General features: G+C 41.9%; 1 protein-coding gene across 1 annotated transcript; it reads right to left on the bottom strand.

The window, feature by feature from the left end:
- Positions 1-13,949: 13,949 nt before the first annotated feature.
- Positions 13,950-102,234, bottom strand: LOC147361650 (phospholipid-transporting ATPase IB-like). Its single transcript, XM_086329701.1, has 36 exons — positions 102,104-102,234; positions 98,952-99,051; positions 93,045-93,143; positions 91,918-91,963; positions 89,305-89,345; positions 87,630-87,703; positions 83,986-84,055; positions 79,468-79,595; positions 79,016-79,127; positions 78,541-78,706; positions 76,874-77,001; positions 75,675-75,752; positions 72,646-72,734; positions 72,331-72,372; positions 71,588-71,663; positions 68,173-68,278; positions 67,506-67,588; positions 67,117-67,166; positions 64,897-64,966; positions 62,720-62,804; positions 58,943-59,082; positions 57,303-57,441; positions 51,138-51,202; positions 47,732-47,904; positions 45,767-45,950; positions 40,838-40,948; positions 38,485-38,559; positions 35,483-35,605; positions 34,158-34,236; positions 29,912-29,973; positions 28,928-28,984; positions 26,004-26,111; positions 25,436-25,524; positions 21,569-21,661; positions 16,322-16,416; positions 13,950-14,226 (listed from the first exon to the last, which is right to left on the bottom strand). Exons 1-36 carry the CDS (start codon positions 102,202-102,204, stop codon positions 14,108-14,110), a joined length of 3,456 nt encoding a protein of 1,151 aa, XP_086185827.1. The 5' UTR covers positions 102,205-102,234; the 3' UTR covers positions 13,950-14,107.
- Between the last annotated feature and the right edge of the window lie 13,153 nt (positions 102,235-115,387).

The raw sequence follows: 115,387 nt of genomic DNA, 5'->3' as shown, positions 1-115,387 counted from the left end.
TTTAGTGTTAAGTGTTATTCGCTCAGTCATGCCCGACTCTGCGAACCCATGGACTACAGCTCACCAGGCTCCTCTGTCCATGAGATTTTCCACGCAATGATACTGGAGTGGGTTGCTGTTTCCTTCTCCAGGGGATCTTCCCAACCCAGGGATCGAACCCAGGTCTCCTGCACTGCAAGCAGATTCTTTACCAAGTGAGCACAGCCCTTTATTGGAGTCAAACCTTCCTCCTTTTTGTTTCTAAGTATCTTTTTCTCCATTCGGAGCTGTTTCCTGAAAATTTAACAGGGTGTTAGTAAGATTACTAGGAAGCTGAAAAGGGAAATAAGTTGTTAATTGATTATTATCATTTTGCAGAGCTGCTGTTTTGGCAGTGTGATCTGCTGAAGAGTTCCCTTTGGCTTCTGCAGTGTCAGCTTTTGAATGACCTGATACCTTAATGATAGCTAATGCACTTGGTAGCAGAATTGCATCCAATAATTCTGCAACTTGTCTCCCATTTTTAATAGGTTGCCCTGCAGATGTTAAAAATCCTCTTTGTTTCCAAAGCATGCTAAAATCATGTGCCACCACAAATGTGTAGCGGCTGTTGGAATAAATATTAGCAGATTTCTGTTTTGCCAGTTGGCAGGCTCTGGTTAATGCTATTAATTTGGCCTCTTGGGCAGAAGAGACATCAGGTAAGGGGCCATTCTCAAGGACTGATACTGGAGAAACAGCATAACCAGCTTGGTATTTCCCATGAAGTCCTTGCAAATATGACCCATCGGTGAATTATATAAAATCAGGATTATCCATAGGGCTTTCTCAGAGGTCAATCCTGGGGGATAAAAGATTTTGTTAAAAACAATACAATCATGTTTTTCATCTTTGATACCTGATTCCTCCAGCAGCAAGGTAGCTGGGTTAAGCTTCTGTGAATAGTTATATTCGGCGAGAGCAAGACAATCTCATGGGAAGTTAGTCTACTTGTTGAGTAATGTTGTGTGTGATGAGAATTTAGTAAGGCTTGCACAGAATGAGGAGCAAAGATAGTGAGGTGACTCATGACTGTCTCTTCTGTGATCTGACATAGCATACCCCGGAGGCAAGGGGGAGGCCTCTGGCTACTGAATCTAGCTGTTGGCTATAATACCCTATGGGCTGGTAGTAACCACCACGTTGTTGAGTTAGTACTCCTAGTGCAGTTCCCTTATTTTCATGAACCAAGAGGAAGAAGGGTAGATCATAATTTGGATGCCCCAGGGCTGGGGCCTTAGCCAGAAGTTTTTTAAGGTCTCCGTGGCCTCGGAATGTTCCGCATTCCAGCAAAGTGGTTCAGGTTGGTCCTGTTTGAGTAGGTTATATAATGGTTAAGCAGCCTGCAAGTCCTAAAAATCCCCTCAGTTGTCTTTTTTGTCTTTGGGGCAGCAAAGACCAGAATGCCCTTCACTCTATCCAGATCAATCAGAAGCCCTTACTTTAGAGAGCCTATGTGTCATGGTCCAGGCGCAGGTTGGAAAAGAATTTCCAGACATGAGACAGAATGAGAGGAAAATAAAGTTTATTGGAGTGGGAGACGCTGTTAGAACAGCAGGCCAGCCCAAGGGAGAACCAATGTTGAACAGGGATTCCTTAGTCCACTTTTATACCCAGGGTACAAGGAGTGGGATAGGGGTCTTGTGAGTCATTTGCTGATTGGATGAGGCATGTATACTGGGTGGGGGAAGAGTAGGGCAAATACCTTCTCCCTATGGGGTAGGAGGGGAGACAGTTTATACTGTTCCATTAATAGTTACAACATGGGGGAGGGAAAGACGATAAGGGTCTGGTTCTTCTGTTCCTGCATTCCAAGACCCTCCTTGGTTTCATCTGCTCTTTGGTCCTTGGGTCACCACCATATGTCCTAAATATTTTACATCAGTCTTACAAGAACTGCAATTTTTCTTTCGACACTTTATGTCCCTTTAAGGTTAGTTTCTGGAGTAAATACAAGGTGTCTTGTGGGCTGTTTGCCAAACACTTTGAACACAGCAGCAAAACATCTACATATCATATCAACACGGACTTATGAGGGAAGTCCAGGTCATCTAGATCAGCTTTCAATATCTGGGAGAAGTGAGGCTTTCAGTATATCCTTGTGGCATTACAGCCCACGTATATTGCCATTCATTCCAAGTAAAGGCAAAAAGATACTAAAATCAGGGTGTACAGGGATACTAAAAGCTGCACTGCAGAGATCTATCACAGAAAAGAAATTACTGCCTTTAGGAATGCAAGACACTAAAGTATGGGGGTCTGGCACTACAGAATGTCGAGGGATAATAGTATCATAGATAGATGTCAGATCCTGTACAAATCTCCAACCCTGGCCATTTGTTTTTCTAACTGGCAAAATGGGAGTGTTACAAAGGCTTGTGCAAGGCACAATGAGCCCTTTCTTGGTGTAAGCTAATATTAAAAGTTTTACTCCTTCTATGGCCTCCTACCTTAATGGATACTGCCGAATACTGGGCAGAGGCTTACCTTTATCCATAGTAATTTTGATGGGGGATGGGGAATGTATTCATCCATGTCAGTAGAATCAAGTGCCCATAATTCTTTAGGTACTAAGGCTAGCAACCTATCTTGTTCAGCATCATCCTCATCATGAGTCACAAACATTATATGATGAAGGAAATCTGATTGTCCTTTAGATCTAGAAACATTTCTCCCTAGGAATAAAGGAAATATGGGCTTTGTAAACTTCTAACAGGTCTCTACCTATCAAGTGAACAGGAGCACTTTCTACCAGAAGAAAGGAATGTCTTCCCTTAAGTTTCCCTAAGTAGAACTCTAAGGATAATGATTTAGGAGCCTTAACAGGCTCATTAGAAACCCCCACCATCTGTACTGAGGTATCACTCTGAAGGAGAGCGCCTTTAATTTTGGTAGGGTTTAAAACTGAAAAGGTGGCCCCTGTGTCTATTAGGGCTTTAATTGTTTCTCCTTTTATAATCATTTCTACTTCTCCCAGAGTATTAGAGAGGAGGAGGGGAAAAGCTCCCCATGTTCCCTAGGAGCAGCAGCCCTACTCCTGTTTAACTTGGAATTCTGGTCTAAAACCCAGTTCTTCCTCTAGCCTTTTTCTTTTTAGCTTACAGTTCATTTTCTGATGTCCTGGTTTCCCACAGTAAAAACAAACTCTTTGTTTTCCTATCAGTTGAGAACTAAATGGGGGTTGGTTGACCTTCAGCTGGCTTTGAGTACTTAACTGGCACAGCTGAAGGTTCATGATTTTGGTAGATAATCCTTCTTCTTTCTAATGGTTTTGAAAAGTTGGTCAGCCAGTGTAACGAGACCCTTGGTATACAACGCAGACCAACCTAGACTGTGTCTTTTGACCAAAGTAGCCAAATCCTCATCTAAACCTTCTAAAAAGGTGGAGTTAAGCATGAGATCATTTTGGGGGCTGGAGAATGATTCAGGCGTCAAATCCAAATATTGTTTAAAAGTTTTTTCAAATCTCTCAAAATAATCTGGAATTGATTCATCTGGTCTCTGCTTGCACTGTTGAATTTTTGTCCAGTCCTCAGTCTTTGAAAAAAGCTCTGGGATAAGTTTGAGTAATTTCTGAGCCAATTCCTTGCATTCAGTATGAGCCTGTGGACTGTGGGATTCAAAATCCATTAAGGGGTGTTTCCATCCGGCTTTCTCCATTCCCTTGCTTTACTTTCAGAAACTAATAGCTGAATTAGTTGATATAGATCTGAAAGCCCAGGTTTGTAGGCCTGGATGGCTAATTCAAATTCCTTAGAAAATCCCAATGGATCCTGACTGGGATCAGGAAATTCCTTAGCTAGGGCTCTAAGTTCTGTACTGGTCCAGAATGTGAAGGTAAATACTGAAGATGAGTCACCTCTCCCTGTGATAGGTTTCTCCTTAAAGGGAACGATAATCACTTCTGATTTTTCATCCTCCTTTGCTGGGGAAAGAGCAGCAGCAGGAGGCTGAAGGACAGATAAAGTGTCTGGCAGTTCAGATAGAAGAGGAGCAAAGGGAGAGACAGAGTTAGCAGTAGTGGCTTTTCCTAGTTCTGATATCATATCAAGCAATTTTTTGTTGGTTTCCTGCAAAGAAGTTACTCTATTATTTCCTCTTTTAGAAGCTTCTAGATACCAAAGTAAGCATTCCATTCAGTCTGATCTTATGGCCAGCTTTTTCTGGTTTTGCAAGCAAAAATATCAATTTTGGAATACAGAAAGAACCCCAATTTGGCCATTTTAAGTTTGGGTCTCCTTTAGTATAAATTCCCCAATTAACTAGGTACTTGCAAGTATGCACTCCGTACATATTGTACATGAATTTGGCCGGGGTGTTAGTCGGAGGTTGGCTTTCTGACGCTCCTCCTTTTTGATTTTGCGAGATTGTATTTCCCATTTTAAGCTGAATTTGTCAGGGATAAAAAATCACTAGTGAACTTGTGTAGTGGGTCCGTGTGCTGCTTGTGAGCTTAACTCTTAGGAGTCACCCTAGAGTCGTTTCACCCTCTTATGTGTCTCGGGTTCTGCCTCCAGAAATCTAAGACTACCACGGCTGCTCAGGTTGCTAGATGGCCAGTTCTTATGTGCGACCCCTGGACGAGCAAGTATTTTAATTAATGAGTGGGTTTCCCTATGGGACCACTGCATGGTATGAGGACTATGCCTCCACCACTCCAGTAAATTTCTCAGTCACCTGAGAAACCGTAACTGGCCAGGAGGAGTCCTGTCCCTTCTCTTCGGAGCAAAGCTCTCATGTACTTTCCTCACTTTTATCCCAACAAATTCTATAAAGACAGCTGAATTGAGGAAGTGTCAGATCAGCCTCTTACCTATGCACTCAGCCAAGATCATTCAATCCCCTACAATGGAGTGACCTCGGTATCTTTTCAACTGAGCCCCGGGTATGCCTCGATTTCTTTCAGTCGAGGCCCCCGACCAGTACCTTTCCACTGGCTGGGTATTCTGCTGGGCTTTTTCACCCAGCCTCCCACCCGACTGGGTGGGAATTTCTCAGTATCTTCCAACTGAGCCCCACTCAGTGTCGAGACCATGAGTGGGTATGCCCCGGATATTTCACCCAAGCCCCACCCCACCCCCGCCAGTATCTTTCCAACTGGGAAGGAGCAGCTAACCTGCTCCGCTGCCAAATAAAACTCAGAATCTCAACCAATACAGGAGATTTGAGAACCAGGAGAGATTTACCCGTATTTGTCTGGATTCCCCAAGAAGGCGAATGGGTGCAAGGGGCCGCTGCTGGTACCAAAGCTCTGGTTCTTCGTGGAGTTCAGGTGAAGGAAGGAAGTCCACTCTGGGTACCTTCATGGTCACCAAAACCGTCGACTAAAAAGATGTACAACTTGAGAGTTGTGAGTTAAGTTTTGCACCTGGATTCCCAGAACATCCTGGGTCTCTGAATACCCTACAACATGCTCGCTACCAAAACCTTTGTTTCCGTACTCACCAGACAACTGACCCCCCTGTGCCAGTCGCCACCTCTCCCACAGGCGCTTCTGGTAACCACTGCTCTGCTCTCTTCATCTGCTCTGTTCACCGCAAGCACGTTGCTTGTCTGGTGGAAACAAACTCTCTTGTGCGTAAATATTTGAGTGAAAGAAACTAAACTGCTTGGATAGAAAAGAAGTTCTAACAGTGGTTTCTAGTCGCCTGGGAATGGGTCAGAAATGCAGATTCTTGGGCCCATGCAGACAGCAGTCTGGACTGAGGCCCAGCAATCCATGTACCAAGGAACCCTCCAAGGTTCTGATGCCCCTGGAGGCTGAGCAACATTGGTAGGAGGAGGTGTCCTTCAAGAAGGACTTTGCTCCTGCATACATTTTAAGTCTGGGGCTTGTGCTCAGTTCAGAGGGGGAACTGAGAGCTCTGATCTTCCCAGCACTTCCAGAGACTCTGGGAGGACTTTGGCGGGGGCGGTCCCCATGTCCCCAGCTCTATGCCCCCAGAGGCTCGTGGGGGACTTGGGATCCCCCTGGTGCCTGGCTCAGTTTCTGCACAGTGCAGGGGTCAGAGGAAGGAGCCGAGCCTCTGGTGGTCTCATCACTTGGCCCTCGCTCCCCCTACTCCTTAAGTTTAACCCTCTGGCTGCCCCAACAAGGTCAAAGCACCTGGTGTGTCATGCGAAAAATATTCCCCAGCATCGTGCTTTGCCTCCAGCTGTGAAACTGATTAGTGGCCTTAAAAATTCCCCCAAGAGTCTCTACTGGCAGCTGTAGTTGCTATTTTAAAACAGCAGAAGCATGTGTGAGAGAGGAAGGGAATTGTGTGTTATGTGCAGGAAAAAGGTAAAAAAAACTTTCCTTCCAAGTTAAAGAATGGCACACCCAGTAGAAGAAACGTGCTTTTTGTTGGTACAGCCTAACTTTTAGTTAATTGTGATAAAGCTATTTCTGAAATCAGTATCAAGAAGTTCAGCTGGTTGGGAATCAAGAGACTGTGGGATTAGAAGACGAGAAGCCGCCGCTACAGATGCGACGGAAGGTGGGCTCCTTGCTGAATGCTCGGCCAGGGCAAGCTGACTACATGCATTCAGGAACTCTGTCTGAAATACAGGATGGAAATCAAAAGTGCCTGATACAATAAAGATAATGGTTCAAGTGATTACTCAGACCTGGATTTTTTTTTTTTTCCCTCTGCCTTCCATAAGGATGAGTTTTAAAAGTCCAGTTTATGGACCACTCATGGCCAGAGAACCCAAACTAAACCTGCAGAAAAGTTCAGCCCTAGACCCGGCCAGAATTCTATTTATCCAGCAAGGGTTTACTGAGCATCTACCAAATGGACAACACACGTGCAGCCCTGGAAATGTGAGTGAAGAGACTCTTAGTCCATAGGATGGAGACAAAGTATGTGATGTTAAAACAGGTCCAAGCAGAGCTCAGAGGAGACTGGAGGGAGACATCTCGGTTGGGTGAAGGAAAGAGATGGTACATTTCAGGCGGGACTGGAGCCTCTGCAAAGACACACAGGTCTGAAAACGGACAGCAGGGCATCTTGACCGGATGAGCCCGTGGAGAGGTGCTGGAGCCCCAGGCAGGAAGGAGGTCAGGCAGGTGGATTCTGCAGGGGGGTCTGCATGTGGGTAGGCTGGGGCAGGGGGATTCAACCATCTCTGGCAGAGTTGCCAAGGTTACGTCATTGTGATAACTCTACCAGGATCTGAAGATGGCCTGGAGAGGTGAACTAAAGAGAGCAAGGGGCTTGATCAAAGACAAGAGACGCAAACTAACATTTGTCTCCTGTTAGTCACAGGATACGTCCTCGTTGCACCCAACATGGAGCTGATTCCTTTCCAACCAAAGCAGGCAGACACCTCTGAATCTCTGAGGTGGGCAAGCATAAAATTCACTGTTTTCAGATCACTGACTACTTGGAAGAGGAAACTAACCATGAAGCAATTATACACCAATCAAAAAATTTTGATAGGAAGAAAACAGACAAACCACTTCTTTTGAAGTTTCTTTTGAAACATCATTCAAGAAGGTACAGGAAAATTATTTTAATCACTGGGTATACAGGGTTAAAAATGTTGAATACTACTGTTTCCAAAGCACCTTTTATAAATTCATTCAGGTAACTTGACAATGAGAAGGCAGCAACAGAGGATGAAAGGAGTTTTGAGTAAACGCCAGGAGATGGTAAAGGACAGGGAAGCCTGATGTGCTGCAGTTCATGGGGTTGCAGTCACACACAACTTAGTGAGTCAACAACTCCTTAACAATTATTGAACACAATATAATGCCTACCACTTGCAATTTGTTTGAATTACTGGCATTTGTTTTCCCAGGCAGTACTTTCTAGGAAATATTTCCCACTCTGTACACAAAGGTACCATTTTTTTCCCCCTAAGTTCAGTTCAGTCAATCAGTCGTGTCCAACTCTTTCCCCTAAAACCCTCTTTAAAGTGAAAGTGAAGTCGCTCAGTTGTGTCCGACTCTTTGTGACCCCATGGACTGTAGCCTACCAGGCTCCTCCGTCCATGGGATTTTCCAGGCAAGAATACTGGAGTAGGTTGCCATTTCCTTTTCCAGAAGATCTTCCTGACTCAGGGATTGAACCCAGGTCTTCCACATTGTAGGCAGATACTTTACCGTCTGAGCCACCAGGGAAGTGGAAAACCCTCTTTGAACACAACCTAATACCTTGAAGTAGAAGGAAGCTGCATGACCAGGATGGAACGCTCTTCCAGGCCTCAGCTGCTGCTCTGGGAGCAAATCATGTGAAACAAATATTCACTGTCAGCCCAGATGTTTGATTTGCTGTTAATATACAGCCAATTTGATTTTCACCCAGTGCTCGGGGGGACGGAGGAATAGAAATATATATAAACTGTGGACAAAACAAATGCAGATCTGGTAGGTGGAGAAGCTACAAACGTCAACACTGGACATGTCTTCTTTCTTCCTAAATCAGAGAAAGTGCTGCTGACCAGAGGGAAAAGGGTCTCTCCTGCCCCCTGCTGTCTTTCCACCTGACTTGCAGCATTCTAGAATTTTTGAATCACTATTTCAAGGGAAAAGATTTCTGTAGATTTTTCCCTGACTCAGAAAATTTCTAAAACAGTGAATGAATTTTAATTCCCCATCCTTACTTATGAGATACTTTATGAATTAACACGCATGAATTTGAGTAAATACCAGGAGATAGAGGAGGACAGAAGAGCCTGGCGGGCTGCAGTCCATGGGGTCATCGACTGAGACACGACTTAGCAACCGAACAACAACAAACGACGGGAGGCTGAGTGTTTGCTGACAGCTGTGTGGAGCTGGGAGTTCTGAATGTTGCTTTAACCTAGTTTAGATCCAAGGCAGTCAAATAAGCAGCTATCAAAACAAACCAACAGAAAGGGGCCATGAAGAAAATAAAGCCCCCTGCAGACAAATAATCAAAATAATGTGATCAGAAGAGTGTAGAGAATGGTCTACATTTATTTGCTGTTACCACTTGCACTAGAAGCTTCAGGAATTTGATGTTTAAAAAGTTCAAATAGCTAAAGAACAGGAACAAAACTAAAAGCCAGACAGCAGGCTCTGGGAAAGCATTTTTCATACACACGATTTTTGGTGAGAGGCGGAAACAGAACACAGGGCTCAAAGAATCAGTGTCCTTCCTTGCCACCTCAAGAGCCACATCTCCAGCTCTTCAAGCCTGAGGTCTGAGCACCACAGGTGTGCACGTGACATCCCAGGAAGGGTTTGTTTTTGCACAATTTGGACTGACCCAGGACAAATGCCACAGCATCCAAGAGGTCCCACAGATACAAGACACTGGTCTCCCAGCGACGACACTAAATAATCAACACCACAATTGGCAGGAGGTCAGATCACTTTGAGAAGCTGGCTCCCCCGGTGCTGGGGTGGATTCTGCTGGGATTTACCCACCCAGCCCTTTGGGACACGCCTAGGGGAGCACCTTGCTGCCAGTCTCCACCTGCTCCACCCCTCCAGCTTCTCTCTGCCCAAAGTCACAAGGCCCTGCTTTTCAAAGAAGGATTTGTGTGGCTGCCCAAAACTTTCCTATGGCTTCAGAGCCAACAAAACTATCTTTCCACGATGAGGTCACCCAGCTGTTTTCAAACACAATGTATTGAAAGGCAGAAGAAAACTAATAGCGTGCCTTTACTGAATAATACTCCCCCCTTTGACTTAGGTGAACCCAAAGAATCAGAAGGATTTGCTTCCATTGAAGCTAGAAGTTTTAAGTCCTCAACCTCGTGCTTGAGGTTTTCCTGGTCTAGGGAGGACACCCTCACGACCCCAACACTTCTGCCCACTCCACAGGGGGCAGGTGTAAACAGTAGCCAATCCTTACTTTTCCCAAGTCAAAGGTGGAGGATGTGGAGTAAAACAACCTTCAGCTGTGCACATTAACTGCACCACGGAGGAACTGCAAATTGTTTTTGTATCGCCATGGGAGGATAGCACGCTTCCCACGGTCTAAATCCCCACTGTCTAAATCCAAAGACTTCTTTCCTTGAAGCCCTCGTCTGCTCTGAAAAGCTCAGGAGTTCAGGGTTCCCTTCTGCAAATGCAACCCAGCAGCTTCCAACAGCAGGGCCACCCCAGACAGAGACCCATGGCACGTACAATGCTCTTTCCGAACTGGGCACCAGGCACTCACTGATGACACGGTTTTCTGGGTCCTGGCCACTCTCATGAAGCTCAGCCAGACCTGGGCGCCTAAGGGGCCAAGAAACTAAGATCTGCTAGCAGGTGCGTCCGAGGCCCCGCGCACTCCTCGCGTGCAAAAACCCACAGCTGGGCACCCGGGCTTTCTCCCCTGCGGGCCGGAGTGCATCGTGCGTGTGGGGACTCCAAGTGAACTAGCTGGCTAACTCACAGACACGTCGGGGAACGCTGAATTTCCAACTCCGCAAGTAGCGGAGTGGGCCGCGAATTTGAGTCTCAAACAAGCCCAGCTGCGCGTCCACGCGCAGAACAGCCGCTAGCTTGGACCTCGGAAGAGACGGGCCCGGCTGCGGCTGACCCACCCCTGGGTCTGAGGACATGCGATGCCCAACGGGGTGTCGGGGCGCTTCTCCCCTCTAGCGAACTCACAAGCACGTGCAGCGCACACACCTGTGCACACTCCTGCGCCCACCTCCATCTCCACTCCCCGGACCTGTTCACCTGCACTGCAAGGGGGTGCGCAGAGGGAGGGAAGGCCTGTCTCGCCCTTCCAGCGCCCAAGTCGCCCCCGCATCGGTTCGAGCCCCGACCCTTTTGAAGCCTGTCACCCCCTCCCTCTCCTAGGCCCGGCCGGCCCAGCGTCCCGCACTCAACTGGTGGGGCTGGAGGGACCGAGGTTGGGAAAAAGAGCCCAGGGAGCCACGAACTTAAGTGGCCTTTCAGGAGCTGGGACAGGGTGTGGCTGCCCGGGGAAGCCCCTTGCTTGAAATTTGGGGGCGCCTCGGGAGGCCTGCTTCCTGCCCTCGGGTGTGGCGTTCGCCTCGCGAACTGGAAGGACCTGCCGGCTCTCAGTGAACCACCCAGACTCCACCCCGCGCGCACTCCACGCTCTCCGAGCGCGCGCCGCTCCTCCCCGCTCGGCCCCGCCCCGCTCCGCACCAGGCGCACCTGCGCACGCTCCTTGCGCCTGGATTCCCAGAGCGTTCTGGGTCTCTAGCCACGTGCGCAGAAAAGAGGCGCCCTAGAGGTGAACGCGCAGGGAATCCGTGTTGTGCAGAAACAAAATTCTGGAGAAGTGACTTGTCCAAGGGTATCTTACTCAATTTTTGTTTGTTTTTGGTTTTCAGAGTATTGAATGTGGCTGCTGTCTCTGTGCACAGTTCATAAATGTAAAAACTTTAAGGAAACTAGACAAAAAACCCAACTTGAGAGGTTGGCATTCAGAGCGTGGGTGTACAATCGTTTATTTTCCGGCTAATATTGTGTTTCATTCTATTAATACTAGGTTGTGGATCAGTAGTGGACCAAGTGCAGACATCCCCAGAAAGGATCAAATCCCCGAAGCCACTTGAAGCTGAGGCTGGCCTGTATTTCCAGGAAATGGATAGACCACCTGGTGTCCTAGTTCTTAAGAAACCAATCAAACAGCAACAGTGGATGGAAAGCTTGAGCAACCAGCCTTGGAAAACGCAGGCCAGCAAGAGACCGCACATGTCTTTAATATTAATAAGTTCCTTTCCACACAGAAGCCTCCCAAAAAGGCTTCCTGCCCAGAAATGAGGCTTTAACAAGGAGCTTTGGAACAAGACATTTTCCCAAATAATTAACAGAGGATAGTCCATCATTGGGTTGGTTTTTGGTCAGGAAATCTTTTCTCAGTAAGCCTCACTGGCTGGAGAAAGGATATTTTTCAGGTAACAGGTGAGATGCTGTCAAAGTAAAGTAGGCATGTAATACTTTTTCCTTAGAAAGTGAAGTGAAAGTAAAGTCACTCAGTCATGTCCGACTCTTTACGACCCAGTGGACTGTAGCCCACTAGGCTCCTCTGTCCATGGGATTCTCCAGGTAAGAATACTGGAGTGGGTTGCCATTTCCTTCTCCAGGGGATCTTCCCGACCCAGGGATCGAACCCAGGTCTCCTGCATTGCAAGCAGAAGCTTTAACCTCTGAGCCACCAGGGAAGCCCTGGTGGCTTTTCTTTCTTTTTTTCTTTTTCCTTAAGCACACTCTAACTTGCATGGTGTCAGGCAACTTGTTTTTCTTGTTTCCTACTGGTACCCCTAGCAAAGTGTGCAGCCTGTACTATCTGCATAATAAACTTTTGCTACAAACACATAAAAGCATGGACCTGGTAGCTTTGAAATTTCTGAATTTATCACTTTTGAAATAGGTGATTAAAAAACTTCATGGTTTTATTGAGCTATAATTCGTATACCAGAAAATCTACCCTTAAGTGCATAGTTCAGTATTTTTAGACTATTACAGAATTGTGCAACTACCACCACCATCCAAATGTACAACATTTTCATCACCCTCAGAAGACACATTGTGCCCCTGAGCAATCGCCCCACCTTCCATTCAACCCCTCCACCCCCAGCCCTAGGCAACCACTAGTCTACTTTACATCTATAGATTTGCTTATGACTTTCTTGTGAATGGAATCGTGTTGTATGTTGCCCCTTGATGTTGTTTAGTCGCTAAGTTGTGTCTGACTTTTTGCGATCCCACGGACCATAGCCCACTAGGCTCCTCTGTCCATGGGATTTCACAGGCAAGGGTACTGGAGAAGGCTGCCGTGCCCTCTTCCAAGGGATCTTCCTGACCCAGGGATTGAATCCATGTGGCCTGCATTGGCAGGTGGATTCTTTACCACGGAGCCCCCAGGGAAGCCCATGAGCCCCCTTAGGACTGGCTTTTTTTTTAACTTAGCATAATGTTTTTAAGGTTTATCCATTTTGTGTGTGTTTTATTCTTATTACAGCTGAATAACATTCCATATTATGGCTATACCACATTTTATATATTTGTGGATAACTTTTTGAGGTATTTATGGGCTTTTCTCCCAGTGTTTTCCTTGTTGTCTTATTTCCATTCAAACAGGTCTCGGGATTTTCTGTTTGTTTCCTCAGAACGGTCTTTGGCAGCACAGAAAATTGACATAGTTTACAAGAATTCTTGGTCTTCACTTCTAAAAACTCAAGAGGTAGAACAGGGCTTGAGGAAGGGGGCTCTATGCCTTGGACTGCGGGAGAGATCTGAGAGACATCTCTTTGCCCCCTCAGAGTGCACTGGGCAGACAGTGCGCCCCAAGACAGGAATGGTAGACCATGGGCATGGGGGCCCAGCTCCCCAGAGGCTCCGGTGCCCTATCCCTGGCACAGAAGCCTCATAAAACGGCCAGGCCAAAAGAAAGCACGTGTCTTTAATGGTGACCTGTGTGGGCAGATGACAGAAGAATGGAGGAGCCCAGTGCTTTGCAGCATCTGAAACCCTGCAGAGTTCATACACACCTGAGGCAGAAGCACAAGAATGACTGAGGGTGAAAAAAAAAGAATGAGGTTGAATTTTCTACTGGCCCTGATGTGTGGGGGAATCAGGGGAGAATGAGATACAGTCGTTCTCGCACACCTGGTTTGGAGGCCCAAGATCAGTCTACACTATACTCGTTAGATAAGTTCATTGGAACCAAGAATATGGTGTACATCTCATACTCATCAGATATAACTCCAACACGACAGGACAGGACATTCTACTTAGAAAAATGTTTTATATGCTGCCTGTGCCCCTTAGTCTGTGACTTTTCTGCATGACCCCTTTCCAATGAAGCAAGACAAGCTTATTATGCAACATAACATCCTTGACCTTTTTTCCCCAAAACAACCTGTACCAAAGTTTAAATTTTGGTAAAACTAATACTTTGAATTTTATACTTCAGGCTCAACTGATAAATCATCTCACAGCTACAGGAAAAATAAAGTAAAACATTGAAGACAAATTAAGAAAAAGCATATAGGGTTCCCCATCATTTATACCCAAGGATAGTGATTTAATCAGTATAGAAATAACAAACCGGCCAGAGTCACAGGAGGGAGGAGGAGTCACAGGAGGAGTGTTGAGGAGCATTGGCTCATTGCAGCTGTCCCCAGAACGGACACAAATGGGTAGGACTCGGGGCCCCAGCTCTTACTCCAAGGTGGCAGAAGAAAAAGTCTTCTGGGGTTTGTTTTTGGTGGTGTCATAAGATCGGACTAGTTCTTCCTGAGAAATCACAGCTCGTTCTACCTGAGAAAACGCATATCCATCTGAAAGAGCAAAGCATGGGGATGCTGTTAGAAGGTAAATATGTACAGTGAACATTCTGGTAACAGAAATCAAAACCCCTCCCCATCTGGGGCACATTGGCCACCTCAGGCAGGGATGGCTGAGACAGGGAGAGTGGCAAGGTCTGGGGAGGGCTTGGTGATGGAGCAGTTTGCAAACCTAGCTGCATCAGAACCACTGACGAAGCCCTTTCTGCATCCTTCTTTCTGGGGCCAATGGATCTGCATGGCTGGACATCACTGGGTGCTTTTTAAAGTTCTCCCAAGGATTCTGATGTGGTGCCTGATGCTCCCTGAGAGCCATGTCCTGGAGGATGCAGTCTGGCCAAGGGGCCCAGGGGCTCATGCCTGTCTCTATGGGCCTGTGGCCCAGCCCAGTCTGAGCAGCTCAAGAGGGGACCCACAGGTCCCTCACTACATTTTCCCACCACCATTCAAGAGAAGGGGCCCTGGAACAGTCTGAGTCTTAAAACTAAAACCTACAACTGGAACTCAGAAAGGTAAGTTTTGAAGCTGAAAACATGCTGGGGGACAACATGCAATATTAATATTAAACTTGGTTAAAAAAAAAAAAGTCCACCATGCTGGAAATGTCTCTGTTTTAAAATTTTAGCTGATTTTAACTAAGTATTCAAAGTGGTTTACTTGAGTTGACATGAATAACAGGGTCATGGGTAGAAGTTCCCAGAGGAAATAACTCATGACCAGCACTCTCTCTCTCTCTGGGAGAATCAATCCTAGAATCATTTCTGAAAGCGATACCAGCTCTTGTGGGGCAATGAGGAGAGCTGATGAGTATTTCCGCTCTTCTCTAACTTCTGACCTTGGCAGGTCAGACCTAGAGCAGTCTCATATTTGAACAATATTAATACATTTAGGTTAAAACACGACCCTGAGCGAGCACATGCTGCTTCCACACACTCCCAAGCTTTACTATGGCTCACTGGTGACAGTGGATTTACTTGTGAGTGGCCATGCTCTTTAGCAGAAGAAAACGTAACTTGTGTCCATGTGTTGTGAACTGGCTTATGTGCTTGTCTGTCGAAGGAGAGAGGGATGTGGTGGTCCACAGCCTTCTCTGCATGGAGAGCCGCCCAGGAGCTGGTAAGAAGCCTGGTACCCCGCACAAAGGCAGGACCAGCGGTTCTCAAACTACAGTGGGCACCACCACCAGACGGTTGATTCAGTGAGTCTGCAGTGGGGCACAAGAGCCAACAGTTCTAGCAACTTCCCGGGTGACACTTCTGCTCCTGGGTTAAGGACGGTGCATGGAGCACCACTGTTTTAGGCCATTTTCACCATGGTATTGGACTGGATGCAGGTATCAGTGGCTTCCCATTCCCGGGGATGACCTTCCTCCCACTCGGGATGGATCCACCCAGAATCTCAAGGTGGAATCTGGGTTGGCACTTCTCAGCTGTCACGGATTCTCTGTGTGGCTGTGGGGACAGGAGGGAGTGCCCTGTGGCAGCAAGTCCCTGAGAAGATTTTCTGAGCACAGAGCCCCACCCCCCTCCCCCAAGCACAAGTCCAGGCTCTGTCGGCAATGCAAACTGCAAAAGGTGGAAAAACCACTGTCCTTCACTTTATCTTAAATGCTGAGGGCTGTGAAAAATAAAAATATGAAAACAGCCCCACCCTTATAAAATGAAGATGTCTTCGCATTTTAAATGGTCTCCTTGTTCTGCATTAATGGTTTTTAAAAATTCAGGCAGTCACCTTTTTAAAAACGTGGTTAAATGCATGTAGCATAAAGTTTACCATCTTAAGGACATGTAGTGTCCAGTTCAGTGGCACTAAGAACAGACACAAGGCTATGCAGACACCCCCACCCTCTGGCCCCGGAACTCTCTGCCTCCGCAACCTGAGACTCCCCTCGCCCCTCCCCTGGAAACCCTGCTCTCCCTCTGAGAATCTGACTGCTCCCGGGACCTCATGTCTGTGGGGTCACACAGTACTTGTCCTTTCGTGCCTGGCTTATTTCACTCAGCATGTGCCTTCAAGGAGGAGGACCTCACGTTTAACCGCCCATCCTTCTGTGAGTCAATGACATCTCCATGTTGTGCGTGTGACTTACGTGGGGCACCTAGGTCAACAGAGTTGTTCCGGAAGATCACCTGACAGGGCCTGGGACTCGCGGACCTTTGGAGATTCACTTCCTCCACCTTGAAACTAAATCAAACACAGACTGGCTTTAGTTCGTTGCGTACTAAGTTGTGTTAGTCGTGTCTGATTCTTTGTGACCCCATGGACTGTAGCCCACCAGGCTCCTCTGTCCATGGGATTCTCCAGGCCAGGATACTGGAGTGGGTTGCCATTTCCTACTTCAGGGGATCTTCCCAACCCAAGGACTGAACCTGCATCTTTGTGTCTCCTGCATTGGCAGGCAAGTTATTTACCACTAGTGCCACCTGGGAAGCAGATTTAAAGGGATTTGTTGGAGGAAAAAAAAGTTTCAAGGTAAAAGTTAAAAAAAAAACTTCCTTACCACTTGGAGAATGTTCTTACATTTAAAATAAAATGGATATTATCCAGACACTCTCGGCAAGATGCTTCTAAAATAGTATTTTGCTGTGAGCATCTCTTATATTGTTTAGTCATTATGTCGTGTCCAACTCTTTGTGACCCCATGGACTGCAGCATGCCGAGCTCCTCAGTCCTTCACTATAGCCCAGATACACATACCCCACTATTACTCAAACTCATGTCCATTGAGTTGATGATGCTATCCAACCATCTCATCCTCTGTCACCTGCTTCTCCTCCTGCCCTCAATCTTTCCCAGCATCAGGGTCTTTTCCAATGAGTCGGCTCTTCGCATCAGGTAGCCAAAGTATTGGAGCTTCAGCTTCAGCATCGGCCCTTCCAATGAATATTCAGGCTTGATTTCCTTTAGGATGGACTGGTTTGATCTCCTTGTTGTCCAAGGGACTCTCAAGAGTCTTCTCTAGCACCACAATTCGAAAGTATCAATTCTTTGGCACTCAGCCTTGTTTATGGTCGAACTCTCACATCTGTACATAACTGCTTCATGTACAGCCCTCCTGTTTTCTCCAAAGAGCTGAACTGAACAATGAATATCCTGTTCTTCTCAGGCCTCTGAGAGTACCTTAGAGATCTTATGGCATGTATTTTCAGAATCTTTGCCCCAGTTTCCTTTTCTTACAGCAAAGCCATCATCTAGAGTGGTTCAAGATTCTTTTTCAAATTATTTATTTATGACAGCACTGGGTCTTCGTTGCTTTGCACAGGCTTTCTCTAGTTTTGTGAGTGCGGGTTCTCACTGTGGTGGCTCCTCTTTTTGTGGCGCACGGGCTTTAGAGTACTTGTAGAGTGTGAGCTTAGTTGCCCTGCGACATGCGGAATCTTCCCAGACCAGGGATCAGCATATGGGATCTTAGTTCCCGGACCAGAGATCAAACCTGTTTTCCCCTGCATTGGCAGGCAGATTCTTAACCATTGGACCACCAGGGAAGTCCCAGTCTGAGACTCTTGACAGTGTATGTCAAGACAGGTCGGCTCTGGGCGTGAAAGCTTCTCCAGATCCCAAGGCTGATTGGGGGACCGCGCGGGAAAGTCAACAGTGAGAGAACCAAGAATCTTGAACTCCTACAACTTTTTCATTTCTTGCTCTCTTCCTTGGTGAACTGATGATTTTCTATAGTGATAAGCTTGATTCCTCTTTCTTTACTTTTGTGTATTTAATATAAGCTTTTGCTTTGTGGCTACTATGACACATAAAACAATTTATATTGGTAACAGTCTGTTTTAAGTTGATAAAAACTCAAGTTAGAGTGCATTTTAAAACTTTACACTTTCACCAACATGGGTTTGATCCTGGCATTGGGAAGATCCCCCAGAAAAGGAAATGGCAACCACTCCAGTGTTCTTGCCTGGGAAAGCCTGGCGGGCTACAGTCCATGGGTCACAAAGAGTTGGAGACAACCTAGCAACTAAAACAAACAACAACAGTGATTTAGGTTACTGATGTTGCAATTTACCTATTTTTATCTCGTGTATCTATCAACAAATGATTGTGGTTTTAGTTATTTTTACTACTTTTGTCTTTTAACTTTTACATTAGTGCAGGTTCATAAGTGATTAAACTCACCACCTTCACATGAGATTATTCTGAATCTTACTATTTATTTACCTTTATCATTTAGATTCATACTGCCACACCTTTTCCTTTTACTTCTTAGTGCCCTTTTGTTTTGGCTTAAAGAAGTCCCTTTAACGTTTCTTTCCCTTTCTTTTTTTTGGCTGCACTGGGTCTTCGCTGCTGCATCGGACTTTTCTCTAGTTGTGGCGAGCGGGCTCTGCTCTCTAGTTGCGGTGTGTGGGCTTCTCACTGCCGTGGCTTCTCTTGTGGAGCACGGGCTCTAGGGCACATGGGCTTCAACAACTGTGCTGTGTGGGCTCAGCAGTTGTGCTGCACAGGCTTAGTTGCTCTGTAAGATGTGGAATCTTCCCGGACCAGGGGTCAAACCCATTTCTCCTGCATTGGCAGATGGATATTTAACCACTGGACCACCAGGGGAGTCCCCCTTTGAAGACCAGTCTAGTGGTGATGAATGCCTTCAGCTTTTGCTTGTCTGGAAAACTCTTTATCTCTTCTCCACTTCTGAAGTATACCTCTGCTGAGTGAAGTATTCTTGGTTGGTACTTTTTTTCTCCTTCAGCATGACACCCTACTCTCTCTCAGCCTGGAAGATTTCTTCTCATAGCCTCATGGGCATCCCCTTTTGTATCATTAACTTCTTTTCTTTTGCAGCTTCAAGGAGTCTCTCTTCATCTTTGATTTTTCACAGTTTTACATATATATATAAAATATATATAACACAGAGTTTCTCTGGTGACTCAGATGGTAAAGAATCTGCCTGCAGTGCAGGAGATCTGTGTTTAATCCCTCGGTTGGGAATATCTCCTTGAGAAGGAAATGGCAACCCATCCCAGTATTCTCTCCTGGAGAATCCCATGGACAGAGGAGCCTGGCAGACTATAATTTGCTAATGAGTCTCAGTGAAATATTTTAGGGGTTGAATCTGATTCAGGCTTTCTTATGGCTTCATGTATCTGAATATGTGGACATATATTTTTTTTAAATTCTCTTGGGTAAATACCTAGAAATGGAGCTGCAGGGTCACAGGATAGGTGTTTGCTTAAATGGATTAGAATGACCAGTTATCCAAACTGATTGTACGAGAGTCCTAGCCACTCTTCATTCTCATCACACTTGATACTATTGATGGTACATACTCAGTTCAGTTCAGTTCAGTTCAGTCACTCAGTCATGTCTGACTCTTTGCAACCCCATGAACTGCTACACGCCAGGCCTCCCTGTCCATCACCAACTCCCGGAGTTTACCCCAACTCATGTCCATCAAGTCGGTGATGCCATCCAGCCATCTCATCCTCTATTGTCCCCTCCTCCTCCTGCCCCCAATCCCTCCCAGCATCAGGGTCTTTTCCAATGAGTCAATTCTTCCAATGAGGTGCCCAAAGTACTAGAGTTTCAGCTTCAGCATCAGTCCCCCCAATGAACACCCAGGACTGATCTCCTTTAGGATGGACTGGTTGGATCTCCTTGCAGTCCAAGGGACTCTCAAGAGTCTTCTCCAACACCACAGTTCAAAAGCATCAATTCTTCGGCACTCAGCTTCCTTCACAGTCCAACTCTCACATCCATACGTGACCACTGGAAAAACCATAGCCTTGACTAGATGGACCTTTGTTGGCAAAGTTATGTCTCTGCTTTTTAATATGCTGTCTAGGTTGGTCATAACTTTCCTTCCAAGGAGTAAGTGTCTTTTAATTTCATGGCTGCAATCACCATCTGCAGTGATTTTGGAGCCCAAAAAAATAAAGTCTGACACTGTTTCCACTGTTTCCTCATCTATTTCCCATGAAGTGATGGGACCAGATGCCATGATCTTAGTTTTCTGAATGTTGAGCTTTTAAGCCAACTTTTTCACTCTCCTCTTTCACTTTCATCAAGAGGCTTTTTAGTTCCTCTTCACTTTCTGCCATAAGGATGGTGTTATCTGCATATCTGAGGTTATTGATATTTCTCCCAGCAATCTTGATTCCAGCTGGTGTTCTTCCAGCCCAGCGTTTCTCATGAGGTACTCTGCATATAAGTTAAATAAGCAGGGTAACAGTATACAGCCTTGACGAACTCCTTTTCCTATTTGGAACCAGTCTGTTGTTCCATTTCCAGTTCTAATTGTTGCTTCCTGACCTGCATATAGAGGTCAGGAGGCAGGTCAGGTGCTCTGGTATTCCCATCTCTTTCAGAATTTTCCACAGTTTATTGTGATCCACACAGTCAAAGGCTTTGGCATAGTCAATAAAGCAGAAATAGATGTTTTTCTGGAACTCTCTTGCTTTTTCCATGATCCAGCGGATGTTGGCAATTTGATCTCTGGTTCCTCTGCCTTTTCTAAAACCAGCTTGAACATCTGGAAGTTCACGGTTCACCTATTGCCTGGCTTGGAGAATTTTGAGCATTACTTTAGCATGTGAGATGAGTGCAATTGTGTGGTAGTTTGAGCATTCTTTGGCATTGCCTTTCTTTGGGATTGGAATGAAAACTGACCTACATACTCAGTAGGTGCCAAATACATGGATATTGGTTGATCACCCCATTCATTTGCTTTAGATTTGCCTGTACTACAATGTTGCTTCCCTCTAGAACTTTTAAATGTGCTTTTGGGTCTCTTTACCCAAGCCACACCATCAGTTGTTTTCCATCCTTTCCTTTAAGACTAACAAAGCACTTAAATGTAGTAGGTATTCAGCATATTCCAAAGATTGATTCTTTGCCTTAGAACCCCTGCAAAAACACTCCAGATTCAGAGAATGCCAACTGGAAACCAGGTCACGCTCAGGCCTCCAGTGAAAGCCCAGAACAAACGTCTGACATGGTTACTGAGAAGACCCGTGGTCCTTTCACTCAGAACAGCTCCCAGGTTATGTCAAGCAGTTGGAACTGATCTCTCTCTGGAGCTGGTGTGCATGCAGAGGTTAAAGTCTTAATGAGAGGAATGGGATTTCCTGACACTGTGGGTGTGGGATGTGAGGAAGAGGAAGTGAGGAGGACCTCGGGATTTGGGGCCAAGAGCCATTGATTGAAAGGAAGACCATGGAGGGGTGCAGCAGAAGAGGGGCCTGCCCTCCTGGGGATTCAATGCTCAAGATGCCGAGAGGACCTGGGAAATCGTGGCGGGTCAATCCCCACACCTCTGGGAGGGAAAGGGCAGGAGGCGGAAAGAACAAGGGAAACAGGTTTTTCACAAAAGTCAGGATAAAGGGAATTGCCTCACCTCTGTACAGAGTCTCTGCGAAGTACCTGAACTCCGCTGCTTTCCATCTCCCGAACCTCTTCCAGCAAAGTTCTGTGGCAGGTGTTTCTAATCCTGTAAGAGACGGAAAGAGAAAAGGGACATAAGACATGAGCTCTGCACACTGGGAGTAATGGTTTCTCCCCTCCTGGATGACAGCTGGACACCCCTTGGCTACAAGCAGTGTGGAGGGATGCAAGGCAGCATGTCCTGTCTGCGTGTGAACAGCAGCGTCTACTTTTCTGGTAACTGAGAGCATTGCTGCTGCTGCTGTTGCTCAGTCACTTCAGTCGTGTCTGACTCTGCCACCCCAGGGGCTATAGCCCGCCAGAATCCTCTGTCCATGGGATTCTCCAGGCATGAATACTGGAGGGTTGCCAAGCCCTCCTCCAGGGCATCTTCCCGACCCAGGGATCAAACTCACATCTCTTATGTCTCCAGCACTGGCAGGTGTATTCTTTACCACTGTGCCAACTGGGAAGCCCTGAGAGCATTCCAGAGGTGGACAATATGAATTAGCAACCAGCCACTTCAAACACTGCTGACTTTCTGTGAAAGCCTAGATATTTCTGAGTATGTGCTGAGCCTGCACACCACAAATACTGAGCCTGTGTGCCACAACTAAAGAATCCATGTGTCGCAACGAAAGATCTCACATGACACATCTAAGATCCTGCGTGCCATAATTAAGACCCAATGCAGCCAATGGCACTCCACTCCAGTACGCTTGCCTGGAAAATCCCATGGATGGAGGAGCCTGGTAGGCTGCAGTCCATGGGGTCGAGAAGAGTCGGCCACAGGATGGGAAAAGGTCAATGTTCATTCCAGTCCCAATAAAGGGCAATGCCAAAGAATGTTCAAACTACTGCACAATTGCACTCATCTCACAATCTAGTAAAGTAATGCTCAAAATTCTCCAAGCTAGGCTTCAACAGTATGTGAAGTGAGAATTCCCAGATGTTAAGCTATGACAAACCTAGACAGCATATTAAAAAGCAGAGACATTACTTTACCAACTAAGGTCCATATAGTCAAAGCTGTGGTTTTTCCAGTAGTCATGTATGAATTTGAGAGTTGGACCATAAAGAAGGCTGAGTGCCAAGGAATTGATGCTTTGAACTGTAGTGTTAGAGAAGACTATTGAGTGTCCCTTGGACTGCAAGGAGATCAAACCAATCAAGCTTAAAGGAAATCAGTCCTGAATATATACTGGAAGGACTGATGCTGAAGGTGAAGCTCCAATACTTTGGGCACCTGATGTGAATAACTAACTCATTGGAAAAGACCCTGATGCTGGGAAAGAGAAGGCAGGACCAGAAGGTAACAGCAGAGGATGAGGTGGTTGGATGGGATCACCAACTCAATGGACATGAGTTTGAGCAAGGTCCAGGAGTTGGTGATGGACAGGGAGGCCTGGTGTGCTGCAGTCCATGGGATCACAAAGAGTCAGACACGACTGAGTGACTGAGCTGAACTGAACTGACTGAGATGAACCAGAGATCAAACTGAAACATCCACTGGATCATAGAAAAAGCAACACAATTCCAGAAAAACATCTGAGTGACTGAGTGAGTGAAGTCATGCAGTCATGTCCGACTCTTAGCAACTCTATCAACTGTAGCCTTCCATGCTCCTCCATCCATGGGATTTTCCAGGCAAGGATATTGGAATGGGTTGCCATTTCCTTCTCTAGGGGATCTTCCCCACCCAGGGATCAAACCTGCATCTCCTGTGTCTCCTGCATTGCAAACTGATTCTTTACCCATTGAGCCATTGGGGAAGCCCAGAAAAACATCTACTTCTGCTTTATTGACTACACTAAAGCCTTTTACTGTGTGAATCACAGCAAACTGTGGAAAATTCTTCAAGAGATGGGAATACCAGACACCTTACCTGCCTCCTGTGAAACCTATGTGCAGGTCAAAAAGCAACAGTTAGAACTAGACATGGGACAACAAACTGGTTCAAATTGGGAAAGGAGTACATCAAGGCTATATATTGTTACCCTGCTTTCTTAATTTATATGCCGAGTGCATCATAAGAAATGCTGGACTGGATGAAGCAAAGCTGGAATCAAGATTGCCAGAACTACCAACAACCTCAGATATGCAGATGACACCACCTTTATGGCAGAAAGCAAAAAGGAACTTAAGAGCCTCTTGATGAAAGTGAAAGAGGAGGGTGAAAAAACTGGCTTAAATCTCAACATTCAAAAACTAAGATCCTGGCATCTGGTCCCATCACTTCATGGCAAATAGATGGGGAAACAATGGAAACAGTGACAGACTTTATTTTCTTGGGCTCCAAAATCACTGCAGATGGTGACTGCAGCCATGAAATTTAAAGATGCTTGCTCCTTGGAAGAAAAGCTGTGACCAACCTGCTGCTGCTGCTGCTGCTAAGTTGCTTCAGTTGTGTCTGACTCTGTGCGACCCCAGAGACGGCAGCCCACCGTCCCTGTGATTCTCCAGGCAAGAACACTGGAGTGGGTTGCCATTTCCTTCTCCAATGCATGAAAGTGAAAAGTGAAAGTGAATTCGCTCAGTTGTGTCTGACTCTTAGCGACCCCATGGACTGCAGCCTACCAGGCTCCTCCGTCCATGGGATTTTCCAGGCAAGAGTACTGGAGTGGGGTGCCATTGCCTTCTCTGATGACCAACCTAGACAACATATTAAAAAGCAGAGACATTACTTTGCAAACAAAGGTCCATTTGGTCAAAGCTATGGTTTTTCCAGTAGTCATATATGGATGTGAGTTGGACCATAAAGAAAGCTGAGTTGCAAAAGAATTGATGCTTTTGATCTGTGGTGTTGGAAAAAACTCTTAGAGAGTCCGTTGGACTGCAAGGAGATCCAACCAGTCCATCCTAAAGGAAATCAGTCCTGAATATATACTGGAAGGACTGATGCTGAAACTGAAGCTCCAATACTTTGACCACCTGATGTGAAATGCCGACTCATTAGAAAAGACCCTGATGCCGGGAAAGATTGAAGCAGGAGGAGAAGGGAACAACAGAGGATGACATTATTGACCAACACTGACACTATGGACAAGAGTTTGAGAAAGCTCTGGGAGATGGTGAAAGACAGAGATGCCTGGCATGCTACACTCCATGGGGTTGTAAAAAGTCAGACATGACTGAGCAACTGAAAAACAACAAATCTAATAATATTGGCTCAGACAATAAACGAATCTGCCTACCATGCTGGAGACCCAGGTTCGATTCCTGGGTCAGGAAGATCCCCTGGAGAAGGGAATGGCTAACCACTCCAGATTCTTGCCTAGAGAATCCCATGGGCAGAGAAGCCTGGTGGGCTACAGCCCATGGCATTGCAACAGAGTCAGACAAGACACGACTGAATGTCTAACACTTTTTCAATCTAATATTTAAATATTCTGGGAGAATTGGATTTGAAAGACTCTTATGCCAAATTTTTTGAAAGTAAAGAATGACTAATTTCAATATTTCCCTTCTAGTTCTTATTTTATCATTAATTCTTAATCTGTGATCATCTGGTATCACATTTTGTTTCCTGTAAAGTAGATAACAGTTCCACACTAGAGAGTGAAGAAATGGACCTCTTTTCAGAAAAAAAATATGAACTTTATAATATTTCTACCAAATTTGCCTCTCATACACTTGGTTCCATCTTTTTTTCCTAAATTGATTGCTGGTAAATCTCCAGTGGCAAAAAGCAAAGGGCATTTTCTTCCTTTAAAAGCTCCATGACATTTAATATTCACAGGGTGGCATTAAACTAAGTGTTTAATTTGAGAGCCATACAATTGTAAAGGATAATTAACTATGATAATATGTTCTCTGGTTACCACTTCATTTTTCAACTTACGATTTCCACGCTACATTTTGAATCAGGCACACAATCGGGACTATGAAAAAACCCAGCCAAAAGTGTGGACACACCAGAGCCATACTGCCCTGCAAATAAGCAGAGATAAGGGACATTTCAATAAGAATCTTTTAGTTTGCCAACAATGAGTGCCAAGAGCAGCTTTCAGTTTCCTCCCCACCACAAAAAAAACAACCCAGAGATGTCAGGAAAGGCACGGATATGAATCCATATGACTGCAGTCCTATGAATCTAGAACTACTAAATCAATTAAATAAACAGGTATATAAAACCTAAATATAGTATTAACTAACTTAATTTAATACCTTCATTGAAACGTTCAAAATGCAAAAAGAGAATCTCGAAAGCAGCAAGAGAGAAGTAAATCAGCACATACAAGGATCGTCAGTGAGATCACTAGCAGATTTCTCATCAGTAACACTACGGGCCAGAAGACATTGGGCCCATAAATTCAAAGTGCTAAAAGAAAACTCCTATCAAACAGAAACCCAGTTTCTGGCAAGACTGTCTTTCGAAAGCGAGAAGGAGAGATTTAGAGCACACTCACCTGTCCTGTCATCTCAGGAGCAACAGGAACAGTGGGCCAGAGGGAGGAGTAAACGGCAAAAAACCCCAGCCAAATCATTATGCTGCCCCAAATAGCGAAATGGGTGAACTGCAGACAGAAGAGCAGCATGCAAATACTTCAGCCTCCTCTACTTAAAAGGACATTTTTTAAACCGCTATTAATCAACTATCAAAATCCATTTGTCCAAACCGTAAGGTCTCATAGGAAGAAGTTGATAATTTTTCAATTTGTTGCTATCTTAGACTTCCTAACATCTTCCTCAGAATACTTTGCTATGAACTCAAGTATCAAAAACAACTGTACCTTGTTCACCCAAGCCAAGTGGTGTTGAGAGTCTTCAGCGAAAAGATCAACTCTCAATAGATGTGGTTCACTACAATTGGTGGGTGATTTAATGCGACTTGGGCTTCTGTCTGTTTATTAATACAAAGTTCTTTACAGTAAAAAAAAATTCAAATACAAATCATTGAGAGAGAAACATTTGAATGTATCATACTTGCTCCATGTGAATAACTGTGGAACAATGTCAGTAGTTGTGATCCTTAGACTGGCCGGAACTGGTAGGTCTTGTGTACGTATCAACTGTATATGCCATTCTGGCTGAGACCGCAGCTGAAGGACCACTGACCAGGCCTGAGTCTGGGAACTGCTGCCAGATTCTCCAATGATAGATGCTAAAATAGTAGACCCTTCTGTGGATCTGTGATCTGTTGCTTTGAGCAGCTGGTGTTAGCAGGGGAATGGGAGGAAAACGACAAGGAGACCCATGTTCTACCCTTGGCCACAGTGGGTACACCTCGTAAACTGAGCAGGCCCAAGATGTATTATCTGTACATAATGAGGCAACTGGCTAGACTAGACCAAATGTTCTCATCCTAAACGTTTTTGTTTAGTTGTCAAGTTGTGTTCAACTCTTTGAGACCCTGTCTACTGTAGCCCACCAGGTTCTTCTGTCCATGGGATTTCCCAGGCAAGAATACTCGAGTGGGCTGCAATTTCCTGCTCCAGGGGATCTTCCCAACTTGGGAATTGAACTTGTGTCTCCTGAATTGGCAGGAGGATTCTTTACCACTGAACCACCTGGGAAGCCCTCTTATCCTAATAGGATTTTGGTTCTTTTCCTCAATATTTTTTGCCCATTACTTAGTCATCTCTAGAGAAAAAACCCCAAATGTGCTACTTCTCAGAGTATATATTATTTGTTTAGGAGTCATTTTCAAGGGCACTTTTTCACACTCCTTAAAAATAACCTCTAACCCAAACAATTCTTTCTCCGATTAGAGTAAACAGAACTGGTCTCTTGAGAACTCTGTCTCGTGGTAACACAGATGGAGAAGAGGATCAGTTTGAAGCTATGAACTTCAGACTCTTCAGAACTGCAGTGAGTTTTCCTGTAAGAGTTCCCTTAGAGTCGACATCATGCATCATATGCAATGTGAGGTATTTCTGTGTGGCTTTGAGACTATTTTCAGACGACTCTCTGTTGGGATCATCACATTCTGGGGGCTGCCAGCCCCCACTGCTGCTTAGAGCTGTGTTCTGTGTCTCTGCTCTTGCTTGCTTTCTGCACCTGATCGGTGACTTCCAGCATCACCCTCCTCCCCAGTGAAGACACTGCCTCCTCGGCCCTCCCTATAGGCAGGGCAGCATCAGCACAAAGGTGAGAAACAGGCCCTTCTCTCTCCTGCCTCCATCCCTACTCCTTCTTAGCCCCCAGGGGAGCTGGAAGGCAGGAGCCCAATCCATCTTAGGCCAGAAGAGACACCTCGTATAGTTCTAAGTGTGCTTTGGCCTTGAACTATCGCCTTATTCACAAATGAGGTTCAGTATACGCAGATGATGGAAGTATCTATGCTCCATGAATATGGTATAATACAATTCGATTGCCTTATGATTTGTAATAAAATATTTTTGTTCATAACTCCTTGGTTCCAATTTAGTGTTGGGGTCCAGTAGGGATGGTGGCAGTCAGAACTCTGAATTGATTGCATCAGAAAGGGAATATATCATAGGCTGCATCAACTTAGTTCTTCAAAAGTGACAAACACATAAAAATTCATTTTCTCTCAGAAACTTTTTGAGCACAACTTGAGACACAACTTATTTATAGATGTAAATATGTATGTGCAGGTACACATATAATTTATTTAAACTATTGATGTCATAAAAACTAAAATTCTGCTTAATTTATCAGAAATTACACTTGTAATAGTATCCTGAGGAAATCATTACTCATATCTGTAAGTACATCTGTACTGATAACAGTATTGATTATATATCGTTTACAGTAACTAAAGTTAAAATAATTATTCTAAAAATAATGCAAAATTTTTTAATAAATAAAGTAATGCAAATAATAAGCATCCATGTGCTGAAACATTATTCCATCAATTAATAAGGCATAAAAATTAAAAATTTGGAAAAATATTAAAGATCTGTCATTAAGTGAAAAAAAGCAACTTATAAAATATTAAGTACGTTATAATCTTGTTTTTATAGAGGGGTTGGGGAAGACTACATAGAACAAAGACAAAGAGTAGAAGCCAAAATGTCAACATCATTGACACTGAAAGGAATAAGCAATATGTATTTTTCTTTTTGTCTGTATTTGCTAAATTCTCTCTTATCATTCTGTACTTGGATAATAGTGAATTAAGGGTCTCAATTAATGTCATGATAAATTGAATCTGTTTCAAACGTAAAAGCAGGAAAATGAATATTCCGCAGCCATTAGATGGCTAGTATGCCTTTCCTCTGGTTTAAATCATCATTCAAACATGTAACACAAGAAGTAAAATGTGGAGACCAGAAAAAAAATGCTTATTACTTTTCTGAAGCTGAAGAAGGACATCAGCGTGCCAACAACCATACTAGATTGAGGAAATATCTTAACAAATACTCACTTTATTCCAAGACATCGTCTCCAAACCAGCTTTCAGACAAACAGTGACAACAACATACTGTGCAATGGGAAGGGAAAGAGATAGGAGAAAAAGTATTAAAACTTTCCATCAGCATCTGCACCTCCACACCTGCTTCCTGACCCTCACCCCGTGGCTCTCCACCACATCTGCGGAGCTGTGGTGTCAGTAGGCTGCTAAGTGTTTTGCTGCATTTTAGTAATGGAGAAAATGCGACACTTTTCAGTAAGTGTTCCTCATTTAGCAGCTCTGTACCATATGATGAAAATCCACGCTTATGTCTTCAGCTCTTCTATTTATATTCTTTATGAACAGTGTGGAAGATCTGACTCAGATTAGAAGTGGATTGTAATATCTTGTGACTGTGCTGACCCTCAAAGCAAAAACTGCAAAACTATCATTTTGCTGACTAGATCAGAAAGTGTGATATGATCACGCCCACTGGCCTTGAACTATGGCGGGGAAGCAAATATTTCTATCACTAAATTTCTGCCAACTCTACTGGGGATAAATAGGCCAGGCTTTTCAAGATTCACAGTACCCTCTGATCCAGAAATTACACTTCTGGAAGATATAGTTACTTCTAAGATATAGTTAACTCATGAGCATAAAGGATCATCTTTGCAGCATTGTTCATACTGGCAAAGGATCCCAAACAACCTTCACATCCACTAAGTGGAGACTAGTTGAATAAATAATGGTGAGTTATCTACACAAGCAGCCCTGAAAGGTAGACTTTCATGGGCTGATTTGAAGCCATCACCAAGGCAAGTTATGTAATGACAAGACACAGAAGAGCACCCCCTGTATGAACAACAACAAATGGATATGAACTTCACATTTCTAGAAATAGAAATAATGCAATCATTGTAACAGTGCCTTCATGAAAAGTCACTACTGTCCTATAATGCTTTAATTGTTTCATTAAACACTAGGAAAAGTGATAATCTGCATGGGTGATCTTACCGTATATATAAAATTCCCAAGAAACAAATAGTCTGTAGTGTAACCACTTTGCAAGACCATATCTGAAAAGTGAAAAAGTCATTTTTTAATCTTTGTAGAGTCTGAAACATAGATTTTTAAAATTTATTTTTACTAAAGGTACCCATACTGGACACCAACAATATTTATCAATGAATGGTCACATTTCTCAAGTGTTCTGTCAGTGACAACAATGCTTAGTTTGCCTACCACAATTGTGATATTTTTTCATTTTCTTACTTCCTCCAAAGATAGATTTGCTGCTGCTGCTGCTCCTAAGTTGCTTCAGTCGTGTCCGACTCTGCGAGACCCCATAGATGGCAGCCCACCAGGCTCTGCCATCCCTGGGATTCTCCAGGCAAGAACACCGGAGTGGGTTGCCATTTCCTTCTCCAATGCATGAAAGTGAAAAGTGAAAGTGAAGTCGCTCAGTCTTGTCCGACTCTTAGCGACCCCATGGACTGCAGCCTACCAAGCTCCTCTGTCCATGGGATTTTCAAGGCAAGAGTACTGGAGTGGGGTGCCATTGCTATTTAGAAACAAATAAATTGCAAGGAGTACGTGAATGTGATTATTAAGCCTAGTGTCACATGCATCTAAACCATGTAGCAGAATCTATAAATTGAAAGTCCACAGACTTCCCTGGTGGTTCAGTGGCTAAGACTTTGTGCTCCCAATGCACGGGGCCAAGTTCCAGTCCTGGTCAGGGAACTAGATCCCACACGCCACAACTAAGACCCAGTGGAGCCAAATAAATAAATAGATAAGAATAAATATTTTTTAAGAAAAAGGAAGTTTTTTAAAAACAATCCAATTAGTTATGCCAAAAAGCAAGATAAGGATTCTAAGGATGTTTGTCATCACATTTTTCACACTATTTCTTCTCCAGGATAACTAAAATAATAAACCTAACATAACTTGAAGTTAAAATAGAATTTTCTAAAAAGAATTTCATACTTTTAAAGTTACAAAGAATTTCATACTTTTTAACTATTTTTAAATCTGTTATAAACTTACAAATTTCATTTTATAGGGTCAATATTATGTCAAGATTAGGATAATTTCTTAAGATCTTCTTTACACTTTTAAAAATTCTCAATAAATATTGGTGGATGTGGTCCTGGTTGATATAGAAATTTTTAAGTGAGTATGAAGTTGTATCTCATCATCACGGTTTAAATTTTTTTGTTTGTTTAAATATTAATGATGTTGAGCATGTATTTATTAGTTATTTGTCTATCTTCTCTGGATAAATGTCTATTAAAATCCTTTGTACACTTAAAAAAATTTTAAGTCCCTGACCCTAACCCCAATTCAGGTAGCACACCCATATATTTGAGGCTCACGTATTTTCCTGATTTATGTTTTCTCCTGATTTAGAACTCACTAAAATGTGCAATGCCTACTCAGTCGCTCAGTCATGTTCAACTCTGCGAGCCTTTGGACTGTAGCCTGGGCTCCCCTGGTGGTGCTGTTGGTAAGACCTTGCCTGCCAGTGCAGGAGATGCAGGAGAGGCCAGTTCCATCCCTGGGTCGGGAAGATCCCTTGGAGAAGGAAATGACAACCCACTCCAGTATTCTTGCCTAGAGAATCCCATGGACAGAGGAGCCTGGCAGGTTGCAGTCAATCAGTGCACAAAAAATCAGACATGCCTGAGGACGCATGCAATGGGTATGAAGTTGTATATCATCATGGTTTCAATTTTTTTTGTTTGTTTAAATATTAATGATGTTGAGTATGTATTTATTAGTTATTTGTCTATCTTCTCTGGATAAACGTCTATTAAAATCCTTTGTACATTTAAAAAAATTGGGTCATTTGTCTTTTTATGTTGAGTTATAAATCTTCTCTATATGCTCTGGAAACAAATCTTCGGTTATCTGTAACTTGTGTATCCTTTGCTCCATTCTGTGGATTGCATTTTCACTTTCAACTAATTTAACACTTTCCAGCTATTATTTCCTTGAATATTTTTTTTCTGCTTCATTGGTTTTCTCCTCTTGTTCTGGTATACCCATCGTGCTTCTGTTGGTGTGCTGAAAGGCATCTCACATTCTCTAATGCTGTGTTCATTTTTCTTCACTCTTTTATCTCTTGTCTTCAAACTGTGCTGTGCTAAGTCCCTTCAGTATTCTTCAACTCTTTTCGACCCTATGGACTGTAGCCCACCAGGCTCCTCTGTCCATGGGATTTCCCAGGTAGAATACTGGAGTGGATGGACATGCCCTCCTCCAGTGGATCATCCCAATCCAGGGATTGAACCCACGTCTCTTACATTTCCTGCGTGAACAGGTGGGTTCTTTACCACTAGCACTGCCTGGCCCTTATTGTCTATTGGTCTAACTTCAAGTTTGCTAATCCTTTTTTCTTCCAGTTCAAATCTACTTTTGAGCCTCTCTAACACATTTTTCGAGTTTTTGGTACTTTTCAACTTCAGGGTTTTCATTCAGTTCTTTATCTATCTCCTTCCCTGGTTCTCTCTGGTAAATCAGTTGGCATATGATTTAGCTTATTGCTCTTAATGAAGAAGGGCTACTGTTTTTGAGAGTATCCTTAGACTTGAACTTTCCCCTACTTTGTTTTGAATAGTCATCTTATTTGGGAAAGAGTTTTGGAGCTCTTTTTTTACTACTGGCAAAATCTTGGACCCAGTATTTCTGTGCTAGTGGTCTAGCACAAAGCCACCAGTCTTCTTGGCTTGACTCTCCCAGAAATTCCCTGCCCTACGAGTGAGTTGTGATGAGAGTGGGCCCCAGGAGCCCAGGGTTCTTGGCCTGTCGTGCACGGGGTAGAAACTCTGTCCTGTGAATATTAGTTATGGTGAGAGTGACCAGGGGCCCAGGGTTCTTGGCCTGTCGTGCATGGGGTAGAAACTGTTCCGTGAATGTTAGTTGCCTGGGGGAAAGGGAGCTCTGTCTCGGCCACACCCATCAGAAATCTGGCCTCTTCAATCAGAGTTGGAGGGATGAGAAATGCTGGTGAGCTGCCCTTCCTGTGAGATGGAACCCTTGACTGAGAGCTGAGAGGAGCAGTAGTCCCATATTCCTGTCTACATCTGCTTGGAGTGGACCTTTCGTCCGGCCAGGCTACCGTGGGGAAGGGAGGGAGAGGGTCATGGCTCAAGTGATGCAGACTCTTGATGCTCTTACTGAGTTTTAGTAGACTGATCATCTTCCTTGCCTTTTGGATAATTTTCAGAGAATTCACAGAGTTGTGTTTTATAGTTTTGCAGGTTTGGTTTTTGAGGGTGAGGAGCACATCCAAGGAGCTCTTCACACTACCATTCTGAAAGTGGAACCAACTCTTTGTCAGCGTGTTACTTTGCTATATTGTTATCACTTGAAAATTTTGCTCATTTTTTTTTTTCGCTCATTTGTTTTATAAGGAATGCCCTTAGCAGTATAATGGACATAAACACACACAACCAAGGCTCAATTAAACAAAATATATTCCTAAGATTAGGATGGAGAAGGAAATGGCAACCCATTCCAGTGTTCTTGCCTGGAGAATCCCATGGACGGAGAAGCCTGGTAGGCTGCAGTCCATGGGGTCGCACAGAGTCGGACACGACTGAAGCAACTTGGCAGGCAGCAAGATTAGGACATGTTGTTAGTAATAGCCAATAAAAATTAAATCTGGTTAAAGGAAAATAATTGTATTTCACACCTTAATTTGTGGCTATGAGCCAATTATACATCAGTAACACACTTCATAAATATAGCTCCTACTTCTGGATCTATTTATACACAAACCAGTTTGGCAAAACAGTTCACACATAGTGTTGTTTGGAAAACTGTATGTCCGGAAAAGGAGACCTAGTCCAATAATAAAATATAAGGTTAAATTTCTATACGGCCTGTTGGACTTGTTACAGTTTAAATTGAAGCATAAAGTTTGAGAAATGAAAGCAATAAATATAGTAGACCAAAGCTTCAAACTCACTGACAGAGGGAATCTATGACTCAGTAGAACTGTTGTGCTTTCTATCAGCCCTCCTGGCTCAAACATTTATTAAAAATTAACAATAAAAGCACTAAGTTACAAGTTATACATGTTAGAGGCAAGGAGAATGGGCTCTAAAGGCCATCTGTTAAATGTTCAAACTACAATCTGTTAACCAGATTATACTATTAGTTTAGGTGAATATATATAAACCTATGTTTTTAATCCTACTTCTGCTTTCTCTATCTGTAGACACACACACACAGAAAACAATGAAGTTACTACCATGCTCCAGCATTTTTGCGGGCAACCAGAAGAGAATGAATGAATGGACAATAGCATTTATACATTGAATCCAAAGCACCTAAAAGAAAACAAAGCAAGAAAATCAAGATAGTATCCAGGTCTAACTCTAAAAATATGTGATGTTATAAAGTTTATTTGCTGTGTGAAACACAGTTACAAAGCTAAAATGTCTTCCTGGAGACTAAAAATTTCCATATCTTTAGTCTCCTTTTAAAAGAAATGACTGTGAAATTATAGGATAATATCATTTGAAAAACATATTTAATAAATATAAATATGTAGAATTCAAAGATAATGTATTTATTATAAAAACATATAAAGGGCTTTAATTATCTAGCAAAAAAGAACTAATTTAAAGAAATAATTAAAAAATACTTTCAATCTTTAAATTATAGTACTTAAAATATAATTTAATATCATATTTTATATTATATATATATTTTATTAAATATAAAACATATTTAATAAAATATTTTATATTTATATATATTTTATATGTATTATTTTATATTTTATACACCCTGTACTTTTATATCTATGCTCTGCCTGTGGTCAAAATAATGTTTAATATACCATTTACAGGCATATCTCAGAGATATTGCAGATTTGATTCCAGACCACCACCACAATGCAAATATCATAATAAAGCAAATCACATGATGCTTTTTAGTTTCCCAGTACACATAAAAGTTATGTTTACACTATACGTAATCTATTAAGTGTGCATTGTCTAAAAATAATGTATACACATCAATGAAAAGGCTAGCCATCATCTGACAACACAGGTTTGCCACTAAACTTCAATTTGTAAAAAAAAAAAAAAATAGTATCTGCAAAGCACAATAAAATAAGGTATGCCTGCACAATTTTCTTAAAGGATATCTCAATAATATAATATCTCTGGGATCAATCAAAGAAGGGTGCACAAGGTGAGGATGTGACAGAAAAATAACAAAAACAAGTCTTTGTTCATTCAATTATAAATACACCAGTTTGTTTGTTTGTTTGTTTGTTTTTTTCATGCTTGCCAGGAAGACTTACAGATAAGGGACTAGAGAGTGTGGAAAAAACATCTTTGGCCCGAAGCACAAAGCAGCTTTTAGGAAAGAAGGTGGTTCAAACACAAAGTTAATGTCAGACTGGAAAACCTCAGGATTCACGGAACCTTAGGTAGAATGCAAAGAAATATGGCATAGGGCTGCATTCCTTGTTGTTTTTAAATTATTTTTCCTAAAGCATCAGAAAGGAAAGAGACAAAACCTTTTGGAGGGAAGTTGAAAGACCTGCAATAACCTTCTGCTTACCTTTATGTTGAAAATATCACCTGTCTGAGAAATTCTGTAGAGTTGTGGGTACCTGAGCAGGCTCTCCTGACTACAACACCGTTCAAAGATTCCGAGAGTAAAGGGTGGCAGTGACGTGAAAATCTACATAGGAAACAAGAACCTATTAAAAAGAGCTTTCAGTCTGTATCTGAGTGAGTGCTGTGCCAATGTCATCTTCCTGGCTCTGATAATGTACTGCAATTACTAAGGTATCATTGTGCCGGAAGCTGGGTGAGACACCTGGTGGTTGTCGTTTAGTCCCTTCTGTTGTGTCCAGCTCTTTAGAAACCCCATGGACTTCAGCCTTCCAGGCTCCTCTGTCCATGGGATTCTCCAGGCAAGAATACTGAAATGAGTTGCTGTGCCCTCCTCCAGGGTATCTTCCCAAACCAGGGGTAGAACCCAAGTCTCTTACATCTCCTGCATTAACAGGCAGGTTCTTTACCTCTAGAGCAACCTGGGAAGCCCTTATTATGGGACTGCTGCTGCTGCTAAGTCGCTTCAGTTGTGTCCGACTCTGTGCGACCCCATAGATGGCAGCCTGCCAGGCTCCCCCGTCCCTGGGATTCTCCAGGCAAGAACACTGGAGTAGGTTGCCATTTCCTTCTCCAATGTATGAAAGTGAAAGGTGAACGTGAAGTCGCTCAGTCGTGTCCGACTCTTAGCGACCCCATGGACTGCAGCCTACCAGGCTGCTCCGCCCATGGGATTCTCCAGGCAAGAGTACTGGAGTGGGGTGCCATTGCCTTCTCCATATTATGGGACTAATTCATCCTTATTGTTAAAAGTGTGACTTACGTAAGGAATTTCCCCAGTATCTTGTGTAATAGGTCTTCCCCAACAGGCTAATGGGAATACAAACTGTTCCTAGCCCTGAGAGAGCTCTAGAAATCCAGCCCGCTGCTTTCCAGTGGCTTCCCTGGTGGCTCAGACAGTAAAGAATGTGCCTGCAATGCAGGAGACCTGCGTTTCCCTGAGTTCTGAGTACACTTTTCTCATGCACATACAGATAAATCCTCAACCAGAGGCTCAAGGGAACAGCTACACATTTCCAGAAACACTGTGTCTGTATTTCTCTGTGTCTGCAACTCTTTCCCTCTCTCCATTTCTCAGGGCAGTTTGCCTGTCTCTGATATTCTGTCTGGCAAATTCTAGCTTTCTTGGCCCACTGAACTCCACCCTCTGTATCTTCAGCTCAGTAAAGACAGCCGGGCTCCCCTGTGGGCCCATCTTCCTTCACTTTGGCCTATAAACAGGCCTGCTCTTGGGGATCACACAATGAGCCGCCTGGCATCTAGTGCCTGAAAACTATTGTTTCATACATTTTTTCTGCTATTCTAGTTTTTCTGTGGGAGGGTAATTCCTATAGCAGTTAGTCATGCATAAGCAGTAGCAGAAATAGTATAAAACCTCTAGAAGTAGCATGACAACTCATATAAATTTAGTTCTCAAATAAGTAGACAGACTCCATCTCCAGCATTGCCAGTAACTATTATTTGGAATGTCCTGGTCTTCATTTTTTTTCACCTGTAAAATATACTTGTAATGGGATGAAAGTTAATAAGTCAATGGATATTTAATAAGCGTGTCATCATATTTTATCCTCATAATTATTTAAATTTTCCACTGGAGTTCCACTTGGCAAGATTCCATTGGTCAGTAGCTGTGGCTTATGTATTCGTAGGGATTGTTCTCATCCAGAGGAGAGACTCTGCCACTCTCTACTCCTGTCTCTAATGAAACTTCAAAGAAAGTTTATCAATATTTCCCTTTGGGACCAAGAGCCTGGCAGAGACAACTCTACACAGGACCCAAGCTTCCCTGGTGTAGTGCTCTGACCAAATACACCCAGCCACTGGCACTCCCATGACTGTAAATATGCATAGCAGCACTGAGCACCCAATGACTTCTATTCAGTAACTTCAGGCTGTTCTGGAATTTCAGCTCCCAGAGGACAGACCTTTAGGAGTAAGGGCACAGAGCATGCAGAGTATAATGTCACCGCAATAACACAGTGCACGAGAGAGGTCATGGGATACTTGCTGGGAGCCTCATTTTTCTGTTACGTTTCCTAACTTCTAACCCTTTGGTGGAATAATAACACAAGAAAAATAAAGCAAAAATTAAAAGGTCATGTGGGTAAAAAGCCACTCAGCTTTACTATTTAATAAACATCTAGTTTTTGAATTCAAAATAATTCAAGTAATGGTATGGGATTATTTATTATTAGAAGATTCCATTAAAATGGAAAATTGTATTTACTATAGGCTTGATATAAAAATTCAGCATTTGGTACAAGCACAGCGTGTTCTATTTCCGTAAATACAAATTTTCTACCAAGAGGCTTAAGAGGACATTGAATTACACTATAAACACACACACATACACACAGACACATAGAGATAAATGTAAATTATATGTATTAAGTGCAATGGGTTTTAGGAAGAGTTCAGCAATTTTTACTTGACTTAAAAATACGAAAATGTTGTACAGCCAGAGTTAGAAAGATTCTGAAATATCAATATTATAAAAAATACATTGCAAATAAATGTGTCTGTATGCTTGCTAAGTCTCTAGTTGTGTCTGACTGTTTGCAACCCATGCACTGTGACCCGCCAGGCTCCTCTATCCATGGAGATTCTCCAGGCAAGAATACTGGAGTGGGTTGCCATGCCCTCCTCCAGAGGATCTTCCCAACCAAGGGATCAAACCCGTGTCTCTTACATCTCCTGCACTGGCAGGCCGATTCCTTACTACTAGCGCCACCTGGGAAATATCATGTAGTTACTATAAAATGATCTGCGATGATTGAAACCATGTGTGGGGAGTTTGTGCTTCTGCAGGATGTGTGGCAGCAACAGAGGCCCTAAAGATGTATGTGAGCCATGGATGCAGATGAAGGACTTAGCTCCGCATCCCAGACACAAACAGTGCAGCCCCGCATGCCATCAGAGAGAGAGAGAGGGAGAGTGCTTACTCACCACATTGTACAAGCTGATGCACCAACGTTCAAATATAATCTGCCCAGAAAATCCATTAACAATGGCGAACCAAAGCTGAAAGAGAAGGAAGCCAAGTGCACCGCTGTGTCAGCGCTGACCTACATACACTCATATAGGAAAGTCACTCTGAAACAGTTTGGTACACACTTACCATACAACTCAGCAAATGTACACTTGGACACTCTCCTTAGGTAAGTGAAAACTTGTGTTTACACATAAACCTATGCACATGTTCACAGCAGCTTTATTCATGATGGCTCCAAACTGGAACCTATCTAAACGTCCTTCGACAAGTGAAAGTGAACAAGTGACAGCCACCTGTGCCGTGGAGCACTACACAGAGGTCAAGAGGAAGAACGATTGCTCGTGCAGCAACTTGGATGGATCGGAAACGAGTTATATTGAGGGGAAAAATGCAGTCTCAAAAGTTACATGGTATATGATTGCACTTTTAGAGAATTCTTGAAAGAACTCCGTTACAGGAAAAGAGAATAGATGAGCTACTGCCAGTCAGGGTGGGTGTGAATATACAGGGGTAGCATGAGGCAGATCCTGCGGCGATGAGGCGAGTTTGTATCTTTCATTGGAACAGGTCTGTATCTTGATTACTTTGGTAGTTACATGAGTCTACACAGGGATAAAAGGACAGAGAGTGACACGCATGCACACACACACACATGTGCAAAGCTGATGAAAGCTGGATAAGTTCTGAATGAGTCATACCAATATCAGTTTCCTGGTTTCAGATTATCCTGTGGTTTTATATAAGGTGCTATCTTTGGGAGAAACTCGGTGAAGGGTTCACAAGAACTCTGGTAAATATTTTTTATAACTTCTTGTGATCTATAATTATTTCAAAATAAAATGTTTAAAAATGTGTTTCCACAGCCAAATTTCAAGCTTACACAGATATTTTTAAAGTCAGGATGGTAGTTACAAGATTCACTCCCATATTTTGGCTATTGTAGATAATGTGCCCATCAACAGATGAAGAGATAAAGAAGATGTGGTATGTATATACAATAAGATATTACTCAGCCATAAAAAAGAAAACAATTCTGTCATTTGCAACAACAGGGATGGACCTATAACGTATTATGCTAAGTGAAATGTCAGACAGAAATACAAATACTCTATGTTATCACTTATGCGTGGAATCTAAAAAAGACAACAAACTAGTAAATATATCTAAAGGAAGCAGACTCACAGATACAGAGAACAAACTAGTGGTTACCAGTGGGGAGAGGCAAGTCGGGAGGGGTGAGGAAGGGGCATGGGAATAAGAGACACGAACTACACTGTGTAAAATAAGTGTGTACACTTGAAATGAATATAATACTGTAAATCAACCATTAAAATGAATTTTAATCCATTAAAAACTAATAAGTAATCATTTTAAATTCAATAAGTAGCAAAGATATATTGTTTAGTACAAGGAAATACAGCCATTATTTTATAATAACTTTAAGTGGAATATAATCTGTAAAACTACTGAATCACTATGTTCTACACCTGAAACTGTAATATTGTGAATCAATGATCCTTCAGTAATAAAAGATTCACCCCAAAGTCCCATTACCCTTATACACGACACACTAGAGAAAACACGCTTTCTCAGAGGCAATAAAGGCATGACAAACACTCAGATTCCATGAAAAATGCAGTTATGGAACTCTTCTTTGGTCCACTTTCAGGAAAAAAAGAGGCCCTGCTGCCAGGCGCTCTGCCAGTGCAGAGGCTGGGAGCCGGGACAGGCGGAGGGCTGGCTGCAGCGTGGGAGCCACAGCTCCGCAGCCCCCAGCACGGAAGGAGAGCGGGTACAGGTTCTTTCCATGTTATCTTCTTGACATGGAAGCAACACTTATGAGGTTTTCTTGTTCCACTTGCTTTAGCCACCAGGGCTAAGTACAGCCGAGACAAAAGGAAAGAGCTGGTGTTTGGAAGAACAAGGCCCATCCCGGCCCCTAGTGGGATGCTAGGAAGACAACAACAGCCTTGGAACCAGATTTCCAGCGTCAGGAGGAAAACAGTTCAAAAACCCAGAGATTTCTGATGCCTCTGATCACTAGAAGGATCTGGAGCTGGCAGAGACACACTTTGGTTCCAAATAGGACTTGCTTATTTTTTTAAACAACAGATTATGTCAGTAAGTCATCGTGATGTTGTGACATATTTTGCTTGCCATTTTTTATTAAATTGATTTTATGTGAGCCACAACTTAAGGCAGCATTATGTAACAGTACTTAGTGAGATAAATAAGGAAAACGCTAAACTATCAAGCTCCACATCAAAGACAAGACCTCACACCTCAAGGAAAGAAAGCATTCCTTACCTCGATGATGTATAACACGACATTCTTATAGAAACAATACAGTATGCATTTGGTCACTCGAAAATAATTCCAAGCTCCATGAACCAACAGAAGCTTCTCCAAGTAGCTAAACTAAAAGACAGAAATAACGATCAATGAAGTTCAAAGGAACCTACCATTTAGTGACAAACCCCACAAAATGTCATTTTCCCAGGGTTCGCACCTCAGCAGTTCCCACTCCCGAGGACAGAGCAGAATGAAACCTACTCCCAGACAACCTGACATGACTGTTCACTATAAAGGAGTTTTTCAGATCTCTGTGAAATTAACTTTTCTTATTATTAAAATAAATAAATAAACATCACTTTTCTACCCAGCAAATCTTGCTTGCATTTTCACTTGTCACATACAAGGCTTAGAATTTGATCTGATCCACGTCTAGGACCTTAATTGTGAGAAGGGACTCAGAATTACATAATGAAATAAGATCCTAGAAGCAAGAACATCAGTCACTGATTTTTCTGTCTGATCAGGTGCATGTAATAAAGTCTTATAGGAATCAGTTCCCCCCATTTCCTATAGTAAACATATAAAGAGAAAAATTAAAGTTAAAAAGGAGGTAACATGTGATTTCTGCAGCACCCCTCAGCTGCTTTCCCTCATCTGGGTTTTCCTTTTCTGTAACACTCAACATCTTCAAACTAAGTGAGCAGGGCTCACTGTTCACCTTGTTCACTGATGGATCCCAAACACCCAGGAACATGCCTAGGGTGTGAGAGGCATTCAGTAAACATTTTTTTTTTAGGATGAATGAATATTCAGGAGCATTATTCTACCAAACAAGGCAATTTAGTAATTTAGTGACTATGAAAATTAAATACTGACTTTAGAGTGACATAAGTTCGTATACATGGGGGAAAAAACCCAGCTTTTCAAAAAAGATTGCTCAAGAGTTTGGAACAGGATGGTCAGGATGGGGAGGGACATGACGAGTCATAAGATACATAGCTACACTGAAACAAGTGAATTCAAGAGCGATGGCTTTTGTTTTCACCTAGAACTTGATATGAAAAGTCATTATAGACAACATTCCTATTTTTGGCTTTGCAATGATTTATTTACAGGGAGAAAAAAGGACATTCTAAGTCAAAGTTGTATTTCTTGGGATGGTTTTAAAACATTAAGAAGTTTAGAGAGGAAGAAGGGAAAAATTTACCCTTTTCTGAAAATAAAAAGATCTAGGCTGTGAGCAAAGTGTTACACTGGTCCTCTCTGAGGAAGTGAGAGTCATGTGCTGCAAGAGGTGAAAAGGAAAGACAACAGACCCTCGGCAGCAGCCCATCTAAGGGCGGGGGGATGGGACAGACATAGGAGAATGTCCACTATGGCGCTGAGGACAACATGCGAGGGAGTATGAAATGGCCCACACCATGGTGGACACCCTCTCCCTCTCTCCAGTCAAAGTTACTCTCAAGGAAAAGTGAGACAGAAAACATCTGATGGGGCTCAAAGTGGTTTCCTTAACCTGAAATAGCCTGTTAATAAAAAGGGGGGCAGAGCATGAGTCAGACCAGTCGCTTGCATCAGTGCCTGGCTTCGTGAGGGGACTTAGGTGGGTGGAAGGGAGAAAAGAAAGCCCTGGGATCCCGCAATTTCTGTCTGATCATGATTGCAGCTGCAATTCTAAACCCCTGCAAGATATGGTATAAAAAGAGAAGTGGCAGAGGAACTAAAGCATCTCTTGATGAAGGTGAAAGAGGAGAATGAAAAAGCCAGCTTGAAACTCAATGTTTTAAAAACTAAGATCATGGCATCCAGTCCCATCACTTCATGGCAAATAGAAAGGGGAAAAGTGGAAACGGTGACAGATTTTGTTTTCTTGGGCTACAGAATAACTGTGGATGGTGACTGCAGCCACAAAATTAAAAGATGCTTGCTCCTTAGAAGGAAAGCTATGACAAACCTAGACAGTGTATGCAGAGACATTACTTTGCCAATAAAGGCCCATATCGTCAAAGCTACGATTTTTCCAGTAGTTATGTACATATGTGAGAATTGGACCATAAAGAAGGCTGAGCACCCAAGAAATGATGCTTTCGAACTGTGGTGGTGGAGAAGACTCTTGAGAGTCCCTTGGACAGCAAGGAGATCAAACCAGTCAATCCTATAGAATATCAACCCTGAATATTCATTGGAAGGACTGACGCTGAAGCTTCAACACTTTGGCCACCTGATGGGAAGAGCCAACTCATTGGAAAGACCCTGATGCTTGGAAAGACTGAGGGCAAGAGGAGAAGGAGGCAACAGAGGATGAGCTGGTTGAAGGGCATCACTGCCTCAGTGGACATGAATCTGAGCAAACTCTGGGAATAATGAAGGACATGGAAGCCTGGCGTGCTTCAGTCCAGGGAATCACAAAGGGTCAGACACGACTTAGCAACTGAACAACAAGTTTAAAAGAAAGGGTTTCCCAGGAGACTCAGTGGTAAAGAATCTGCCTGTAATTCAGGAGAAGCCAGAGACACAGATTTGATCCCTGGGTCAGGAAGATTCCTTGGAGGAGGAAATGGCAACCCACTACAGTATTCTTGCCTGGGAAATCCCATGGACAGAGGACCCTGGTGGGTTACAGTTATGGGGTCGCAAAGAGTCAGACACAACTGAGCACACACACAAGGTAAAACATAGTGTTTAGAGATGTACAATTGGATACATTGTAAAGACATAGAGGGACTTTAAGATGCACGTAACTACGTGAAAGGAGCCAGTGTGAAAACACTGCTGTGTGATTCTAACTAGACATTATGGAAAAGGCAAAACTATGGAAGCAGTAAAAAGATCAGTGGTTTCCAAGAGTTACTGCGAAGGGTGAAGATGAATAGGTGAGGGTTTTAGGGAAGTGAGGCTGCTCTGTGTGATACTATAATGTGGATACATGTCATTGTACATTTGTCCAGACCCATAGAATGTACAACACAAGAGAAAATCCTAGTGTAAACTATGGGCCTTGGGTGATAATAACCTGTCCTGTAGGTTCATCAGTTATAACACATGAACTGCTCTGGTAAAGGATGTTGTTAACAGGGAAGGCTGAGGGGGCGGGGGCTGGGGGTGTACGGGAAATACCTGTACTTTCTGTTCCATTTTGCTGTGAACATAAAACTGCTCTAAATAAACAAAGCTGACTTTTTTTAAATGTCTGCCAAAAGGCAGTAGTATCTCCATAAGAAAAAGTGTGTGTGGGGGGGGGGGAGAGAATAGGGATATTTTAAGTCTTTATCAAGAGATACCACAAAGCAAAGCACATACAGATTGGAGAGACTAGGGACCTGGTTAAATGAGCAGAAATACAGAATCTTAGCAGCAGCAGTTTTGAAAACTTCCAAGCTGGAAAGGGAAGGCCTTTACTGCTGCAAGGGCTTCCCAGGTGGCGCCAGTGGTAAAGAACCCTCCTGTCAATGCAGGAGACCTAAGAGATGTGGGTTCGATCCCTGGGATGGGAAGAGCCCCTGGAGAAGGGCAAGGTAAACCATTCTAGTACTCTCGCCTGAAGAACCCCATGGACAAAGGTGCCTGGCAGGCTACAGTCTAGAGGGTCCCAAAGAGTCAAACACAACTGAAGCAACTTAGCACTTATGCATGCACTACTGCTGCAAAATGCATCAGCTCAAAACTAAGGAGATAGGGTAGAACCTCTGCATTCTATTACAAGCTAATCACTAAACGATGTTGCCCATAAGTTTAGTTTAGTTAGTTCAGTCGCTCAGTCGTGTCTGACTCTTTGTGACCCCATGAATCACAGCATGCCAGGCCTCCCTGTCCATCACCAACTCCCGGAGTTCACTCAGACTCACGTCCATCGAGTCAGTGATGCCATCCAGACATCTCATCCTCTGTCGTCCCCTTCTCCTCCTGCCCCTAATCCCTCCCAGCATCAGAGTCTTTTCCAATGAGTCAACTCTTCACATGAGGTGGCCAAAGTACTGGAGTTTCAGCTTTAGCATCATTCCTTCCAAAGAAATCCCAGGGCTGATCCCCTTCAGAATGGACTGGTTGGATCTCCTTGCAGTCCAAGGGACTCTCAAGAGTCTTCTCCAACACCACAGTTCAAAAGCATCAATTCTTTGATGCTCAGGCTTCTTCACAGTCCAACTCTCACATCCATACATGACCACTGGAAAAACTATAGCCTTGACCAGACGGACATTTGTTGGCAAAGTAATGTCCCTGGTTTTGAATATGCTATCTAGGTTGGTCATAACTTTTCTTCCAAGGAGTAAGCATCTTTTAATTTCATGGCTGCAGTCACCATCTGCAATGATTTTGGAGCCCAAAAAAATAAAGTCTGACACTGTTTCCACTGTTTCGCCATCTATTTCCCATGAAGTGATGGGACCGGATGCCATGATCTTAGTTTTCTGAATGTTGAGCTTTAAGCCAACTTTTTCACTCTCCACTTTCACTTTCATCAAGAGGCTTTTTAGTTCCTCTTAGCCCATAAGTTTAAATTACACATAATGGCCCATCTCTAGGAACCCTGCCTCCCAGGGGAAGCTAAAATACCATTTGGTTCAGCTCACAGCCCACCTGTGAATGGCTGCAGGGAGAAAGAAGTTAACACATCCCCCTCCAGAGGCTGACCAGAACCAGGACTTTATCCCCTCCCCTTTTAGTATAAAATAAGCCTGAATTCTGACTCAGGCAAGATGGTTCTCTGGGACACCAGTCCAGCATGTTCTCAGTCTGCTGACTTTCCCAATAAAGCCACTACTTCTTGCCCTAACAACTCCTCTCTCCATTTATCAGCCTGTTGATCAGTGAGCAGTATAGCCTTCAAAGAGGTGCTGATAGCTTCAAACTGAAAGCAGCTTAGAGACTGGGCCAAACTTTGGGGGTGGACCCGAGGTCTTCAACACTCCCCATGCCCAGCTGGCCACCCTCACCACTGACCTGAGCAATGGCATAATCAGAGTTGTTGGTGGCCAGCATGCCTTCATTCCCGCTGATGCCAACACCCACATGGGCCGTCTGGATCATCCCCACATCGTTGGCACCATCCCCAATGGCCAGGGTGATGGCCTTCACCTGCTTCTTCACCACATCCACTATCTCAGCCTTCTGGAGGGGAGATAACCTGAAAAAAAAAGAAAGAAAGAAACAACCATGTTTTCTTGTTTTATTTTGGTTCATTTTATTCATCCTGTTCTAAAAGGCTTTACAAAGGAGTCAGCAATAATCCACATACAGTCACATTTAAATGGCAGTTACTGGTAAATTTTCCAATTCATTCATTAATTTCTTTACAGATATAAGGAAGTCCCTACTCATCACTCATTTATTCACTCAGTCAGCAAGTTAGACACACACTTCTATCAAAAACAATAAGGGCACACAGGGTTTCATATTCCAGTAAGCAAATGACCTCACTTATTCTCTTCCTTCAAAACAACTCCTAATAACTAATTTAAATTTAACCTTTTCAAACTTCAGGTGAGATTATTATAAACTGAGTAGATAGGAGGTTTCTTTGATTAGAACATGCTCCAAAATTTAAGGCAGAAACACAGTTGGAAAAAAAAAAAAAACTTCGCTTCATAATGAAGAGAATACATTCAGTTAACATCACTACATTATGGGTATAATATAAACATTTTCTGAAGTACAGGAGGTCAGAAACCATTTGTAAGTCTAGTTCTCATCAAGAGACACTGGTTCTTTTACTGGAATACTTGCATTGATAATAGCTTCACCATTTAGTCTGATCACTTTCATGTTTAGACTATGATATTTATAGAGGGAACAAACTAATAAATTTAATTAATTTCAAGTCTGATTCTTCATGTGAGTGCATGCTAAGTCACTTCAGTTGTGTCCAACTCTTTGTAACCCTGTGGAGTGTAGCCCACCAGGCTTTTCTGTCCTTGTATTCTCTAGGAAAGAATACTGGAGTGGGTTGCCGTGTCCTTCTCCAGGGGATCTTGCCAATCCAGGGATTGAACCTACGTCTCTTATATCTCCTGCATTGGCAAGTGAGTTCTTTACCACTAGCATCACCTAAGAAAGCCCCTGACTCTTCATATCTTAATTTAAATCTTAATTCCATCCTCTTGGCACTCAAGTTCTCCACATATCCTCAAATTCTTCACTCACTCCTTAATGCAGTTCTGCACGCTTTACCAAAGCTCCAAGTCAGTTCTGACCAGTTAAGAAGAGAACTGGATGATCACTATTCTGATTTTGGATCTTCTCACTCATGTATGAAAATATAGCCTAAAATAACATTAGTCTTATAATAACTATCTGTTAACTGAGCAACAGTCAATTAACTCAATAACCACTCATAAATTCATTTTCCTCTAGGTCTCAGTGGTTTGGTTTCAAATTTACCCCTCCATGTAAATGACCAGGGCCTCTGTTGTACCTGGACTTCCCTGTGGCTTAGACGGTAAAGCATCTGCCTGCAATGTGGGAGACCCAGGTTCGATCCCTGGGTCAGGAAGACCCCCTGGAGAAGGAAATGGCAACCCACTCCAATACCCTTGCCTGGAAAATCCCATGGATGGAGGAGCCTGATAGGCAACAGTCCATGGGGTTGCAGAGTCGGACACGACTGAACGACTTCACTTTCCTTTCCTTTCCTTTTGTTGTGCCTGAAAGATTTCTTTCATTTGACCAATACATTAATAAACAACATACCAAAATAATGTGCCACTGAAAAATTATAAACTGCTTTTGAGTAAATCTTAAACCTGACAAGTAGAATTAAATTCAGATCTTGCATTTCAGTTTGAGTGTATATTTTCCCAATAAGGTAGTTTGTCTATGAAAAAAACTTATATTTCCATGTTTATATTTTCTTTCCATAAAAAATATGAAATATAGCAGGGAAAAAACCAACAGTGAATATATTCTTACCTACAACATAATACTGTTCTGCACGAGAGGGCCAAGTTAAGGAAGCACTTCCTAACTTCAACATGGAGGGCATATTTCAATGTTTTACCATCTATGATTAGGGCCAGGTCATTTTCTTTACCCAACAGTGCTCCAAGATCTTGGCAGTTCTGACTAATCACTTGTTGTGTTGCCTGAAACAAAGAGGGGGAAATTATCTTTTACCATTTTAAATATAATTGAAAAGACCTTGAGACAGGGTGCTCAGGCCAGGTGCACTGGGATGACCCAGAGGGATGGGATGGGGAGGGTGGTGGGAGGGGAGTTCAGGATGCAGAACACATGTAAACCCATGGCTGATTTATATCAATGTATGGCAAAAATCACTACAACATTGTAAAGTAATTAGCTTCCAACTAAAATAAATAAAAATTTTTAAAAAGATAGTAGATTAAGGCTAATGTGTACCTCCTTGTTCCCTTTGAAAATCTCACAAAAATTAAATTTAAAAGTAGATAAATAACATGAAAGGATACTTGAGATCATTAGTCACCAGGTAAATGCCAATGAAAACCACAATAAGATACTACCTCATACCCACTAGCATGACTAGAATTTAAAAATCAGATAATAATGTGATGATGAGGATGTGAAGAAATCACCATTCTCATACACTGAAGGTCAGAATGTAAAATGGTGCAGCAACTTGGGAAAATAGTCCAGGAATTCTTCCAAAAACTAAGCACAGAGTCAGTGAATGATCCAGCAATCCCACTTATCAGTGTATATACACTCAAGAGAAATGAAAACATGTCTGCACAAAAATTTGTACATGAATGTACAAGCAGCAGCATTATTCATAATTGCCTAGAAGTGGAAACAAGCTGATGAATTGATAAATAAAGTGTATACATACAATGCAATAGTCCTTAGCTATTAAAAAAGATATGAAGTACTAATGCCTGGTACAACATGGATGAACCTTGGAAACATTATGGTAGGTTAAAGAAGCCAGTCACAAAAGACTGCCTATTAAATGATTTGATTAACATAAAAGCCCAAAATAAGTAATTCACTGAAACAGAAAGTAGAGGAGTGTTGTTTAGGGGTGGGGCAAGGAGGGTCAGGGAGATGACAGCTAAAGGTACAGAGTTTCTTTTGCAGATGATGAAAAGTTTCTAAAATGATTCTGCCATTGATTGCATGTATCTGTAAATACAGGAAAATCCCTTAAATTATATTAAGCAGGTTAATTTTATGCCATGTGAATTACATCTCAATAAAGCTATTTTTGAAAAGGCGTATAAGTAGGAGAATTTTTACTTGGAAAATATGGAAAAGTGCTAATAGCAAAGAGGAAGTTCAGAGAAATTTTGGGAAATTTTTTAAAGATGGGAACAGAATAATGGGGTGAACTTCCATAAAATTGGGTATCAAGGTTCTAAGAGAGAAGGAAATATGCCCAGAGCATTCTCCATCGCAAAAGCCTAGCCTCTGAGGTTAAAAACTTTACCAGAGCCTTATCCCACCTGGAGGGAAAGTCATTTACCCAACTCCAACCCCATGTGGTCTCCTTGTCCCACCTAAAGGGAGAAAGAAAGCACTAAGAAACACTTAAGACAAAGGGGTACAGTATCTCTTGAAGACTGAGATTTAACGTAAGATTATAGAGCTTCCCTGGTGGCTCAGACGGTAAAGTATCTGCCTACAATGTGGGAGACCCGGGTTCAATCCCTGGGTCGAGAAGATCTCCTGGAAAAGGAAATTGCAACCCACTCCAGTATTCTTGCCTGAAAAATCCCGTGGACAGAGGAACCTGGTGGGCTACAGTCCATGGGGTCACAAAGAGTCGGACACGACTGAGTGACTTTACTTCACTGTAGAACACTTCCCTGCCCACATACCTTAACACCACCCCCAAAGGGCTGTAAAAACACTGTGAAAAACACTGTAACAGAAATGAAAAATATCTTTTATGGACTAAACAGTAGACTGGAAACAGGTGAGGAAAGAATTAATGAACTTGAAGAAATGTCAATAGAAACTTCAATGGCACCCCATTCCAGTACTCTTGCCTGGAAAATCCCATGGACGGAGGAGCCTGGTAGGCTGCAGTCCATGGGGTCGCTAAGAGTTGGACACGACTGAGTGACTTCACTTTCACCTTTCACTTTCATGCATTGGAGAAGGAAACGGCAACCCACTCCGGTGTTCTTGCCTGGAGAATCCCAGGGATGGCAGAGCCTGGTGGGCTGCCATCTCTGGGGTCGAACAGAGTCGGACACGACTGAAGTGACTTAGCAGCAGCAAACTGAAGCTCAAAGAGGAAAAGAAGAGAAAAAAACAGAACAGAATATTCAAGAATGGTGGGACCATTCTAAAGATCTAACATACAAGCTGTTGGAATACCAGAAGGAAAAGAAATAGAGAACAGAAGGAAAAGTTTGAGTGCTAATAACTGAGAATACTCCAAAATTAATTACAGACACGAAACGAAGACCCAGGAAGTTCAGAAGACACCAAGCAGGGTAAATGCCAAAAATCTACACCCAGGCATGTCATAATAAAACTACACAAAACCAAAGACAAAGAGGAAATCTTACAAGAATCCAGAGTGGAGGGAAGACCTTAACTGTAGAGGAATGAAGGTAAATGACAGACTTCTTGGCAGAAAGTTTGCAGCCAAAAAGAGAGTAAAGTAAAATATTTAAAGTATTGAAAGAAGAAGAAATCCCAACCTCAAATTCTATATCCAAGGAAATTATCTTTCAGAGTGAAAGAGAGATAAAAACCTTCTCAAACTAAAACTGAGAAAACTCCTCACTAGCAGATCTGCTCCGTAAGAAATATTTTAAAAGATTTTAGAAGAATAATGATCTATGTCGGAAACTCAGATCTACATTTTTTAAAAAAGCAAGTGTGTCAGAAAAGGAATAAATGAAATCTATTTAAAATTATTTTAAAATGAGTCTAAGAAAATTATATAGTAAAAAATACTTCATAAAACTAGCCTTTTAAGGGTAAGGATGTTCAATATTGGATTCCAAATTCCTTTCATTCTTGCAATGTAAATGCATTGATCTTTTCAAACTTTCATAATGACTGCTATACAGACAAAATTTTTTCCATTATAAAAATGAAGGATCTGAGGCCTGGATTTGGTGTGACACCAGGGGGGTGGGAGGGTGGTGGTGATTAAAGGACTAGACTAACACAGAGGGAAGAATAATGAGAGCCACGGATGACAAGGAATAGAAAACCAGTAAGAATTTTAGCTTTGTGAAAAGAATCTTGGGACAAACCTAGACTTCCCAATGGACTTGAGTGGGCGTTAATGGCAATCTTATGTAGGTTTTAAGGAGTTGAGTAACCTTCAAGTAACAAGTTGGTTACATTCATATTAAATATATATTTAAAAAGTACTTACCTCTAATGAATTTGCATTCAATTGGATACGAGGCATTTGACCTGATAACAGTTTACAGGAATAAGCTACAAAGAAAGAAATAAAGGTGTCATATATCTTTTAGATGTCATATATCTTAAGGCTCCAGTGCCTTACGTGAGCTCATTAAAAAAAAAAAAAGTCTATTTATGTTCTCCCTTTATCATACTTTCTGCCTCATGACTATTTAAAAGCCCAGTGGCTCAGCACAAAAACTGAGCAAGAGGTTGCAGATGGATAAATTTCTGATAATTTTGAAAATTAAATTTCTGTACATCTATATAACTGATGATTCTTATGGGAAAAAATTTCTAAAATGATTTAAATCTTCATACAAATCAGTTTTATGAGAGTTGGAATTTAATTTAAATATAAATTTATACAATATCATTTTAATGTTTTCTTTGAAATTTCCTGAAACTTGTGTAGGTTTCAATAACAAAAGTAGCCTCCTGGTTTGTATATAATTCAAAATGCCTATATGTATGTATTCCACTGTAGTCAGCACAAATACAAGGAGAAAATAATTTTTCAAGGCTCTTCATTGTTGGTTTATCTGACACTTCCTATCTAAGGTGTTCTTTTCCATAGAATATGATTGTCATTAAATTTCGATTTTGAAACTTGTAGGTATTTGCTTTGCCTTGCTATATTTTTCAAAACTAGATACACTAAGCTTTTCAAAGAATTCTAGTGACTTCCTGACATGTTTTTATTGTAATGTCCACTTATATTGTGTAATAAGTTACTGGGGAAGTTAACTGCCTGAATGCCGGCAGCTCCTGTCCTATCACTCAGGTTAGAAAGTTAATATTTGTGCAGGTGCTCAGGGACACAAACCAGACATAGGCGGGCAAGCCAGCTTCCCACCAAGGATCCTGGTGCTGCCCCCATGAGGAGCCCTCTTCCCTGAAGCCACTGCTGCCCGCACTGGCTGAATCCAAACAAAGGCTGTAAAGTTTCCATGTGTTATGACCAAAATGCAAATCAAATCAGCATGCAAGTTCTGAGTGCTTACTGGCACCCAGCTTTATGCTGGGTGCAAAGGAAGATTTACAACAGAATGTGTGATAAGTCTCTTAAAACCCAAGGAAGCAAAGCTAACACAAAAGAAAAAAAGCCACGCACACATTCATTGGTAAACCAAATGTAACAGTACATATGCTGCCGAGGTCAAGAGACCGCAGATCCATGTCAAATCATGTTATTAGAAAACTTTCAGAAGCGAATAGAACTAGAAGCTGGTCTAGGAAATATGTTAAAAATGTGGGACAGTAACCTCTGTTTTCATTTCTTGCTGTTGACAAAAAACAATCCTAACATATTTGTTTCTGAAAGTAAGCCTCCTGCTAAATTCTTAGCCAAATTCTGTTTGGAACTGGTGTCCAAGACTATATGTAGCCTTTTAACTGCACCATTTTAGCCAACTTTAGCTCCTGGAGAGATGATGGTAGTTAAAACTGCCACAATATTCATAAAGGCAGGAGCTAACATCTACGAAGCCCTCACTCTATCCAATACACCAGCTTAGAAAAACCTTCACAGACTCCCTTCCATGTAATCATCACAACCAGCAGAGGTGTTGTGACCATTTTAATAACGAGAAAACTGATGATTAGAAAAGTCCACAAAGGCACGGGCTTATAGAGACAGAAGATTCAGGTTCAAACCTTGGTCTTTATAACTCTGAAGCCTGACTTTTCAACCACCATGCTTGCTATGCACTTCTCTTCAATGATGTTGGCTCTCAGAACCAGCTCTAAATCTTTTTTCTCTTTGAATTATTCCTCAGCCATTCGAACTCATAAAAGGAACACGAAAGCTCTCTAACGAAAGGCTATTGCTTTTCTGGGGGAAAAAGCAAGAGCTCAGAAAGCCTCTAAGAAAACAAATTATATCAGCATACACTAGGCAAAGTTGACTGACTATCTTTCAACTGGTCTCCTCTGCATGAGTAGCCTCTAAGGGGAGCAGTAAAGTCCAATCTGAGAAGGAAATGGCAACCCACTCCAGGATTCTTGCCTAGAGAATCCTGTGGACAGAGGAGCCTGGTGGGCTGTTGTCCATAGGGTCGCACAGAGTCGGACAAGGCTGAAGCGACTTAGCATGCATGCATACATTGGAGAAGGAAATGGCAACACACTCCAGTATTCTTGCCTGGAGAATCCCAGGGACAGAGGAGCCTGGTGGGCTGCCGTCTATGGGGTCGCACAGAGTTGGACACAACTGAAGCAACTTAGCAGCAGCAGTAGCAAAGTCCAATCTAGGACTCAGAACTTAAGGTCAGAGGATAGCAAGCTGCACTCAGTCAACAGACATGTACTGTTTTGCCCTTACAACATGTTACACATTAAGCAACGGTTATAAATCAGGATATTTCAAATCAAAGCACAGAATTCCAATTATCCTCTAAGAGCTAAAAACCTGTGCCAACAGTGGGTACTCATTTCCAGAAGGCGTGGCTGCTCTGGCTGCCCCTCCAGGGGGCCAGGGCTCCCGCATGGACTCCCTTCCAACGTGTGTGTTGCCTTTTCCCCTACACATGTATGATTGTTCTCTGCCCACTACATGTGTGTGTTGCCATTCACTCTAGTCCTGCCGGTTCTTCCCCGTGTTTTCGATCCCTGCCCTAAGAAACTGGAGACAGTTTCCCTTCTTTTTTCAAAGGCACCATGGTTACGAAACAGTCGTTTGAAAATGGGCACAATTCAATAAAGCAGTTATCTAACACGATCCAGTTATTCTGAGTAAGGGGTCCTTCATGTGAATTGTAGATTTCTGGTAACAAAAATAAGTCTCATTCTATAAGGATAAAAACTCTGCTTTTAACAGTAACTGCTGGGTCTCATCTAGGTTGAGTTTCAGTCCTGAGCCAAAGAGACTGTTCAAGTTTCAGGTAAAACCAATGGTTTCAGGTAGTGGGCCTAGCAAAGATGTAATTGAGGAAGGTGGTAAGAAAGCAACTGTCCCTTTTTATGGTGCTGGGCCAGCTGAGCCTCTTCACAAGATACGCACTAAGTTACTGTGGTCATTGAGTGCATGGTTCTCAAGGAACATGGCAAGGCACATTAAAGCAGAAACGTGGGAGAGCTGGAAAAAGGAGAGCATGTGGATGGTATGTTTCCAAATGTTTGCCGGATGGATAAGTGACTGCATGGTGGTCGGACCTGCTTTGTGAGTCTTTCATAGTACATTAATATCTAACATTCCCAGAGGACTTGCTAAGTGTTTTGCAACAACAACTCAGGAGTTACCTCAAGGCATTCTCACAACTCTATCAAGTAAAAACTATTATCATCCCCAATTTGCAGGCAGGAAACTGATGTTTAGAGATGAAATAGCTCCTTCAAAGACAACCAACACTTCATCAATTCTGTTCTCTTCGGGCTACCACCCTAGATCTCTGCTCCCTTCACAGCAAAACTCTTTGAAACAGTCATCTACTCTCACTGCAGTCATATCAATGAGGGTTGACAGATTAACCCACCAAATGTACCCCAGATTTATACTGGCCCTTGAAAAATGGTGGAGGTAGGCTGCTAACCCACACACAGTCAGAAATCCACATGTATCTTTACAATCAACCCTCCATATCTGTGATTCTTGGGCTGCAAGGAGTCCCTTAGACAGCAAGGAGACCAAACCAGTCAATCCTAAAGGAAATCAACCCTGAATATTCATTGGAAGGACTGATGCTGAAGATGAAGCTGCAATACTTTGGCCACATGGTGCACAGAGCCAACTCGTTGGAAAAGACCCTAATGCTGGGAAAGATTGAGGGCAGGAGGAGAAGAAGGCAAAAGAGGAAGAGATGGTTGAACAGCATCACTGACTCAATCACCAGTAGTCAGGTATGGATGTTAGAGTGGGGCTATGAAGAAAGCTAAGTGCCAAAGAATTGATGCTTTTGAACTGTGGTGTTGGAGAAGACTCTGAGAGTCCCTTGGACTGCAAGGAGATCCAACCAGTCCCGAAGGAAATCAGTCCTGAATATTCATTGGAAAGTCTAATACTGAAGCTAAACTCCAATACTTTGGCCAACCTGATGTGAAGAACTGACTCATTGGAAAAGACTCTGATGCTAGGAAAGATTGAAGGCAGGAGGAGAAGAGGAAGAGAAAGGATGGATGAGATGGTTGGATGGCATCACTGACTCGATGGACATGAGTTTGAGCAAGCTCCAGGAGTTGGTGATGGACAGGGAAGCCTGGCGTGCTGCAGTCTATGGGATTGCAAAGAGTCGGACACAACTGAGCAACTGAACAACAATCTGTGGTTCTGCATGGTGCAGTACTGTCATACGTGCCATTGGGGGGAAAAAATCTGAGTACAGGCGGACCCATGAAGTCCAAATCATGTGATTCAAGGATCAAATGGAGTCCTCCTCAATATTCCCCATTACATCCCAGTACAAATGACTGCCATCTCTTGTATAGACTTCTACAAAGGTGTCCTAAATGACCTCTTGCCTTCCATTTAGTCCAGTTTCCACACAACAACAAGAAGATATTTTTAAAACACAAATTATATCACTCTCCTGCTCAAAACCCTACACATTTCTTCCTGCGGCCTGACAAGCTCTCACCTCTGCTTTGCTCCCCATACTCCAGCCATATTGGCCTTTCCATTGCTGCTCAGACAAGACACCAGAGCCATGTGCTCACCATACGTTTGCCTGAAACTTTCCCAGTGATTGCTCCTTCTTCCAATCTGGGTCTCTGCCTCAAATGTCACCTCCCTAATGTGTTTCTGTCTCATTACTCCTCTATCCATGACTATTCCCTGCTTTGTTTTCAGTCTTAACACTTACTGCAATAATATTACAACAGTTGGTGATTTGCTTGTTAATTCTTTGTCTTGTCTTGTAGATGTAAGTTCCTTGAGGACAGAGACTTTATTACTCAATTTTTCATTCCCAGATCCTAGAATTTTCTGGCACCATAGCAAGCATTCAATATTTGTTAAATGAATGAATATAGAGTAGACAAATTAGCAGAAACATAGTTTAAAGGGTGTCTGATGAATACAGGGTCATTTCATAATACATGTTAATCCAACCAGAGCTGGATACCATGATAATCATGAAAAAAATAATAATTTCAATCCCTTCTTATGATCAAAATTTACATATTCACAGCTAAAAGTTGATTTTAAAACTCCTTTTCCTTTTCTAAATATTTATTTATTTGGATGCAATGGGTCTTAGTTGTGACATACAAACTCTTTAGTTGTGGCTGCTGCTGCTGCTGCTAAGTCGCTTCAGTCGTGTCCGACTCTGTGCGACCCCAGAGACAGCAGCCCACCAGGGTCCCCCGTCCCTGGGACTCTCCAGGCAAGAACATTGGAGTGGGTTGCCGTTTCCTTCTCCAATGCATGAAAGTGAAAAGTGAAAGTGAAGTCGCTCAGTCGTGTCCGACTCTTCGCGACCCCATGGACTGCAGCCTACCAGGCTCCTCCACCCATGGGATTTTCCAGGCAAGAGTACTGGAGTGGGGTGCCACAGGTGGGATCTAATTCCCTGACCATGGATCAAACCCGAGCCCCCTGCATTGGGAGTGCAGTCTTGGCCACTGGCCCACCAGGGAAGTTGCTCAACTCCTTTTCCACACACCTGAACCCTAACATACCATCAAACAGTGAAATAATAATAATAATAATAAAACTATAAAGTCAAACAAGTGACATCAGAGCTTAGGGAAAAAACACTAACTCAATATTTTGATAATGATTAAAATGTTTATGAATAAACATACAATTCAAACACAGATATTCGGATTCATTCGGGTTTTTCTGTAAGATTTTATGGAAAAACCAAGACGAACTTTTTGGCCAACTCAATATATACTTCATTAGAGAAAAAATGTCATAACTTCAAGAATCAAAGGAAAAGAACGAGAAATCATATATGACTCATGGGCATTCTGCAATCTATTGTTTCAAGACAGTGAAGGAAAGATTAAGAGTTTGCTTTGCTTAGTTTGTTTGAATTCTGCACCACATGATGGCAAGATTTCACTGCTCTATACTTTCCTGAAGAAATAAAATACTATTACTTGAAGGCAGCTCAACCATACATTCTTAACTGTAGGCCATATTTAGGATACATGTACAACCAGCCTTTTAAAAAACATTCTTTGTGTCTCTTACCTATGTTAATTGCAGTTTCTTGTTTATCTCCTGTCAAGACCCATATTTTTATGTTCGCTTTCAATAGACTTGTTATCGTTTCTGGGACACGTGCTTGAAGGCGATCCTCAATGGCTGTGGCTCCAAGTAGTAGAAACTTCTAGATGTTTTTGGGAAAAGATAGTCATTACTGCTAATTAAAGATAAAAATATATCGTTTCTTGGCCTTTTGGCTAAGATCAAGTGTAAAGATAATATTTTAAGATGGAATAAACAGAGCAAATTTTGATAAAAGACATGCCATCTAATAACTGATTATGCAAAGTCCCACATGTGCATACACTCATACATTTTTTCTAGTATCTTCCACCGGTCTATTTGTTTGTCCCTGTTTCACTATAGTGCATCCCTCATGGCTCAGTGGTAAAGAACCCACCTGCCAATGCAGGAGACACAGGTTCAATCCCTGGGTTGGGAATTTCCATTGGAGGAGGAAATGGCAATCCACTCCAGTATTCTTGCCTGGAAAATCCCATGGACAGAGGAGCCTGATGGGCTACAGTCTATGGAGTCGCAAGAGTTGGACATGACTTAGCAACTAAACCACCACCACCATATAATATATAAACCCTTACACATGTATGGGTCCTTACTTTTGTCTGTAAGAAAAATTTCATAATTTTCTCCATAAATCTCTTATCACCAGATGGTTTATTTTATAGTTTTTCTTCCTATTGTGAAGTATTGGCCTACCACCAGAGAGAAGTGGTTACAGCGTTACTTAAAAGTGGACTTTTCAAACTCTGACAATCACTAAAAACATTTTTAAAGGAAGTATGATTGATATACTAAAAAAGAGAGCAAGAAAGCAGATCATGTATAGTGCTCAATTAGAACCAAAGAAAGCAGAAAAGAGTGAAGAAAAAAAATTTAAAAAGTGGGAACAAATAAAAACAGTTACAAATACAGTATATATTAAACTAATCATCACTATAAACATGGCCTAAATGTTTATAGTGGTCTAAATATACCAATTAAATGAGGGTTAGGTTAAGTTAGGGGCTTCTCAGGTGGCTCAGTGGTAAAGAATCCACCTGCCAATGCAGGAGACATGGGTTCAATCCCTGGGTTGGGAAGATCCCCTGGAGGAGGGTATAGCAACTCACTCCAGTATTCTTGCATGGGGAGTTCCAAGGACAGAGGAGTCTGGTGGGCTACAGTCCATGGGGTCATAAAAAGTCAGACCCGACTGAGCAATTGAGCACACACACACATAAATACATACAATAGAATACTAATATATAAAACACACAAAAGAACAAAGGGAAGAGACTGGAACTCAGTCATTAGCCCAACATTTCAGATGATTATTATATATTATTCTAGCTTATTTTTCTATAATAAACATGTATTTCTTTTCATGTGGGTAAAACTATACAGAGGATAACAAGACTGAAGTGACTCGGATATGATTCAAAACAGGGAGAAATATTTTGAATAGTTTAAAAGACATTTTATGAATTCTCGATACAATAAGACAGATGTATACTTCATAAAAAAAATTTACCTGAGCTTTTAACATGACACCGAGATATGACTACACTGATAAGCTCATTTTCTTCAAATGTGTTGGCATGGACAACACATACGGGGTACATTACCTTTTCAATACTATCGTAACAGTCTTCCAGAGTTTTCATTCTGTCTTTTACCACTGTGATGGCTTTCTTATACATGACCAGCCACTGCTCATACTCTATCTCAGTTAAGTCTATGTAGGCAACACAGAGAGTTCTCAGACCTGCAAGAGAGATCACCTGGTGAGGCTTCCAGTGATTGGATAGAAGTAGAGAATTTGAAAACAAAATCCAAAAGTATTTCAGAGCCCATGGGACAATAAAGGCGTTCGTGCCACCTGGTCTTCTTACTCATCTTCCCTCCTCCCCTCGTCCTTGCTCACTGTAGTACCCTCGCTGGTCCTCGTGTTCCCCGACATTTGGACTTGCACATCCTACACCCAGAACGCATTCTCCTGAGGGCTTGTCATTCTCCCTTCCTGCGGGCTCTACCTAACTCACCCTACACAGAGAGCACCTCGTCACTCTGTCCCTTTTCCCTGTTTATTTTCTCTCCATAGCACTCCTCACCCCATGACATCATCTATCACTGGCATATTCTCGCAGGACATTAGCTGTCTATGTTTTCTTCACTTCTGCCCTGGAAGCTGAGAACACTGCAGGGCACTATATAGATGCTCAATAACTATTTGTCAAATGAAGGAAAGAATAAGAGGCTTCAGTTTCCAATATCAAAGTAAGCCCAACAAATGCTGAGATAACAGAAAATTAACTTGAATTCCAAGGTGTTCAAGCTGGATTTAGAAAAGGCAGAGGAACCAGAGATCAAATTGCCAACCTCCTCTGGGTCACAGAAAAAGCAAGAGAATTCTGAAAAACATCTATCTCTGCTTCATCAACTATGTTAAAGCTTTTGACTGTGTGGATCACAGCAAACTGTGGAAAATTCTTCAAGAGATGGGAATACCAAACCACTTACCTGCCTCCTGAGAAATCTGTATGCAGAGCAAGAAGCAACAGTTAGAACCAGACATGGAACAATGGACTTGTTCCAAATTGGGAAAGGAGTACATCAAGGCTGTATATAGTCACCCTGCTTATTTAACTTATATGCAGGGTACATCATATGAAATGCCAGACTGGATGAAGCACAAGCTAGAACCAAGATTGTCGGGAGAAATATCAATAACCTCAGATATGCAGATGACACCACCCTTATGGCAGAAAGCAAAGAGGAACTAAAGAGCCTCTTGATGAAAGTGAAAGAGGAGAGTGAAAAAGTTGGCTTAAAAGCTCAACATTCAGAAAACTAAGATCATGGCATGTGGTCCCATCACTTCATGGCAAATAGATGGGGGAACAATGGAAACAATGAGAGACTTTATTTTCTTGGGCTCCAAAATCACTGCAGATGGTGACTGCAGCCATGAAATTAAAAGATGCTTGCTCCTTGGAAGAAAAACTATGACCATCCTCAGTTCAGTTCAGTTCAGTCTCTCAGTCGTGTCCGACTCTTTGAGACCCCATGAATCGCAGCACGCCAGGCCTCCCTGTCCATCACCAACTCCTGGAGTTCACCCAAAACCATGTGCATTGAGTCAGTGATGCCATCCAGCCATCTCATCCTCTGTCCCCTTCTCCTCCTGCCTTCAATCTTTTCCAGCATCAGGGTCTTTTCAAACGAGTCAACTCTTTGCATGAGGTGGCCAAAGTATTGGAGTTTCAGCTTTAGCATCAGTCCTTCCAATGAACACCCAGGACTGATCTCCTTTAGGATGGGCTGGTTGGATCTCCTTGCAGTCCAAGGGACTCTCAAGAGTCTTCTCCAACACCACAGTTCAAAAGCATCAATTCTTCGGCGCTCAGCTTTCTTCACAGTCCCAATCTCACATTCATACATGACCACTGGAAAAACCGTAGCCTTGACTAGACGGACTTTTGTTGGCAAAGTAATGTCTCTGGTTTTGAATATGCTATCTAGGTTGGTCATAACTTTCCTTCCAAGGAGTAAGTGTCTTTTAATTTCATGGCTGAAATCACCATCTGCAGTGATTTTGGAGTCCCCAAAAAATAAAGTCTGACACTGTTTCCACTGTTTCCCCATCTATTTCCCATGATGGCCATCCTAGACAGCATATTAAAAAGCAGAGACATTACTTTGCCAACAAAGGTCTGTCTAGTCAAAGCTATGGTTTTTCCAGGAGTCATGTATGAATGTGAGAGTTGGACCATAAAGAAAGCTGAACGCTGAAGAACTGATGCTTATAAACTGTGGTGTTAGAGAAGACTCTTGAGAGTCCCTTGGACTTCAAGGAGATCAAACCAGTCAATCCTAAAGGAAATCAGTCCTGAGTTGGAAGGACTGATGTTGAAGCTGAAACTCTAATACTTTGGGTACTGATGTGAAGCACTGACTCATTGGAAAAGACCCTGAGAAAGATTGAAGGCAGGAGGAAAAGGGGACAATAGAGGATGAGATGGTTAGATGGTATCACCAACTTGATGGACATGAGTTTGAGCAAGCTCCAGGAGTTGGTGATGGACAGGGAAGCCTGGCAGGCTGCAGTCCATGGGGTCGCAAAAAGTCGGACATGGCTGAGTGACTGAACTGAACTGCAATGACATGCCTGAAAAAAATTTTAAATCGGATTGTAATATTTTAGGTTAATTCTGGCAAAACATTCAAACACTTGAGAATTTCCTGTTTCTCTGCAGAACAGGCTTCTCAGGTGGCTCAGCGGTAAAGAAGCTGCCTGCCAAGCAGTAGACAAGGATTCGATCCCTGGGTCAAGAAGATCCCCTGGAGGAGGAAATGGCAACCCACTCCAGTATCCGATGGACAGAGGGGCCTGGAGGGCTACAGTCCATGGGGTCCCAAGAGTTGGACATGACTGAGCCACTGAGCACACACACACACAGCTCTCTGCAGAAGACCTATAGAAGTTGTGATCAATATAATTCCCATATGCTTCTACCTATTGTAACCAACCTACAGCACAGGTATATTTTCAGAGACTACTAAAAGATCCAAAATGTAAACTTGCAAAATATCCACACTCTCACATAAGACACACATGTGTCTGTAGGAAGCAGCAGTTTGTAAACTAAAAAGAGAAAGTAGACTATACTTTTCAAGGTAATCTTAATCAGTATTACTCTTTGCTTTTCAAAGCATCTATAAACCTTTCAATGGATGTTGTTCTTCTTCAAAACTCACTCAAGGAATATATTTCATAAAGAGATGGGTGATAAGTCAAAATCAGAAGGATAAAAGAATGCAGGAAAATATCAACTATGCCAGCATTCTGAGTTATACACAAAATGATTAACTTCAAAACACACAACACAAACCAAAAAAAACCCAAAAAACCTCTCTATATTTCCAGTTCAGTTCAGTCCCTCAGTCGTGTCTGACTCTTTGGGACCCCATGGACTGCAGCACGCCAGGCTTCCCTATCCCTCACCAACTCCTGGAGCCTGCTCAAACTCATGTCCATCAAGTCAGTGATGCCATCCAAGCATCTCATCCTCTGCCTAGAAATAGATAATAGACTGAAGACACTGCTTTAGGAATCAAGGAAGAGCCCACAGTAAAAACATACATTTTAGTGTTTGCAACTAAGCACAAAATACTGTTGGAGGGGAAGAAAGGGAAAATAATAATACTGCCTGGACAGGGCTTGTTTGGGGAACCATTTATTTTTATTTGTTTATTTTTTGAACCATTTATTTTTAACCAAACAGAAGGCATACAAAGTCTCACATACCAGCAAGCTCCCCCGAGCACGCATTGAGGTATAATTTCAACAGTTAAGGACAGCATTACAAAAGGGAACTCAATTCTAAATAATTTTCACTTACCTTCTTTAGCAAAATTTTCCAGATGGACTAATGTCTCCTCCACAAAGAGAGAATTTTCTGAAAGTCTCTCATAAATCACTGAATCCTATAGGAAAAAAAGCCACACAGACACACACTGTGATTAACATCTTATCTAAGCCTGATCATCTGAATTATGAAAACTTTTATCATTTTTTTGTTATAGCTCATAGAAGTGAAGGAGCTCAAGAAGCCCCAGTGAAGGCACAATTCCAGGGAAAAAAAGATGTTACATACAGAGGAAGAAAGACAAGGAACAGAGCAAATATCTCATGGGGACAGTGCACGTGAGAAGCCAGTAAAGCGAAGTCTGTACAGCACCGAAAGAAAAAAAAAATGGTCAGCCTAGAAGTCTATACTCAGCAAAAATTTACTTCAAAAGGTTAGAAAAAATAAAGATGAAATAAATATTTTCTTTCTGACTTAGACTGAAAAAATGTATCACCAATAGATCTACGTTGTAAGATATGGTAAAGGAACTCCTTCAGACAAAAGATCATTATGCCAGATGGAAATATGAGTCTGAAAAGCAATGAACATGGTGTTGGCATGGGCATATATATATATACATTATTTCTCTCATTATCTAGTTCTTTTTATTCTAAGAAATTGGACAAAATGATTAGCTGAAAATTGTGAAGCTTGTAACATTTGTAAAACTAAAATGTATGACCAGCATACCAGAAGGATTAGGAGAGAGAAATGGAAATATAGAATTGTAAGGTTCTTGCACTATATGTGAAGTAATATAATATCACTTGAAGGAGAAATGTAATAAAGATACCTATTATAAGCCACAAAGCAACTACTAAAATAAAAACTTTAAAACAAGGAAATTGGAAAAAAATATTCAAGTAATCCAAAAGAAAGTATAAAATAAAAAAGAAATACGGGGGGAAAAGAATAACTGGGACAAAGAGAAAATAAATGGCAAGATGATATATTCAAACCTAGTCATATAGATAACCATACTATATAAATGGGCTAAACATCAGTTAAAAGGCAGAGATTTCCAGAACAGATTTAAAACACTAGAACCAATGGCATGCTTCCTAGAAGAAACACATTTTAAAGACACACGTTCACACATAAACAAAAATGAAGATTGAAAAAAAACAAAGAAGACTTCCCTGGTCTTAAGACTTTCTTAACCAGTCGTTAAGAATCTGTGTGCCAATGCAGGGGACACGGGTTCCATCCCTGGTCCTGGAGGATTCCAGCTACCGTGAAGCAACTAAGCCCGTGCACCACCACAAGAGAAGCCATGGCAATGAGAAACCCACACACTGCAGCTAGAGAGTAATCCACAACAATGAACCAGCACAGCCAAAAATAAATAAGTAAAATTTAAAACAGTAAAGAGACTGTGATGAACAATTTTTCCACAACTAGGAAAAATTCCACAACTTGGATGAAATAAGTAAGTTCCACAACTTGGATGAAATAGAAAAGTTCTATAAAAACCACAAATCAAAGCTAACTAGCTAATTAGAAAAAATGTTCTGAAGAGCTCTATATTATTAAAGAAATTGAATTTGAAGTTATGAATAATATTTCCACCTCGGGTCCATGACTACGTGCTAAGTCCCATGAATCCTTTTAGAGACTCACCGAAAGCACAGCAGTAGTCTTGGGAACCCTCATCACAGATGACAAACACATGGAAGGATGTTTGCTATCATCAGTCATCATGGAAATGTAAATTAAACTCACAGTGAGATACACACCTATCAGAACGGCAAAATTAAAAAGACTAACCAGGCCAAATGTTGGCAACAACTGCTGGTAAGAATGTAACTTCAACTTGGTGGTTTCTTAAGAAGTTGATATATAGCTCCCATGTGATCCAATAATTTTACTCCTTGATATTTACCAGTGAGAGATAAAACTATATGTGCATAGAGAGAGTTGCAAACAAATGGTCACAAGAGCATTACTTGTAGCCAAAACTGCAAATCATTGGTTCTCAAAAAAATAACTGAGTGACGGCACGTTTTCACTGACATCAAAGTTTAATAAAATTCTGGTGGCATTTCAGTGGGTTTGACGGCCTTGAGACGGACTTTCCAATCTAATGCTGTCAACCACCAGTGATAACAGCACATACAAAGTAACGACATTTTAAAATTCATTACATAATAATGAATCCCAGTACTTACAGCCCCTTTGCAGTAGAGCCGGAGCCGTCCTTCAGGAGTTCGGACAATTATAGACATCCTCTTTCTATTACTAAAACAATATCGAGAACATTGTTAGTTTCTGCTTTCCTCAGTATATGGAGCTACCACTCAAGCAAAAACTCAAAGTCAAAAGAACTCTAATTGTTAGAATCCTCAGCTGCTTATGGCTGAAAAGGCTGGCACGTTTATTGCCAGCCTCCTCTTCTTCCTTCTTTATAGACTTCCTTTAACTGAGATTCTGATTATAAATCTCCACCTTTGCCTACTACTATTCTTTTCTTCCTTGGGAATTTACTGACACAAGTATATACAATAGATTATATTAGGATATATTAGATTAATATGTACTATTATAATATAGCACATGATGTATATATAATGTAACATCTTTATGTATTATATATACACATGTACAGGCTGCCATCTATGGAGTCGCACAGAGTCGGACACGACTGACCCAACTTAGCAGCAGCAGCATTATACAACACGTATATTACTTAAAATACACAAACTTTATATACGTGTAATGCGTTTAATATAATGATTAAAAACTGATGAGAGGAGGTGAAAGCAGGCCTGGTCCTGTGTGTTTTTCAGTCCTCACACCATCTTCATCAACTAGACCTTTCTGGCCCCGTTTTCCTGCACAGAGATGTTAAATTGCTGGCTCGGTAGATGCCAGAATCTTTTGAATGTATAGTTCCGTCTCAAAACCCTCTGGATTGTGTGTGTGTGTGTGTGTGTGTGTGTTATAGCTATCATAGAACCTAAACTCACTGCTTTTGTTCCTGATTTAGGAGCCCAAATCGGCTTGAAGGTCTCCTCTCACCTCTGTCCTCCACACACGGTCACGGTAAACTGGCCAAGACAGTCCTTCCCCCTCACCAGGTCATTCGCCCACTCTTAACTCTCCTTCCACCGTTCAGTCACCAGCCCAAACCCCACCTCCCGGCACAGGCTCCCAGGCCCCAGAGGTAAACCGCCACCTCCTGGAGCACCACAGTCCCCATCAAGTCATACTCTTCAATATTCTTTATCGCCCTCAACATGACTGGAGCAGAGGCCGCACAAACAGGCGGTCATCAAGGCCACCTTACTCCTTGAACAGTGTTCCAGAAAAATATTTTTAGCTTTATACATTGCAATGCACACCGTGGAGATGAAAATACATTTTTTAAAAAATTCTTTAACTTTTCTTTGAATTTAAGCAAACTCCAGGAGACAGTGAAGGACAGGGAACCCAGCTGTGCTGCAGTCCATGGGGTCATAACAAGTTGGATGCGGCTTAACAACCAAACAGCAAGTTTTCTTTCACCTCTGGAGGCACAGATTGGTTGACAGTACCAAGGACTTTGGAACCAGTAGACCTGAATTTCAAACCTGATTCTGCCACATATTTACTTATAGACATTGGGAAGGTCATTTAAACTGAGCCCCAACTGCAAGTCCTCCACGTGGTATGGTCACCGTGGGCCTCAGAGCACAGTTCTGAACATGTCCCACAGACCAGCTGGGCTCTCAGTCATTATTCCTCCATGTTTTCAAGCTCTTTCAAAAAAAAGAACTTTATTTTCCCTCAGGAATAATACTGATCAAGAAAAAGATGTCCAAGATTGGAAGAGAAGTAAGAGGTTCATAGAAATGATGGCCAAAAGAGAGGAGGAGGATATCCTTCGGGGAGAAGAAAATCCTGGTAAAATTGAAATGCTTAAGCCTCAGAGATGGAGAAGGCAATGGCACCCCACTCCAGTACTCTTGCCTGGAAAACCCCATGGATGGGGAGCCTGGTAGGCTGTAGTCCATGGGGTCGCTAAGAGTCGGACACGACTGAGTGACTTCCCTTTCACTTTTCACTTTCATGCATTGGAGAAGGAAATGGCAACCCACTCCAGTGTTCTTGTCTGGAGAATCCCAGGGACAGGGGAGCCTGGTGGCCTTCCGTCTATGGGGTCGCACAGAGTTGGACACGACTGAAGCGACTTAGCAGCAGCAGCAAGCCTCAGAGAAGAGTATTCCAATTAAAACAATTATTATAATGAGGCCTAGAGAAGCAAGAACTGAACTGAGATGCAAGGGTGTATAGAAGCTAACTAGAATTTCAGGATTCTGTTATTAGGTTTTCATTTACAGCCAAATCTCAGTTGAATAGTCAAAGAAGAGCCCTGGAAAATTCACATACAGATCAAAAAGATAGCTTACCTAGAAAATTCCAGTACATTAAGAATTTCAAATGTGAGTTCTTCTCCCATCTACAGGAAAATAAGACAACATATTCTTACCTTAGGAAAAAAGTATTTGTCTCACAAAGTCACTCACTCTCCCAATCATGAACAAGTTTCACCCTCCAAATACATATCTTTTTCAAAATAAAGCTTTCCTGCAAGTCTGATGAGATGACAGTGCCCTCCTCTGGTAAGAATACTGTTTGCAACCTGGACAGTATTAACAAAAGTGCTTCCTATAGCAACAGATTAAGATTGAAACACCTCTCCAATCTAAAATCAGCATGATTAGAAAAATTGTACACGTGTGTCTCTGGATGAGCAGGTGCATGTAAACCGCTAGAAAGTATATCAAGTATTACTCACAGCTTCTATGGTGACCGAGTTCGGCATCCTTGTAGTGAAAACAAAGCCAAGTTTCTTGGCTCCTTTCACTAAAGCTGCTTCATCTGTCAATAAAAGGCCTGTATTAATGGAGATTGAGCAAGTGTATTAACATTATATTTAATTTAATACAGATTTCTCCAGCAGTAAAATATCATGTCATTCTTTAGAACTTGGGGTTTTCTAGCCAAATGCATTTATCAGTGCTTCTAGGTAACAGAGTGTTGACAGTAGAGGAAATCTGGTTAAGCAGGGCCTCGGTCAGTGGGACTAATCCACCAGCCTGGAATTGAAACACTTTCCTCCTGCTCACTGAGGTCTTCTCTGTTCTCTACAACATTAGTAGCACTTCCATAAAATGTTGCATGGCCTTAACCTGCCCTGTGCCTGCTTACTGACTGTAACCTGCTTCTAAGCCCCTGCTCCAAGACCACACCCTGCCAGCCTTCTGGGCACTTTGGGGGTGTATGGGGTATGTGGAGAGTGGGAGCCCCAGAGCTTCAAAGTGGCTCAGAGCTGTGTACGAATGCCCCAAACAGGTAAGAATTTCAGGGAAGGAGAAAGGCAGGCACAACTGGGGATCCGTGATGGCTCCCCTTCCTCTGTGGGCTCATCGCCTGCCAGGCGTTCACGGGCACACAGCACCTACCTGGAGAGGAGGCCTGGTAGTTTATGTTGTTTCCCTCTCTCTCTGGAACAACAGTGTGGCACACACACAACAGGGTAAGAAATTCCTTTATATACTCTTTCGTGGGCTGTAAGAAAGGAACACAGCTAATGAGTCTCTTCCAACCTGGCCCTCAACTCAAAAGTCCTACATAATCTGCATATATATATATATATATATATATATATATATATATATACCAAGTGAGATTTCGCTTCAGGTCCATACAGAGTAAGGCACTGGCTAGAAACCATACCACACATTCAGAATGTGTTTGTGGAGTGGAGGCTGAGTCAGGGGGAGAGGCGAGGGCTGGGGCGACCACAGGGAACAGGAAGACCCTGCTGTCTAGGGACGTTTGTTCTCCTTGGGGACACAGGTGTTCACAAAGCTGGAAGAAACAAGGAAGGGGTGTGATAGGGAAGTCAGGGGCCTATTTTAGGGAGGTGATGCTGAGTACACCATGCGAAATGCTGGGCTGGATGAAGCACAAGCTGGAATCAAGATTGCCGGGAGAAATAACAATAACAGATATGCAGATGACACCACGCTTATGGCAGAAAGCAAAGAAGAACTAAAGACTCCTTGATGAAAGTGAAAGAAGAGAGTGAAAAGCTGGCTTAAAACTCAACATTCAGAAAACTAAGATAATGGCATCCGGTCCCATCACTTCATGGCAAATAGATGGGAAAACAATGGAAACAGTGAGAGACTTTATTTTGGGGGCTCCAAAATCACTGCAGATGGTGACTGCAGCCATGAAATTAAAAGATGCTTGCTCCTGGGAAGAAAAGCTATGACCAACCTAGACAGCATATTAAAAAGCAGAATTTGCTTTGCAGACATTACTTTGCCAACAAAGGTCCGTCTAGTCAAAGCTATGGTTTTTCCAGTAGTCATGTATGGATGTGAGAGTTGGACTATAAAGAAAGCTGGGCACCAAATGATGCTTTTGAACTGTGGTGTTGGAGAAGATTCTTGAGAGTCCCTTGGACTACAAGGAGATCAAACCAGTCAATCCTAAAGGAAATCAGTCCTGAATATTCACCAGAAGGACTGATGCTGAAGCTGACACTCCAATACTTTGGCCACCAGATGCAAAGAACTAACTCATTGGAAAGGACCCTGATGCTGGAAAAGATTGAAGGTGGGAGGAGAAGGGGATGAGAGAGGATGAGATGGTTGGATGGCATCACCGACTCAATATACATGAATTTGAGTAAGCTCTGGGAGTTGGTGATGGTCAGGGAAGCCTGGCATGCTGCTGTCCATGGGGTTGTAAAGAGTCGGACACAACTGACTTACTAAACTGAACTGAACTGATAAGGGGAAAAAAGCATATTTAGATGTTTAAATTAAGACCTAAATGGAAAGGTTAGTTGTGGGTCTGTGTTCACATGTGTGGTGGCACACACCAAAGGTTGTAGCACTTTCCCAGGACCCAAAATCAGGACACAGATTCATCATTAGTGGAGCTTCAAGATAAATGTGGCTCCTGCATCTTGAGTGTAGGGGTCAATGACACAGAATGAGGTTGGAGACAGAGAGAGGACCACAGTAGTAAGTCAGGATTCTACTTAAATGTGGTACCAGTCCTCAGAAGGGTCTTAAGCAAAGGAAGAACATGTACAGGTTTTACATTTTAAAGATCACTTTTATTTATTTTAATTTTTGGCTGCTCCCCAAGGCATTTGGGATCTTAATTCCCTGACCAGGGGTTGAACCCATGCTCCCTGTGTTGGAAGGCAGAATCTTAACCACTAGTCTACTGGGGAAGTCCCAAAGATCACTTTTATTTTTAAGAAGATCAAGATTTCGTTTTAAAGTCTATTTTATCTGATATGAGTATTGCTACTCCTGCTTTCTTTTGGTCCCTATTTGCATGGAAAATCTTTTTCCAGCCCTTCACTTTCAGTCTGTATGCGTTCCCTGTTTTGAGGTGGGTCTCTTGTAGACAACATATGTAGGGGTCTTGTTTTTGTATCCATTCAGCCAGTCTTTGTCTTATGGTGGGGGCATTCAACCCATTTACGTTTAAGGTAATTACTGATAAGTATGATCCCGTTACCATTTACTTGATTGTTTTGGGTTCGAATTTATGATCCAGCAATCCCACTGCTGGGCATACACACTGAGGAAACCAGAATTGAAAGAGACACGTGTACCCCAATGTTCATCGCAGCACTGTTTATAATAGCCAGGACATGGAAGCAACCTAGATGTCCATCAGCAGATGAATGGATAAGAAAGCTATGGTACATATACACACTGGAGTATTACTCAGCCATTAAAAAGAATACATTTGAATCAGTTCTAATGAGGTGGATGAAACTGGAGCCTATTATACAGAGTGAAGTAAGCCAGAAAGAAAAACACCAATACAGTATACTAACGCATATATATGGAATTTAGAAAGATGGTAACAATAACCCTGTATATGAGACAGCAAAAGAGACACTGATGTATAGAACAGTCTTATGGATTCTGTGGGAGAGGGAGAGAGTGGGAAGATTTGGGAGAATGACATTGAAACATGTATAATATCATGTATGAAACGAGTCACTAGTCCAGGTTCGATGCACGATACTGGATGCTTGGGGCTGGTGCACTGGGAAGACACAGAGGGAGGGTATGGGGAGGGAGGAGGGAGGAGGGTTCAGAATGGGGAACACATGTATACCTGTGGCGGATTCATTTCGATATTTGGCAAAACTAATACAATTTTGTAAAGTTTAAAAATAAAATAAAATTGAAAAAAATAAAATAAAATTGAAAAAAAAAAAAGATCAAGATTTCCCATCAGCTAGATCAATATCTTAAAATAGATAAGTGAAGATATTGATTGCATGCTATAGAACCAAAAGAGTTTAAAAGCAGATAGAGATAGGATTTTACAGATTGCTACATAGTACAATATTCCTATATAACGTCTGAATTCATTCACACTCAAGTCAAGGCATGCTGCTGCTGCTAAGTCGCTTCAGTCATGTCCGACTCTGTGCGACCCCATAGACGGCAGCCCACCAGGCTCCGCCATCCCTGGGATTCTCCAGGCAAGAATACTGGAGTGGGTTGCCATTTCCTTCTCCAGTGCATGAAGGTGAAAAGTGAAAGTGAAGTCACTCAGTCCTGTCCGACTCTGAGCAACCCCATGGACTGCAGCCTACCAGGCTCCTCTGTCCATGGGATTTTCCAGGCAAGAGTACTGGAGTGGGGTGCCATCGCCTTCTCCAAAGTCAAGGCATAGCTCATACTTATCATGTTAAATCCCTTGCTTACTATTTTAATACCAAGAACTTTTCAAGACTCTCTCTCTTTTCCTTTTAGGAAAATATATGTATGTTTGAAAGTTATATCGCAATACCCTGTCAACATAGAGGGAAAATAGCAGACTTACATGATCATTCTCAAAGTTCTGCAATAATGCTGGGTCATTGAATTCGTAGGCGTCTGAGATGAAGCAAGGAGACTGACTGAAGAAGAACAGATAAGATTCATTTTAACTATAAGTTCCTGGTAGTACCAGTCAGCAATCACACTGACCCAATGAAATATAGCCCCATCTTCTGTTTTCCCTAAATCACACTTACAACTAGTAAATATTCAGTGTTCTGTCAAATTATAATTCCCTGGTGGCTCGATGGTAAAAGAAACAGCCTGCTAATGCAGGAGATTCAGGAGACATGGGTAGATCCTTGGGTTGGGAAGATCCCCTGGAGAAGGGAATGGCAACCCACTCCAGTAATTCTTGCCTGGAAAACCGCCATGGACATAGGAACCTGGTGGGGCTACAGTCTAGAGGTCACACAGAGTCAGACATGACTGAACACACAGGGCCCCGTCAAATTATACAACTTCCCAGACCTCACGCTGCGTTAGAAAACGCTTAAACTTGTGTTGAAAATGGTATAGGTATATAGATTTTGAGGCAGAGGAATTTGCAACCAACACAGTAAAGTGAAGAATAGATCTGGGTTCTCTGAAACATGGGAAAGATCCATACAAGGGAGCTTCCTGAGAACTGCCACTGGGGGTCTGAACAATGGGGGCTGTGTGATTGCATGTCAGTGTTCCAGCATGATAAAAAACATCCGGGGAAAAGGAACACCGGCAAAGGAGGACAGAACGTTGTCTAGTCACCTTAAGCCTTTTGCACCATCATCACTTTTGCTTGACAGATCTCTAAGAGAAAGTGAGGGAGGAAATATGATGAACAGGTTATAAATATAAAACTCTTTAGGAATTCCAATCATGTTTAAAAGTAGATGTAAACTGTATTTTAGAAAATAAAAACACTCCAAGTTTTCATTTAAGGTATGTTAAGTTGCAATCTCATTCAGATATAGCTATAGTACTAGAAGTTCAGATAAGTTTTAGAGTAAATGAAGGCTACTTAATTTTGTTAAGAAAAAAGAATGGGAACTTTCAACAGAGTATGGCAATAAAAACACTTACCCATACGTTATACCCGCAATGCTGCACTTCTTAAATGTCATAACATTGCAAGTGAGGGTTCCTGTCTTATCAGAGAATAAGTATTCCACCTACACAAAGAAGAAATACATTTTAAATTGAACTAAATGAAGAAAAACTTAACATAATAAATGGCATCCCACTCCAGTATTCTTGCCTGGAAAGTCCCATGGATGGCGGAGCCTGGTAGGCTACTGTCCATGGGGTTGCAAAGAGTCAGCCACGACTGAGTGACTTCACTTCACTTCAAATGAAGAAAAACTTAGCATAATAAATGACATAACCTAAAATGTATTTAGAGAGCAAAGATGGCATTCTTTCTCTTTAAATCCTCAAATTATATGAATTTTTAGAAAACAAGGATTTCAATCTATAAGAATTCTATCTTTAATATTTACTTCTTTCAGAAGCCATACTCTTCTCTTTGTTTTACACTGGAGATGAAATTCTATAGTAATATGCAAAGTAAACTTCAAGTCGTCAAACCTAAGAAATTCAGAAGTCCAAGTTCATTTTCCTGACATAAGAAATCTCATTAAAAGTACCTAGAAAACATTAAGTAGGTAGATTGGTATTGATATACCAATATATGTATACCTCAGATGAAAAAGAAAACCAGACTCAAAACCATTTTAATCATGATCATGAATATAATGCTCATTTTAAAGACAAATGGAAATTTTGTAGGTGATCATTTCTGTCCAATGAATACTGCAAAGCAATGTGGATTTAAAGTTTTAAGATCTTTGCATTATTTGGATAGACAAGATGGATGCCAGCTATGTGTAAGTAAAGTCACCAGAAATGATAATAAATGGCAGAAATTTTCACTTTTGCTTTCAGAAACATTTATTTTTATTTTTAGAAACAACTTATTTCTGTATATTGGTTTTGTATCATGCAACTTTCCTGGGTTCTTTTTTTATTATTGCTTACAGGTTTTTGGTGCAGTCTTTAGGGTTTTCTATACATAACATAGTGGACTTCCCTGGTGGCTCAGAAGGTAAAGCATCTGTCTACAATGCCAGAGACCTGGGTTCAATCCCTGGGTTGGGAAGATTCCCTGGAGAAGGAAATGGCAACCCACTCCAGTACTCTTGCCTTGAAAATCCCATGGACGGAGGAGCTTGGTGCAGGCTACTGTCCATGGGGTTGCAAAGAGTCGGGCACGACTGAGTGACTTCATTCATACATAACATGTCATATGTCAAAAGAGACAGCTTTAATTCTTCCTTTCTGATTTGGGTGCCTTTTATTTATTTTTCTTGCCTAACTGCCATGGCTAGGATTTACAATTCTAAGTTGAATAAAAGCAGCATTTTTTTAATGCTACCCTAATAAGTGGAGGCATCCTTGTTTTATTTTTGATCTTAGAGGAAAACCTTTTCAGTTTTCACTGAGTATACTTTTAACTGTGAGCTTGTTGTACACACCCTTTATTATGTTGAAATATGTTCCCTCTGTAGTCCCTTTATTGATACGTTTATGATACATGGATGTTGAATTCTGTCAAATGCTTTTTCTGCATCTATTGCATACATTTCTTATCCTTCATTTTGTTAAAAGGGTGTATCACATTGGTTGATTTGTGCATACTGAACCAGTCTTGCATTCCTAGAATAAATAATCATGATGTATGGTCCTTTATTAATGTTGAATTTGATCTGCTAATATTTTGTTGATGATTTTTGCATCTGAGTTTATAAGGGATATTGACCTGTAATTTTCTTTTCTTGTGGTGCCTGTGCATCCATGCATGCTCAGTCATGTCCAGCTCTTCGCGACCCCATGGATTTTTGTAGCCCACAGGCTCTTCTGTCCATGGGATTTCCCAGGCAAGAATACTGGAGTAGCTTGCTATTTCCCTCTCCAGAAGTATCTTTGTCTATGCTGGTAAATGATGAAACCAGGATTCACATTCATGATGTTTAACTTCAAAATTCTGCCTTTTACCATGGTTTATATGTGGCCTTTACTTAATTGAAAGGTAGAAAATCATAATCTAGTAAATACATATATAGAGACAGAACAAAAAGTAGATAGAAAAAAGTAACAATTACAAGTCTTTCTTCCTTCAAGTTCTATACAACTGTGAGAGTTGTTGCTTTTTTTTCAGCTTCATTATATGAATAGTATAATTGACAAATAATCTTGGGAGTTTTTAAAACTGCATTTAAACTTGTAAAGATGCCATTGTCATCTAAAAGGCAACCAACAACTGTCTGTTGGTAACTGGGCATCATTCCCGCCTGTCTATTCTAAGGCAGGGTCTAGAGGCCCAAGGCTACGTTTCTCTGGTCTGCAGATTAGATTCCACCATTGAAAGACATTTTCAGTGAAGATCCAGAAGCTCTACTGCTTCCCTTCTGGGAGCTGTGGGCAGATGCATGGATTTGGCCGGTGTGAAATTTCACAGCAGCCTGTGGATGCACCCCTATGAGTCACCTGCCTTAAAGAAGCAGAAACCCAGCCATCCCCCAGATTCCAGGGTCCCTGTGGCTCCCTGGAAGTTCCTGAAGCCCTGGGAGCCCCCAGTAGCTTTTCCTACCTGCCCCCCAGCTCTTTCACTCTTTCATAAGCACATAATAACCTGTATCAGATGTGTTCTACTTGTAACCCATTAGGCAATATTATGAATTGGAACAAATTATATTTCTAAAGCTTCACAAGGGTGTCACATTATCTATGTGCATGCTCAGTCACTTCAGTCATGTCCGACTCTTTGTGACCCCATGGACTATAGCCCGCCGGGCTCCTCTATCCATGGGATTTCCCAGGCAAGAATACTGGAGTGGGTTGCCATGCCCTTCTGCAGGGGGTCTTCCCGACCCAGAGATTGAACCTGGGTCTCTTACATTGCAGGCATATTCTTTACCACTAAGACACTGGGGAAGCCGCATATTACCTCTAGCCCATGGCTAAATCTGGCCTTTCAGCTCTGCACACGCTCTCCCTAGACCCACCTCCTGCGGGGCTCCTGTCACACTGCCCAGCCCTGGAGGGGCCCTCACCTGCCCAAGCTCTTCATTAAGATTGGATGTTCTGGCCATGGCATAGACATTACTTCCCTTAAAATGCATATCTTCATCCTGCAGGAAAGAAACAAAATAGCCAAGCCACACAGACAGAACTAGGCTCAAAACTTCTTCAGGAAGCCCATACTGCCACTGATCTTCTCATGTGCTTGACATTTATAAAGAATTCACAGTGGAGAGTCCAGAATACTTGGTTTGGGACACATATATGCTAGTTTTACACACGGGTTGGCAGAGTCGATTCAGGAGAAGCAAAGCCATAGATGCGGCTTTCAATCCTGGCTGTGCCTTAGGCACGCTGTGTGGCCTTAAGTGTGTCTCAGTTACTACGTCTATCAGATAAGGGTAGTAACAGGGACCTCCCTCCCAGCACTACTCAGAGCTACTGCAAAGATCAGATGAGAACATATGTGAGGGCCCTTTGTCTAATTTTGTGGTTGCTAAAATAATACTCCCATTCAAATGATGGTAGTTCATCAACATATTGGGAGGATCCTGTTAAGGTGACATCCAGAAAGAATTTTATTTCAAAGAAGAAACCAACACAACAGTGTAAAGCAACTGTCCTCAAGTTAAAAAAAATAATAATACAGATCAGCAAATGCAAACTACTATGAATTACTGTGTGCCATATGCCTGAAACTAACACAATATTATAAATCAACTATACTCCAATGAAAAAAGAACAATATGAAGACAAAAAAAAAAACTAAAAGTGACAACCCTACACACAGATTTAAAAATCTGTTCAGTCACAGCTGACAAAGTATCAACTTCAGTCAATACATGGTTGTCACCTAAGAAATATTTTTCTTAATTTGAAGGAATGCTGAAATGCCATTGTTTCTGTCATGCTTGCCAAGCTCTGTAAATCTATTGTAAGTCTATTGGACTCTCCTTTGTGAGTATCTTAAGTTTTAACAGTGGACTGTTTCTCTACACTTGCTACTAAGCCTCTATCTCTTAAATATTTCTGATTGTCTGGAAAATATATATATAGGGAAAAAGTGTCCTCAAGAGCGAGTCAAAGGCGTCCAAGGCACTGCTGAGTCAGCCTTGGCTCTTGGCCTGTCAGCTGCACTGGCCCCACCACAAGGACTCAGTCACACTGATTCTCAAAACCAAAGCCATAACCCAAGAGAGAACTGTCTTAATTTCCTGAATTTACTACTCACCCAGTTTATAAACAGGGCCTGAATGTACTTCACAATTTCCAGAGTGACCAGCAGACTAATAGGGATGAGATTGTGGTACAAGATGATGAACACCAAAAGGTCAAACCCAAAGCTGTGATAGTCATAATCTGCGGAAGAAAAATTAGAGGAACCACGTTGCAGCTTCAGGCGATATCTTTATTTATCTGTGTTCTCATTATTACTTTTTAAAATTGTGGAATTTTTCTCCATGGAAATTATTATTAAGAGTATAATTAAGTGGACACAGATATAAAATAGTTTTTAAAATATTAGCTAAGTACCAATCAACTATGTAACAGGGTGCATAGAAGCATGGGGATACAAGTTCTAACAAGACTTAGATCCTGCCCTCAGAGAACTCAGATGTAGCTTGAGAAAGTGGGAGGAGTCAGGAACTACAGCAAGACAAGCTCTGTGAGGTGTGTAGCAGCAAAACACAAAGTTGGAGGCACAAAAATAGGTCTTAGAAAAGGCGGTAAGCAAAGCATTGAAGAGAGGACGTTGCTAAACACAGAAGATACGGAGGGGCTGATGAGGAGGACTTTTTAATCTAATGTAACAGTAGGTTTGAGGGCTTCCCTGGTGGCTCAGTGGTAAAGGACCTGCCTGCCAATACAAGAGACCCAGGTTTGATCCCTGGGGCAGGAAGATTCCCCTGGAGAAGTAAATGACAACCCTTTCCAGTATTCTTGTCTGGGAAATCCCATGGACAGAGGAGCCTGGTGGGCTATATAGTCCATGGAGTTGCAAAAGAGTCGGACATGACTTAGGGACTAAAGTAACAACAACAACTGTAGATTTGAAGCTAAAGAGATAATTATTATAATGATTTTTTAAAACCCAGGGAAAGAAGTAAAAGATATTTTACTTAAAAATATCTAGAAATTGTTCAGAGGATCTATATGCACTGTCTTCCTGACAACTTGCATCTCAGACTTACACATTAAATTTACATAGTTGAATTATGGGAGGAAGGAGTTCTAACTAAACACAAAGGAAGTTGTAAAATGCTCGCAAACAGGTCCTCTCAGGGCAAGTTAGAGCAACACAGAATCCTCAGGTGACAGATTAGAAAAGGTGGAAAGCTGTAAGATGGTTTGCCCTGAAAACACAGAAAGACAGAATCAAAACTGCTGAACTTTTCATGCCAAATCCCTATAAGTTCACCTTTAAACCTCTTACTGACAGAAGGCCACTCTGGCTGCTGAGTCCCCTCGGAGCTCCTTGTCACCACTCACTGTACACAGAGCCCTGCAGTGACTGAAGGAGGCAGCTACTGTCCCCTTTCAAAGGAGGAAAGCAATGCTCAGGGAAGTGAACACCTTGTCCGAGCCCTTCTGGTGACTGCACGACAGATGCAAGGGTGTGGGCCTTCTCCATCTGACTCCATCTCATGCCTCTGTCTGCCCCCTCTCTCTGCTTCATTCCAGAATGCCAGGATTACATGACACTGGCATGTAATCTTTCCCAAAAAATCTTAAGAAGGAAATGTTCTATTTCTAAAACTCATTAACCTTCAGTTTCTGAAAACAAACAAATAAAGCAAAGGACCAACCTCCAGTTAGAACGAGAGCCGTCCCTTTTAAATGAAAACGTGAGAAGTAACTTACAAAAGTGGCGTTTTCCTCCCATGCTCTGACACTTACCACTCTTCCCGATGTACCAGGGCTCTGCTCTGTATCTGTCTTTCCAGTATATGGCTCCCACACAGCTCACCAAGGACATGACCAAGAGCAGCAGGAACAACACCAGGATCTGCATGTTGGTCACCTTCTCCACCTTGGATCTCTTGAGGGGTGACTTGACCGCATTCTGCATGATAGCAGGAAACCACACACCAAAAAGGACCAAAAACAAGCAAGACAGGTGAATTACAGTTTGATGGTGAAGGAGGTCAAAAACTGCAATGGTTAAAAAGTACAACATCTTTGGCCACATCACGGATGGACTGAAAGTGTGCCCATGGTTTTCCACCTCGCTTCTTGAAGCATCAGCCTCTAGTTCACAGGAAACATATCCACATAGCAGATCTATCATCTCAAAATCCAAAGTCCTAGGGTTCCTAAAAACACAAAATGTTGTGACTTGGGGCAATGCTATTTGTCACCATAGATTATTTACCTGCATGAATTTCGTTTCAAATCCAGTGTAAACGACTATGCCCAGGATCCACTCAGTATTTTTAAGCTGTGTGCCTCTCAGCAAGACCTGGTCAGGCCCAATTGAAATAGGGCTAAAAAAAATAAAAAGAGTATTAGTAAATTACCACAGAACTTTTTCTTTTCACAAGGTAAACAAACCTAGACTTTCACCATATATATAAATTTATTTTGTCAAGTTCAACTTTCTGGACAAATAGCAATAAAAACAAATGTGTCTTCAAAGAAAGTATCTATTTCTAAAACAGCACAGGAAAAAATTGCTTTGTTATCCATTTCTCATCATTCCAAAGATATGTAGGTTAAAAATTTTAGAGAGTAAAACATTCTTTACACTTAGAGTGACTATAAAAGTAATTGTCAGGGAAGATTAAGTGGACAAAAAAATGTTTGAGAAGGAAAAAAAAATGATACCTTTTCTCATTTAGGTATAAAGTTCCTGCAAAACTGTTGAAATGAAAATTAGGTTCTTCACATTTTATTTTTCCAGATAGGTTTGACAATTGCTTTTCTGTTTTCATGGTAGCTGTTTCTGATAAAGCCTACAAAATAAAATCACAGGAAAAAATGAAAACAGAATTTTCATGGCAAAGTTCAATGTTTCGTTGTTGTCGTTCTGTCGCTCAGTCATGTCCAACTCTTTGCGATGCCATGGACGGTAGCCCACCAGGCTCCTCTGTCCATGGGATTTCCCAGGCAAGAATATTGGAGAGGGTTGCCATAATGGCTAATAAAAGGATATTATGAAAGTCAGTGTCTGAAAATGTATTGCACTTACCAAACAAAAAAAAAAATTATATCAAACACTAACATAAACTTTGCTAGAAGGCTTTGCCATACCAACATTTTGCAAATAATTTTAGTGAGATCAAAAGAGGTATGAAGTTTAGTTTCCATCGCCTTGAAGTGAAATTATAATTATCACAATCAAACACCATATAGTATTTGATAGATTTATGCCTACAACTGATGATGCTCAACTGTGGCTCACACTCTGACTAGCAAGGATCTAGAACAATGATTCCAAACTTATGTGTGCATCAGACTCACCTAGAGTCATGTTAAAGTACAGATTGCAGGGCTGTGCCCCCAGAGTTTTTTTATTCAGTGGGTCTGGGGTAAGGCACCAAAACTTGCATTAATAACAACTCTAACAGGATGGTGACGCTGCTGGTCCAAGGATCACACTTTGAGAATCACTCACTGAGAAAATGCCTCATTCCAATGAGATGATCTCAGCCTTGCAGAGAGAAAAGGCAGATCACCTCCAAAAGAATTTGGAATCAAATTGTCATTAGTCTAACAATAGGAAATACTTAAAGACAGAGGATTTTATTTTTAAGTACTTAATTAAGAGACCTTTGAATCTAGAATGTTACAACTTTCTAATTTCAAATAAATTTGAAAGTTTAGTACAAATATTCTCAGGCATGCATACAAAGTATTAAAAGTTTTGACACTCAAGGACCTACATTGAAACAGTTTGGGATGAACTTCCGTTCAAAGGTACCTTAAATAAAGTCTGAAAGCTAGTTACCAACTTGAAGAAGACATTTGCAACACATACAATTGATATACCTATTCTTATGTACTGAAAGTGCATGAAGAAATTCTTTAAATCAGAAAGAGAACAGAATGAAAAGTGTAATGAAAGTGTTAGTCACTCAGTTGTGTTCAACTCTTTGTGACCCCATGGACTGTAGCCCACCAGGTTCCTCTGTCTATGGAATTCTCCAGGCAAGAATACTGGAGTGGGTAGCCATCCCTTCTCGAGGGGATCTTTCCCAACCAGGGACTGAGTCAGGTCTCCTGCATTGCAGCAGATTCTTCACTGTATGAGCCACTAGGAAAGCCCCCAACAAGAACAAATACATCTGTGTTCATTTTTTTTTTCATCTTCTTTCTTTGTTGTTTAAATTAGGTAGTTTCTATTGTGTTATCTTTCAATTCACAGATTCTTTTCTCCAGCCCTTACATTCTGCTGTTGAGCCCAACCCCTGAGCTTTTTTCATTTGGTTGGTGGGTTGCTTTGGGGGTTGCTTTGTGTGTGTCTGTGGGGGAAGGGGGGTTAGTTATTGTATTTTTAAGTTTTTAAATTTCCAAATTTCCTTGCTGAGACTGTTTTTTTGCTGAGACTTTTGTTTCAAGCATTTTTGTCATTGCTCATGAAAGCCTTTTTTCTAATGTCCCTTGTAGTGTCTCTGTCAGATAATGCTTACATTTTTTGTTATTTTGGTATTAGCATCATGGGTTGTCATTTTTCATTGAGTTTGAGATCCTTCTGGTTTGGGGTATGATGAATAAATTTTGACTGAAACCAGACAGCTTGCCTGTTACATGTATTATGTTACGAGATACTGCTGCTGCTGCTAAGTCACTGCAGTCGTGTCCAACTCTGTGTGACCCCATAGACGGCAGCCCACCAGGCTCCCCGGTCCCTGGGATTCTCCAGGCAAGAACACTGGAGTGGGTTGCCATTTCCTTCTCCAATACATGAAAGTGAAAAGTGAAAGTGAAGTCGCTCAGTCGTATCCGACTCGTAGCGACCCCATGGACTGCAGCCTACCAGGCTCCTTTGTCCATGGGATTTTCCAGGCAGGAGTACTGGAGTGGGGTGCCATTGCCTTCTCCGAGATACTAGACATCATTTAAACCTTAGCTGGCTTCCTCTGGCACCTCTCTGACAGGGCATGAAAGTGCTGTCTCATTACTGTATGATGGGGGATAAGCATACAAGTTGCAAATTTACCTCTTTTGATGTCCAAGTTGGGGTGGGGGGGTGGTCAGTTATAGCTGGGCAAGGGTGAGAGCCCTGATCACCCTGTAGACCTTCAACAACACCTTCCTGGCTTAAATGGGTTGCAATGCCTTGTTACTACTGTCCACATGGTCTCCTAATCCTAAAGGAAATGAACCCTGAATGTTCATTGGAAGGAATATCTTTCCTATCTCCTGGAGTTTGCTCAAATTCATGTCTATTGAGTTGGTGGTGCTATCTAACCACCTCATCCTATGCCACCCTCTTCTCCTTTTGCCTTCAATCTTTCCCAGCATCAGGGTCTTTTCAATGAGTCAGCTCTTTGCACCAGGTGGCCAAAGTATTGAAGCTTCAGCATCTGTCCTTCCAATGAATATTCAGGGTTCATTTCCTTTAAGATTGACTGGTTTGATCTCCTTGCTGTCCAAAGGTCTCTGAACATTCTTCTCTAACACCATAGTTCAAAAGCATCAATTCTTCAGTGCTCAACTTTCATTATTATGCAACCATCACATCCGTGTGTGACTACTGGGAAAACCACAGCTTTGACTATGTGAACCCTGAGATAAATGAGGCCAAAGAAAGAACAGGGAATTCGCCATCACATTGTTCCCAGGGTCGCAAGGTCCTGCTATCTGGCTTCTTCTCTCAGTTTTTCAGAGTCTTATGTTTGTTTTTTATATAAAAGCCAAAGTCTTTAGTTGTACTTGGCAGGAAAAAATAGGTAAAACAACGTCTACTCCATCTTCCCAGAAACAGAAGTCTGTAATTGAATTTTTAAAAAATCAGGTAGGTACAAAACTATTACTATGATTAGCACTGAAGACAAAGGTGGGATTTGGAAAGTGACGGAGGCAAAATAAACTCATTTTCTCAATTACTTTTACAAAGATGATAGATTTAACAAATTCTAAACCCGTTTTCTATTTTCAAATCAAATTAAAGTTTGCAGTAAAGATAGCAACAGACATGCAAATAATCAAATATAAAACCAGGGACTTCCTTACTTAAGCAAACTAACAGAGCAAAGATCAATGCCCTTTTTTCCATTACTGAAAAGATAATTGAACACTGCTTCTGCCCACTCATGCTACTGCTGCTGCTGCTAAGTCTCTTCAGTCGTGTCCGACTCTGTGTGACCCCATAGACAGAGGCCCACCAGATTGCCCCATCCCTGGGATTCTCCAGGCAAGAACACTGGAGTGGGTTGCCATTTCCTTCTCCAATGCATGAAAGTGAAAGGTGAAAGGGAAGTTGCTCAGTCGTGTCCGACTCTTTGCGACCCCATGGACTGCAGCCCACCAGGCTCCTCCATCCATGGGGTTTTCCAGGCAAGAGTACTGGAGTGGGGTGCTATTGCCTTCTCCTGCCCACTCATAATCACATGCTAATCTAAAGTTCAAATGGTAGTTTTAAAAGCAATGGTATATAAGATCACCCAGTGTTCATTTATATTCCCTTTTAATCTGGTTATGGACAACTTCCCTGGTGGCTTAGCCAGTAAAGAATCTGCCTGCAATGCAGGAGACCTGGGTTCAGTCCCTGGGTTGGGAAGATCCCCTGGAGAAGGGAATTGCTTACCCACTCCAGTATTCTTGCCTGGAGAACTCCATGGACAGAGGACCCTGGTAGGCTACAGTCCACAGGGTGCCAAACAGTTGGACATGACTGAGTGAGTAACACACTTTGATCTAGTTATATTTAGTCAGGACAGTTTTATCATCAAATCACCAGCAGAAATATCAAACTCAAAACAAAATGCATAAAGGTGTGTCATCCTTTATGACCTGAATTTTATACACTATGATTTTTCTTGCAGTAGTGAGTGACACATTCATGTAGTTCTTGCTTATTCTTTTGAAAGAACCTTCTAAATATCTCATGAGGATAAATTACATCCATTTATTAGTGGTGAGACCATTTTCATCATGAAAAAAAAGTAAGTTTTGTACATGGCAAAACTTGACACTGTGGACTCAAGTATAAAGTTAGGAATTAGAAAGACATCTCAGGACTTCCCTGGTGGTCCAGTGTCTGAGACTCTGGGCTCCCAATGCAGGGGGCACAGTTTCCATCCCCAGTCAGGGAACTAGATCCCATGTGCCGCAACTAAGAGTTCAGGTGCCGCAGCTTGGACCAGGTGCAGCCAAATAGGTAAATCAAGGTGTCTTTACCTGCCGTATTTTTAGATTCGTCTCTCCATCCAGATTAGATGTTGCAACAAAACATGTTGCCTGAGGTTCACTAAAAAAAAATAAAACGAATGATATTGAATCAAAATCTCTCAAACAAATTAATTTCCCAATAACTGTAACCATGAAATATGGTCTACATCAGTAAGGATTCTTTAGAACAGAAAGGACCACAACCACCACCTTGCCAGTGGATTTCAGCAGTCTGATCCTACAAGCCCAAGAGTCCTAATCACTGGGCCGTCAGGGAATTCCCTACGGTTGGTTTCCGTGTAGAAAGGAATTTCACTTTTTGCTGTGTGGGTAACCAGTTCCAAAACATTACTATTTAACAGCCCGTCCTGTTACCACTGACTTCCCTGGTGGTTCAGATGGTAAATAATCTGCCTGCAGTGCAGGAGTCCTGGGATCGATCCCTGAGTTGGGAAGATCCCCTGGAGGAGGGCATGACAACCCATTCCAGTACTACTGCCTGGAGAATTCCATGGACAGAGGAGCCTGGCAGACTACAGTCCATGGGGTCACAAAAGAGTCAGACATGACTGAGCAACTAACTCTAACTCCTGTTACCACTGAAGCAGAGTGCCACCACTGTCGCACATCAAAGCTCCAACACGTACAGATGTGTTTCTGGATTCTGTATTACCTCCCATGATTCTAGTTTTTGTGTTCCTGTGCCAATATTAACCCATCTAAACTGCTACAAATTGAAAATCATCTCTTTAAGTGAAGTCAGACAACTACCCTCAAATTATTCTTTTCTAAATTTATTTTTAATTGGAGGATAATTGTTTTACAATGTTGCATTGATTTCTTCCATACATCAACATGCATCAGCCACAGGTATACACATGTCCCCTCCCCCTTGAACCTGCCTCCCACCAACCCATCTCACCCCCTTTAGGTTGTCACAGAGCACCAAGCTGAGCTCCCTGTGTTACAGAGCAACTTCCCATTACCTATCTATTTTACACATGTGTGCTAAGTTGCTTCAGTCATGTCTGACTCTTTGTAACCCTATGGACTATAGCCTGCCAGGTTCCTCTGTCTATGGCATTCTCCAGGCAAGAACACTGGAGTGGGTTGCCATTTCCTTCTGCAAGGGATCTTCCCGATACAGGGAACAAACCCACATCTCTTACGTCTCCTGCATTGGCAGGTGGGTTCTTTACTGCTAATGCCACTTGGGAAGCCCCATGGTTAAGTATATATTTCAAGCTCCTCTCTCAATTTATCCTACCCTCTTCTTCCCCTGCTTTGAGTTTGCTCTCTCTGTCTGAGTCTTTATTCCTATTCATAAGTGCCTTGACTGTTGTCAGCCCTTTGCTCTTCCAAATACATTTCTATTAACACTGTCTTTGAATTTCTATATCTTATGATGTCTTGACATCTTACAAATCATGTTGGCTGGAGAGAGACTGCAACTCTCAAGGGCAATTGATCCTTAGAGACAGAGTAGGGCTCTACCAGGAGTGTGCCGTCATGTGCAAACCAACCAATCCTGAGTCTATGCTCCCTAAACACCTACTTTATCTAACTTTCACACACTTGTGCCCTAAATCATCCCAGGGCCTGGTACCCGGAAACAGGAGACCTATAGCCCAGAGCCCAGCAGAATAAGCCAAGACTGTTTTGCTGTTCAGTTGCTAGTTCCAGTCCAACTTTTCATGACTCTGGACTGCAGCAGGCCAGGCTTCCCTGTCCTTCACTATTTCCTGGAGTTTGCTCAAACTCATGTCCATTGAGTCGATGATGCCATCCAACCAGCTCATCCTCTGTTGACCCCTTCTCATCCTGCCCTCAATCTTTCCCAGAATCAGGGTCTTTTCCAATGAGTTGGCTCTTAGCATCAAGTGGCCAAAGTATTAGAGCTTCAGTTCAGTTCAGTCGCTCAGTCGTGTCCGACTCTTTGCAACCCCATGAATCACAGCACGCCAGGCCTCCCTGTCCATCACCAACTCCTGGAGTTCACTCAGACTCACGTCCATCGAGTCAGTGATGCTATCCAGCCATCTCATCCTCTGTCATCCCCTTCTCCTCCTGCCCCCAATCCCTCCCAGCATCAGAGTCTTTTCCAATGAGTCAACTCTTTGCATGAGGTGGCAAAAGTACTGGAGTTTCAGCTTTAGCATCATTCCTTCCAAAGAAATCCCAGGGCTGATCCCCTTCAGAATGGACTGGTTGGATCTCCTTGCAGTCCAAGGGACTCTCAAGAGTCTTCTCCAACACCACAGTTCAAAAGCATCAATTCTTTGGCGCTCAGCTTTCTTCACAGTCCAACTCTCACATCCATACATGACCACTGGAAAAACCATAGCCTTGACTAGATGAACCTTTGTTGGCAAAGTAATGTCTCTGCTTTTCAATATGCTATCTAGGTTGGTCATAACTTTCCTTCCAAGGAGTAAGCGTCTTTTAATTTCATGGCTGCAGTCACCATCTGCAGTGGTTTTGGAGCCCAGAAAAATAAAGTCTGACACTGTTTCCACTATTTCCCCATCTATTTCCCATGAAGTGATGGGACCAGAGGCCATGATCTTCGTTTTCTGAATGTTGAGTTTTAAGCCAACTTTTTCACTCTCCTCATTCACCTTCATCCAGAGGTTTTTTAGTTCCTCTTCACTTTCTGCCATAAGAACTTAAGCAGTCCTAAATGGTTCACTCTGTCCTGCCCTGACTTTCCTCCAGAAATCTCACTAAAGGCTCTGACTTTGGCTTCCTCTCTCTCTCATTTCTGCCTCCTGACCAAATTCAATGCCTCCCCTTTGACCCTGCATGGCAGAGCATCTTGCCCTCTCTTGGGAAGTATAATGATTCTTCTCTCAATGGCATTGAAAGTCATCATTCAATCACCTGCACAAGCTCAAATCCCACAGGTACAAATTAGGTATTTATAATCAGCTCATCGATTCCCATTAAAATATGTTTGAGATTTTGGTTGGAATGGCAGTAAGCTTTTAGATCAGTCTGGCAGAAACTGACATCTTTATAAAATTGAATCTTCCTATCCAAGAACATGATATATTTCTCCATACATTTAGGTCTTCCATTAAGCACTCGCATATGTTTTCTCAGATCTGTTCTTAAGTACCCTATCATTTTTGTTTCTATTGTAAAATATATCCTTTTATTACATGAGAATAAAATAAGATAATAAGTGTAAAATATTTTAGATTTGTTGAATATCTATAGAAACTGTAGAAGAGATAGAATTAACCTAAGAATCAGAATAGAAGAAAATATGTCCAGGGAAATGAAAGAAAAGATCATAAAAGTATAGAATATTAATCATCAATCTATGACCCAAACGCTAAACCTGGCCCCTGCTTATTTTCATAAATAAAGTTTTACTGGGACACAATCATTCTATTTGTTTATACTTTGCCTTTGGTTGTTTCTGATAGTACAGAAAAAGAGCTGAGTAGCTACAACAGAGATTGCACGGCCCACAAAGCTGAAGATATTTGCCATGTGTCCTTTTACAGAAAATGTTTGCAATCACTGGTCTCCAGTATAAAGGGATGGTGAAAGGCTGAAAGAAGAAAAGGCCTTTGTTTTTTTGTTTTGTTTTGTTTAATTTCTATTTCATAACAAAAGTTCCTTAAATGCCCACTAACATAACTAACCTGGAAGAAATCAGGACCATGTCTGCAGGAAGGAACTGCCCATTGGTGGCCTTCACAATGTCACCAACATTAACCTTTTAAGCCAGGAGAGAAAACACAGAAGCATGAATTTTAAAAATCACAATTAAAAGCAAAATCTGTCATATATTCTCAAGAAAAAGTATAAGATGAAAATCCTGGGGCCATGCTAGTAAATCCACCTACATTAGAACAACTGAATCTCCTGATGCTTTCATTGCTCAGTGATATCCTCCATATAAATGCTGTCTTGTACCCACAGCAACAGGTTGTGAACCGTTGACTTTAAGTCAACAACAAAGCCTTTGACAGTGTGGATCACAACAGTCTGAAAAATTCTTAAAGAGATGGGAATACCAGACCACCTTACCTGCCTCCTGAGAAATCTGTATGCAGGTCAAGAAGCAACAGTTAGAACTGGACATGGAACAACAGACTGGTTCCAAATCGGGAAAGGAGTACATCAAGGTTGTATATGGTCACCCTGCTTATTTAACTTACAGGCAGAGTACCATCATGCGAAATGCCAGGCTGAATGAAGCACAAGTTGGAATCAAGATTGCTGGAGAAATATCAATAACCTCAGATATGCAGATGACACCACCTTTATGGAAGAAAGCGAAGAGGAACTAAAGAGCCTCTTGATGAAAGTGAAAGAGGAGAGTGAAAAAGCTGGCTTAAAACTCAACACTCAAAAAACAAAGATCATGACATCCAGTCCCATCACTTCGTGGCAAATAGATGGGAAAACAATGGAAGCAGTAAAAGACTTTATTTGGGGGGGGGGGTGCTCCAAAATCACTGCAGATGGTGACTGCAGCCATGAAATTAAAAGATACTTGTTCCTTGGAAGAAAAGCTATGACCAACCTAGACAGCATATTAAAAAGCAGACATATTACTTTGCCAACAAATGTCCGTCTAGTCAAAGCTATGGTTTTTCCAGTAGTCATGTATGGATGTGAGAGTTGGACCATAAAGAAGGCTGAGCACCAAAGAAATGATGCTTTTGAACTGTGGTGTTGGAGAAGACTCCTGACAGTCCCTTGGACAGCAATGAGATCCAACCAGTCCATCCTAAAAGAAATTAGTCCTGAATATTCATTGGAAGGACTGATGCTGAAGCTGAAACTCCAATACTTTTGTCACCTGATGTGAAGAACTGACTCATTGGAAAAGACCCTAATGCTGGGAAAGATTGAAGACAGGAAGAGGTGACCACAGAGGATGAGATGGTTGGATGGCATCACTGACTCAATGGACATGAGTTTGAGTAAACGCCAGGAGTTGGTGATGGACAGGAAGCCTAGTGTGCTTCAGTCAATGGGGTCACAAAGAGTAGGACAAGACTGGGTAACTGAACTGAACTGAACTGACTTTAAATGTTCCATGCCACAACATGGAGGTAACACCCAGGCAGAGTGGAGGTGTGTAGACCTCTAGCCAGGCCAACTTAAGTTCAGATCCATTTCACTCCTTCCTGGCCACATAACTTTGAACAAGAGGCTCGTTCTCTTTGATTCTCTATGTCCTCATAAACAACAACAACAAATGGACAATATGATGATTTTGAAAGACATGCTTCACAGATAAAAATCTGTTAGCTTTAAATATGGTAGGTGCTTATGACTAAGTTAAGCATTAAAATACATTCTTACCTCTTTCCACAGAATCATTTGCCATGCATTCTGTCTTAACACTGAAAAAGAAAACAGCTATGTATTCAGTGTAATAAAGACACATTTTCCCCAATACTACAAGCATTTCTTTATATTCTCTTTGTTAATTTAATTTTTATATAAACGGAAAGATTAATATGCACTTTATCAAAAAGAGCAATATACATAACATAACATGATAGGATAATGATATATATAAGATAATATAAATAGACAGGCAGATGGAGGCTGTGTTAAGTCACTTCCAATCCCAAGGGAAAAGTTTGCTGTTACATGCTAAAATACTGGCTGTAGCCTGAAAAACAGCATTTTTCCAATCAAATACAGAGACAGCACATAACAAAACTAGGACTGAGAGAATATGTAACACCCAGATCTCTTTTACAGACGTAAGAATTGTTAAAAAACAAAAAAGAATTGTTCCTATCCTGAATACTCTTCCCTTCCCCATCTTTTATCTTTCCTTTTATTCTAGTTGATGTATTCACATAGTTCTAACATATGGAAATTGAGTTTCCTTCTGGTTTTTGTTATTTATTTCTATATTTCTTTAAATACAACATGTTATAAAACATATTACAAGTATCTACTTGAATAGAAAGAGAAATTAAGGAAACAATTCCATTCACCATTGCAACGAAAAGAATAAAATACTTAGGAATATATCTACCTAAAGAAACTAAAGACCTATATATAGAAAACTATAAAACACTGGTGAAAGAAATCAAAGAGGACACTAATAGATGGAGAAATATACCATGTTCATGGATTGGAAGAATCAATATAGTGAAAATGAGTATACTACCCAAAGCAATTTATAGATTCAATGCAATCCCTATCAAGCTACCAATGGTATTCTTCACAGAGCTAGAACAAATAATTTCACAATTTGTATGGAAATACAAAAAACCTCGAATAGTGAAAGCAATCTTGAGAAAGAAGAATGGAACTGGAGGAATCAACCTACCTGATTTCAGGCTCTACTACAAAGCCACAGTCATCAAGACAGTATGGTACTGGCACAAAGACAGAAATATAGATCAATGGAACAAAATAGAAAGCCCAGAGATAAATCCACGCACCTATGGACACCTTATCTTTGACAAAGGAGGCAAGAATATACAATGGATCAAAGACAATCTCTTCAACAAGTGGTGCTGGGAAAACTGGTCAACCACTTGTAAAAGAATGAAACTAGAATACTTTCTAACACCATACACAAAAATAAACTCAAAATGGATTAAAGATCTAAACATAAGACCAGAAACTATAAAACTCCTAGAGGAGAACATAGGCAAAACACTCTCTGACATACATCACAGCAGGATCCTCTATGACCCACCTCCCAGAATACTGGAAATAAAAGCAAAAATAAACAAATGGGACCTAATTAAACTTAAAAGCTTCTGCACAACAAAGGAAACTATAAGCAAGGTGAAAAGACAGCCTTCAGAATGGGAGAAAATAATAGCAAATGAAGCAACTGACAAACAACTAATCTCAAAAATATACAAGCAACTCCTACAGCTCAACTCCAGAAAAATAAATGACCCAATCAAAAAATGGGCCAAAGAACTAAATAGACATTTCTCCAAAGAAGACATACAGATGGCTAACAAACACATGAAAAGATGCTCAACATCACTCATCATCAGAGAAATGCAAATCAAAACCACTATGAGGTACCATTTCACACCAGTCAGAATGGCTGCAATCCAAAAGTCTACAAGCAATAAATGCTGGAGAGGGTGTGGAGAAAAGGGAACCCTCTTACACTGTTGGTGGGAATGCAGACTAGTACAGCCACTATGGAGAACAGTGGGGAGATTCCTTAAAAAACTGGAAATAGAACTGCCTTGTGACCCAGCAATCCCACTGCTGGGCATACACACCAAGGAAACCAGAATTGAAAGAGACACGTGTACCCCAATGTTCATCGCAGCACTGTTTATAATAGCCAGGACATGGAAGCAACCTAGATGTCCATCAGCAGATGAATGGATAAGAAAGCTATGGTACATATACACAATGGAGTATTACTCAGCCATTAAAAAGAATGCATTTGAATCAGTTCTAATGAGGTGGATGAAACTGGAGCCTATTATACAGAGTGAAGTAAGCCAGAAAGAAAAACACCAATACAGTATACTAACGCATATATATGTAATTTAGAAAGATGGTAACAATAACCCTGTATATGAGACAGCAAAAGAGACACTGATGTATAGGACAGTCTTTTGGACTCTGTGGGAGAGGGAGAGAGTAGGATGATTTGGGAGAATGGCATTGAAACATGTATAATATCATATACGAAACAAGTCACCAGTCCAGGTTCGATGCACGATACTGGATGCTAGGGGCTGGTGCACTGGGACGACCCAGAGGGAGGGTATGGGAAGGAAGGAGGGAGGAGGGTTCAGAATGGGGAACACATGTATACCTGTGGCAGATTCATTTTGATATATGGCAAAACCAATACAATATTGTAAAGTTAAAAAATAAAATAAAAAATTAAAAAAAAAAGTATCTACTTGATGAATTTGAATATTTTCTTAGAGTGAAATAGGGTAAAAGCTAAATCTAATATCTTACCTATTGTGTTTTTTGAGTTAACTAATTTGTCTGCCATATGTCGTTTCTGTTACAGGGGAAAAAAAAAAGCCATGATATCAAAAGTTTGAAATGAATCATTCAAATCACAATACAAGACACAGTGGGTTTAAAAAGAATACAGGTAGTAAACCTAACTATAAAGCAGGTTTTTGGCTGTCACTGATTTCACTTTCTTTTCTCCTTTATATGACTTCCTAAACTGAGGTGTGCACTAAGGGAGGCTGACCACCAACGTGGTCAAGTGTGGGACCTCTAGAACCAGCTTGCCCTGGCTGACATCCCAACTCTGCCCCTGACTGAGACAGCCTCATCAGGTCACTGACTTGTCTGTGCCTCAGTTTAAATGAATTCACACACACTCACACACACACACAGATATATTGATACACAGCGCAGTGCCTGCTGCATAGTAAAGTGCTTCCTTGAAATGTTAACATTTCATGTGATGTTTGTAATGACTATTTGGCAAAACACATAATTGGCTATGCTGAATATTGCCCCAATTTAACCAAAAGCTTTTAAGTTTGAAAAATTCTTTCATACTGTAAACCAGTTGAAAGGCCTAACAGATTTAACTGATGACATAACAAGCCGGTAGGACTGAGGCAGAAACATACAAATGACCACCACTGGTTATTTTAGAAACGAGCATTAGGACTGTAGGTGAGGAGGAGACAACGCTAGAGCAACCCCAGCAGCAGCAAAAGAAAACACTGTTAGCTATCTGTCTTCTTTTATTTTCCTACTGAAATCTGCAGGCGCCTGTAAAATCACTCCTCCGCCAAGGTTATAGGAGTAACAAAGTAAGAGCACAATTTGTGTGCATATCCTTCTCTGCCATCTAGGATTCTCTCCTCTGGCTGGATTGTGTCCCCACAGATACTATCACAGTTCTCAGAATTGATATGAAGTCCTGCTGGTCTCTCAAATACACACACGATTAAAATTGTGAAACCTCAAAACTTTAATTCACTCATATCAAATATGAATTTAAATAACTATACAGTTCCAACCAGTAGCCTGAAATTAAAAAAAAAAAGAGCAAGAAATACACCTCTTACATTCAAGGCAGTGTTTTTGAGAGCATTTACTAACAGTAAACTTACATAATCTTCTACAATCTCTTTAATGCCTGAAATTACAAGAATAACTAGCAGAGGCACCAGAGTTGTGTATTTTCCCGTCGGAGATACGTCTGGAATTTGCTGCAAAATAGAGTTACACTATTAATTTCATAAGTCCTTATTATATTTTGCATATACTGAAAGTTACACTGCTAATAGCATGATCCAGGACGTGACAACAACAGACACATTAAATATAAAGGAAAAGGATTCAGGATACCAAAATCACCCCAGAGTGTGACACTACACACTCAAAGTCAAAAAGTCAAAGTGTTAGTCACTCAGCTGTGTCCAGCTCTGTGAGACCCCATAGACTATACAGCCTGCCAGGCTCCTATGTCCATGGAATTCTCCAGGCAAGAATACTGGAGTGGGTTGCCATTCCCTTCTCCAGGGGATCTTCCTGACACAGGGTTTGAAAACTGGTCTCCCACGTTTGTGGGCAGATTCTTCACTATCTGAGCCACAAGGGAAGCCCAGACACTAAATGTTATACACTACGGAAAAGTCCCCAGAGCAACTGCTTAATAACATTTCAGTCATTGTGTTACCTTTCTAATAGACATTTTATTATGCTTTGGTTGAAACAGCTCAAAACATCAATGTTTAAAATAACATCTTTGGGGAAAATTCCTTGGCAGTCCAGAGGTTAGGACTCCACATTTTCATTGCCAAAGGCTTGGGTTCAATCCCTGGTCAGGGAACTAAGATTCCACAAGCCCCATGGCCAAAAAATAAATTTTAAAATAATAAAACAGCATCTTTTCAAAATAGCTAAATCCAAATGGTCAGCTATCTTAATCTTACTTCTTTTTGAGAAAGAGGAGAAATTTTTTGGAGGCCCAGAAAAATAATGTTTCCTGGGTACAAGTTACCTGTGGACAGTGCTCTAGGGCTACCCCCTACTGTCTAAACTGTGAAAAATAAAGCAATTGAAACTGAGGTTGTAGTTGCTTTCTGATAGATGCAAGGGTAGGTGAGGTCTGGGGTCTGACCCTTTAGTTTTCCAGATTTAGACAAGTTCTCGTTCAGTCACTCAGTCGGGTCTGACTCTTTGCAACTCCATGGACTGCAGCACACTAGGATCCACTATCTCTGGGCATTTGCTCAAATTCATGTCCATTGAGTCAGTGTTGCTATCCAACCATCTCATCCTCTGCCATCCACTTCGCCTTTTACCTTCAATCCTGCCTAGCTTCAGGGTCTTTTCCAGGGAATCAACTCTTTGCATCACATGGCCAGAGTATTGGCACATCAGCTTCAGCATTAATCCTGCCAGTGAAGGCTCAGGGTTGATTTCCTTTAGGATTGATTGGTTGATCTCCTTGCAGTCCAAGGGACTCTAAAGAGTCTTCTCCAGCATCACGGTTCAAAAGCATCAGTTCTTCAGCCCTGGGCCTCCTTTATGGTCCAATTCTCACATAATTGCTGGAAATACCATCAGAGATCAGATCAGTCGTTCAGTCGTGTCCGACTCTTTGCGACCCCATGAATCGCAACACACCAGGCCTCCCTGTCCGTAACCAACTCCCGGAGTTCATTGAGACTCACATCCATCGAGTCAGTGATGCCATCCAGCCATCTCATCCTCTGTCATCCCCTTCTCCTCCTGCCCCAATCCCTCCCAGCATCAGAGTCTTTTCCAATGAGTCAACTCTTTGCATGAGGTGGCCAAAGTACTGGAGTTTTAGCTTTAGCATCATTCCCTCCAAAGAAATCCCAGGGCTGACCTCCTTCAGAACGGACTGGTTGGATCTCCTTGCAGTCCAAGGGACTCTCAAGTCTTCTCCAACACCACAGTTCAAAAGCATCAATTCTTCGGCACTCAGCCTTCTTCACAGTCCAACTCTCACATCCATACATGACCACAGGAAAAACCATAGCCTTGACTAGACGGACCTTTGTTGGCAAAGTAATGTCTCTGCTTTTCAATATGCTATCTAGGTTGGTCATAACTTTCCTTCCAAGGAGTAAGCGTCTTTTAATTTCACAGCTGCAGTCACTATCTGTAGTGATTTTGGAGCCCAGAAAAATAAAGTCTGACACTGTTTCCACTGTTTCCCCATCTATTTCCCATGAAGTGGAGGGACTGGATGCCATGATCTTCGTTTTCTGAATGTTGAGGTTTAAGCCAACTTTTTCACTCTCCTCTTTCTCTTTCATCAAGAGGCTTTTTAGTTCCTCTTCACTTTCTGCCATAAGGGTGGTGTCATCTGCATATCTGAGGCTATTGATATTTCTCCCGACAATCTTGATTCTAGCTTGTGTTTCTTCCAGTCCAGCGTTTCTCATGATGTACTCTGCATAGAAGTTAAATAAACAGGGTGACAATATACAGCCTTGACGAACTCCTTTTCCTATTTGGAACCAGTCTGTTGTTCCATGTCCAGTTCTAACTGTTGCTTCCTGACCTGCATACAAATTTCTCAAGAGGCAGATCAGGTGGTCTGGTATTCCCATCTCTTTCAGAATTTTCCACAGTTTATTGTGATCCACACAGTCAAAGGCTTAGGCATAGTCAATAAAGCAGAAAGAGATGTTTTTCTGGAACTCTCTTGCTTTTTCCATGATCCAGCAGATGTTGGCAATTTGATCTCTGGTTCCTCTGCCTTTTCTAAAACCAGCTTGAACATCAGGAAGTTCACGGTTCACATATTCTTGAAGTCTGGCTTGGAGAAATTTTGAGCATTACTTTACTAGCGTGTGAGATGAGTGCAACTGTGTGGTAGTTTGAGCATTCTTTGGCATTGCCTTTCTTTGGGATTGGAATGAAAACTGACCTTTTCCAGTCCTGTGGCCACTGCTGAGTTTTCCAAATTTGCTGGCATATTGAGTGCAGCACTTTCACAGCATCATCTTTCAGGATTTGGAATAGTTCAACTGGAATTCCATCATCTCCACTAGCTTTGTTCGTAGTGATGCTTTTTAAGGCCCACTTGACTTCACATTCCAGGATGTCTGGCTCTAGGTCAGTGATCACACCATTGTGATTATCTGGGTCGTTAAGATCTTTTTAGTACAGTTCTTCTGTGTATTCTTGCCATCTCTTCTTAATATCTTCTGCTTCTGTTAGGTCCATACCATGTCTGTCCTCTATTGTGTCCGTCTTTGCATGAAATATTCCTTTGGTATCTCTGATTTTCTTGAAGAGATCCCTAGTCTTTCCCATTCTGTTGTTTTCCTCTATTTCTTTGCATTGATCGCTGAAGAAGGCTTTCTTATCTCTTCTTGCTATTCTTTGGAACTCTGCATTCAGATATTTATATCTTTACTTTTCTCCTTTGCTTTTTGCTTCTCTTCTTTTCACAGCTATTTGTAAGGCCTCCCCAGACAGCCATTTTGGTTTTTTGCATTTCTTTTCTATGGGAATGGTCTTGATCCCTGTCTCCTGTACAATGTCACGAACCTCATTCCATAGTTCATCAGGCACTCTATCTATCAGATCTAGGCCCTTAAATCTATTTCTCACTTCCGCTGTATAATCATAAGGGATTTGATTTAGGTCATACCTGAATGGTCTAGTGGTTTTCCCTACTTTCTTCAATTTAAGTCTGAATTTGGCAATAAGGAGTTCATGGTCTGAGCCATAGTCAGCTCCTGGTCTTGTTTTTGCTGACTGTATAGAGCTTCTCCATCTTTGGCTGCAAAGAATATAATCAATCTGATTTCAGTGTTGACCATCTGGTGATGTCCATGTATAGAGTCTTCTCTTGTGTTGTTGGAAGAGGGTGTTTGTTATGACCAGTGCATTTTCTTGGCAAAACTCTATTAGTCTTTGCCCTGCTTCATTCCGTATTCCAAGGCCAAATTTGCCTCGTACTCCAGGTGTTTCTTGACTTCCTACTTTTGCATTCCAGTCCCCTATAATGAAAAGGACATCTTTTTTGGGTGTTAGTTCTAAAAGGTCTTGTAGGTCTTCATAGAACCATTCAACTTCAGCTTCTTCAGCATTACTGGTTGGGGCACAGACTTGGATTACTGTGATATTGAATGGTTTGCCTTGGAAATGAACAGAGATTATTCTGTCGTTTTTGAGATTGCATCCAAGTACTGCATTTTGGACTCTTTTGTTAACCATGATGGCCACTCCATTTCTTCTGAGGGATTCCTGCCTGCAGTAGTAGATATAATGGTCATCTGAGTTAAATTCACCCATTCCAGTCCATTTTAGTTTGCTGATTCCTAGAATGTCAACATTCACTCTTGCCATCTCTTGTTTGACCACTTCCAATTTGCCTTGATTCATGGACCTGACATTCCAGGTTCCTATGCAATATTGCTCTTTACAGCATCGGACCTTACTTCTATCACCAGTCACATCCACAGCTGGGTATTGTTTTTGCTTTGGCTCCATCCCTTCATTCTTTCTGGAGTTATTTCTCCACTCATCTCCAGTAGCATATTGGGCACCTACTGACCTGGGGAGTTTCTCTTTCAGTATCCTATCATTTTGCCTTCTCATACTGTTCATGGGGTTCTCAAGGCAATAATACTGAAGTGGTTTGCCATTCCCTTCTCCAGTGGACCACATTCTGTCAAATCTCTCCACCATGACCCGCCCGTCTTGGGTTGCCCCACGGGCATGGCTTAGTTTCACTGAGTTAGACAAGGCTGTGGTCCTAGTGTGATTAGATTGACTAGTTTTCTGTGAGTATGGTTTCAGTGTGTTTGCCCTCTGATGCCCTCTTGCAACACCTACTGTCTTACTTGGGTTTCTCTTACTTTGGGCGTGGAGTATCTCTTCACGGCTGCTCCAGCAAAGCGCAGCCATTGCGCCTTACCTTGGACGAGGGGTATCTCCTCACTGCCACCCTTCCTGACTTTAATGTGGGATAGCTCCATAGCTTTGAATATATGGACCTTTGTCAGCAAAGTGATGGCTCTGCTTTTTGATATGCTGTGTAGGTTTGCCACAGCCTTACTTCCAGGGAGCAAGCGTTTTTTAATTTCATGGCTGCGGTCACCATCTGCGGTGATTTTGGAGCCCAAGAAAATAAAATCTGCCACTGCTTCCATGTTTTCTTCTTCTGTTTTCCAGGAAGTGATGGGACTAGATGCCACGACCTTTGTTTTTTTAATGTTGAGTTTTAAGTCAGTATTTAGACTATATTTCTAGACATGGGCCTAGGTACACTCTCTATGCTGCCTTAGTACTTTTGCTTGCTTATTATTTCTGTGTATAATAGTACATACACCTAGTTCAGCCTGAAAAGACGGAAATTCTGTCATATGTGCAACATGGATGACCCTTGAGAAAATTATGGAAGTGATAAAAGCCCGTCACAGAAGGACAATCCTATGACTCTGTTGATATCAGGTATCTAAAACAGTCAAACTAACAGAATTATCAAGGAGAACAGTAGGTGCCAGAGGCTGGTGATGGCAGGGGGGTGGGGGGGTGGGGGGGAAGCTGTTACTCAGTGAGTAGAAAGCTTCCGTTATGCAGGATGAAGACGTTCTAGAGATCTGCTGGGCAGCAAAGGTCCTGCAGTAATAGCACTTTATTGGAGATTGGAGACTTAAAAGTTTGTTAAGGTGCTAGACCTCATGTTAAGTGTTCTTATCATTATTGGCGGGGAAGATGTTATTTTAAACTAACATGAGAGAGTGAATTATATCTTTCAAAATAGAGTAAAATCATCGTATTATGGAGGTAGCACAAATGACAAAAGTCACTTCAAATATATCTCATTAATTCATCTACTGTTCACCAACATGTCTTTCAGCCCAGAAATGGAGTTTAGCGTCTCACTGAGTAAGTTAAATATTTGAAGAAGAGAGTTCTCTCTTTATAGTGCTTAAACTTATTCTCTGTGTCACACTCATGAGATTGTTGTACCTTTTGTACTTCTTAGAAATCTGAATCTAACAACATGTTCAAAACATCACCTGCAATATAGTGATGAACAGGAAGAAGGCGTTGGCAGTTTTGCTAAACTGCAGATACAAATATCGAGGGAGAAATGACCACATGCTGTACTTGGCTGTGCTGTGGGTAGAAAGGTAGAAAGTTAACCTTCTGAACTCAGGAAACATCAATGGAAAACACAAAATTTGGTTACAACTCAGAAGTGGATAAAACATTGTTTTAAAATGCTGTGCCTTTTCTAAAGATACTGTCTTTTTTCACAGCATTCATTGTTACCTTTAAAAAAACCCAAGGTAGAAGAAAAATTTCTCCACTTCATGAACTACTGTGAATACATAGGCAGATGTGGAGAACCAGGGATCTGAAAGCAGAGAGCAGCATGCTATCTAGACATATGCATGACTGAATCCCTTTGCTGTTCAACTGAAACTATCACAAAATTGTTAATCAGCTATACTCCAATACATAGCAAAAAATTCAAAAGAAAAAAAATAAACACATGCAAATGAGAAGGTAATAAGGAACACAACCTGGTAATGAGCAAAATTTTGATATATAAAAATATAAGTTCTGTTCAGAAAGAAAGCACTACAAGACTGAAAAATGATAAGCAACTAGGAAAAATATATTTGTAGCACATAGGAAAAAGAGGCTAATATCTGTGGTATACAGTGAGTCTTTAAAAACCATTAAGCAAACAACATTTACCATAATATAAAAATGGATCTAAAGCATAAACAAGTAATTATCAAAGGAATAAATACAAGTGGCCAGTAAACATAAAGCAAGCAAATAAACCTTTACTAATCAAAGGAATAAAAACAAAGAGAGGCTTTCACATCTCACACCGATGACTGAGTGACTGAGCAATCCCAGCATTATCAGCAAGGACACAAGGAAACATGAGCTCTCAAACTGATGATGTAGGTGTAAACCGGCATCATCGCTGGTGAAGGCTATTTAACATGTATAAAAGTATAGACAGTGTGTCTTCTGGTCTAGGATAGCGTCTAGTCTATTTGAGCTGCTGTAACAAACATACCATAAACTGGGTGCTTATAAACAACCGACATTTATTTCTCACAGTTCCAGAGTCTGGGGGTCTGAGATCATGGCACCAGCAAATTCAGTGTCTGGTGGGTGTCCACTTCACCACCGACATTCTCAGTGTAACCTCACATTGTGGAAGGGGCAAGGAAGCTCTCTGGGGCCCTTTTATAAGGTCACAAGTCCACTAATGAGGACTCTGCCCAAATGACCCCATCATTTCCCAAGGGTTCCACCTCCTAAAACATCACATTGGAGGGCTAGGATTTCAACATATGAACTTTGGGGGAATTCAGACCATGACAGAGAGATGATAGGTAGATGTGACTGGTTTAAAAATTTTAGCTCTGCTGCTGCTGCTGCAAAGTCGCCTCAGTAGTGTCCAACTCTGTGCGACCCCATAGACGGCAACCCGCCAGGCTCAGCCATCCCTGGGATTCTCCAGGCAAGAACACCGGAATGGGTTGCCATTTCCTTCTCCAGTGCATGAAAGTGAAAGGTGAAAGTGAAGTCGCTCAGTCGTGTCTGACTCTTAGCGACCCCATGGATTGCATCCTACCAGGCTCCTCCGTCCATGGGATTTTCCAAGCAAGAGTACTATAAATCCAAAAATATAAAGAATCAAATTCTTCAAATATCTTTGTAAAATCTATTGAAGTATGGTTAATTTAAAAAAATGTGTTCTGGGTACCTCACTTATCTTTAATACTTTCTTCTTTTCATATACTCCTTATATTCTTTATTATGTTTGGATTTGCCAGATATTATGCATGTTATTTTACCAAACTTTTGGAGTTTTTAGATAGGAAATTTAATATTTCTTCTTTTAATTCATCCTCATCGAATTTGAAGAATTCCCTAGGCAGGATGTTTTTGAAAGACTCATGAACTAAATAGAATTAATAATTAGCAATCCAAAACTGTTCTTCAAGTTCATTACATTTAATAACTTTTAAGACTATTGATATATAAAATAATTTTATAAATATTAAAGCCAGAGCCAAATTTAAAAGAGGTTAAGTTTCTTCATCATGTGTCTTTTAAAAATCAGATGTTTATTCTCCCTTCATTTAGGAGGTTATCCTCCAAAGACCCAGTATTACGGTGGTGGGTTTCCAATTCTGTTTTCCACCAGGTGCGGCCTTAGGTTTGAGTTCCCTCCTCCCACTGAGCACGAAATCTGAAGCCCTAAGTCACTAGAACTGGGCAGGTGTCCTCAGAAACCAGCCACATCAGCATCCTTGACCTCTTTGGGTTCCTGCTTTGCCTTCATTTTTGGCTTCAGAGATATCCTCTTTCTCTTGCCAAGTCAGTGATGTACATTTTTAAGCTCTTTGATTAGTTAGTTAATAGTGAAAAAGCTTACTGACTACTGAGCTCATGTATCCAACCTCTGGCCTTAGAGCCTGGTTTTAAAAAAATAAAGAATATGTGTGTGTGTGTGTGTGTGTGTGTGTGTGTATACGTATATACACATATATATGTGTGTGTGCGTATGTGTGTTAGTTCCTCAGTCATGTCCAACTCTTTGCGACCCCATGGACTATAGACCACCAGGTTCCTCTGTCCATGGAAGTCTCCAGAATACTGGAGTGGGTAGCCATTTCCTTCTCCAGGGGATCTTCCTGACCCAGGGATAGAACCCAGGTCTCCTGCATTGCAGGTGGATTCTTTACCATCTGAACCACCGGGGAAGTTATAAACATATATATGAAAAAAGTCCCTTTTAGGCTTTCATCTAAACTGCCTCTGCAGAGTTTCAGTACTCAGCTCAGTGAATTCCTCAGGAAGCAGAACTCTTCCTAGCTACTGCTCATTCCCCTGTGGGTGATGTTGGTGGGTGGCTCCCCTGGCAAGGGCTTTCCCCTGCTCCCTAGCAAGTGGTTTTACTAGAGCACATTCAGCTGGTGGGTGGGTGCCTGTGAATGGGGACAAGTCAGAGCAGAGAGCGACTTCAAGAAGCCTTGAAGGGGAGGTGGAGACAAATCCTATTCTCTGCAGTGAGTTCCTGCAGGTTCAAGAACGCTGTTCTAGCCTGGAGCATCCACACACAGTGTTGTTTATTGCGGAGAAGACCACAGCCTCCTTCCTCCTTCCTCTCCTCCTACCTCCACAGTCTTCTCACCTGATGGAGTTTTCGCAGAAAGCGTTCCTAAGGGGTTCGTTGAGGTAAATGGTGCGGCCCATTGGCACGTCTGCTCCTTGCAGAGATTGCCTCCAGTCCATCTTTTCCTCCACCTCTGACAGCCCCCAGAGAAGCGAACGGGTCCTGTGACAAGAAGGCACCAAGATATTACATGGAAACTCAGGTGAAGGCAAGCTCCAGGGAGGGCAGCGGGGACTCTGTGTGTGTGTGTCTGTGTGTGTGTGGAGGGGTCACACACAGCCTCTCTTGAGTACCCTGAGGAGGACAGCGTTCTTTGCCCCCAGGGATCATGACCTGGGCCAAGAGAGATAGGGCAGCCTTCCCCTGCTGTCCTGCATGGAGGGGGCAGCCAGACTCCTCCACAGCTCACATACCCCACCCCTCCCCTGCCCTAGAGGCTCTGGGTGGGCACAGGGCCCAAGAAAGGGGTGAGGGACCATGAATTAGGACCCAGCAGCTGGACCTAGAAAGAGGTGGAGGCAAGAGACAGAAGAAAGAGAAGCAGAGGGGGGTATGGGATGGGTGCCCCCCTGAAGAGTGTCCTGGCTAAGGAGCAATGGCTCCCAGATCAGAAACCTGAACCCTGACCAAGATGACCTTCATCTAGACTAAAGTCCAAACAGGGTGTCTTTCTGCCTGCAGGCCCTTGAAGTCACTTTTCTTTTTTCTAAAGTATTCTCTTTAGATAACCTGTAATTGTAACTAAACTTACTCTATGCCCTTTTAAATGTATGTAAATCTCAAAAGACCTTTACCAACTTTAAGATTCAGGGAATCTTTCTCAAGGACCTGGGATATCTCTGAAATGCAATCATCCAGGACCATAGACTCCTGACTTCAGCTGACGCCCTGCTCAAAGCTGGAAAACTCCCTCCTATTGTGAAAGGGGAGAAGCTGTACTTTTTCTTTGGGTAAAGTGAATGTTCAAACCCTGGATTGTCCATGATCCCCCTCTTCCCCACCTCAGCTCTTAAAAATCTCTCTCCAGTCCTTTGTGTCAGCTGAGTTGAGTTCTGTCTCCCTTCTTTCTGTAAGAGTCTTGAATAGTCTTCCTTGCCTATGTAGCTTTCTTACTCAGACATCTACTAATTGAAGAAGAAGGAAGGCTTTTGACCAAAGGGCCAAAGGCAGCTTTGTTTGTGGTGAGAAAGAGAGGCCAGCTTGGGGAGGGGCTCTGGCCTGTGCACCATCCACATGGAGAAAGTAACTGTGTATCTGTCCATAGCCCACATTGCCGATTTGTCAAAATTCTTTCAGCTCAGGGTTAAAGTAGATGTTCAGATTATCTGCCTCAGGGATTGGACCCTCATAATTGTAGCTTAATCTAGGTATTTCTCTTCCCACATTTCACTAACAAAGTATCCATGAGTGAGGGGAAGATACAAGACAAACACAAGAAAAGAGGTGACTGACAGCTAAGCTGCTGCTGATGGAAGTAAACAAAGCTCTGGGTCTTCACCCAACCAGAGACCTGTGTCATCAGGGCTACCTCTTAAAGCCTGCTGACCAGCAATCTAAGGGAAGGTTGCCAGTGGCCGACTGTTCCCACTGGGAAGGGCCAAGCCTAAGGCGATGCCCCTGCTCACCTCCTTCCTCAGCAGGTACCTGGGCTGGAGAGTGGTCCAGGAAACTGAGCAGCAGGAAAAAGTGATCCAGCACAGGATCAATGCAAAGTCATGCAGGCTTTTGCCCAAAATATGACAAAGTCGAAGGAACAAAAGACAAAGGGAATTGTGGTTTGCATATCAAAAGAATTAAGTAACAAAACACATAGAAAACGCATCTGCTTTAAAAGAAATTAAATACAGCCATGATGAAACAAGAGCTCAAAACAAATCATTTTTAAAGTGATAATAGAGACTTCCCTGGTGGTATAGTGGTTAAGACTTTGCCTTCCAATTCAAGGGGTGAAGGTTGGATTCCTGGTATGGGAGCTAAGATCCCACAATGCCTTCTGGCCAAAAAACGAAAGCATAAAACAGAAGAAATATTGTAATAAATTCAATACAGACTTTAATAACGGTTTACACTAAAAAAATCTTCAAAAAGTAAAGTGATAATAAAACTTCAGAAGAATTTTCAACTGACCTGAAAGAGCTCAGGGAAGAAATGAAAGAGCAAAATACCTTAAGAAAATGAAAAGCTACATTGAAGCAACTCAAATAATAACTGAAGAGAGGGGGTGTGCTGCACATACTACAGAAAACTAAGCAAGATGAAATTTGAAAGAGCACAAAGGATAAAGAATTGGAGAAAAATTATAAATTTAGGACAAAGTATATCCAATGTGTGTATATTTGTTGTCCTTGAGAAAGAAACAAAAAATGAAAAAATTAACTAAGCAGTTACTAATGCAAATAAAAAAATACAAATAAAAATATTCAAAGCCATGGTAGAAGAAGCTTGTTATTAAAGACGTTTAAGGGGCATGACATGATTAAGGAAAATCTGATACAAAACAATCAATGCCCAATGCCAAGACACTTCCTGACAAAGTTTGCTGGACTTTAAGAATAATGAAAAACAGATCATTATTCTTTTTTTTTTAAATCATTATTCTCAATCAAAAGCTAGTTTATTCAATGCATTTATTTGGCTGTGTGGGGTCTTGGTTGCATACTGGGGATCCTCCCTGTGTCTTGTGTTGTGCAGGCTGCGGACCGCCAGGGCTCAGTTGTTACAGCAGACAGGTTTAGTTGCCATGACATGCAGGATCTTAGTTCTAAGAATAGGGATCAAACCCACATCCTTGCATTGCAAGGCAGATTCTTAACCACTGGACCACCAGGGAAGTCCCCTGAAACCAATTTAATCACCTACAAAGTTTGGAAGGAAAGGGAATCCTGGGGCCACACTTATACTCTACCACTGAAACATTCAGGCCAGAGACAGAAGATTGAATATCCCACCAAGAAATGAATGAAAAACTTTGGTAATCAAGACTAGTAGTTAAGCAGTGATTTATTTAGACACAAAAGTAAGGCTTTAGATAATGGTGGGCAATCTTATTGTGACCAAACTCTACTGAAACATTTTAAAATGCTAAAAAAAAAAAATTTTTTTTTTAGTTTTTTGAATGCATTGAATAGTCAAGATAAGAGCTATTATTGGGCAAAAATTCAGTCAAAAGCAAAAAGTCCAGAAAAATAGGTGAAAAAAAAATAAAAAAGCACTTTTTCCAAGAAGAAATTTGCAAAGTCCTACTAAAGTTAACTATAGAGAAATAGAGGGTATATAAGTCAAGGCTCAGGTCCTGAAAGGCTTAGGGAATCTGAAAGAACCCTATGATCACACAGATTCATCTCCTGAGGAAGGAGAGAGAAAAAGGGAAGAGGGAAAGAGAAAGGAAGGGAGGGACTGAGGGAGGGAGTAAAGAAGGAAGGAGACCGAGAACACAGCCTGGGAGGCTATAACTTCTGGTGGGCTGGCTGTCTAGCAAAATAACCCAAACTGGCACCACCAGAGTTGAAAGAAACCTCAAGCTTCATTTAAAAGGGTTCAGCACTGGTAGGGCTAGAAATGACTGAAACAAATAGGAGTCCACTCCAAAGAAAAATACCATCATCCTAAGCCTCAAAAAATCCCCACAAATTACTTATGGAGGGGAAGGAGTAATATACAGCCAAAAAAGGAAGCAAAGCAACATAAATAATCAGCATTATGAATAAAAGATGGCAGAAACTACCCACTAAAGATTTCAAATGCTTGAGTTAGAAGGTACAGATTTCTTTAGAAAGAAAATAACCATATTAAAAAAAAAAGATAAGCTTTAACATACCTATAAGGAGAGAAACTATGAGAAGTAATCCAACAAGTGTGAAAAAGAATCAGACAAAACCTCTATAAATGAGGAAAGTCATAGTCAAACTTAAAAATTCAGTGGACAAATTTGGCAGCAGATAGGCTGCTGCTGAAAGTGAAAATAATAAGATGAAATAGAGATCTGAGAAATTATGAAAAATACAGCTTGGGGAAGGGAATAGATGGAATATACATAAAGAAATTCAAGTCAATAAAGTAAAATGATCTAACAAAAATTTAATTGGAGTCTCACAGGGAAAAGAGAGGAGAAAAAAAAATGGAGCAGAAGCAACATGTGAAGAACCAATGGCTATGACTCTTCTACAAAAGCAAGAAAACCAACAAATATTTATAAGATAAATAAAAACAAAATCATACGTACACATGTAGTAAATACAGAAAACAAAAGTCAAAGGGAAAATCTTAAAGTTAGCCACAGAAAAATAAGAGGGGAAGCAGGAACTCTTCCCAAAATATTTTATGAAGCCACATTATAGTGATACCAAAACCAAAGTCATTACAAAAAAAATGGTACAAAATACTTTATAAACATGGACACAAAAATCTTTAGCAAAGTATTTAAAATCTACCATTATGCAAAATGATTATACATCATAATTTTTATAGGTGGAGTTGTGTTTCCCCACCAAAGGAAACATTAATATATTGACATCCTGACCTTGGAGTAGTACCTCAATGTGATCATATTCAGAAATATATTGTCTAGATCTGTTTGGGCCACTATAATAGAATACCACAGATAGGGTAGCTTATAAACAACAGGAATCTGTTTCTCACAATTTTGGAAGCTGAGAAGTTCGAGATCAAGACACCAGCATGATCACGTTCTGATAAAAACCATCCACCTGATTCATAACTGGCGCACTCTGTGTTCTCACCTGGAAGAGGATCTATGGTGCCTCTGGACCCTCTTTTATGAGGCAATAATGCCATTGATGAGAGCAGCACTTTCATGACTAAGCTCCTTCCGAAGGCCCCACCTACAAATACCTTTGGGGGGTTAGGATTTCAACATATGAATGGGAGGCAGGACACAAACTTGAAAACTATAGCATAAGTTGTTCGCAGATTTAACTAAATTAAGATGATGTCATTAGGACGAACCCGAATCCAATGTAACCAGTGTTCTTATAAAAGAGAGAAATTTGGGCTCAGAGACAGACACACAAATAGAGGGAAGATGTGCAGAGACAGAGAATGTCACGTGAAGATGGACGTAAAAATGGAATTCTGCTGACACAGGCCAGAAACCAAAAGAATGAATGATCCTTCCCTACAGGCTTCAGATCTAGCATGGGCTGATGACACCGTGATTTCAGACTTCTATCCTCAAGAAACATGAGACAGTAAATCTCTGCTGTCCTAAATCAGCAATTTTGTGGTACTTTCCTGTGTCAGGAAACTAATGATAACCATGTGGGGATTGGTTCAAAATTGGGAAAGGAGTACATCAAGGCTCTATATTGTCACCCTGCTTACTTAACTTACACGCAGAGTACATCATGCGAAATGCTGGGGTGGATGAAGCACAAGCTGGAATCAAGATTGCTGGAGAAATATCAGTAACCTCAGATATGCAGATGACACCACCCTTATGGCAAAAAGCGAAGAGGAGCTAAAGAGCCTCTTGATGGTGAAAGAGGAAAGTGAAAAATCTGGCTTAAAACTTAACATTCAAAAAACTAAAATCATGGCATCCGGTCCCATCACTTTATGGCAAATAGATGGGGAAACAATAAAAACAGTGAAAGACATTGTTTTCTTGGATTCCAAAATCACTGCAGATGGTGACTGCAGCCATGAAATTAAAAGACGCTTGCTCCTTGGAAGAAAACCTATGACATACCTAGACAGCATATTAAAAAGCAAAGACATTACTTTGCTGACAAAGGTCCAAATAGTCAAAGCTTTGGTTTTTCCAGTAGTCATGTATGGATGTGAGCGTTGGACCATAAAGAAGGCTGAGCACCGAAGAACTGATGCTTTTGAACTGTGGTGTTGGAGAAGACTCTTGAAAGTTCCTTGGACTGCAAGGAGATCAAATCAGTCAATCCTAAAGGAAATCAGTCCTGAACTGGAAGGACTCATGTTGAAGCTGAAACTCCAATACTTTGGGTACTAATGAGAAGAACTGACTCATTAGAAAAGACCCTGATGCTGGGAAAGATTGAAGACAGGAGAAGAAGGGGATGACAGAGGATGAGATGGTTGGATGTCATCACTAACTCAATGGACATGAGTTTGAGCAAGCTCCAAGAGATGGTGATGGACAGAGAAACCTGGCATGCTGCAGTCCATGGGGTCACAAAGCATCAGACATGACTGAGTGACTGAACAACATGTGGGGTTAAGGTTAGGGTTAGAAAGCAAAGTTGAATCATTTGAAACCAAAATAATGAAACTCGTCAAAAGACTGAAAAGCCCGGTGATAATGTCAGTAGATATAGAAGAACTATTTGACAAAATTTAACATTAATCAATAAAACCTCTCAGCAAACCAAGAAAAGAAGGAAATTTCCTCAACCTGACAAAGGATTTCTATGAAAAACCTGCAGCAAATATCATACTTAATTGCCAGAGACTGAATGCTTTCTCTGTAAGACTGGAGACAATACGAGGCTGTCCTTTCTCACAGTGTCTACGCAGTGTTGTACCGGAGGCTTTAGTCAGTACAATAAGGTAAGAAAAACAAGTCAAAAGGGAAAAATAGAACTGTATTAGAAAACAACATGATGGCCTCTACAGAATATTCTCAAAGAGCCTACTTTACAAGTTGTTCTGGTGTGATGTGTAAAGAATTTGGGAGTCAAGACTTTTATCCTTACAAATTAAAAAAAGCTAAACAAATTGAAAAACAGCTCTTCTTATATCCATAGATAGATAATCTCAAAAACCTAAGAATGATGTGAAAATGATACGTTACTGTTGTTCAGTTGCTCAGTCACGTCCGACTCTTTGCGACCCCATGAACTGCAGCACGCCAGGCCTCCCTGTCCATCACCAATTCATTAAATCATTTATGTAAGCTTTAAAATACATAACTACAATATTAGATCCTGCCAGGTTCCTCTGTCCATACAATTCTCCAGGCAAGAATACTGGAGTGGGTAGCCATTCCCTTCTCCAAGGGATCTTCCCAATCCAGGGATCAAACCTGGGTCTCCTGCATTGTAGGCAGACTCTTTACCACTGAGCCACCTGAGAAGCCCATAAAAATGATACATCAGATCAGATCTGATCAGTCGCTCAGTCGTGTCTGACTCTTTGCGACCCCATGAATCGCAGCATGCCAGGCCTCCCTGTCCATCACCAACTCATTAAATCATTTATGTAAGCTTTAAAATACGTAACTACAATATTAGGTCCTGTTTATGGATCTATAGTTATAAATGTGATTTTAGAAATTAAAAAAGGACTAAAATCATGTAACAGAGCACATCCCTTAGCACGTACCCATTGCTGGGCATCATTACTCAGCACCCTGTTACCAGGCAACAGGTCCTCCTCAGCCATTGGTCAGACCCTTGGTGGGCCCCATCCACAAGCAACCAACTGTCAATGAGGAGCCATTAGAGAAGTGACTCAGTCAACAGTTGGTGGTGCTGTGGTCCTCAGGTAGAGAATGAGGTAAGAGGCAGATCCCTGCCTTCTCCCTGAGACCCTCCAGCTTGCCTAGCCTTGGGCCAGAGGGTGAGCTGGGGGGAGAGGGGGCGGCCAGCGAACAGGCTGGGGGCTGTGTCTTGCAGGGCTCCAGAGCCCTTGCCAGGGCCATCCATTGGCCAGGACTAGGCCTTGAGGCAGCAGTGAACCTCTCTCTCATTACTGTCTATGTGACCTCAGTGGTTGCGGCTGTCTGCCTGGGTCGTAGTCTGTGGGAACTGCCCCCACTTTGTGGGAGGCCTGAGGGGTCCCAGGGCCAGTTGAGTTGGGTGCCTGTCTCCCTCAGGGATGACAACTGGGCAGGGTCTGGGGACCTGGCCCTAAGGGTGCTGCCAGCTGAGCTCTGCCTCCTCTCAGCCAGGACCAGGACCTGGGAGGGCAACAGCTATGCTTGGGACCTGGCTGTTTCTTGTCAGGACAGAGAATAACATTTGTTTGGTAGAGATTTACTGGAACATCGTCACCTGACCATGAACTGGCCTCAAAAACAAGGATCTGAACTCTGCAGCAACTGACAAGGCCCCTCCCTCACCTTTCCTAGAAAAGGGCTTTACTGAAAGCCTTCAATAACTTTGGGGTTCTTAGTGCATGAGCCACCCATCTCCTTGTGTGGCCCTGTAACAAACCTTTCTCTGTTCCAGACTCCAATGTTTTAGTATTGATTGGCCTCGCTGTGCCTTGGGCACATGGATTTACATTTTTGGTAACAATCATGCAAAGTACACTTATAATAATCATTGCTTTGGGTGGGAGGTGGGAAAGGGGGGACAGGAGGAATGAGCCTAGAGGTAATGGTTAAAGGTGGCTTTTACTTTGCTTTATCCTAACGATTCCTTTTTTTGAAAGAATGTAAAGAGAAAATCCTGGAAGCAAATGTGACAAAATGATAAAGGTTGTTTATTCTATAGGGTGAAAATAGAGTGATGAACTCTGTACACACATCATCACATATCTCATAGCGCTAGCGTCCACTTAACAGTGACAGGTCACACACTAGAGTATGTTTAAGCAATATGTAAATTACAATTGAATCCATCATCTCAGTTGATTATTTCTCTGGCCATTCACACAGGACCCTGATTGAGCTTCTCATCACCTGCCCCATGATACCTGGAGGGCAAGAACCTGGGGTGAAAGGGGAGCAGTGGCAGACTGCCAGAGCAGAGCAACCAGACCTGACTGAGTTCAGTTACTGTAACTGCTGCAGGACAGCTGCCAGGCTTAAAGGGGCAGCAAGCTGAAGGAAGGCACTGCAGAGTTACTTACCAGCCTCAGGCCATGGGGACCACTTAGGACCACTTAGAACCTTGAAAGGATTGCTGATCCTTTCAAGAAAGATCTTGAATGTATGTTGTAGCTCAGCACAAACAGCTGTAATCCCCGACTGGCCCCTGGCCTTCGCCAGGAATGAGATGAAACCTCCGCAGCTGGCCTCCGAGAGTTCTGACAATTGTGAGGGCTCAGCGCCTTTCCTCCATGCTGCACTTCTGAGATGGGGTGGCCAAGCTTCTCATCCTTACTCACTCACAGACTGAAAAGGAGGCCTTCGACACTTAGAAGCCAATTCACCTTTCTCCTAAGTGGTGAAAAAATACATAATATACCTTATCGATGAGTGAATGCATCAGGGTAAGACAATACCTCACTTAACATGACTAAAGTAAATTTGATAATTGATGGTTTTTGCCAGGATTGGTGTAGCCTAAATCATTGTTTCTCAAACTGGAAGATCTCAGGAACTCTTCATATGCAAAGAACCCAAGGAGCTTTTGTTTATGTGGCTTCTATCAATCAGTCTTTACCATATTAGAATCTACATAGGTACTGAAATGGAACAGGCCCTACAGTCCTGTTGCAGTGAAAAGGAAAAAAATAAAAAAGAGAGAAATGGGTTTTTCTCTTTCCCTTTCTGAGAACGAAGAAAATAAAGAGAACAGTGAGCAGACCTGAACTCACGGAAAGTGTTTTATTTTAACTGCTCCTAAGTCCGCATGCCTGCAACTAAGTTTGCTTTTCTGCCCCCGACTCAGCAGGAGCTACACTTCACATCTATTTTCCTTTGGTTCTACATGCTAAATACATCCTGTATCTGGTGTTGACCCTTACAACCCTTCCCCCTATAGTTACATCAGAAAGAAGGCCGCAGAGGCATCAAACCGCCAGACCCAATTACTGGGTTACTGATACCAGCCTATGACTGTCTTTGAAACAATGCAAGAGGAAGAAATCAAGATCCGAACACTTTTGTTCCTCATCACGACCCCTGACTTTGAACCCTCATCTTATATAAGCCCCTAGACTCTTCATGGTTGGGAGGCACAGTTCTTGAAGCTTGAGCCTACTGTGTTGCCCTCTCCGCTGGCTGAGAATTAAGCCATCTTTCTATTTCCTCCAAACTCTCTCTGTGTATTTTTTATTTTGCTTTGGTGGGCAGAGAAAGCCAAGCCAGGTTCTCTAACTGCCTTTTGTCTGTGGAAAAGCTTTAGCCAAAGAATAGGTTTAATCAGAGAAGTGAGAACATGCAGAAACAAAGGGAAATAGTCACAGCAGACCAAATAACACTTTATTCATTAAGCATAGTTAAGGACCTTTAGTTCCTCCTCAAGGGCTATAATGTTCTGAGCCATAATATATGAGCTATTTTAGAGAATGAAACCCCCACCAGGTAGAAGTTAACTACAAGATGACCAGACTATAACCATGATATAAGCTGCCACAATTCTGAGAACTGGCTTCAAAAAATGGAACCAAACCAACCCTGGAACTAAAACCTAACAGTTCTTAAAACAAGATGACACTGGTCAGACCACTGCATGACTAATTTCAAGATGACTGTCAGAACTGACTGCTATTTCTGCATGTAGCCCCATCCCTCAGCCTATAAAATTTCTTGCCCCCTGATTGTCAGAGGAGAGTTAGCCTTTGGACAAGAATCCACCCTCCCTCCATCCCCAGGTTGCAAGCATCCAAAATAGAGCAAACTTTTATTAATTCCACCAACCTGGCCTCTTTAATGGCTTTTGAACGGCAAGCAGTGGGACCTGGGTTCAGTAAACAGTACCACCATTCCTGAGAGCAAGTCAGCACTACTTACTGAAGCTAATATGCATATACCCCCAAATCCCAGCCACTCAACTCTAGGACATACTTACCAAAGAAACCACAGGGTAGGTTCATAAGGAGACATGCATAGATCTGTAGAAGTAGGAGCAGCTGGGAACAACAAAAGTATCGATGATGAAAGGAAGAGATAAGCTATGGTGCATGACTGCTGCAGAATCATACATGCCAGTCAGAAGCATGTTATACCAAGTAACACAAATAGTTCTCGAAAAAAGCCAACATTTTATGAAACTTAGAAGCTAGTTGAGATGTATATCACAAAGTAATTTATACAAAAATTTTAAACTTTAAATATTATTATATATTTTTTAAGAAAATATGTTCAAAATATAGAAGATGGCTTGGGAGGACAAACCTTAAAGACATTAGGGAATGAGGGGTATGGAACTGCACGAAGGAGATGAAGAAAACGACCAAAGGAAAATGAAAGAGAAAAGTGTAGCCTTTCTGGACCAATGATGTTATGTCGTGAATAAAGAGTCTGATGATGACTAACTCGATTCTCAGTTTCTGAGGTCCTTAAAACACAGAAGAGTCATTTCACGTGAGCAGAAAAGACTGTTAAGACTCACTGGGACTTCCCTGGAGGTCCAGTGATTACAACTCTATGCTTCCATGGCAGCGGGCATGGGTTCGATCCCTGATCATGGAACTAAGATCCCACATGCCACTCAGTGCAGTTTAAAAAAAAAAAGAGACTTGCTGAGATTATGTAAACATTTCTTTACATGTGACACCTACTCATGGGACGTGATATAGTAAGTGCCCCCACAGGATTCATGAGTTAGCTGACCAGTTTATTCTCCCAAGTAAAATAAAATTTAAAAATACTGTATAATATGAAAGGGCATTTCAAGACAATGCTGAAGACATAAAATTTCTTGTGTTGAACTAATACCCTGTTTTTCTAAGTTACCTTGTATCAGCAAAATAATTTTAATATACATTTTGGGCAAAGGAACAAGTAAACAAATTTTCATTCTAATTAGGTATGTGTGAGTCTGAAATTTTTTACAGGACATAAGAAGCTAGAGAATACATGGAAAATTTTATAAGTCATACAAATTCCATACCATCTTACTTTTGATTATTCTTGACATTACAGAGATGATATTCCATCCATACAGATTTATATTATATATTAGGTAACCTCCTCTGCTCTGTTTAACTGCCCTATGTCCTAAGGGAGAACTGGAGAGAGAGAAACCAGACCAGATCACAAGGGCACCTGAAAGTTCTCACTCAGTCAACACATACTTATTGAGCACCTGGAACAGAGAGCCACTGGCTTAGACTTGATCACAGGTGATAAACGTGACAGCTTCAGTGGAGCTTTCGGTCTAAGGTGGGAGGAGAGCTTCTCAGGCCACTTCCAGGAGCCTCTTAGCTGAGCAGCTCCCCGCGACTCACCAGCAGACGGTCTGGACTTTGCCAATCTTTCACTCTTTTCCATGCTGGCTTCCAGCGCCAACCACATGTCTGGATAGCAACCCCTGAGCATAGGTTACAAGGGATAAGAAACCTATCTCATGGACAGGTTACAATCCATGAGAAAGGATGAGAAAGAAAGGGTCCTGAATGCTATGGTTCCCCCACCACCATGGTTTGAGAGCACTGCCCACAAAAAGACCCCAAATCTTAAATACATTAAAATGCATCCACCTTACATTTCATTAAGGAAATATATCATAAGTAGTAAAAATCCATAGGTATATTCATCAAGCTGTTAATATTTTATAAAGTACAAAAAAAAAGACACCTTCACATTTTAACTATAGGTGAGTTGACTACTAGAAACAGTCAAAATCAGTGATTGTATAGAAGTAATAGCACAGGTTTTCTGACGCATATAAGATCGTATGACTGAAATAACTAAAGAAACAGATGCAACACATCCTAAGTGCTGAGTGTCCAGAGTGCTATCAAGTCCCCCAAGCTTTGGTGGGCGCACAAGTGCTGAGGGGCTGTCAAGCCTTCTGCACCAAGCTGGCAGCTCTCAGCACCTCCTAAAGCAGGACAGGCACCTTCCTCCTCTCCACAATAATGGTGATACAAGGTTATCTTGTGGGATAGGCTTTGCCGAGGGCTCAGGACTAATAAGGGTTTCCCTGGTGGCTCAGATGGTAAAGAATCTGCCTGCAATGCAGATAGACCCACGGTCGATCCCTGGGTTGGGAAGACCTGCTCCCTCACCCTTGCCCCGTGCAGAGGAGGGAATGGCTACCCACTTGTCTTCTTTCCTGGAGAATCCCAGTCCACGGGGTCGCAAAGTCAGATACAACAGAGCAAATAGCACTTTCGCTTTTGCAGGACACAATAAAGGGAAATTAGAGCAGAGGGAGGAACAACTTGAAACTCATTTGTAGAGATGTGGATGGACCTAGAGACTGTCATACAGAGTGAAGTAAGTCAGGAAGAGAAAAACAAGCATCGTATATTAATGTGTGTATATATATATAAATATATAAAATCTAGAAAATGGTACTGATGAACCTATTTGCAGGGCAGGAATAGAGGTGCAGACGAAGAGAAGAGACTTGTGTACAGAAAGGGGAAAGAAGAGGATGGGACAGATTGAGAGAGCACCACTGACATATACACACTCCCATGTGTGAAACAGCTGGTGGGAAGCTGCTGTGCAGCACAGGGAGCTCAGCT

The sequence above is a fragment of the Bos grunniens genome, chromosome 12 (genome assembly GCF_055505025.1).
Source record: "Bos grunniens cultivar Pamir isolate PY7600 chromosome 12, Bosgru_T2T1.0, whole genome shotgun sequence".
NCBI classification, from domain to species: Eukaryota; Metazoa; Chordata; class Mammalia; order Artiodactyla; family Bovidae; genus Bos; species Bos grunniens.
The sequence above is the reverse complement of the archived record's forward strand: the minus strand, read 5'-3'. Positions and strand labels throughout refer to the sequence as shown.

Coding starts and splice junctions, on each gene's coding strand:
- LOC147361650 (XM_086329701.1), bottom strand. CDS start 102,204: ATGGACTGGAGGCAATCTCTGCAAGGAGCAGACGTGCCAATGGGCCGC. Junction 62,805..64,896: donor GGCTCTACTGCAAAGGGGCT/GTAAGTACTGGG, acceptor TTTTTCCTATAG/GATTCAGTGATTTATGAGAG. Junction 28,985..29,911: donor TTGGGAATTTTATATATACG/GTAAGATCACCC, acceptor CCCATTGCACAG/TATGTTGTTGTCACTGTTTG.